Below are 104,613 nucleotides of genomic sequence, written 5' to 3' on the forward strand. Positions count from 1 at the left end.
TAGTTCCTCAAACTGCCACCTCCTGGAAGGTCCCATAACAAATAATGCTTGTAATGACAGCTGTTGTTTCCGTCTGCTAAGTATCTTTTTTTTTTTTTTAAGATTTATTTATTTATTATTTTAGAGAGGGGTGTGGGGTGGGGTGGGGACAGAGGGAGAGAGAGAGAATCTCAGGCAGACTCCCCACTGTGTGCAGAGCCCTACACAGGGCTTGATGCTGGGCTCCATCTCATGACCCTGGGATCATAACCTGAGCTGAAATCAAGAGTCAGTAGTTTAACCCGAATGAGCCACCCAGGTGCCCCGACCCCTGAGTATCTCTATCAGCACCTTGCTTTCCATTTGTGGATGCTTCTCCACTATGCCAATCTAACACAGCCCCCCAGTATCACTCAGTCTAAACATAGCAGTCACAGAACCCCATCTCCTGGTCACAATAATTAGGTTGGAGGACAGGACGTCTCATTCTTCCTCTGGGATCATAAGCTGTATACAGGCCTTCATCCTACCAGCAGTCCCCTTCCCCAGTTGTCAGGAAGCACAGTCTGCAGACTGAAGCCAGTCTGGATATACGCCAGGATGTACAGGTGAGAGTTGAAGAGAAAGTTCTGTCTGTATTGGCTGAGCTCCTGGATCCAGCCATACCTGAGGCCAGGGGCCCTCATTCTTTCCAATCCATGAGCCAACAAATTTCCTGGGCATTAGGCTGGCTTTAGTGGGTTTCTGTCCCTTGAGTCGATAACACTCTTCACTAATTTAGAATTAGTGCCCGGAAAGGGAAGGATATTGAGGGAAGTAACCTAAAACTGGAATTGGCAGAGCAAAGGTGAGGTAGAGGGGCAGAGCCACCACAGACACATACATTCACTACAAAGTGAATGGGACTGCCTAGATTTACACAGTGCATATAATCTGCCCTGAGAAGAACCTTCCTCGGGGCGCCTGGGTGGCTCAGTGGGTTAAGCCGCTGCCTTCGGCTCAGGTCATGATCTCAAAGTCCTGGGATCGAGTCCCGCATCGGGCTCTCTGCTCATCAGGGAGCCTGCTTCCCTCTCTCTCTCTCTGGCTGCCTCTCCGTCTACCTGTGATTTCTCTGTCAAATTAATAAATAAAATTTAAAAAAAAAAAAAAAAAAAAGAAGAACCTTCCTCGAGAAACAAGCAATCGTTGTTATGTGGAAGAAAAATAAGCTGATTAAAATCTTTTTTTTTCCCCCTGATTAAAATCTTGCCAACTTGGGGGTGCCTGGGTGGCTCAGTCAGTTAATGTTAAGCGCCTGACTCTTAGTTTCAGCTCAGGTCATGATCTCAGGGTCCTGAGATTGAGCCCTGCATCAGAGTCTGCGTGTCCCTCTCCCTCTGCTCCTCCCCCTTCTCCCTCTCTCTTTCAAACAAATAAATTCTTTTTTTTTAAGATTTTATTTATTTGACACAGAGAGAGAGAGAGAGATCACAACTAGGCATAGAGGCAGACAGAGAGGGGGAAGCAGGGTCCTGCCGAGCAGAAAGCCTGATGTGGGGCTTGATCTCAGGACCCTGAGATCATGATCTGAGCTGAAGACAGAGGTTTTAACCCACTGAGTCACCTGGGCGCTCCCAAATAAATAAAACCTTTTTTAAAAAAAAATCTTGCCTGTTTTACCTTGGGACTCTAACCACATGTTTTTTGAGACTGTGGTTTGAGGGGCTTTGGAGAAAAATATCAGGATGTTGAAATAGGCGCTTTCATCAAGGTCTCCCTAGACAGACACAAGCTGCCTCTGTTTACTTCTTGCAGCAGAGACCAGCATCTGCTTGATTTGTTGAGATTGCCACAGCTGAATTCTCTGCTCCAAGCTAGAAGAGGAAATTAGTAATGAGGTGGGAGATAAGACTGGGATTATCTGAGAACCAGGGGGGACTTGATGCCCCTCCCCCCGTTAACACTGAATACTCCGTGTCTATAAAAGTATAATTACCCTCCAAGTATATTACCCTCTAATAGGAAGAACCTATTAGCTATCTTTCCATCCTCCAGATTGTAACCTGGGGCAATAGAGATGCTAAGATGGGCAGACACAGATCTGTTGCTAGGAGACAGTGTCCAGCAAGGTTGGGCTCCAGGATCAAAGATCCTGGTGAGCTTTGGGAGAACCTAATCATCCAGGGGTGGGTTTGTGAGCTGGGCCATCCAATCAGCATTCTATCCCTCTGGGCACAATGATTGGTTCACGGGTAGGCATGTGACTTAAGTGGGCTAATCAGAGTGTCTTATAAGTTCAATGAGGAGGAGTTGGGGGCAAGACCCTCTCCTTCCTTTGAGGCTTGAATCAAGAGGATTTAGGGGGCACTTGGGTGGCTCAGTGGGTTAAGCCTCTGCCTTTAGCTCAGGTCATGGTCTCAGGGTCCTGGGATTGAGCCCCATGTGGGGCTTTCTGCTCAGCAGGGAGCGAGCCTCCCCCTCTCTCTCTGCCTGCCTCTCTCCCTACTTGTGATCTCTCTCGGTCAAATAAATAAATAAAATTAAAAAAAAAAAAAGGATTTGGATGGCTAGCATCCTTTTTTGCCACCGCTTGGAAGGTTACATGATTGCAAGATGGCGGGGTAGACTTCAGATTTTCTTGTATCTGAGTTATAAAAAACAAAATTTACCCAAATAAATGTGAAGATCTAATTGGCTTTATTAATGACTCTTGGGGATGCCTGGGTGGCTCAGTCGGTTAAGTATCTGCCTTCAGCTCAGGTCACAATCCCGGGATCCTGGGATCAAGTCTAACGATGGGCTCCCTGCTCAGCGTGGAGCCTGCTTTTCCCTCTCACTCTGCCCTCCCCAACCCCTTGTTCACTCGTGCGCTCTCGCTCTCTCAAATAAAATCTTAAAAAGATACATGAATCGGATAGCATCCCTCCTAACACAGAGAGGGGCTGTTGTACAAGGAGGAGTTGTACAAACTGGAAGGTTTTTATAGGAAGGGGGTTAGGGCAAGAAAGTTATAGGCAAAAGAAAAGGATTGTTCTAGGCAAAGTCACTTTCCCTTATGGAAAGGTAGGGGATATTAGGTGAATTACCTCATCTTCTGTCCAAGGAGAAGCCCATGTAACAGGTTACTTTATTGGTGCTTATCAAAAAATTCCCGATTGGTAAATGAAGGTTTACATTTCTAGGGGAGTTTGAAACTGCATTTAGGTTAGGTACTAACCCTTGGTCCGCTAACTTAGCCTGACCCAAGTAACACCATTCTGGGCCTGTGGTTTTCTTTGTAACAAAATCAATAAAATCCTTTTCTCTACTTGATTTAGAGTTAGCCGGGTTTCTGTCACTTGCAACAAAAATGGTTCAAGACATTTAAAAAACATGGGCACCTGTCATCAAGCTGAAGCTAAATGCTAGACCCTGTTCTAAGAATGGTACACATGCATTTTATTTAAACCTCATATCCACTTTATGAAGGAAGAACTATTGTCAACTCCATTTTACGTGCAAGGAAAGTGATGGGCAGAGCATGACATCACTTGCCCAAGGACAGAAAGGTAAGTGGCAGGTCTGAATTCTGCTGCTCCGTGTTTTCCTATAAAAAGTAACCTGTTCTCCCATGTTCAATCCTACTTTATTCATCTTGTTTTATAAGCCTTTTGGGTTTTTGTAGTCGATATGAAATGCCTTTTTTTTTTTTTTTTTTTTTTTTTTGGTGTGCGGAAGGGTGAGTGGAATATGAGGAGGGGTAGACATACATCCATAAAATACCTCCCAAATCATGATGAAGTATCTTTCTGTACTGAAAATATTTCTAGTGAAACTCCCATTCTTTCCTAGCAACCCATCCCAGGGATAGTCAGTTCCATTGTTAGAAAATGCTTCAATTTGTGTGGAAATCTGCCTCCTTAGAACTCATACATCACTTTTCATCTTGTGTCTGTGTTGCTTTAAACCACTCCTAGAAGCAGGCAGGAACACGCATTTTTCAGCAACCAGAGCTACGTGGAAATGAATACCAAAGTCAGCTTTCTGAGCTTCCTGGCAGGCAAAGCAAAAATAAAAGGTCTTTTAGATAAGGGTAGTCTGATCAACAACCAGACCAGCTTCACCAGGAGAGTCTGATTTTGTCCTAGGGATCATTGCAGGTTGGGTTCATTGCAGTGGTTTTTCAACCCACTCTTCCCCCACCCCCCAGGGGACATTTGGCAATGCCTGGAGATATTTTTGGTTCACAGCCAGCTGGAGTAAAGGGAGAATGCTATTGGCATATAGTGGTTAGAGGTCAGGGATGAGGCTAAATGTCCTACAATGCACAGGAGAGCCTCTGACAATAAGGAAGAATCCCATCCAAAATGTCAGTAGTACTGGGACTGAGAAAACTTGATTCATCATGAGGTAACTCAGAAGCGTGTCATGTAGGTCTTTAGCAGAAGCAAGCAGAAGAGGGGTTTTGCAGCAAGCAGACCCTTGAACAGATAATAAAAGTGCAGCCAAAAGGGCCGTCTTATTCTGTGGGACTCAAAGCTGGACTCCTGTACTTCCTGTGGAAATGACAAATTGGCCTCACAGAATTGCTGCCCCTGGGGAAAGGGCTTCTGGTCGGGTTTGAGTTGGCTCTTAGTGGCTCATTGGACTGAAGGCCTTGGTCTTTGAAGGTCCGACTAGGGAGTCAGGGACAGAGTCAGAGAACCATGTGCATTCCCTGAAACCAGATTCTCAACAGCCGACAGAAGCAGGCCCTGGGCATGGCCCCCAAGGCCCATTTTACCCCAGAGAGAGCTAACCTCAACACACCCAGCCTTCAAGATGGGGGCGCTGTCCAAGGTACCATTTGTTGACACGCCTGTCAAACCCTGTCATTGACGGGGCTCCTCTCCATCCTCTTCCTTCCCCGCACTTTCCATTTTGTTCCTGGCTGGACACCTACTCCCTTGGACTTGATCATATCCTGATGACTTTTGTTGATTTGTCCCTGGACCCACCTCTGACCTGGGGACAAGTTGCCCAGCCAGCCAGCGCACTGTTGAGCTTCCAGCTTTCACCCACAATGGAGGAAATTGCTGGGTCACTCTCAACCTCTCTCCTCTCTGAACCCCAGCCCCTCTCTCAATGATTGAAAGCTCGTCCCATACCCTCAGCTTCCTCCTTCCTCCATACCTTCATGCTCAGAAGGGAAGTGTTCTCCCTGCTTGACCCCCCAGTCATACATACACTGACAAGTATGTATATTTCTCTTTTATAGCATTCTAAGGAGAGGGCTTTCATTCATCTCCATTTTACAGATGAGCAAACAGGTGAGGCTCAGAGGGGGTTAAGTGACATGCCCAAGACTACTGTGCAGGACAGAGAAGTGAAGATTTAGACTCTATCCTTTCAGCCCTAGGAGCCTGTGTTCTCAGCCCTTCGCCACACCACCCTGTTCAGTGCTATGACTCCTCTCTTCACATCATTCAGATCTGTTGGTGAACCAGAACACCTTACACTGAGTCCAACCGCCAAGGCTTTGCACAAGCTGGGACGGCCCCCTTGCCCAGAGTGGGGTGATCTTCAGGGCCTGTGGAAGTGTCTGTTCAGGACTGTTAGATGGAGTCACTCTCTCCTGCACTGTCCCCAACTTACCAAGCATCCTCTTTCATGGCTGACTGATGCGGAGGGGTGGGATGCTGCCATGACAGTGTTTATTGTTGGCTAGGGCATGGGTAGGTGGGGGCCTGGGGGGCCCGAGGGTCTACCTTCCCAGCCCCACACCCCCACTGGCGAAGGGAGCCCAGAGGCACATGGCTGTCCTGAAGATTGGTCAATCTCAGCACTGCTGGGCCCTGGTACTTGGAGGCAAACTCATCCTCATACTGGGTTGAGAAGAAGCGCTGTCTGCCCAGCGGGGGCTCAATGTGGCTGTATTTGCTCTGTGGAGACAGGGTGGGCAACCTGGCAAGATAGGCTGGAGGCTGGCTGACTTACTGGCCCCCCCTATGGTCCCCATGCCACCTTGGGGAGCAGCAAAGGCTGATGACTGGGCTCTGAGGAGGTGGGCAAAAGGTGCCCCACCTCAGGCTAAGCCAGGAGCTGGAGAAGCTGGAGAGAAACCAGTGACCCCTGGTATGACCCGAGGACTGCGGTGACCCTTGGTAACTATGAGGTAACCCTCAGCTGGGGGTATAACTGTGGCTGGTGATATAAAGGTGTCCTTGAGCTGACCCTGACACGACTCTGGGGGTGAGCTAGGGATGACCTTGAGGCTGGGTGACGTTAAGATGACCCTGTACCTGGGGTCATCCTAGAGAGACCCTGGAAGGACTTAACACTAATTCTGGGCCTGAGGTGACAGTGTTATCATCCCGAGACAAAGCTACACTGATTGGGGGGCTATCTGATCAGAGAGGTACCCTTCCCCGTCCCTCACCCGCTGAAGCATTTCCTCAGTCACGGAGGCTGGAGGTGTTCTATGAGGCTTCAGCATCTTCTGGTTCATGGTTAAAAAATCTGTTTCTGTTGATTTGGGTGGGGGTAATCGAGCTGAGGGGCTGAGCGAGGAGAGGTGTGGTCCCCAGGTAGGAACGTGGGAGATTAAGGATGGAGTAGGACTTCAGGGTAAAGCCTGAGCCAGCGGGGACGTTAGAGCAAAGGATGGGTTAGGAGGCGGGGCGGAGGGAGGATCCAGGGGCGTGGCAAGCTCGGGGCGGGGCAATGTAGGGCAGGCTAGTCCATGAGGGGGAGGAGCCAGAGTCTGGCAGAAGAGCATGGGTTAGAGCCGGGAGAGGGCAGATACGGAGAAGGTGGCGGTCGTGGTGGGGACTCAAGCCCACGAAGGGGCGGGCTGTCCTGGGGCCGAGTGAGGATCTCCGCCCAGGGGGTGGGATCTCGCGCTTCAGGAGGCGGAGCCAGAATCCGTCAGTGGGCGGGACAAAACTGGCCGGGGCGGGGTTAGAGCTGGGGCGGGGAAGGGCCCCCTGCCCCTCCCCGCCCCCAACCCGCTCACCGTCAGTGCCCCGGGGCAGGTTGCTAGGCATCAAGTGAAGATTGGGTGCTATCTGCACCTTCTCTGGCGTCGCAGGGGGGCAATAGTCCGTGCCCATGGAAGTCTGGAAGAACTGTTTGAGCAGCGAGGGGTCCCCTAGGCACACGTGACTCTTCAATTTCTCTAAAGGTACGTGGCGGCTGGGCGGTGCGGTCACCGGATGCGGCTGTTAAGATCACGTGGCATCTAGGAAGCTCCCGTGTCCGGAATCTCCCAAAACCCGGGTGGAGGAAAGAGGTGAGCGCTGTACGACGTTGGATAGCTCACACCCTCCATAGGCCCCACGTTGCTGGTGCTGGGAGTAGGCACTGTATCTCATTTTGCAGAACGAGCCACTGAGTGGCTTAACCCTAGATCCCGCAGGTAGATCCAGGAGATCCCCCCACCACATGTCAAGCTCACTCCGACCTCAGGACCTTTGCACTTGCTGTTCGTCCTGCCTGGGAAACCCTTTTCTCTGATGAACCCGGGGCGGGGGAGGGCCCCCCCTTCCTGCTGACCTGGCCATGGAAGAAATGCATGGACGTGGTGAGGCTGCCTGGACCAGGGCGCCAGTTTCCTTCCAGGATGTGCGATGCTGGAGTCTGGTCATGGTGAAGGACAAAACGCTCTGCCAGCGGCAGAGTAGGTGCTGAGCTGGCCTGGGAGGACCCCATGGGGAAGGGGGGGGTGGTTGGGAGAGGTCAGGAGGGGTAGGGGTGGCCAGGCCGGCAGTAGACTCACCTGGCTCTCGGGCATAGAAGTGTTCAGCCTTGGTGGTCCTGTCATGGAATAGGCCATCTCCAGGACGAATATTCACATAGTGGATGTGGGCTGCGGCCTGAGCCTTGTCATACCTGCAGATCAGCGGGGATTTGTCTGATCTGGGCCCTTGCAACGCCCAGGAAATGGGAGAGGGGAAGGCTTCCCAGAGGCCAATTTGTGGGGTGCTCATGGTGGGAGAGCCTCGCTTGTGAGTGATGGAGGCCTCAAAGGCACAGTATTGGCCCCAGAGCCTTAGGTGACACACTCCACGTGTCGCTGAGAGCCCTTCACCCTGGTGGAAGGCCACCATCTCTTTGTACCTCTCTGGGGGGAGACCCTGGGGTCTGTAGGCTTGCTTCTGCTCTGAACACATGGGCCCATAGCCAATCTTGGAGTCTCCCAGTTCGACGCTGGAGAAGGCCTGTGCGTGGACAGAAGTGGGAAGGGCAACACCACCCAGCCCCCATCACTGCCCTCCCCAGCAGCCTCAGCCCCACATGCATTTACCCTCTTACACATCAAGGCTGGTGGGCTCGGCAGGGCCTGGAAGTGTCTCTGGTAGGAGGTCCCATTGTCCTGTCTGCTGTGGTCCCACCTGAGGGGGTTGAGGCCCCCTGTAGATAAGCAAGAGTAGACAGAGAACTGAGCCCCCGCAGCCTCAAGCCCACTAGGATGCGAGTCCTTGCCTGGGAAGGGGAGCTGGGCAGTCCTGTCTAGCCTCCCCCAAGGGCTGTGTGGAAAACATCCAAAATAACACAAGGAATGATAACAAGACTACCAAATATTGAACCTGCCATCAAGGTTAAGGGCTTCGAACCTCATTTGCAGGACTCATATTCTCCCCACCTCACAGCCTTTGGGAGGCTCAGAGAGGCAAAATGACTTGCCAGAAGTCACAGAAATGCAAAACCAGAACAAGTCCAGTTCAGATCTGACAATCCCTGAATCCAGCGTGGAGGGCCTCTGACTAGTGACTCCCCCTGCGGGTCCTCTTGAACCACAGAGTTGGAAAATCGCACGAATGACAGCTACTCTTTTCTGAGCGCTCCCTGGATGCCAGCTGCACCATGCACTCGGCGCCTTTGGCTTCAGCAGCTCCTGCGAAATGGGGCGCTGTTGTGGCACCGAGGAAAATCCAGGCTTGGAATGGTCTACTTGCTCTAACCTGGTTCCAAGCCACCACTTCTGGCCCTGGCACACTCCCTTGAAAAAAAATAAAATTCAGGACCTGTGCCATTCTATGAGTATAGAAACTGAGGATCCGGGAGGTTCCAGATTTTCCTGGGCTCGGCACTATTGATATTTGGGGCTGGAAAATTCTTTACTGGGGCGAGTTGTCCTGTGCGTGATAGCATCCCTGGTCTCCTTCATCCCCTGCTAGTAGCACTTCTCCGCCAACCAAAACGATCTCCACACTCAGCCGCGTGTCCCCTGGGGGAGGGCGCGGAAACCCCGCCCACCGGGAGTTGGCAAGTCGCGCTGGCCGCCCGGGCGCCCTCACCGAGGTGGCAGCAGGGCGCGCGGGGCTGCGGGCACGGGTCGTGGGGCAGGTAAAACGCCTGGTAGGTAGTGGGGGGGATGCCCAGCTTGGCTGGGTCGCCAGGCGGCACCGAGTCGCGGTCGAAGATGAGCCGCGCGCCGCGGATCTGCTCGCTCGCGCGCGCCGGCGGCTCCGGCCAGCCGAAGTCGGCGCGCACGGTGGAGAGGCTGGTGCGGACGCGCGAGTCCGCGAGCACGCGCCAGTTGCTGGCCTGCATGGCGAGGGTGCGCTCCCGCAACTCCGATCGCCGGGACGGCGACGGCCCCGGGGGTGCGTACACGCCGTGCGTCTCGGACTCGAGTCGCGTGCCCGCCGAGCGCGTGTCCTGTGCGAAGAGGGACCCGCGGGGCGGCGCCTGGCACTGCTGCGCACGGGTGCCGCCTGGGGGGGCCGGGAAGTCCCGATGCGATGTGGACTGCATGTCGCCCACGTGCAGCCGCGGGTCGGGCCCCAGTGCAAAGTGCGAGGCCTTGAGGAAGTCCAGCCGGGACATCGGGCATGGCAGCGGGGTGACCGCGGCCATCGCGGGGCAGGGCGCCACCTGGGAGGGGCGGAGATCCGGGAGTGAGCAAGCGCCGGGCTGGAGGACAATGCTGCCTTTTATTCCTGCCTGTGTTCCAGGCGTGGGGCACTCGGGGTTGGGGACATTGTGGAAAGAAAAGAAAAGAAAAGAAAAACAAAAACAAAACAGGCCCAGCCCCGGCACCTGCCCCAGGGAAAGGAGAGATATCATCATTCATTTGAGGCTTACTGTGTGCCAGGTACTGTTCTAGGTTCTCGGAAGGGGTAACATCAGATAACAAAACAGACCAAGAGCTGTACCCTTGGGGAGTTAATACTGGGGCGAAGAGACGACGGACAATACTGAATAAACGCACTGCCATCAACTGCGGAGTTAGGAGAAGGAGCTAAGGCCTGCGGGTGAAAACGTCACACTGGGAAGGAGGATGGGGCTGAGGCTGGGACGGTTGCAGTTTCGGATCGAGTGGAGCCCCTGAGAGGACAGTTGAGCACCTGGAAAAGGTGGGAGGGCAGCTTTGGGGTACCCGGCGAATAGCATTCCAGGCAGAAGAAGCAGCAGGTGCAAAGGCCCTGCCTGGAGGGGGTCAGTGCAGAGTGAGCCGCAGGAGGGGCTGAAGAATGAACCACTGCATTCTACAGTTTGTCTGATACAGGAGCCCTCTCTCCTCATTCTCAGTCAGTGGTCAAGGCCATGGCTCTCCCCTTCAATGTCTGCTCAGTCCTGGCCACTGTCCTATCTGTGCCACACACCTCCTCGTGGGGCTTCCTGCCTCCTGCGGTTGCCCTCCAGGATCTCTTCCTTCCCTCAAACTCTCTGAAGCTTAGACACCGCTCAGTCCACTTCCCTGATCTCCAGTTCCCGGCTGTCAGCGCCCCAGTTAGCTAACTGGGACTTCCTTGCCTTTGCTCAGAACGGAAAAGTCGCCCTCCCCCTCGTCCTACCACACCCCTAGAGCAGGTTCACCCCCTGCCCAGACCATGTCCGCTCACAGCTAGCTCACGTCGACCTCTTTAGAAAGCAGGCATCAAGCATGATAACAAGACGACAGTTTTTCAGTGTCTGTGTTTGCTTTTTTTTTTTTTTCTTTTTTTACCATTTTGGCAGCAAAAAGAGTTGAGAGTTGAGAAGTCTTCTTATAGTTGATGGAGAATTGGACAACTGAAGTTACTAGCTAGGTCACCTTGGAATAAGTAACTGGGCTCCCATCAGCTTCAGCTTCCACATCAGGGATGACGATAAGGGACTTACCTCAAGGGGTGACATGGGGACTACTGAGTCTTAGAAGATGCGCTTGGCAACCGGCCTGAACCTCGAGACTTCCTGACTCTGTCCCCAGTCTCCCAGAGGATGCTCACACATTCCTTGTTCTTTCCAAGGCTGCGTCCCACTGTGGCCCAGCTCTGCCTATTGTGACCAAAGAGCTTCCCCCAGACGGTGCTGTCACAATGGTCTCCCAGGAGCTCTGAGGGCGGCTGGGAGAAAGATCAGGAGTGAGGCCAGAGGATCCCACCTCCTGAGAGCTCAAGAGAGCTTGGCAAGTGACTTCTCGAAGCCTCAGTTTTGTCATCTGGAAAATGGGGGTGGAGAATGGTGACCACTTCAGAAAGCCGCAGTGAGGATGGGGGGCAGGTGTTCATGAGTATAATTTCCCAAAGTTTTCCTGCTGGTCGGCTTCCTAACACTCCCCACACAGAATGGGGGGGACATCTTTGGTCTTTGGGTCCCTGCAATGCTTAATGTCATTCCAGGACTCATTCCTTTCTCCCCTTCCTTTTTTCCTTTTTTCTTCTCCCCTCCCTTTCTTCCTTCAACTGTCATTGTAACATTAGCTAATACCTCTCCAGGGCTTATTTAACTGAGTGGGTTTCTTCTCACTAAATTCGAGCAAATTGTCATTTTGTCCACCGGGTTGAGGTCCTGTCACTGGCTCTCCTGTCTGGAGCCCAGCTGAGGGCTTTGGCCCAGCCAGGTTGTTGCAAAGACACATTTCAGCCTTGTCCTTCTGCCCTCTGGGAAAAGAAGGACCAGGAGGTGGATCCTGGATGCCGTCAGGACACAAAGGGACGAGAGGTAATTCTCTTATTGAGGGTCTTAGTTTTTATCAGAAAGTCTAAGGAATGAAGCAAGAATAAAGCGGTCATTGGTGAAGGATCAGTAGTCCGTCAGACTCTCCAGGACGAGGGGACGTGTGGTTTGCTGCTGTGGTTTGGACAATGCTCATGTTTTGCCTGCATTCAGACGTGATCACAGAGCGAGCTTGTTTTGTCTCGTTCTGCCACGGCCACGGAGTGGCCTTGTCCGTTGTTGGCATTCTGCAGAATTATTTATGTCCCACAGGAGAACACCAGGGCTTAGCTGGGACAGCCAGGCCAGCTCCTAGCAACAACAAGGCCAGCTGTGGAGCTGCTTGCTCCTGTCTCTCTCTCAAGGGTCAAGCTTGGCCCTAACCAGATGGTGGAGGGCGCTGGGAGGGCTGGGCAGGGCTTGTAAGACTCACTGCTCTCTGCTTGATGCCTGGCACAGGGCCTGGCTCTCAGCAGTCACTCAGAAAATGTACTGTGCGATTATGAAGCTGTCAGGGACAGCAGGGGCTCAAGAGAAGGGATCTGGCCAGTCAGGCAGCAGCGTGCGCTACAGCCCGAGACCCTCTTCCCTCTGCAGGCCTTGGGCTTGGCTCGGATTTTTTTTCTGCTGCAGGAACAGCTTCCCTAGTTGGGGGGTGGGGCACACAGATGCCTGTGCCCAAGTCTTAAGCAAGGAAGGCTGTGGTCAGATGTGGGGGTTAAAGAGTCTCTTGACTCCCCATCTTGAGATGCTGTAGGGAAGACAGACCTGGGGAGGCAGGTCTGGGGGTCCGGGGCTTGGAGAGAGGAGGGGTCTGCCTATGGAGGGGGCTGTGGGCCAGAAGGAAGTGGATGGATTCCAGTGACACTGGGATGTAGGAGGGGCATGTGTGGAGAGAAAGAGGTGAGCATGATGTCCAGGTCTGGGACTGGAGGGGCAGCCTGGAGATGGGGACACGGGAGAGCAAGATGTCCCAGAGGATGCTGGGACATGTTGAGTGTGGGGATAGGGCTGGTGGGATGTGCAGGGAAAGTGTCCAGGTGGCAGGTGGGAGCAGGAGTCAGGTTAGCGTTAAAGAGGCATGAGGGAGAGGTCAGTGAAGAGGGGGCCAGGGAAGTCGTGGGAGTAGATGAGATTTCCCAGGATCGTGTGGATGGAGTGTGAGCCCAGAGCTTTGGGCGGACAGCTGAGCCCGGACGTCTGTGGCACTTCCTGAGAAACTGTTTTGTGCAGGCTGTGGGGATTTAACTATGACCAAGACAAGTCAAAGTCCTCATGTTCTGCTGAGAGACAAATAACTAGGCAGCTAGATAAAGAAGCAATATAGTTATGTTAGAATAGTACTCTAAGCTTAGGAGGAAAACAAGGCAGCAGGAAATATGGGTAGGAATTGTCCAGGAGGGTGTGATGGGGAGGTCCAATGAAAAGATAATGTCCAAATAAACATGAGGAGGAGGTGAGGGAGGGAACCATGTGGGAATCTGGAGGCAGAGGGTATAGCCAGTGCAAAGGCCCTGGGGCAGAAGTGTTCTTACTGTAATTTCAAGGACCAGGAGGAAGGCCGTGTGGTTGAAAATAAGGGAATGAGGGGCACCTGGGTGGCTCAGTGGGTTAAGTCTCTACCTTCGGCTCAGGTCATGATCCCAGGGTCCTGGGATCGAGCCTGAGTCGGGCTCTCTGCTCGGCGGGGAGCCTGCTTCTCCCTCTCTCTCTGCCTGCCTCTCTGCCTACTTGTGATCTCTCTCTGTCAAATAAACCAATAAAATCTTAAAAAAAAAAAAAAGAAAAAAGAAAAAGAAAAGAAGGGAATGAGGCAGAAAGGGTTGTAGAAGTTGAAATCAAGGGGAAATATTTGGCAAAAGGCAGCCAGTCCACATCATGAATCATTAGGGAAATATAAAGCAAACCTATAGTGAGAGATACAGTGCCCCACCCAGCAGGATGGTCATAATAATAATAGGGCAATAATGGTAGTAAGGAAGCAAAATAAGAGTGTTGACAGAAATGTGGAGAATGCAGCGCATCGCTGGTGGGAAAGTCAAGTGGTGCAGCTAATGTGGAAGAGAGTCTGGTGGTTCCTCAAAAAGTCAAACACAGAGCTACCCTATGACCCAGCCATCCCACTCCTGGGAATCTACCCAAAGGAACTGAAGTTGAAGGCAGGGACTTGAACAGATAGCTATATGCACACCCAGGTTCATAGCGGCATTATTCAGTCGCCAAAATGTGGAAACAATCCAATGGTCCATCAGTGGCTGAGTGGATAAACGAAATGCAGCAGATCCATTCAAGGGAATATTACACAGCCAGCAAGGGAATGGAGTTTGTTGTGTTTTTTAAGATTATTTATTTGTAAGGAAGAGAGAGAGCACAGACAGGCAGGCAGAGTGGCAGGCAGAGGCAGAAGGAGAAGCAGGCTCCCTGCTGAGCAAGGAGCCAGATGTGGGTCCCTGTCCCAGGACTCAGGGATCATGACCTGAGCCGAAGACACCGACTGAGCCACCCAGGCGTCCCAAGGAACGGAGTATTGATATAAGCTACAACGTGGATGAATCCCCGGAAAGGCGATGCTAAGTGAAAGAAGCCAAACATGAATGATCACACACCGCATTATTCCATTTATATGAAATATCCAGAATGGGTAAACCCACTGAGACAAACCAGACAGTGAGGGTTGGGGGCTGGGTAAGGAGGAATAGATTTAACTACTTGCCAGAATTATGGGGTCTCCTCTGAGGGCGAAGAAAATGTTTTGAAGCTAAAAAGGGGTGATATTTGTCCATGTGGGTGTTGCAAATACCACTTCATTGTATGTCTTAAAACGGTGACTCATATGTGTCACAATTAAAAAAAAAAAAAAAAGGCAAACGGGTCATGTTAACTTTTTGAAAAATTTCATTGGACTTTTTGATGAGAGAATACACATATGCTGCACAAAATTCAAAAGCTACGAAAATTATGCCAGATGATGGTTTGTAACTCAACTTACTGTAGTCGTTTCATGGTGTCTGGGTCAAACCTTGCTGCCGTGCACCTGAAAATCATACAGTGATGCACACCTATGTTGGGGGCGGGGAGCTACGATGGGGTACAGAGGTGAACGATTTAATATCCTCTTCCCAGCCACATAGTTACCCTCTTCGGAGCAATTCGTTACCAGAATCTCGCCTCTTCTAGAACGAGTGTAGGAGTTTCCTTAACATTCTCAGAATGTCTTTCACGAATTAACAAAAGCTGTACCTGCTCCCTGTAGACAAGCAGACAACGCAGAAAGGGGGAAGCGCAGAAATTAAAAGGAAAAATCCCTTCCTGAACCAGAGCAAACAGGTTGGTGCTTTCGCTTGGATATTACTTTTGTGGGCAGGTGGTTAACTTTGAAAAGACGAGTCGTCGCGGCGGGCTCCCAGGGCTGTCTGGGTGCACACGTGGCCGCAACTAGCCTGCAAACCCGTCCGGATCCCTGCAGCGGACAAAGACTGCGTCTGGGGACAAAGGGTCGCTGCCGCGCCTGCGCAGAGCGTTCCGGGGGGGCGTGGCCTAGCACCTTGCCCCGCCCCCCGGCGCGGCGCGCAGACGCCACTGTGGCGTCACGGCGGAGTTGCCATGGCGGTGCTGAGCGGCCTGGCGGCGGCGCTGGAATCGTACAGGGGTCGGGACCGCCTGGTGAGGCTGGGGCGGAGCGCGGCCGGAGGTCCCGGATCAGGGCCGGAGCTCAGTGACTGGAAACTGAGGCCGGAGCGGGGCGGGGCGCTCAGGATCCCCCGTCGCCGAGGCGTCCTCCCGGCTGGGCTTCGACCCTGTCCCCTAGCGGTGGACAAGCAGGTTGTTCCTGCTGACTCATCATGGTGGGGTATTTTTCAATACCAGCCAAATCCGCAAGTTTGGACATTTGGGATCCGACCCGACCACTGAAGGCGGTCACTGGGTTGTCCCAGGCAGTCTCCTATGAGGACGCAGGGTGTGGCAGCGCTGCCTCTACGGCGGGGCATTGAGGTTGCGACCGAATCCCCTATAAATGGGCATTTAGGTTGTTAACAGCTCAGCCTGGCTGGACATTTACAGGCCACCCCAACCCCTGTTTGAACATTTAGGATCTGACTAGGCTGCCCTAGTTGGTTCCTGGGTCGTCCCTAACAATCTCATACGGGATTTAAGATGTTTAGGGCTTTCCCATATGGCTGGAAGGCCCTTGAAGGCGGACACTCAGCTTGCTCCTACATAAGCTTTTCTCTCTTACAGGCCGGCATCTAGGTTGTACCAGGAAATATACCAGAACGTACCAGTGGTGGACAGTTAGGTCCCATTCAAATCCCCTATGACTGGGCATTCAGGTTTTAATCAACTCCCAAGGTGCACATTTAAAATGCAGAGTTTTGCTGTTACAAAGGGACTGAAAAATTGTGAGAGTAACATATTAGCAGGAAAAAGCAATTTCTGGAAAGCAGATAAAATAAAGCTGTGAGGGTGGTGAAGCTGACCCAGTTCCCTATGCCCCAAGTTACCCACTGAGTGGATTCCTTCTCACTGAAGTAACTCGAGCAGATTACTCTTTGGCTCACTGGGCTCAGGCCCCGCCGCTTCGCTCCCCAGTCCAGCTACTGACATTGGTCCAGCTGGGCAGATGCCAATATGCACACCCGCCTCATTCTCCGGGCTGCTGGGGAAGGGAGACCACCAGCTGCGGAATGGTTGCATTTTCTCGTGACATCTGTCTCTAAAGGGTGTGCCCCTCAGGGATACGAACCAGCACTGCCTTAGGGTCTCTGCAGTGACTTTTGGACAGTGAGGTTATGTTTCTTCATTTGTCCCACCTGGAAGGACCTCTTAAAACTCTCAGCTTTTATTGGAAGTTTGTTGATCTAGTCCGCACAACCCGCCCCCCGACCGCCGGCCCCCAACTTGATTCCATGCGACCCGCGGCCACGTGGGGGCCCATTAGCTCAGCGCAGGAGCAGGGCCCTGCTGACTGCTGCTGGTTTCCCACAGATCCGAACGCTGGGGTACTGCTGCCAGCTGGTTGGCGGGGTCCTGGTGGAGCGATGTCCAGCCAGGTCGGAAGTGGGGACGCGTCTGCTGACCCTGTCCTCCCAGCTCAGCCACTGTAGGACCGTCCTGCGACTCTTTGACGATGTGGCCATGTTTATCTACACGAAGCAGTACGGCCTGGGGGCAGAGGTAACAGGGCGTGTGGGGCCCTACACTCTGGGAAACCGGTGTTTCATGCACTTGTCTAGAGGCAATGGTGCGGGCCAAAATTTTGCTTGCTTTTGTGAGATGATCAGTTGTTCTCATTTGAATTTAAATGAAAAAATAGCTTATCCGTTCATATGTTCCGAAAGGCTATGTGATTAAAAAGCCTCCCTCCTTCCTGACCCCCCCACCCTGGTTTTCCTCCTCCGAGGCAGCTACTGTTGTCAGCTCTTTCTGATTCCTTCATGAGGTGTCCCGAATGTGCACAGGCAAATCACCTTGTTCATGTAATTAGTCAGGCGCCGTGTGCAGTGTTCGGCCACTTGCTTTTTTCTCTTAAACCGCACAGCTTGGAGGTCGCCCCCTATCAGTCCAAAGAGAGCTTCTTCCTTCCAAGAACACCAAGGCTTCCGAAAAGAGCCACACCGTGCTCTGCTGTAGAGCTGATCCCCCACCAACGGACATGTTGACTTTGCTGTTACAGCAGAGGATGTGTCCCCAGGGAGTGGGTCCAGAAGCTGCCCTGGGCCGGCCTGGCCAAGTTATGCCCCTACCTGTCTCCGACCCTACCTGTCTCCGACCCCCCGCCCCGCCATCCCCTCTCTGAGCCACTCCATGTTCAGATGCACACACCCTCGTGCCACTCCAAAGCCCATGGCCCAGTCACCTCCATCTCAGGTGCTTTCTGGACTTTCCTCTTGTTTGGACGCCCAGACCAAGACCAAGCCTGATGGCAGTCACAGGGCAACATCCAGGCCCGGCAGCCTGGTCCATGGCTGGGCACTGCCAGGGAAGAGGTACTTAGGGGCTGGTGAGCCCTGTCTGGTTTGGGGAGCTGACCCAGGACTTACGGCCTAGTGCCCACTTACTGTCGTCACTGAGTGTCACGTCCCCCATCCGTCTCCCCGCCCCCCCTCGTCCCCGCTCTCCTAGAGCCCTGTGCCTGGAGAGCTGTGGGCAGAACTGGAAGGCTGCAGGGTGGGAAGGCCCTGATGCAGCGCCTCTCAAAGTTCTTCTACTCGGGACTCCTCTGGGAACTTAAAAGACATTTCAGTACCAGGGCCTAGGCTGGACCTAGCAAGGCAGAATCCCTGGGGCTCACACGGGGTTTTGAAGCTTCCAGGGCATCCCCTGTGCAGCCAAGCTGACTGCTGCTACTCCACCGGGCCATGACGACCGAACACACCTCTGAGAAGCAGGAATGAGGCCTTTCTTCCCCGAGGTGGCCAGCCATGGGCCGGCCTGCTGGGCCTCGGCGCTGCCCTGTGACTGCTATTGGGCTTGGCCTGGGTCCTTAAGACGGGCCTGGCTAGGTCTGACTCCAGGCCCATGTCCCCCATCCCCGGTCCTGCAGGAGGAGGACATCTTTGTCCGCTGCGTGTCGGTCCTCGGCAACCTGGCCGACCAGCTCTACTACCCCTGTGAGCACATCGCCTGGGCTGCTGATGCCAAGATCCTTCGCGTGGACTCTGCCCGGTGGTGGACACTGAGCACAGCCTTCTGGGGCCTCTCCCTGCTCCTGGGCATTGCCAGGTATGTGGCCCTAATGCCCTCCAGCTGGCTATAAGGGGCATCTCCCTGGATCCGGCCCTCTCTCCATCTCCAGAGCACATCCCCACAGCCCGCTCGCTTGGGCACGTCTCCGGCTCCAACCCTGCTGCCTCCCCCTCCTGAGGGCCCTGTGAGGACCCCCTATCCTCGTCCATCTGCAGAGTCATTTGTGCCGTGTCAGAGAGCACGCTCACAGGGCTTGGGAGTATTAGGATGTGGACATCTATGGAGGGCATGGTTGTGCCCACTGGACCCAGGACACAGAAAGAACTCCAGGCTGGGGACAGAGGGAGACGGTGGGACTGCCTTTCCCCGGGTCTCTGAACTCCGGGGTTGCGTGGTTGTCGGTAAACATCCCCAAAGAGAACAGCCAGGAGTTTCCTGCCTGGCTATGTGCTTCTGAAACCCACACTAGAACTTTCTACAACTTTCAAATAAGGTTTTCCTTTTGAACATTTTTCTCTCCGTACAGGGGCTCAGTGGGATTGTTCTGAGCTCCCTGATCCGAAGGCACAGGCGGGCCTCTCAGATCCCCGGAGGGGTGGGGGCGGAGCCCACATCAGCTGCCATTTCCCACCCCCAGACACCGACATTCCAAAGCCCTTGTTTTCCCCAGGGACACATCCCCTAATTATACTGTTATCATCGATGGTCTGGAACATGAGAACAAACTCCAGAGTGGAAGGTTCAAGCCATCCACAGTCCAATGTGGAGATCCCCAACTCTCCATACAGCTCCCAGAGGGCTGGCTCCCGGCCTCTCCTCACAGTGCCTGGGACCTCTGGCCCCAAGATGCTTCGCGTTCCTGTTTTAGAGCATCCTTGGTCCCATTAATTTGTTTCTAAAATTTTTTCTAAAAAAATTTTTGAGTCATCTCTACACCCAAAGTGGGGCTTGAACTCACAACCCTGAGATCGATTGTGCCAGGCTGCACCAACTGAGCCTGCCAGGCTCCCGGATCCATTAATTTTTAAAAATAGACTTTCATTTTTAGTCCATCTTCCCAGCGCAATTGAACCGAAAGAGAAAAGAGCTTCTGCAGGTTCCCCACCAGCCCCACAGCCCCTCCATTATCAAACTCCCCCAGCAGCTGATGAAGCCACATCGACAAGTCACGGGCACCCCAAGACCGTGGTTTACATCAGGATTCACTGGGTGGCGCGTCCTGGGGGCCTGGACAGGTGTGGAATGAGACATGTCCGCTGCTGTGCGATCACAGAGTGGTGGCATCGGCCTCAGATCGTCTGTGCTCGGCCTCTTCGTTTTTAAAGCTTATACTTTTCCCATCATTTCTCTCTTATCTGGGGTGAGCAAGTGTGGGGGGTCCCAACCAGGTGTCCGTAGGACCCCAAGTGCCTGAGAGTCAGCAGGGGGGTTGTTGCAGCAATGCAGAGGCCCAGGTGGCGAGAGGTTTGGATTTGGCGAGTCGGGACCCGGGGCGCAGGAATTGGCGTTTTGTCCCGGTCTTCCAGGGGGCCCCGATGCAGACCCACTTACTTCACTGCAGGGGCTGCCTTGGGTCCCATGCTCTCTGGGGACAGGCTGTGTGGACAGGGACATGTGGCTGGCTCTAGCATCAGAAGCACTAGATGCTTCCAGATCTTGTGTGGACAGGGCAGGCAGGTCAGGGCCTGAATTAGGAGTTGCCGGAAGCTTCTGAGGCCCAGGTGGGTCTGGAGCTCTGGGAGGGTGCACGACGGCTGCAGCTACATGTGGCCATCATGGCGGGTGGTGGCCTCTCCTCGGGCTGGCGCTGGGGAGCTAACCCCTGCGCCCCCAACCCTGCTTTCCTTGCCTGCTGCAGGTCCTTGAGGATGGTCCTGACGCTGAGATGGAAGCTGAGGGGCCCCGCGGTGGCCTTCACCAGGTACGACCCCGCGGTTTCGCCCTGGAGAAAGGGCGACTTCCTCCCGCAAGTTGGGGACCCTTGTGGGTTTCCCTAGCCAGGGAGGTGCCTTGAGCTGCCGCCAGTTTTTAGCCTCGCCCTTGTGCGGTCCTGCACGGGGACCTTACAGCAGCTCCAGGGGCTGGCCCAGATGGAGAAACTGAGGCTGGCTTGAGCCCTGTCACGGGACGTGGCTGAGCCCTCTTGGCTGCGTCCCATGCAGGGCGGGGGGTCAGAAACAGGTTTCTTAGGGACTGAGGTCACTGTTGCATCCCGGGAAGGAATGTGGGGCAACGCTGTGCCCACCAGCCAGCTCCGGGCCTGTCTCCAGGGCCCAGAGGACTGTGGTGTGGGTTTGAGACTTCCCCCGCCAGTCTGTGCCCTGTTCACGCTGGGGACTCCTTCTGGGGGCTGCGACAGGGACTCAGCCCCACCAGTTCTCACTCACTCTGCTGTCACCTCTCCCGCTGTTCGGGTGAGCCTGGGTGTGCGTGCGTCTTCCCCAGCCGCTTCTCTTTGCTCCCACAGCCGGCTGCCGCGGAGCAAGAGGAGGGCCATGGAGGCCCAGGTCCAGTCGGAGGTGCTGACCCTCCTGAGCAACGCGGCCGATCTGGCCAATGCTGTGCACTGGCTGCCTCCCGGCGTCCTGTGGGCTGGCCGCTTCCCCCCGTGGCTCGTGGGGCTCCTTGGGACCATCTCCTCCCTCCTCAGCATGTACCAGGCTGTCCTGGCCAGTGGCCAGGGCGAGGCCACCACCCCCTGATGTGGCCTGGGAGGCGTGGCTGCAGCCAGAACGCCACCGGAGCCCCTTCCACAAAGCAGAAATCACTTGGTGGGGGAGCTGGGTCTAACTGAGTGAGTCAATGCCAGGTGTAGGGAGTGTCCCCCAGAGGACACACAGGGCCACCTCGGGCGCACGCCCATTCTGGGGCAGGATGGGGGCAGGGGTGAGGTCTCCCAGGGTCCAAGAGCCAGGGCCTTTCTAACCAGGCTGGGGCTCCATGTGGGAGGCTTTTCTCAGGGCCAGAGGAGGGTCCCCAAGCCTCACATGTAGAAAAGGGTGCCGGGGGCCTCACAGCGCCTCGCGCGGCCCAAGTCCTGCATCATTCCAATAAAGGCGAGCTGGGGAGCAGGGATGGCGGACGCCACGCGGGCCTTGGGAAGGTCGAGATGATGATTGATTAAATAGCGTGTTGGTGCCAGGCCAAGCATGAGAGTTGATTTCTAAATCACTGCAAGCCCTCTCGCTCACACACCCTGTTCCTCTGGGGCAGCGACAGCCTTGTGCATTGTGGAGGGAGGCGGGGGTGGGGTGATGCCTGGAAACCACACCTCCCCGGCCCGCCTTCTGGAACATGCTTGGCCCAGTGGGTCCTCTCTGACTCTGCGAGCACAGCCCGCTGCCCCTGAGCAGCCTTTGGCCAAGGCGAGCAGCTCTCCTGTCTGGGGCACAGGGGCCACAGAGGCCACCCTTCACCAGGCCATGCCTGTGTCTTGTCCCCTGTGCAGCTCCAGGGTACTTGCTGCGGCCAGAGCATCTCGCACCCAGCCACAGCTCGGGCCCAGCGCCCCTCTGAGTGCTTTATGGACTCGTCTGCGGCCAGGCCTCGCCGGCTCCCGTCTCCCACCTCCCGGCGTGGGTTGGGATGTCTCTCGCAGACACGAGAGGCCTCGTGTGTGTGGCCTCAGGCAGGCGCCTGCAGATGGTGGCCAGCCCGCCCCTGCCCCTCTTGATGTGTCCGCGGACCCTCCACCTCGGAGCCCAGCCGGAAGCCGAGGGGATCAGGCTCTCCCTTACTTCCCGCGGCCAACGAGAATTGGCTTGCGGCCCCCGAGACTTCACAGGACACCTGCCCGATGTCTCGTCCTACAAGGAAGCTACGTGGTGGGAAGACGTGGGACGGAGGCCCCTCCAGGTTAACTCGGGGCGCAGTGGACCCGCCCACCTGGCCCTGGGCGAGGGGAGGGACCAGGCTCGGTCAGTCTCCCCCTCCCCTCGTGCTCGCCTTGGCCCTTAGCAGAGGCCCCCTTCCCAGCACTCCGGGCACCGGGGGGGGGGGCAGTTCCAGGAGCACCCACTTCCCTGCCTGTAAGGCACTTGGAGCGCTGTTTGGGGGGCACCACACATAGCCAGCTTGTCTGGCTCAACAGGCTGGTGTCCCCATGGGCCTGGGTAGAGCCAGATGCCGGGCAGCTGGGAAGCACCCTCTGTAGTGTGGCCAAACCCCCCGCCTACTGCCCTTCCTTGCCTGGCAGCTTCAGCCTCTTGCGGGGGGGCAAGGCCAGCCAGTTCCTGGGAGCGGGACCTACAGGCGTTCTCCCAGGCCCCAGGCAGCACTTGCTGTCACCAACTCAGCTCCTTTGGGCACAGAGAGGCAGATGGGCCTTAGGGATGGCCCTGCTCGGGGTGACAGCTCCTTGTCTAGGAAGCTACCATTCCAAGAGCACCGGGACCCTGCCTGAGCAGCGAGGACCTGGTCACATCCCCACCCCTCCCTCAGCCTTGTCTGGAGGGCTGCTCCTGGGGGGCCCCACGCGTCCCCACTGCCTCCGCCTCTCGATGCCTGGATGCAGTCATCGTCTGGAGCTTCCTGGGTGCAGCGTGTGGGGCCCTGGGCATGGGGTCCAGGCCTCCCCAAGGTCATCCTGCAGCAGAAGGTAAGGGGCGCCCCTTCCAGCACTGACCTTTGGGCCGAGGCTCCTACGACAAAACCCCGAGCCCCCTTCAACAAAACCTCGAACACTCCCGTCGGCTCATCTTCGACACCTTTATTGCTGGAATCAGGTCTTCAGTTCTAGGGCGGGTCTCTAAGACCCCGCGGTGAGGAAATGCTGCAATCATCGTAAAAGTAATTGTCGGGTGGACTAAGATTATGGTCACAACGAACAAGGACGTGCACGGGTTCCACGGAAATAAAGAGCATCTGCTCAACCACCAACCGTACAAGTAAAATTGGGCTCTCCCCAGGAGGGACCTCGCCGGGATGAGAGACAGACCACCATCGACACTGACCGTGGCGGGACACCCTGGTTCCTGCCACATGGCTGAGCGGAGAGTCCTTGGACTTGTCACCGGCTGAGGAATCGTGGTGTCTTGGAGGGTCAGACCAGAGCAGGCGGCCAGGGGCACGTGGCGGTGAAATCACCCAGCATGAGGGCCCGGGAATGTTCTCTTCACAAGGAGGCAGAAACTTAAAGTCGACCTTGCTAAAGTGCTCGGAGACGTCTCAGTACGAAAACAACACTGACCACAGACATGGCACGGAAGAGCTTGGACGCGTCACGGGGCCGAGGGAGGACGCCTGTCCTTGCTCCCCGAGGACGCGCAGATGCTGCAGACCCCAAGGACAGTGGAAGGCAGGGGAGGGGAGGGAGCGTGCAAAGATTCTCAGAAAGGCCGGGCTTGGCACACCATTCACTGTGCCTGGGAGAGGTTCAGAACTGGTCAGCTGGGGTCCCAGTCCTCCGGTTGCCGCTTTGGGAGGGACAGGGCTCTGGGCTCAGTGGGGTGGGGGTGGGGGGGCCTGGGGAGCAAAGGCTGGCGTATCCTCACCCGCCACCCTGCGCCCGAGCTTCAGTTCCTCCACAGCTGAAGGGTGTCTCCGACCCACTGGCCAGCCCCAGAACATTCCTGGCCATTCAGCATGATGGGTAACCCCTGTCTAGTGGGAGGTGACAACAGCCTAGCAGAGCTCACTGGCCACAAGGCACCCGGAGCCACCCATCTGAGGTCTCCAGGCCGTGTGTGACCCCTCTACCATTTCGCCGTTGTCCACAAGGACATGGTGGTCCCTCTGCTCTGTTTCTTGCACCAGCACCTGACTGTCACTGCAGGACACCTGCCCTGAGGCCTTCCTCTCTGCAGCTGCAGGAAGACCCCGCCCATCTCATGGGGGCAGAGGACCCTCCCTTGAGCTGGGACCCTCAGGAGGGTCTCAATTGGGCTTCTCCAGGCAGGCTGAGCGCTCGGAGAAGGGCTGGTGCCCTTGAACCCCACAGAAGCAGGCCTCCGTGCTGAGGTGCCTTTGAAAAGCACCAAGTTTGGCGACAGCAGGTTTTAAAAACCTCTGTCAAATTAAAATGAGTTATGGTCTATCCCTTTCAGAACCTCTAGAGTCTGTCTCCTGAGCCATTGGCCGTCTTCTTCATACGCCCGGCCCTGTGGCCTACTGTCCCCAGGGGGGGCTGTGTGCCACCCCCCGACCCCGTCTGAACTCACGCCTTGGCCTTGAGGTTCACCAGGAACACAGTCAAGTCTCAGCTTTGGAAGTGGGGCTTGCTGACGGCACCCAGTCCCTTCTGGGACCCTAAGGGTATGTTCCAGCATCTCCTGGTGGCCCCCCCTCCTCAGATTGGGGTCTGGCCTGTCATCAGGCATCTTGCGGAGCCACCACTGTTTGTCACTACCTTGGAACAAATGGTGTAGAGTCGATCTCTCCCTCCCCAGCAGGGGAGCTGTGACTGGACACAGCTCCTTGGGTTAGCTCTGGTTCAACCTTCGATTAAAAACTTTCCTTTTTGTGTTAAAAAAAAAAGAGGCTTAGAAAGTTACCCAGGCACCACTGCTAAACCTACAGAAAGAGCCTCGAGACAATGGGCCAGCCCTGGCCCTGACCTTGACCCTGACCCAAGCCAGGTGGCCGCTGGTGGTGGTTTGCTCGGGAAGAGGAGAGGGACTGGGCTGTCCCCCGGACAGCAGGACAGGGAGGGGTCTGCACCTCGAGCCACAGCCCCTCTAGAAGAAGATGACGTCTTCCTTGTTGCTGTCCTCTCTGTCGAGTGGCGTGGTGGGCAGTGGCGAGGGGGAGGGGGGCACGGGGGTGCCCCCAGGCTTGAGGGAGAAGCACTCAGGAGGGACGTCAGCTGGGGCCGGGCAGCAGGGTTCTGGAAGAGAGTGGGGAGTGGCGGTTGTCGGCAGCTGCCAGGCGTCGCACTGGCCCTGCTGTCCCAGGGACAGGGTGCTGGGGTGCTGGGCCCACCTGCGGGGGGTACAGAGCCGTGGCCGCTGAGCAGGACGGGGCTCAGCGAGCGGCGGTGCCGAGCGGTGTTCTCGTCCTTGCCCACGAGCTTGCTGAGGAACAGCTGCTGCTTCAGGTCGGAGGAGGCTGAGGGAGGGAGCACACAGCCTCGGGTGTCTGGCGTCGCTCCGGGCACACGAGCAGAGCAGAACCAGTTTGGCCCAAGGACACACCCACTCAGACCGTAATAAGCCCCAGAAGCAGCGATACCCGACCAGAGGCCCTTGGAGTCACTCAACCTCCAGCTGAGAGTGTGACCCCAGCAATCCTGGGACACAGGCCCTGCTCCTCAGGGAACATTCCAGGGCTGGTTCCCCTCGGCCAGAGCCTGCATGCCGGCAGCACTCGCAGGATCCCCTGGGCTTTCTCTCCCGGGGGACCTCTCACTGCAGGGTGCGCTCCACAAGGCCCTCAGTGTCCCCTCTGGGATGAGGACACGGTAGAGACCCGGGCACGGGAACCCGGGTGGGGGCCCAGTGGGGAGCATGAACACTGGTTGCCTCGATGTCCCTAAGGGAGCCAGGCTCTTCTTTCTGAACTGCCAAGATGTTCTCTTATCGCCCATCCCTGTCTGAGGACCGAGCTGGGGAAATGACATGGGGTCTGATGTTTTCATCTTCCTTCCCGGGATGAGACCTCCCCGTGGGGAGAGGACTGGCCTGCGCCATGTAGCCAAGGTCGCCAGCTGTGCCTTCCAGGTTCCTCCTGTTCCCCATTCCGGAGGATGGCCCTGGGGTCCCGTCTGGGTTTGCTCATAAGAAGCCGCTTTGGCTTCACAAACTGCCCAAGACTGGACCCGCCAGTCCTGGGCCATAGGGACCGGGTGGGCGCCCAAGGTCCCGCACCTCTGGGTGGGGTGGAGGGTAGCCCCCGCGCTCGCCCCGCCGCCCGAGCCCGCCGCCCGGCCGGACTCACCTGAGCTGTCCCAGCGCTGGGAGCCCCTGCTCTTGCCGGCCCTGCTCTTGCCGCCCTTGGTGGAGGCGGCCAGCTTGGTGGGGATCTGCTGCTGCACCGCCGTCTGCCGCTGGAGCTGGTTGGTGGTGCTGAGCAGCTGGATGGGCACGTCGCTCTTGGCCGGCCGGCTCTCGGCCGGGGCGCTGTCCCGGCGGGCCACCTCGGGGCGCTCTGCGAATTCGGGGCTGGCGCCGGACGGCAGCACGCTCGCCCGGGCTCCCGGTGCCTTGGCGAGGGCGGCCGGCCCTTCCAGCCCGTCCCCGTTGAAGCTGGGAGTGTGGCTTGGGGGCTGGGCCTGAAAGGGCAGCAGAGGACACATCCCCAAGCTGTTCCTCCGAAGACCCAACCCAACCCCCACAGGGCCCTGCAAGCCACCAGCCTCAGAGGCGCGCGGAGTCCTCCCTTCCCGCCCCCACCAACCTCGCACAACCCGCGGAGTCTACACCGAGGGCGGCCACGCACCCCCACGTCCCACGCGGCCACGCATGCGCCTCCCCGCCCCGTGCGTTCCTGCCCACCGGGTGCACGGAGCCGGCCTTCACCTCCGCCAGCGAGTCCGGTGGCAGCGCCCCGGGCAGCGTGTTCTGCTTCTTGAGGCGCCGCTGCTGCTCCAGCTGCTCCCGCTCGCGCTCCACGGCGCGCTGGGCCTCCCGCAGCCGCTCCAGGTCGTGCTGGTAGGCCCGCCGCTGCTGCTCCAGCCTCTCGCGCTCCTGGCTCAGCTGCTCCTGCAGCCGCGCCGCCTCGCTCTCGCGCTGCCGCAGCCGCGCGGCCGCCAGCTCCAGCTCCTGCTGCTGGCGCTCCCGCTCCCGCTCCCAGCGCTGCTGCTCCTGCCGCAGGCGGCCCTGCTGCTTCTGCACGCCCGCCAGCTCCTCCCGCTGCTTCTCGAAGTTGCGCTGGCGCTCCTGCTCCAGCAGCATGTTCCCGCGCGTGGACTGCAGCCGCAGCTGCTTCTCGCGCTCCTGGATGGACGCCCTCTGCATCTCCACGCAGCTGTCCTGCTGCGCGATGACTGCCTGCGGCAGGGGCGGCGGGCAGGGGCTGATTTTAGGACGAGGCCTGCCCTTCCCCAGAGCCCAACTTCAGGGGTTGGAGAAGGGCCGGGTCACGGACCGGGGAGAACCACCCCATCCCCATCCTGTACCTGGAGGCTGAGAAGCAGCTGCGACAGGGTCTGGATCCGCTGGACAAGCTGCGGGGAGGGGCAGAGACGCTGGTTCCCTGCTCTCTGCAAAGCCATGTGGGCTGTGTATGCCCACCCCTGGGGACCCCGATGAGCCCCAAGCCTACCTCAAACTCCAGGACCAGGGGCTGACGGGGGCCACACTCCACACCCGGCACAGTGACCTGTGGAGACAACGGTGTCTAACACAAAGAGCTAAGGACCTGTTTAATACTGACGAGACCCCCCCCCCCATGCCACCCCACTGTGCCCTGCCTGGTCATTTGACTTGTGTGAGTCCCGGAGTCTGGAAGACGAGGGCACAGGCCGGCCTTCCTGGAGGTGGGAAGGCAGCTGCTGTGGGTTCCGCGTGGGGAGCCTTGGAGGTCAGGTGCGCCTGGCCTCAGGGGAGCCAGTGGGCAGCAGAGGGGAGCCTGACCCACAACCTGACCCCACTCTGGGCTGGGCGCCTGGTAAGGGTGGGCCTCCAGAGTCCGAGGGAAGCAGCCAGGCGCCTCAGCAACCAGAGGCATGAGGACACACGAGCTGAGGACACGCAGGCATGAGGACACACGTACAGACTTGGTGCTCAGGGCCCCTGCGGTGCGCCTTGGCTGCTGCTGCGGCCACAGCTCCTGCCCTGGGCTTGTCCCCTCCCTCACCTCTGTCCTGGGCACCTCGTACCATTCCTGGGGAGTGCAGGAGGGAACGTGAAGCCTGCCTACAGGTTCATCTGGGCCCAGATTCTTTCCTGGGACAATGGGAATGGTGCTGGTCACTATGGGTCCTGAGATGCCCAAACTAGACAACCCCAAACACAAGCGGCTCACGCTTGTGAATGCTGACGCAAAGGGCTTGGGCTGACCCTGCTCAGCTCAGGAATATCCCAAGGAAGCAACGTACTGCAGGTGGGGCCTCCTCAGGGGGTTCCCGGGGGCTGCTGGGCTGCGAGTCTGGGCTGCGCACCGGGCCTTGCCAGTCTCGGGGGCCGGGGTCACTGCTGGAGGCCTTCTTCAAACTGCCATCTGAAAAGCCCAATCCAGGCGCGTGAGGTCCCACAGGGGTCCGGACCAGGCCCCCCACTCCCCGAGACCCAGGTAGAACATTGGCCATGCCACCCTGGCGGCATTTGAGACTCAGAAACCGGCAGGAGAGGGAGGGGCCGGCCCGTGTGCTGTTGTTGGAGCTCAAGAGACAACTCCCTGAAGGTTCCAGAACCTGCCCAGAGGGTTCGTAGTTGGGGCAGAGAGTTGGCAGGAAGCAGAAGCAGAGATGTCCAGCAGCAAATGCCTTGACTTCACTGCTGAGAACACTCCAAAAACCCGCACAACCTCTTGTGCGGGACCCCGCGAAGCTCCAGGGGGACGCGGCACCACTCACTCTTGCCGGGGCTGCTCACGGTGTCATAGCCCCCAAAGGTCTCTGCCCTGCGGGGCAGGCCTGCGGAGCCACCCCCGTCTTCCACCTGGCTGTTGGCGCTGCCCAGCTGCCTGCAGATCAGGGTCTGGATGTCCTCGACTGCGGAAGGAGACGGGAGGAACGGAGTCAGGCTGTGGAGCAGCGCTGTGGGTGTCAGAGTGTGGCAGCGCCTGGGGACTCGGGCCCGAGAAGCCCGCAGGGCGCTGGTCATGGTCTTCTATCCCCCCAACACGGGACTTCAGTCCCCACCACCCCCGGCCTGTGCATGCCCGAACTCCAGGTACAACAACCAGGACACGCCAGTCTGTGTCCGCCGGAGATGCTGGACCAGGGGTCAGCGTGTGGGGGCGGCTGGGGTCATGCTGGGCCTGGTTGAGGAACATGGTTGTGTGCTTGGCTGTCGACCGTCACACAGACGGTTGGAGGCCATGGGAGAGCGGCCTTTGGGGGCAGGGCAGGTCACACAAAATGCTCTAGGACAAACAGGCTTTGGCCAGGTGAGGAGGAGGGGAGAAGAAAGTTCCAGGCTGAGGCACGTACAAGAGGGTCCTCAGGGGGCCAAGAACAACGGCCACTGAAGAAATGGGAGGAAGCGGGAGGTCAGTGTGGCTGGAGGCAACGAGACGGAGCGGACACACAGTCCACCAGGGGGCTCTCTTTCCCCCTTACTCTGAAGGAAAGGCCTGGAGGGCAGCAGCTGTCTCTCTCGTTGCTTTCCCGGCTGGACCCGATGAGCACTGGCTGCCTGGCCTGACACATGCTGGGCCTCACGTGGGGCTGGCTCAGCAGCTGCCTGGGGGCCACTAGGGGCTCGGGCAAGGCCCCTGGCCAACCCCCGAAGCAGGCCCTGTGGCTGAGGGTGCACAGAAGGGACAGGCCACGTGCTCGCCAGCGCCCTCCTGTGGCCGCTGTGCTCTTAAGCCTTTTTCCCCCTAGACGTTTTGGGAAGCCCTCCTGGGAGGTGGGCTGGGTCTCAGAGCCCTCTGAAGTGACCTACCACATTTGGATGTGTGCTTATTTCTGGGGACATCATTGGGGACCCACTTGTCAGAAAGAACCTCCCGAGTGTGGGAACCCATCTTGGTTGACTTCAGATCCCAGGGGCCCAGTGTGGTGCTGCCTCACCTGTAGTGGGTTCCCGGGAGAAGGTGCTGTAAGTCTGCTCGGGGGGTCAGCACTGTCTCCGGGAGCATGCCCGGACCACCCCCACCTCCACCAGGCAGAACTGTAGGGCGGCCGTGGACCAGCACCCAGTGAGGGCCCCTAGATGCGGCTCCTTACTCTCACTCATGGCCGACTTGAGGATCAGCTCCCCCTGCATGGTCTCCGAGGAATCCCCTCCTCGGAAGAGGAGTCGCGACTGAGCGATGTCTTCCAGCCCGCTCATCTCCGCCATCTCCAGGTAGATCTGCTGCTTCTCGCCAAGGCTCTGTGCAATCTGCTGGTCTTTCACGTTCAGTCGCTCTGCAAAGCGATGGGAAGCAGAGGGGTTGGCCTCCTGGGGTCATTTTCCCCGGGGACCCAGCTCCCACCAGCAGCCCACCCTGAGTCCAGCATCCCATGGGGCAGGGGAGGCCACAGCCCTGTCTTTGGATCATTTGCTCTAGTTACAGAAACCTAACACTGTGGGGTGTGCACGAAGACCAGAACAGGCCGATGTCCTATTTTGGGCCGGAGGGACACTCCTACAAGACTTCGTCGTCTTCTCCTGAAACTCCTCCTTCAGGCATTTAGGCCAGACTCCTTACAGGTCTCTCTGGGTTTGATGCTTCTTGCTGCTGTTGCTGCGACAGCAACTTTCTCACCGGTGGCTGCCCGTGTATACACGTCACCTTTGGCTGAACTACTTACTGGGCGCCCTCAGAGGTTCCAACAGTTTTCGACGTGGTTCTATTAGATTTTCTTTTTTTTTTTTTTTTTTTTTTTTTTTATTTTTTTTTTTTTTATTTTTATTTTTTTTTTTTTTTTAAAGATTTTATTTATTTATTTGAGAGAGAGACAGTGAGAGAGAGCATGAGCGAGGAGAAGGCCAGAGAGCGGAGAAGGTCAGAGAGCGAAGCAGACTCCCCATGGAGCTGGGAGCCCGATGCGGGACTCGATCCCGGGACTCCGGGATCATGACCTGAGCCGAAGGCAGTCGTCCAACCAACTGAGCCACCCAGGCGTCCCTCTATTAGATTTTCTAGGCAAGTAATCATATCACATGCAAAACACAAGTCTGTCACGTGCCCTGCAGTCCTGGTCTTATTTCCACTTCTCCCCTTGTGACCCTGGAGGAACTTATAGAGTGTAGGGAATCCCGGTGGGAGGGGCTGGTCCTGCCTGGCTCCTGATTTGGGTGAGTGTCCCTGATGGGCCAGCGTGAAGGAGGAGACCAGCTTTTGATTGAAGATGGGAAAGCCCATCTCCATAGCGAAAGTATCTATTTTTTAATGCAGTGAGAATCCCATCAGGAATGAGGGATACTGTTGTAGGATTGTGGCACCAGCGGAGATATGTCTATATAGGACCCGTGTTTTATTATCAGCCACTAGAAATACAGAGTCTGAACGAGCACTGCGTTCACACTGTGCTTCCGGGGTCAGTGGGAGGTCCCCCTCCTTTCTTTTGGACATTTCTATGAATAAATAATCTCAAACATATACCCTCCCCACGAAGAGAAATAAATATATACTACCTAATTTTGTGTCTTTATGGCCTACGTGTTTCCTAATTTAAAAATAAAGGACTCAGTTACTGAGGGGGAAGAGGAGGGTCGATTGAGACCACAAAGTCCCCGGGATTGTTCTTGGCAGTGATCTCACTGAAGTCTCGTGGGAATCCGTTAGGGCCGGGGAGGGGAACGGACGAGCCCATGGGGTGAGTCTTACAATGGAACGGGGTTCGGCCTTAAAAAGGAAGGAAGTCGACACACACTACAATGTGGCTGAACCTTGAACCATCCTGCTCGGTGAAGTCAGCCGAGACACAAAAGGAGAAACATGCAAGACCCATTGATACAAGATCCCCAGGATGTGCAAACTCACAGAAACAGAAAGTAGAACAGAGGTTACGGGGGGCTGAGGGAGGAAGGAACAGGGAGTGACAGCTCGCAGGGAGGGGCTTTCTTTCGGGAGTGGTGAAAATGATCTGAAATTGTGGTGACAGCTGCACAATCTCGTGCCAGAGACTACGAGCCATGGAATGGTGTACTTTAAATGGCTGAATTGTATTGTGTCTCAGTGACAGCTCAATGAAGAAGTTAAAACAAATTAAAACAGGGAGCTGGAGGCTAAGGTCTGCAGACACAAAGCCAGGGCTGCTGTGGGTGTACCAAGCTCTAGAAGGAGGCTGTGGGGTCCTGTGCTACTCTAAGTCCCCTTGGGGTTTTTGCCTTATGTGACCTGGGACACCCCCAGCGAGCTCCTTCCTGGATAGGGACTGGGGTGTGTGTGTGCATGCGCGCGTGTGTGTATGTGTGGCAAAGCCAGGGTGTCTGGAAACGGCTCAGGGGCCCCGAGTGCCACCCTCTCATGATAAAGCCTCACAAAACGCCTGGTCGCTCGGGTGGAGATCTGCTCCATGGCCGACCCCAGTGGGAGAGGACAGAAATGCTGCTGGTGGTCCCGGGCCCTTCTCACCCTACGGGGGACACGATGGTGGTCCAGCCTGACTCCCCTTACCTTGGAAGTCCCTCAGCCTCAGGGCGCGGGCCTCGAACACCTTCTTCTCCTCCTCCGCCTCGCTGAAGGGCCCCTCCTCCTCGTCCGGGCAGCTGCAGGGAGAGGGGGCAGACGGGCAGCAACGCCTTTGGGCAGGCTGGCCTCGGCGATGGGCGCCGAGAGCTGCACCAGCAGAAGCAGCTGCTCAGAGCGCCTCGTCCTGGGGGTGACTGAGCTTGTTAACAGTGAGGGAGAGACGGGGCGGGGAAGAGCAAGGCAGCCGCCGGCCTTTATCCTGTCTTCAAGTGTCTGCCCGTCACCAGCCGTGGGTTCCATGCCCGGCCACACGGGGCGGGAGGAGACTGAGGCCAGCTCATTTCCTGGGGGGCTGCAGAACTGAAATTCAGCATCGCGGGAGCTCTGAGCAGGTTCAGGGAGCTTCCAGGCATAAAGAGAGGGAGCAGCAGCTGGCTGGGGTCCCCAGGGGTCCCTGGCCTGAGGAAGGACAGGACAGGACACCAAAACCTCCTCTGACAGGTCTGGCCCCCAGGTCAGGTGTCCCTCACTGCACCCCACCAGTACAGAGGGTACAAGAGCCTGGGCCCACACCCACTGGCCAGCAACATCTTTTTAGCCTCTGACTGGTTGAGCTGGCGGCTGAAGGAACTGGAAGGGTGTCAGTTGTCCCCTTTAGATGAGGCGGGTGGACAAGGCACTAGGGCAGAATGAGGCAGGGGAAAGGCAGACGGGCCTCTGGCCTTCCTGCGACCTCCAGCCCTCTCCTGGGTACTTCAAGGTCACAGCTGCTTTGCCCAAAGCCAAGGGCCAAAGAGCTGTGGGCAGGAACACCCACACGGGCCCTTCTCACCTCTCCACGGCCCTTCGGATGTGGGCCATCCAAGTGTTCCTCTCCTCCTTGGAGCTGGTGTAGATCTCGTACATCTCGGGCCCTCGCAGGGAGGCGCTGATCAGGAACATGGCTTTCTCCTCGTTGGCCACTTCCCTCACAATGAGCTTTTGTAAGGAGATGACTGGGTGCTTCGAGTCCTGTGTGGGTGGAAGACGGGGTCAGGGAGGACCCTGTTCACCGGGCTGTGTTGGAGCAGCCGTGGAGCCGAGTCTGAGGGGAAGCGGGTCGGGGGGGCGTCCTGTGCCCTTCTGTTCTCAAATAATTCAGAGATATTTGCCATCGTGGGGGGGAGGCCAAGACCCTTTGGATTATTTAGAGATGGGGCCTTCACAGAGGTGATGAAGGTAAACTGAAGTAATGAGGGTGGCCTCCGTCCGGGGTGACGGGTGTCATACTTGGGGGGGGCCGGACAGAGTCAGCTGGAGCCCCCAAGACCCTGCGCCCGAGACAGGCAGAGTCACAGAAACGTAAAGGCTAAGACTGGACAGGATGTTAGCACAGGCCCCTAAAGCCTTCCCAGGCAACCAAACAGGACCCCGGGGGTCTCAGAAAATTCTACTCCTGCTTCGCTGGAACCTTCTGGCCCCCGGGAGGACCTGGGACAGTGGGTTAACATAGAGCCGCCTTCTGTGCAGGCAGGCAGCCTTCCAGCAAACCCCGAAGGGTCCCTAAGGCGGGCGGGACCCTTCACCTGAAGAAGACAGGACACCTACCACGGAGGCAAAGACGTATTTTTGATCCTTTTCTTGTAGCAGCAAAAGCACGTCGGTCAGCAGGACAGCAAGGACGTCTAAGGAGAAGCACAGAAGGACACGTCTGACGGGGTCGCAGGGCCCTATGTACGTCCCGGGGGAAGCTTCAGCCTTCAGGGAGGGGTCCCGGTCACTTAGCCTGGCGCCGTAATGCTCCTGCAGGAGTCTGGGGGTGTCCGTCGACCTCACTATTTTCTATCTCCTTCTGTAATTCTCCTGCCTGTGGCCTGCCGGCTTCCTCTGAAGCATTTACTGCACTTTTCACTAGTTTGTTTCCTTACTTCTCCCTTTCGTGCCACAGACCGAAGTCCCCTGAGGGCGAGGGCCTCCCACCATCCACCTCGGTGTCCTGCACACAGCGGGAGTTAAACCATCCGCTGGGTGCTCGCCTGTGCAAATTCCGGACAGACACATTTGGTCACTGGCCGTCTCAAACACTCCCTGAGAGATCTTTTAAGACGCCGATGTTGGGGTGCCTGGGTGGCTCAGTCAGTGAAGCGTCTGCCTTTGACTCAGGTTATGATCTCAGGGTCCTGGGATCGAGCCCCGCATCAGGCTCCCTGCTCAGCAGGGGGTTGGCGTCTCCCCCTGCCCTCAAACCCACTCATGCTCTCTCACGCTCACTCTCAAATCAATAAAATCTTAAAAAAAAAAAAAAAAAAAAAAAAAGAGAGACATGTTGATGTCAAAGGGCGGGTGAGGAAGTTTCCAGAAGCTCACGAGATGAGCCAGGAAACTCAGTGTTGAGTCCCAAGTGCTCTATGTTCTGGAAGCACGCGGTGGGTTTTGGAAGTGGGGCTCGAAGGACACCCCGAGCAGGGAGTGCGATGCTTGGGGCCGCTGAGGTTAGCGGTCCTCGTGATGGGTCCCGCAGCACCCCAAAGCCCATTCTTCCCACGCTCCTGGCTGCCCGTCTCATCCTGACTAGCGTGCACCCAACCTCCCTTCGACCGTGGAGCAGCTAGGCCGGCTCCTGCTTGTGCACAAGGCGCCGCTGATCCGGGAGGGCCCCCACCGTGCCCAGCAGAGGTGAGGGACGAGCCTTTACCTTTCAGGCGCCCCGACGTGGTCTTCCAGCACAGCGGGCCCTCCAGCTGGAGCTGCCGCTGCAGCATGTCCTCCTTGCGGAAGGTCAGCCCGTTCTTGAACTTGCTGGACGACTTCAAGTCCATCTTCCCTGCGATCTCCCGGAGGCGCTGGCCCTTCTCGTACTCGCTGACCTTTGCGTCCACTTGGGAGATGATGTCCTTGATGAGGTTCCGGGCCTGGGTCAGGTCTCTGTAGTCCTCGGTGCCGGCTGCCGCACACACACCAGAGTCAGTGCTTTCCTGCACCCACGTCCGCCCCCGCGGCGCCAAGGGGACACACGCCGGGTCTCTGAAGGCTGTTTCCTGAAGCCGCAGCTCAGGGGACCCTCGAGAATCCACCTTCTGATTTGGATCTCCCGAGCTGTAAATGCTTTTCAGAAAGAAACGCGGCAGCCTGGCCTTTGGTTTTGGCCAAGACAGAGCTTCCCGTGAGCTCCATGCGGCCCAGTGGTCACTTCTCACTAAATGTGCGCCCCTAGGCCCGCCAGCTCTTCATAACAACCCCCCAACACACACCCCGCTCCTCTGACTGCAAGCTTCTGGCTTCTGTGGCAGGAGAATGTGCTCATTCTCCCAGGGCCCAAATCTCCTAGGGGTGGGGGAGGTATGGTCAGGTGTGGTCAGGCCCTGGCCTCGGAGAACTCCGGGCTGGGCTGTGCGCCCTGTTTCCTCCGCCCTCCAGCTTCTAGGCATGCAACACACGGACCATCTCTGTGCCTGGACCCACACTGGGTCGGAAACCCCAGCGCTCGGCGTGAATCCAGACCACCGGGGACGGAGCACACAGGGGCGCTCACCCAGTCTGCTGCTAACATGAGGCAAGAGAGACAGAGATCGCCCCTGAGGGCGGAAGCGAGCCAGGCAGAGAGGGTAGTGACATTACCTTCTGTGTTCTGAATAAGGCGCTCCACTAGCACGGGGTACTTGGTTATGCGCTGAGTGACCAGAAGGATACACTCCTGCACGCCGAGCCGCCTCACGATGGAGAAGTTGCCGATCTTCTATGACATGGGAAACAAAATGTCCTGTTGGCATCTCATCTCGTGCCAGGCCGGGCACTTCCCCCTTTCTCAGCTCAACAAGACCTTTTCAAGTACTCACTGCAAGCAGGGCTCGCCTGCTGTGTACAGAAAGGCCACAGAAGCGAAGGCAGCCTCCCGTCTTGTAAAACCCATTCAGAAGAAACCAGAAGCAGCCAGGGGGCAGGGGGACGGGAGGGAATCACCCGGAGAGCTATGCACCGTGGGTGTGAGCACACACTCACACACCCACACACACGTGCGTATCCACACACGGGGACCCTGACTGGCGGCTGTCAGAAGCCTCTGGAACCACACTGAGCTAGAGCGCAAGTCAGCCCCCTGCTGGCTCCTGAAGCACGGCTCTGGCTAAGAACCCAGGAAGCCGTCATCTGAAGCCATTTCTCAGCAGGGCAGAGGGCAGTTTCTGGTGCCCTCCAGAGCATTCCACACATTCTGCTTCTCTGCTCCCCCCCGGCACTCATGCACTCCAGGAATGCCTGCAATCCTGAGAGCCGCTTCTGAGCAGGACTGTGGGCTTTGTGAGCCTCCTGGGCCAATCCCAGACTCCCTTTTACCTCTGACCACTGTGACTGTAAGGGAGCGGAATTTAAAAACCTGTCCCTCTTACTTCTATAGCCATTAATTATTGGTTATCACTTCAAATTAAAGTCTATGGGACCAACCAGCAGGTGACGGAGAGGCTGCAGGACACGTGCTGACAGCCAGGTGGCCTAGACCCAGGTGTGCTTTCAAGGATGCGGGAGGCAGGGCCTTGCCTGACCTGGCAGACTCGGGTTGGATGTGTGTTTTGGGGTCTGGGCTTTGAGCTCCTGCACACTGTCAGGCAGAAGGCAGGCAGGGGTCATTTTGCAGGCCTGGGGGGTGGAGGGAGGAGAAGTGGGGACTAGAGACGGAAGGAGGCGAAAGAGGGGCAGATCCCAGGGCAGGGTGGCCCCTTGAAAGGACACCTGTGTCCCCTTGGCAGCCTGAGGAACGAGGGTCAGCAGGTGCCACGCCACAGCCCGCTGAACAGAGCCGCCGGTGTGTTTTGCTTTGTTCTACATCTGGACTTCCCTGAAAAGCTTGGAAATCGCTGGTTTGTAAGGTCTGGTCATTGCTGGTCATTGTACGCTCTCCCAAAGACTACAGTCCCGCGGAAAACAAGCTACAGCAAAGAGGATACATTTTTTAATTAAAAAGAAATTTTTTTCCTTACCTTGATCAGGCTTTGAAATTTCTTGTTTTGCTGTAGTAGCAACTTATAATGACTGACTGCGTCATTGTGGCCGCTACAAAAGACACCATATTTTTCTTTCATTCTGTCCCCATTTTCGCCAGAGAACTGCAGAGAGACCACACAGATGTTAGCGGGAAGGAGCAGGAGAATCTGCAGGGAGTGCTCTCGTCGGGCTCAGCTGACTACTAAAACAGGTCTCGAATAACTCGTGCCTCCACTTTCTTATTGAGGCAGGACTTCAATACAGGGGTGGGGTTGGGGGACGGGGGTCTCATCGCAAGGTACAATAAGGCAAGAGAAGAAACTTTCTAATGGACTTTAGCTCTAACACTTCCTAAAATCCAAGGGGGAGGAGTACATTTATGCTGAAAAATGTTAGAAACATTTAAAAGCTGGGATGTCTGGGGGGCTCAGTGGGTTAAGCATCTGCCTTTGGCTCAGGTCATAGCTCAGGTCATGGTCTCAGGGTCCTGGGATGGAGCCCCGCATCGGGCTCTCTGCTCGGCACAGAGCCCGTTTCTCCCTTTCCCTCTGCTCCTCCCCAACGGTGCACACTTTCTCTCTCTCGCTCGCTCAAATACATAAAATCTTAAAAAAAAAAAAAAAGCAAAAGAGGCATTCTGCTACTTCACTCTAATGAGCTGGCTCTGGAGGCCTGAAGCACTCTGAGGTCGGACAAGGAGTTCGAGCCCCTCTGTCCACCTTGGCCTAGGCTCGGACGTCGACTCAGAAGTCAGTTTAGGGTTCGCGCCTTTTACCACAGACCTACTTCTAACAGTCCCAACCACAGAGATCTAAACCAGAGAAGCAAAAACAGTGAGCCCAGCTGAGCAACCAGACAGAAGCCCAGAATGCAGTAACGGTGGACAGTGTCTGCCCAGGTGCGTTCGGCCCTCGGGCCTCTGCGTTCCTGCAAAGGCCCGGGACCGCTGTCCGCTGCAGGCTCTCAGTCAACAGAGGCCGTGTTCTCTTCCCGACTGCATGGAGCCGAGACGAGGCAGGGGCTCATCCGGGCCCGCTGCCCGCCCCGGCGCGCCCACCTGCTGCACCAGGAGGTCCCCGATTTTCTGGATGACGTAATTGCGGTCACTGCCCTCCTCCAGGGACTCCTGGCGGCGCTCCTTCAGCCGAGAGAGGAAGTGGCTGTGTAGGTCGAGCAGCTCGTCCACACAAGGGAAGAGGCGGCTGATGGCCTTGCTGCTGAACTGGAGCTCCTCCTGCAGGGCCCTGGAGTAGACCTTCAGCATGATCTTGAGTGTCCGGACATGGTGCACCTCTGTCTGCACCAGCTCTGCGGGGACACGGACCGAAGGACGCGTGTTGCTCCTCCCGCGGCCCGCGATGGCACGCATGCGTACTGCCTACCCACCGGGCCCCTGGCTGGCTTCTCCCAGTTCTCCTCCTAAGTCCTTCCCCTGGTGGTCTTACTGTCTGCGAGGGGTGTTCGGGCCTCTCGTCCCCCCAGACCCAGTGCTGCAGGGGCCCCAGGGTCGGGGAGCAGCGAGAGGGCTGGAGGGGTGTCAGGAAAGAGAGTATTGGGGTGCGCTGGGGCCTCCAATTCAGGGGAGGATTTCCGGCCCAAAGAGGCTGTTTTAAGCAAGAAGACTGTTCTGGTGAACACCATTCCTTGGTGTGGGAAACTCACATGCCTGTGCACAGCAGTGACTAGACCCAGACCATAGCCAACGACAAAACAGAGTTCAAGTGTAGAATTTAATTTTCTGGTGAAAGGCAAAGACAGGGGCGCCTGGGTGGCTCAGAGGGTTAAAGCCTCTGCCTTCGGCTCGGGTCATGATCTCAGGGTCCTGGGATCGAGCCCCGCATTGGGCTCTCTGCTCAGCGGGGAGCCTGCTTCTCCCTCTCTCTGCCTACTTGTGATTTCTGTCAGATGAATAAATAAAATCTTAAAAAAAAAAAAAAAAAAAAAAAAGGCAAAGGCAGATCAGGTTTCGTGTTGGGAAGCGTTCAAATCAAGGCCTGGAAGTGGCTAGAGACCAGAGGCCGGCAGAGCCAGGCCTGGTACTGACGGCCTCCCTGTCCTTCCCTGCAGGATGTTTGCCCTGGGTCTGGAGCCCTGAGGCAAAGCATCAACAGAGATCTCCTCCTGCCCACACCCCAACCTACTCTGGCCCGAGCAGAAAGCTCAGGGTGTGAGGGGTGCCTGGGAGACTCAGCTGGCGAGGCGTCTGCCTCTGAGTCAGGTCACGATCTCGGGGTCCCGGGATCCCTCTCCCTCTGCCTGCCGCTTCGCTCCCCGTTTGTGCTTACTCTCTTTGTCAAATAAATAAAATAAAAAAAAAATAAAGCAAGCAAAGTCAGGGTGGGAAACGTGGAGGGACTCAAGGGCCAGTGGACCCCACCATCGCCAACCAGACCCCAGTGGAACAGAAGACACTTGTACGGCAGAACCTCCTCACAGAACCCCAGTGAGGAGCAGAAAATACCTCCTTAGGCGACCCAGCAGTGTCTTGGGGAATGATTCCCACAAAGAGAATCCTAAGAACAAGTAAGGGTTTGGGGGAGAGAAAGGCCCCAGATTCCAGTGGGTGTCTTGGGCCTTCATCATCCTGCTTAGAGGGGGCCAGAGGCCTAGAGGGACATCTGTGGGGCCCCCAACATGGCACCCGGCCCGGGGACAGGTTCTGTGTCCAAAACCTCCCATCTCAGGAGCGTGGCTGCCCGGGGCGATCACGCTGGAGCCAGTGCTGTGTCTTGTGCCTCTCGCACCCCTAGTCACAGCCACCCCAGGCCTGTCGGGGGTCACCAGGGATGGCTGGGATGGGCCCGGGATGGTCTCCTCTTTCGGGGTCACCAGCAGGGTCAGGGTGAGTCAGGACTGGGCATTCACCCACACTCATCCTCAGGGACGGGTTCTCACAAAGCCCTCCCTGGCCACCTCCTCCCTGACTGGGAAGGCAGGGTGGCCCCAGGGGAACAGGCAGAGTGAGCCCCCTAGTCTCAAAAAGGAGCCTGAGGTCTTAGTGGAGCCCAGGCTCCTCAGTGCAACCAATCAAAGCAAAGGTGGAAAAGAAGCAAGTGGAAGGTCCGTGTGACGGCGCCGAACTTCTTACCATAGAGCACATCCTGCCTCTTGACCACCTCCTTCTTCTGGGTCTTTGCATATGCCGCGTCCACGGAAAGGCTCCAGGACTCGGCCTCGAAATCGCGGGCATCTGACTCAAACTCGCTCCTCAGCGAAGTCGTGCAGGGATCTGAGGGAGGAGTAAGACACCGAGGCTGGGGGCTGGAGCCTCGCTGACTCTGGGCTACCCCAGCGGGCGTCCTGGGGACACACTGAAATGGGTCGCAGCCCCTTCCACGGTGGGTGGAGACCACAGGATGCCCGTGAAAGAGTTGAGGTGACCGTACCTTCTACAAAAATGGGCTCGGCACTCGAGGATGTGAGCGAAAGAGAGTCATCAGCTGCCTGCTTAAATTTTAAAAACACGGAGTCGGCTTCATCCATCTCTCCTGCGATTGGTCTAAACAAAAAATCATAAAAACAGTTACTCTAAAAAATTGAGCTAAACACACATACACACATTCTACGAAGGCAAATCTACCTGAGAACTTTCTGGATTTCAACATAAACTCTGTCACAGATCATGTGTAAAAATCAGGAGACTATCTGTCCACATCACACCAGGACTTCCTCCATCCTAACTAACTTCAGTCCGATGTCCAGTACGTTCTAAGGGTGCAATCAATCGTATGCTTCCTTTAAGAGCCACCCGAGCTCACCAGGGCCCCTGGAATTCTTTCCAGCAAGAGTTGGGTGGACACAACCACACTCAGCCAAGGGTGGAGGGAGAGCCCTCTTTTGGCAGAAGATCATCAGCCCCTTTCCCCGCCGACCCCAACAAGGACCGCCTCCATGACACCTATTAGCCTTAGGTTTTGCGCGCAAATACTGCTGAGTTCCAAGTCCTCGGAGGACAGGGTTAAGGCATCAATAACGGGATGCTACCTCCATGGCAACCTCGGTGGGACTTCTAGCATCATCTCGAACACAGACAGGAACCCTGTCTATGGGCGCTTTGAGAGCAGGAAACAGAACTAGCTCCTAATGGTCAAGTACCCCCAGAACACAACACACGGCATTTCAATAAAGACGATCAGATCTCTGAAGGAAGTGTTAATAGGAATTTCATGGTGTGGCTGGGGGCCCACGGGCAGGTGCACATGGACCCGAGGGTCTCCCTTAGGAGAGCCTGGCCGCGGGGTCCCTGTGTAACGCCGCATCCGATTCCCTCTCTCTCCCCCTTCACCGGCACCTGGCGCAGGGACAGGACCCCACTTACCCAAGCTGTGTCCCCGTTCCTGCCGGGCTGGGTGCTGGCTGCGGCGCCCCCTTTTGTGAGACCGTCATGCCGACATTCCTGGACAGAGCCGGGCTGCCATCAGACAAGAGGGTGGCCCTTGGGTGCTCCTTCAGGGACGCTGTGACAGAGGCAAACACAGAGTTGGTGCTGAGAAAGTGGGCAGGGTAGCGCAGGGGGCCCGTCCGAAAGCCCCGTGCCGACTGCGGCCGCAGCACGGACAGGATCTTGGAGGCCAGCAGCTCGTTATCTAGAAAGACATTTTCGCTCCACTTCCGAGGAAAAGAGCTGTAGAAAGACAGCTCGGGGCGGCCGTGGTGCGCGCTGTGTCTGTCACTGGTTTTGGAATGCGTGTTTCCCATGTTCACGGTCGGGGCTCCAAGACCCAGCGCGGTGCGAGGCCGGGCTGCGCCGTTTTTATACTTCCGTGTGATCCTTCTAGAAATGTAAAGCTGCGTCCTCTCCCACTGTATTGGCTGAGACAGCGGGTCTGGAGGGCAGGAAATTGGTCCCCACTGTGACCATTTAGTTGGAAATCGCACAGTAGCTTCTCCTTTGGTAAAATAACAACAAAAAAATCCTGACACCCCTTCCATCCTGGCGGGGGGTAAACAGGCAGAGAGGAGTTTAGATTCACTATAAGTAATCTAAGATCACTAAATAGGGAGCTCTGTGCTCGGTGCCGACATCACACACACACACACACTCTCTCTCTCTCTCTCTCTCTCTCTCTCTCTCTCTCTGTGTCGCTCTCGCTCTCACTCTCTGACTGTAATTAACCATAGATCAGATGTCCGGACGACACTGAGACCCCGCCACCACAAAGCATGATGTAGGACCACACACGCCCCGTTCATAAGTACACTGAGAGAATCTGAGCACCACAGTGGACAAGAGGGGCCAATCCCATCTCACACGAGGACTGTAAACCAACACACAACGGGGGCTCCAAAGGGTTCTTCACACTCCTCTGCTGATTAAGGCAGGAACTGAGACAGTGGGCTGTGCATATGCTCTGATCACCTTCCTCACTGACGGAACAGTGAAACTCAGAAAGCCAAACTGTCACCCTCTTCAGTTTGACAAATTGCGCCTGGCTGGGACAGGCTGCGTGGCTTGCTCATTCTCAGGGTGAAAACCACACTCGAAAGAGCTCCTCCAGGCAGCGATAACCAGCAGCATTAGGAAGAGATCTGTCCACTAGCGTGACTCCTGGGTCCCCAGTGCGTCCATCCACGGGTTTCTGTCACACAGGTTGAGTAGAGGGGACTGTGGTTCTCTGCGGCATACAGACCATGACCTTTAGGGTGGGCAAGGGAGCAGCACTAGGGGAAAATAAATGTACTTCTCTCAAGAGCTTTTCTGGGGAGAGGGATTCAACATTTGAGTTCATTCATTCATTTTTAAAAAGATTTTTATTTACTTGAGAGAGAAAGCGAGAGATCACAAGTAGGGCGCGCAGCAGGCAGAAGCGAGAGGGAGAAGCAGGCTCTCCCTCGGAGCAGGGAGCCCGATGTGGGGCTCGATCCTGGGACCCTGAGATCATGACCTGAGCCTAAGGCAGACGCTTAACTGACTGAGCCACCCAGGTGCCTGCCCTCAGAGTTCTAATTTAGGTGGAAATGCACGGTAGTTCCAGATGGGCGGGTGGGTGTGTGTCAGAGAGAACACTTCGGGTCAAGGAGTCATGAACAAAGCTCATCAACAGAGACTTCACCAGTAGGCTGTGTGACGCCGTGTTCCACACGGAGCACAGATCCTCAGCCATTCATTAACACGGTCCCACACGGCGAAGGGGACATCTGGTCAGTGACTTTAGATGTCCCGGCGTCAGGATCCTAAGTGGCTAACAATTACTATCATCATTGAGACAAAGGTGACGAGGATATCATTCCTATAAGAACACCCATATTCATAAAGGCAAAAGTCATAAATCGAGGCCTCCATGGTCCAGAGCAGGGATTTTCTGCCATTTCTACACCCCCCTGAAATGCCACCTAAGCAATTATGACCCCAATGTACAAATACGAGATAAACCCTGAATTGAGTCCTTTGCCTGCCTGACAGACTGTTCCTGTGACCCGAGATCTTGCCTGAAGTCACATGGGTTCTGCTTTAATCACAGTCCACGGGAGGAAATGCCACCATACACACCCTCTGGGGATCATCATTCCCAAGAATTTTAATAAACAATGGGTACACTAAATCTACGGCAACTTAAACCTCCCCCTGATGATGGAGAAGACACTTTGAGGTATCCGTGTCTAAGGGTTATGATTGGGGACACCAGGCGCCACTGCACTCAAGGGGGTCCAAGGGATAAAATTTCAGCGGCGAGAAATGAATGACGAGGCGGCCCCTTCTGACATACGATGTAATTGACTTATTTATTCTGATCAATCACTGTCTGCTTCCCCAGTAGAATGGAAGACAGTGCCTCCCACAAAACAGATCAAGAAATCACTGTTTTATGGAATATTATTCAGCTATACAAAGGAAGGAAATCCCGACATCTGCCACGATGTGGAGGGACCCTGAGGACACTGGCCTTAGTGAGAGGAGCCAGATGCAGAAGGATACATCTCCCAGGACTCCATTTCTAGGAGGTCCCCAGAGGAGTCCCGTCCGCACGGAGATGAGAGGGTGGGAGCCAGGGCTGGGGCAGGGGGTGGGGAGTCCGTGCTTTGTGGGGACACAGTCTCAGTTTGGGGAGACGGAAAGTTCTGGAGACGGAAGGTGGGGATGGTGGAACACCTGTGTGAATGTGCTTAACGCGACTGGACTATATTCTTAAAAAATGGTTACAGTGGTCAATTTTATGTTTAGGTATGTTTTACCACAGTTTGAAAAAAAGAAATCATTGTTTCTTTGGGAACCGTTCTGCATCCTGACTGTAGTGTTGGTTACTCAGATCTATACATACCAAGGATAACATCTCATAGAACTAGGGGTGCCTGGAGGGGGCTCAGTCGGTTAAGTGTCTGACTTTGGCTCAGGTCACGATGTCGGGGTCCTGGGATCGAGCCCCGCGCCGGGCTCCCTGCTTTGCACTGGGTCTGCTTATCCCTCTGCCCCTCCCCCTGCTCATGTGCTCGCTCTCTCTCTCAAATAAATAAAATTATAAAAGAAATTAATGGAACTACACACTCCCTTTTCCCCACTGAAGAGTGCAACGTAACAACTGGTGAAACCCAAACTGGGTCTGTCCCTGAGTTGATAATATTCCACCCATGCCAGTGACCTGGCTTTGACCCTGGATTATCTAATTACCAGCTGGCATATCATCACGGCAAGACGCTTGGCAAAGGGCACCTGGGACTCTGTGTACCCTTTTTTGCAAATTCTTGTGAATCTTTTTTTTTTTTAAGATTTTATTTATTTGTGAGAGAGAGAGGCACACAAACAGGGGGAGTGGCAGGCAGAGGGAGAAGCAACCTTCCCGCTGAGCCCAGGGGCTCGATCCCGGGACTCCAGGATCATGACCTGAGCAAAGGGCAAGATGCTTAAGCGACTAAGCCACCCAGGCTCCCCGCTTCTTGGGCATCTGAAAGGATTTCAAAATAAAAAGTTGCAGCTGATTCTTAGTGTTCACTGTCTTGATGTCCGGTAAAGTTGTGGTGGGCGCTGAATTAGCGGGGGCCGAATCTGCTCCTGATGGAGACGCAGAGCTGGGCTCCTGGGAGTTTCTGCCCACACTTCCATCACCTCCTCCGTACGTACCCTTGCTTTATGTGTGTTTCCCTTGAAAGACACATGACTGAACACACTGATCTATTACCACTGAGCTCACGGTCACTGGGACCACAACTCAGGCCTGAAGGGAGCATGGCGAACACGTGGGTTTTCTCGGTCCCAGGCATCACAGGCTCCTTGTACTTGGTAATGCCGGACGGCCCTTCAGCATGATGCTTGGGGCCATTTCAAGCAGCCCTACCCCCAACGGAGAGCACAAAAATGCAAAGAACACGGCATTAACCGCACTGCGAACAGGACGCCTGTCCACAGCACGAGCTGGAACCGGAAGGCAGGGTGTCCCTCTGTCCCGCCTTGGCGGGCAACGTGCAGGGTGGGTGACTCCTGTTTTTCACTGCACATGGCCCCACAGGACCGTGAAGGTCCCACGGGCGTGGATCTGGGGGTCACAGATAAATTTCAGCGAGCAGGTACGTTTGCAAATACGGAATCCGTGAATAAAGGACTGACTATATGCAAGCGAGATGTCAAGGGAGAAATGATTACGATGTTTTAGAATACCCTTATTTGCTCAAATGCATATGATATCTCTTCAGGGCACCGATATTCTTTGTATTGCTCTATGCCATATTATACACATTTGCCCCAGAAGTATCCGATCTGGGGGGACTTCTTACAGGAAAACGTGATGCCGTTCATTTGGCAGCAATATGGCCCTGCTAGAAGAAATCATTCTTTTTCCCTGGAGGGTCTAACCACCACGGCCCCTCTCAAGCTACTTAAGACTTTAAAATAAGGGGTGGATGTTCACTAATCAAGTCTTTCTGTAACTTGTGCAGTCATGCAGACAACCGCCTGATCAGGACACGAATTGGTGGCTTTGCCACAGACCAGCCATTCCAACCACATCTTTCTATTCTGTAATTTTGATGATCTGACATCGGGGCCCTTGCTGATCCAGAGGCCTGCCCCTCCCAGAGCAGGCGGATTCCTAGAGCCCGCGAAGGACTCCCTTGAAAGAGCGCCTTTCACGTGCAAACCCACCAATCCAGAGCCCACACTCCGAACCCCTCCTCTGTGGGGCTCTCGCACTCAGGGCCACCATCCCCCTGCCCTGATCACCCATTGGGCTGGTGCCAGACAACCAGGGACAGCCCCTACGCCCCAGGGCCCACTTAGATTTTTCAAATTAGCCAGTCCTAACCCTGTTTACCCTGCCCCACCAGTTCATCCCCACAGAAACCACAGCGAAGGCTCTGGGACACGTTTTTCTGTCATGCGCTCTGGCTCCGGGGCCTCCACTTGTGGCCCTCAGTGGCGTACCCTGCCTTCTCCTCCTAGGGGACTGTGAGTACAAACTTCTCCTCTCCTGGCATTCATTCGCATACCTGCATGGCTTACCATACCTGGCTAAAGCAAATCCTGGATCCCCTCCAACACAGGCACCCAGGGGCCCAGAGGTCTGCCTGCCAGGGCTTTGAGCCTCGAACGTTCTCCGGGGGCAGTTTTCCTACATCTAGACACATGGATGTGAGGGAAGGCTGGTGGGAAGATACAATGGCATAGCACTTTGGAAAACTGGTGGTTCTTCCAATGGTTAAAGAGAGAGTCACCCTACACTCTGGTGTTTCCACTGGGTGTATGCCTAAGAGAAGCGATAAGGCATTGTCGCACTAGCACATGTGTGCTCCCAGTAGCATAATTCACAACAGACCAAAGTGGAAACGACCCCAGATATCCGTCAACTGAAGGACAGAGAAGCACAAGATGGTCTGTTCATACAACAAAATTATTATTCAGCCATAAAAGGAAGGAAACACTGATTTAGGCTATCATGTGGACGAACCTGGAAAATCTGCCATGTGAAAGAGGCAGACGCAAAAGACCACAGACTGCAGGAGTCCGCTGCTTGGGAACGAGCACAAGAGGCAAATCCGTGGAGAAGGAAGGGTAGATGAACAGTAGTGCAGGACTGGGTGGGGGGATCGGGGGTGACGGCTAATGGGTATAACGTTTCTCTTAGAGGTGCTAGTGCCAACTGTGGGGACTAGACGGAAAGTCACTGACTGGTACACTTAACCGGGGGACCGTATGGTGTGTGAGTCCCATCTCAGCAAAGTTATCACACGAATGAATGAACTTGGGGAGGAAGAACCATCTTTCTGCAGGAGGAGAACCCAGCCTGGGCCAGTTGCTCTGACCTTGGCCCTGAGGGCGACAGGACTGTGTGCTCATCCCACAACACCATGTTTTCTGAAAGCAGACAGCCATGGTGGGACGGAGGGGCAGTGGTGGTGCTGGGATCCGGGCCACAGTGCGGGGTTTGGCACGCGGCCGCCTAGCACTGTCTGCACCACCATGAGAAGTGGCCTCAGAGCCTAATTAGCACCGTCTGCCCACTGCTGAGAGGGGCCATCGATCGCCGCGCACTGGGCCCGCTGCAGATGATGTGCCGCAGAGCCATTTCTGCAAGGGGACCCGGGGAAGAGGGAGGGACAAAAATAAGAAGCAAACGGAGAAAATGGAAAAAGGTCTTCTTCCAGAGGGGCAAGAAAAAATACATGCTGTTCTCAGCAACGCAGACAGCTGCCTGTTCTCATGATGATTATTCTTTAAAACCTGTTTTGTCTAGGTGTCTTGAAGAGTGGGCTCTGAGAGCACTAAGGGCGACGAAGCCACGTGGCAAGATATCATGATCCCACTTACGTATCCTGGAGGTACTGTGGGTTCGGTTCCAGACCCACCGCAGTAAAGCGGGTCATAGGAATGTTTCGGTTTCCCGGTGCCTGTAAAAGTTATGTTCACGCTATGCTATAGACTATTAGCACTACGTCTAAAAAGACGGTAATCGTCCCTTAATTAAAAAACACCTTTTAAAAAAGATCTTTAAGGGATGCCTGGGTGGCTCAGTTGGTTAAGCCGCTGCCTTCGGCTCAGGTCATGATCCCAGCGTCCTGGGATCGAGTCCCACATCGGGCTCCTTGCTCTGCAGGGAGCCTGCTTCTCCCTCTGACTCTGCCTGCCTCTCTGTCTGCCTGTGCTCGCTCTCGCTCTCTCTCTCTAACAAATAAATAAATAAAATCTTTAAAAAAAAAAAAAAAAAGATCTTTAAGTCATCTCCACACCTAACGTGGGGCTCGAACTCACAGCTCCGTGATCAAGGGTCACATGATCCACTGACTGGGCCAGCCAGGGGCCCCCAAAACACTTTACTGTTAATACATATATATTTAAGTTTGTGTATTTATTTGAGAGAGAGTGCACGAGCAGGAGTGGCAGAGGGAGAGAGAGTCTGAAGCAGATGCTGTGCTGAGTACCAAGCCCGACGTGGGGCTCAACCTCACAACCCTGAGATCACAACCCGAGCCGAAACTAGCAGCCGCTGCCCAGCAGACCGAGCCACCCAGGAGCTCCTTAAAGAAACACTTATTGTTGGGGCACCTGAGTGGTTCATTTGGTAAAGCACCTGCCTTTGCCTCAGGTCATGATCCCAGGGTCCTGGGATCGAGCCCTGCATCGGGGCTCTCTGCTCAGTGGGGAGCCTGCTTCTCTCTCTGACAAATAAATAAATAAAATCTTAGAAAATAAATAAAATAAAATAAATAGTGTGAGAATTATCAAAATGTGACAAAGTGAGGAAAATGGCTTGGACGGACTTGCTTCTTCAATCTGTAAAAATCGCGTTATCGGCCAAGCGCAGTAAAATGAAGTATTCCCATTACTTCCCCTGCACATCAGACCCCACACTGTGAAGCTCAGGTTCAGAGGGGCTAATTTCCAGCATAGTGATACTCCCAGCAGGACCCTGGTCTCTCACAGGTCCTCTGGGCCCCTGACTTTTCCCTGATACACAAGCACAACCCATTTGCTCTGGCAGAATCACAAGGGCTCATGGGGAAAATCCACTAATAAGACTTCATAGTTACAAACCTGCTGAAAGTCCTTTTTCAAGGCAACCCAATATGACATCGCCAGTGACCATCTTCATTGGCTTTAAATTGTCCTTTATAATCTAGAAGCACATTTGTTTCTAAAAATACTGACTTTGCAGCAAGAATTTTATATTCTCAGTGGCAGATCCCTCCAGCTGCTCAATGGGAGAGCAACTGGGAACATCTTTTGCACGCAGCTGGGCCCTGGCACAGAAGGCCTCCCCCCACCACCCAATTTTCTGCAAAAGGCCACACAAAGGGACCAGCCAAGTGGAGGCTTTAGGCGGGGCTGGCCCTCCCCAGCTGCACAGCCGCTTTAAAATAACGGCTACTTTTTCTCGTATTTACTGAAGTCCTGTGTCTCTGTCCCTGCCCCCATTCTTTGTCTCAGTGAAGACTTTTCTTTCAGGCTGAGATTGCCGCCTGTCTCTGGAGAGTTCTAGCAAGCACGAGCTTCGGGCAAGTGTTTGAGAGACAATTAAGAAAATCGGAGACAACATGAAGTTTTCAGTTCACAGTTCCTGGCTTTCCAGCCACCTGAGACTAGACTAGATCGATGCCAAGACAACTCATTGATTTCTCTGCCTGTTTCATTTTGACGTTACACAAGCAAGATGGTATAAAGACGAATAAAACTACAGAAGACACAGAGACACAACAAAAAACCTTAACCCCGTGCCTCAGGGGACAAAGAGGTGGGGGGGAGCAGCTTGGGGCTTAGAAGGTCCTTGTGAGCCAGAAAGAACACTCCTCCTAAACCTGATATTACCCAATAAAAATCATTCACGAACTTTCTACTCCCAAATTACGTCAAACCCAGCAAACGCCATAAAAGAAAATGCGCTTATCTTCTTGACTGGGTGTGCAGAAAACTTAAAAATCACCAAAAAGGCATAAAAGTAGAAATAGTCCATGATGCCGCCATCCACAGTTAATTGCTCCAGTATAAATGGGTGTTGTAAGTTGAAATAATGTTTAATAGTGAGTGATCCTAACATCGGGGTTCCAAAAAATCCCTTCCAGGCAGCAAACGAATAATGTTAATAGCCTACAGGTATTTTTGGCAAGAATATCACGCAGGACAGATGGGTCATGCCGACAAGTGAATTACAGTACTACAGAACATTTTGTATTACTATTCCGTGGATGATTTTGGAAGTGAAAAATAGAAAGGACAATAATGCCCATGTGTCTGGGGAATAAAAATGAGCGGCAACTGGAACCTCATGCTTTTCCCAAACAGGGACTCCAAGGGGGCCAGAGGGAAATGAAAAATGTAGCACTGTAAAATGTAACACTGTAAAATGTTTCATGGGAAACAAAAGGATACGACCTTCAGGAACTAGGGCTTGGTTCATGAGGGGTTCTTTGATAAGACACGTAAGTCTGATTCACAAAAGACAACAATGACCATGACAACAACAACAATAACCAAAAAACTCTAAATTGACTTCATAATTGGAAACTTTAGTTTGTAAAAAGGATGAAGGGGGGGGGAGCCTGGGTGGCTCAGTGGGTTAAAGCCTCTGCCTTCGGCTCAGGTCATGATCTCAGGGTCCTGGGATTGAGCACCACATCGGGCTCTCTGCTCAGCGGGGAGCCTGCTTCCCCCCCCCCCCTGCCTCTCCGCCTACTTGTGTTTGTTGTCTGTCAAATAAATAAATAAAATCTTAAGACAAAAAAATTAAAAAAAAATAAAAGGATGAAGAGGGGGGCGCCTGAGTGGCTCAGTCGGTTGGGCGTCTGCCTTTGGCTCGGGTCATGATCTCCAGGTCCTCAGACTGAGCCCTGCATCAGGCTTCCTGCTCAGTGGGGAACCTGCTTCCCTCTCTGCGCAACCCCCCCGCCACCATGGTTGCTCACTGTCTCTCCAGTGCTCTTCTCTCAAGGGAATAAATAAATCTTAAAAAATAAAAATACAGAAAGGATGGGGGGGAGGGGTAACTGCAAGCTGCCCATCTGACAAAGGACCAGCACGCAGGATATACAACAGGCTCTCAAACCTCCGTAATAAAAACACAAATAACCCATTTCAAAAATCAGCAAAAAAGATGAAGATGCATTTCCCCAAAAAAAGCCTACAGATGGTAAAAAAGCACAGGGAAGGAGCTCCACTTATGAGCTGCGAGGGAGATGCAAATAAAGCCACCCCAGAAGGCACTACCAGCAGGGCTGAGAGAGGCGAGTGTACAGCCCACGAGGGTATGGAGGAGTTGGGTCGCTCCCACGCTGGCCGGCGGGAAGGGACAGCCACCAGCCTGCAGAGCAGCGGGCGGTTCGCAGAGAAAACACAGAAAGGGCACCCGTGTATATTCATTTCAGCGCACAGAACATATGGCCAGACGGAAACCTGGCCGTGACCGCCTGTGGCAGCTTACTCAGGAATAGCCCCTAAGTGGAAACCCCCCAAACTGTCCTGCGGGGCAAGCAGCCCAACAAATCGTGGTCTGTCCAGACCATGGAATCCTACCCTGCCACGAAAAGGAACTTTTGATAACATGCAACAACCGGGGTGGACCCCCCCCCCGGGGGGGGTGTCCAGGCGCCGTCATGAGAGAAAATACCCAATATCGAAGGACACTGGATGTTTCATTTATTTTTTTTTTATTTTTTTTTTTAAAGATTTTATTTATTTATTTGACAGACAAAGATCACAAGTAGGCCGAGAGGCAGGCAGAGAGAGAGAGAGAGAGAGAGGAGGAAGCAGGTTCCCTGCTGAGCAGAGAGCCCGATGCGGGACTCGATCCCAGGACCCCGAGATCATGACCCGAGCCGAAGGCAGCGGCTTAACCCACTGAGCCACCCAGGCGCCCCTGGATGTTTCATTTATGTCACCTCCTTCAAATGACAGGGTAGTGGACACGGAAAGGGATTAGTGGCTGCTGGTGATGGTGAAGGGGATGGGCAGGGGTGGATCTTCATGGTGCCAAAACGGCCCCCCGCCCGCCTCCGAAACAGAGACGGTCACGGGAGTCTGCACGCGTGACCAAACGGCACAGAACTAGACACACTCACTGCCCGAAGCAATTTTCTGTTCTGATATCCTACAGAGTTACTCAGAAAGGAACTACTGGGGAAGCTGGGTGAAGGGCACATGTGAGCTTTGCAATGGACTCTGAGTCTGTCATGATTTCAAAAAGGAAAATTCGGAAATAAACAAAAGCACTAGCTCCCCAACCACCAACAAAAAAACCAGAGAGAACACTCATGACCAAGGTCTTGGTCAGCGTGGGCCGCCATAACAAAGTACCCAAACTGGCGGGGCTGGAACAACACACGTTACTTTCTCACATTTCTGGAGGCTGGGGAGTCCAAGATCAAGGTGCGGATGGCCTCGGTCCTGGGGGAGGGCTCTCTCTCTCTGGCTTGCAGCCAGCCAGCCCAGGTCTCCCTGTGTGCTCAAGAGGTGGAGAGAGCAAGAGCGAGCTCTCTGCGTCTCCTCTTACAAGGGCACTAACCTCATCATGGGGGCCCCACTCTCATGAGCTCCTCTAAACCTAATTACCTCCCAAAGTCCCCATGTCCAAATACCATCACACTGGGGGCAAGGGCTTCAACATGGGCATCTGTATGTGTGTGTGTGTGGGGGGGGGCACAGGTCAGCCCATAGCACCCTACAACGAATAAAACCATGTTTCCTAACAATGTTTGTCCCCTCGAGGTACCTCGTATCAGTGGAATGAATCGCACAGTATGTGCCTTTCTGCGCCTGGCTTATTTCACTTAGCAAGATGTTTTCAAGGTCCTTTCCTGTTATGGATGGAATGTTTATGTTCGTGTCTCCCCAAAACTTGTATGTTGGGGCCCTAACCCCCAGAGTGGCTGTCTTTGGAGATGGGGTGTCCAAGGAAGTCATTAAGGTTAAATGAGAACGTCAGGTGAGGCTCTGATCTGGATAGGATCAGGGTCCTTATCTTAGAAGAGACACCAGAAGGGTGTCTGGGGGGGCTCAAGTGGGTTAAGCATATGCTTTCTGCTCAGGTTATGATCTCAGGGTCCTGGATTGAGCCCCGTGTTGAGCTCCCTGCTCAATGGAGAGTCTGCTTTTCTCTCTCTCTCTCTAATAAATAAAATAAAATCTTAAAAAAGAGAGAGAGAGAGACACCAGAGAGCTCAGATGCCTCCCTCCTCCCACGCTACCCTTCTGCATAAAGAGAGCAGCTCTCACCAGAGAGCCCTCACCAGCCAAATTTGCTGGCACCCTGAATTTGAACTGCGGCCACCAGAATGTGAGAAACAAATTTCTGTTCTTTACATAACCCAGCACTTTCATAGAGAAGGGTCAGAGAAATGTGCTTAGAAGGACAGGAAGGAAGGTAAAAGGAGAGAGAAAGGAACACATAGCTAACCCTGGTTTCTCAGGGCTTAGCACATGGCAGACGCTGACCGCAAAACGGCACAAATCAAAGCCGCCAAATCAAAAAAGTTCACCTAAGCCATGAAGACAGGTCAAGGTGAGCCTGTCTGAGCCTCTATGTGGCAGCTCTGGGCAGCCAGGGAGGACAGAAGTGACAGAAGGTGGCAGGAGGGCAAAGTGATGATGGTTCGCAAAAGGACAAAAGAAATTCATCTTAAAAACTCATTGTTAGGGCGTGTGGGTGGCTCAGTTGTTAAGCATCTGCCATGGGCTCGGGTCATGATCTCAGGGTCCTGGGATCGAGCCCCACATCGGGCTCTCTGTCAGCAGGGAGTCTGCTTCCCCCTCTCTTTCTCTGCCTACTTGTGATCTCTGTCAAATAAATAAATAAAATCTTCAAAAAAACCCAAACCTCATTGCTAGGGTGCCTGGGTGGCTCAATTGTTAAGCGTCTCCCTTCGGCTCAGGTCATGATCCCAGGGTCCAGGGATCGAGCCCCACGTTGGGCTCCCTGCTCAGCGGGAAGCCTGCTTCTCCCTCTCCCACTCCCCCTGCTTGTATTCCCTCTCTCACTGTCTCTTTCTCTGTCAAACAAATAAGTAAAATCCTGGGGGGAAAAAAAAGGCTTATGAGCTGTGAACACAGTAAACAGGCCATGAATCGGGGTTTCCCATTACCTTGAACAAAGATAGACTAAACTCAGAGCTGTGCTTTGTGGCCCAAGTGCGGAGCAGAGAGAGAGGTGTTTATGGCCATTATAGCGAACAGGTGGCTTGTCCTGGGTGGCTCTGGGCCCAGCGTGGAGATGGAGTATGTACCAGCCCCTGGGCTATCAGCAGGCGCTGGCTGAAACCCACATGGCATCCCAGTGACTTTGAGGGAGACATAAAAGCCGGAGGAGTACAGGTTGGGTGCCTTTAAAACTTACGGGCCATTCGTATCTGAGTTTGGTCACAGCCCTATCTCAGGTAGAAGGTGGATCTCTAGTGTTGATGCCAATGGGCTCTGTCCTCAGTCTGCCTGACATGGGAGCACAGATGGCTTGTTATCAAGGTCACGTGGAACAGAGGAGATCCTTCAAATTAGGTTTGGAAATAAAGGCAGGGAGATGAGTTGACCCAACACGAACTTGATGGGCTGCCATGAAGGAAATGTCAAGAGAATCAGCAAAGATGGTGGGGTTGGGGGGGTCCTCTAGGTGAAATCATCTAGAGGGTTGCTGGGTGCCTGCTGCAGGCTCAGCAAACTAGCAGTGGGGCAGGTGCAGAGCTGGGTTATCTTAGACCTCGTCAATATCAGTGTGATGACAAGAGTCTGGACGGCCAAGCTACTGGCCAGCCAAGCCTGCCCTGGGGTTTATCTCAGGCTGAGGCCAAGTTCAGTGAGTAGATGTGACATTGTGACACCAGCCGGGATGGCACCTAGAAAGCTGTATTCTTATCAGTACCCTGGGGAGTCAGTGCAGGTGAGCTGAGGAGCCCACGTGGGCCAAAGGCAGGCCATGTGGCGCAGGCCCAAAGGGTAGCTAGGACAACCAAGGGATCGTGGCCATGACGCGAAGGGAAGAGTGTCAGAATGGGGACGCTGGCCAGGGAAAAGGAACCCAAGGATGGTCCTCTCGGAGGGCTGGCCTGCTGGCAGGCTTGGAAAAGTCTCTCTCCTCTGAGGCTCGCAGCAGTGAGCTTAGTGCACGTGAGGAATTTCTATTAAGTAAGAATAAAAGAGCAACCACCCTGTATTTCACAAACCACAAAGAACCACTACTCCTGTTTTAGCACATTCCATTCCCATTCTTATTTCTATTAATTCCATTTATGCGGAACTGGATGCTAATAATCAGCCACTTTTAACCTAGGAAAATTGACACGGTTGGACCTAATGCGCGGGTGAGCTCCCACTGAAAATACAAATTGTGCATCTTGCATTTCTGCTTAAGCTTTAATAAGGTAAAATATATTTCAGGAACCTTTTACAATTTCTTTCCTACAGAAACCTCTTGCAGTGGTTGTGAAACTGCTTATTAAACGGGGATATTCCTCCAACAGCATGTTCCCAGGATGCTCCTGATGGTTATAATAAAACCAACAGGGAGTTGCCTGGGTGGCTCAGTGGTTTAAGCCTCTGCCTTTGGCTCAGGTCATGATCCCAGGGTCCTGGGATCGAGTCCCACATCGGGCTCTCTGCTCAGCAGGAAGCCTGCTTTCCTTCCTCTCTCTCTCTGCCTACTTGTGATCTTTGCATGTCAAATAAATAAATAAATAAATAAATAAAATCTTAAAAAAAAAAAAAAAAACCAACAACAACAACAAACACACCAGTGGAACTGGAGGGTATTATGCTAAGCGAAATTAGTCAGTCAGAGAAAGAAACCATTATGATCTCACTCATATGTAGAATTTAAGAAAGAAAACAGATGAACATAGGGGAAGGGACGGGAAAATAAAATAAGATAAAAACAGAGAAGCCAACCGTAAGAGACTCCTAACTCCAGGAAACACTGAGGGTTGCTGGGCACTGAGGGCACTTGTAAAGAGCACTGGCTGTCACACGCAACCGGCGAATCACTTAATTCTACCCCTGAAACTAATACTACATGTCAAGTAACCTGAACGTAAATTTTAAAAAGGAAGGAAGGAAGGAAGGAATTCCCAGCGGACAGAGGGGTGAAATACCCCATCTGCACCGGATACTTTCTCGGGGTAAGTCTGTATGTGTAGCTGTGTCCCCTGCCCTCCGTCTCCTCAGTCCCTCTGCTCTCACGACAGTGCGGACCGTCAGTGTTCCCGTCCAGCCGAAGCTTCCTGAGAGCAGGCCAGCGTCTGTCTGGTCAAGCCCTGCATCTGCAGCTTCCTGGAGCCTGCTGGCTTGCACTCTGCAAGTGGGGCGGAGGGTGAGGATTCTCTGATCCCTCAGCACACGTTCCACAGATTTCTTCTGGGCGTTCCTGGTGCCCTGGAACACAAGCCCCGCCCCCCCACCAGGGAACTAGGTCCAGAGGCCCACTTTCCAGGAGAGGTGCCCTCCCCTCGCTGTAAAATTCTCTCCCTTCTCGCGGAAGCCCCTCCCCGTGCTCTTCTGGAGCCTCCCTCATCTTCACAGGACCTTCCCTCCATGCGCCGGCTCCTGGGGTGTGGTACCCTCAGTCCAGCCTTCTCCTGCACCCCCGGGGCCAGTGCATCACTGGCCCGACACTGGCCCTATTTTCTGTCTACTTCACAGGGCGTGGGCCCGTTCCCTGATCAGTCAGCCCAAGCTGCAGTCTCCTTGGGGGGCTACCGAGCCCCTCCGCTTCCCGCCCCGCCCCCCGCCCTGCTGCCCGAGGGTCTCACCACATACCTGTGGGCATCCCACAGCTTTGGCTCCGACTCCCTGGCCTGGTCATGCCCCATTTGCACTCTGCACCCCAACCATGCTGACGTGCAGCTCTGGGTGCCTTGGCTGAGGCACCCCTTTGCCTGGCGAGCTTTGGGGCCCGGCCAGAGTCCCTCTGGGTCGCCTTCCCTCTTTCCCAGCCCCCACAGCCTAGGCCTTCCTGTGCCCTTTACCTCTGTGCACACAACCGGTCACGGCTGTTATCACACTGCCTCATGCCTCATGGAACCCTGACCTCTTGGAGGGCAAGGGTCAGATGTCAATCATATCGCGATGTCAACATTGCTTTGATCTATGTGCCGGGCCAGCCTGCTCCCAGCTCGGGTCCACAGACCTCGTCCCCGCCAGGTGGGGAGGGCACCCACAGGCGAGGCCTACTAGTTCACTTTCGGGGCAACCTGCTGTCTTCAGGGCTATTATCTCTGGTGGGATTTTTAAAAAATGCTCCACTGAACAGGCTATGTGGCCCCTGGATGTTGCTGGAAGGTGCGGGAAGGACATGGTCAGGAAGTGAGCGATTGTCAGTCCCTGTGGCTCACGCTCTCATGAACTCTGCCCCTTGAACTTTATGTTCCTCTTCACCCTCAAATATGCCGGCAGCTGACCTTTCCCAGCCCACCCTTCTCGAGTCTCCGGGGGATTCTTGCTACCCTGGCTGACATCACGAGGACAGGCCTCCTCTTCTGCCCAGTGCCCAGAGCATCCCTGTCCTCGGGAACTGCGCATGCGTGCCCGTCCCTGGCCCCAGCCTGTGGGCTTGTAGCCTCTAGCTCGTCAAGGGAAACCTGGGGAAGGGGCCATTGGTGTTCTCATCTCTAACCCGCAAGAGCAGGACCTGAGCTCCTCCAGCCTCCTCCAGCCCCAGAACTCTCTGAGTTGCCTTCCTCTGAGATCCAGAAGGCGCTTCAGATCCAACACTGCGAGGTGACCCACGATAAGAAAGTTGTGCTAGCAAACTAAGAAAAACCGCAGGGTCCGTTGTGAGAAACCCCAGGTCTCCACGGAAACCATTTGGCGCTGCTTCTCCTTCTGGAATGTCTAAGACTCAGGGGTGCTTTGTGGTACAACACACGTGTGTTGTTACCGGGAATACAGACGAAAGACCTTAATCCTGGCAGAAGTGGCCCATGCTGTTCTAGCGCTCTCTCGAGCAGCCGACCTCGCCTCTGCGACACACGCAGAACAGCAGCACTCTGATTTTGCACAAGAGGGAAAACTAGGCCAAGATGGGACAGGCGGGCAGAGAGCCAGGTCTCAGTACCCAGATGACCAGACGTCCGGTAAGAACCTGCTATACTGCCTGGGGGTCAATCTTCAGCATTCTTAATAAACCTGAACTTCAAAGGGCTTTTTTTTTTTTGCGGGGGGGGGCACCAGCTTATTTTATTTACTCTATTGATAAATAAAGCATTTCTCCAAAGTCATGTCTAATACCAAGATGGTATTTTTCTAAGTTGTTGTGTTTAATAAAGATAAGAACTAACGAAGGCAAACGGCTACAGTGAGTCATCGCAGGGGAAGAAAAGAAGGGAACAAAAGAGAACATTCTTGGGCGTAAATCCAGCCCAAGCCCGGTGGCACGGTGGCACGTTCCAGTCCCGAAGTACAGAACGTGGGACCAACTCTTGGCCTGCAGAGACTCCCTCCTGGCTGACGAGGGGCGGTCCTCACCAAACACTGACAAAGGCACGGGAGAAAACATCCCCCAAGTCCCTGTTACCTGGATGTGATCCCTCTTAATTAACAATAGAAAAAAGTGAACTTCAATGTAAAAAAAAAAAAAAAAGGAAAAATTAAAACTAATCAATATTCTTTCTGCCATTCACGGGAATCTCTTTGTACCTTGATCTGTATCTGCATAGGTGTTCATGTTCTTTTTTTTTTTTTTTAATTTTATTTATTTACTTGAGAGAGAGAGAGTGCGCGCGCATAGCCTCGAGCTTGAATTGCAGGGGCAGGGGGCAAGAGGGAGAGGCAGGCTCTCCGCTGAGCAAGGGGCCCGATGTGGGGCTCGATCGCAGCACCCTGAGATAGTGACCGGAGCTGAAGCAGATGTTTAACCGGCTAAGTCACCCAGACGCCCCGGGAGCTCACGTTCATTAACCATGGTGGTGGACATATGCACGTTTCCCGCACTGGCACGGCTCTGGTGTCTGTAAGTTCCACTTTCATCCCTTCTCTGAATTACTTCTCTGTTGTCAGACATTTGACTCATTCCAATTTCAGACCCGAGTCTCACAGAGACGGCGCTCCGGAGGCAAAGGTTGGCCATGTTTTACGATTTGGATTGGTTATCACCAAACTGCTTTTCCCAAGGACTGCACCACCCAGGACATCTGTGCAGGACAATATGGATAAAGACAAAAAGTCCTGGAAGGCGACACGATAGAGGACTGTAGCTGTAGACACAGTAGCTGTGTGGGATCATAGCTCTTTCCCCTCATGGCTCTAGTTCCCAAATTTTCTGCGACGCTGGTATGACTTTTATAATTAAAAACAAAAAGGTTGGGCACCTGGGTGGCTCGGTGGGTTAAGCCTCTGCCTTTGGCTCAGGTCACAGTCTCAGGGTCCTGGGATGGAGCCCCGCATTGGGCTCTCTGCTCAGCAGGGAGCCTGCTTCCCCCTCTTTCTCTGCCTGCCTCTCTGCCTACTTGTGATCTATCTCTCTGTCAAATAAGTAAATAAATAAATAAATTCCAAAAAAAGGTCCACATGAGGAGGAAGCTGAGTGCAGGGCCTGTCTGCAGCACTTTTTGCATAATCTCCTTAGAACTCTTCCATAAATCTAAAATTATTTCAAAATACAAGTTTGGGAAAAAGCTTAAAGCAGATGGTGACAGTTTCTGACGCCTCCGCAAATCAGCACTGTGCTGGGTTTTGCAGAGTCACATTAGAGAAGATCCACGACCTCAGTTTCTACCCCCAAGTGTGGGGGTACAAAATCAGGGACATTCTGGGACATGACTGCTCTCTTCCGAAACATAGGTTCTGGGGTCAGGAAGAGCAGGGGTCTGAATCCTGACCGTCACCTGCTTCTGCTACCTCTGTGATCTTGGCTCATTACTTAGTCCCCCCAACACTGTTTCATTGTCTGTGCAGAACAGTACATGGTACCTACCTCACAGGGATATGGGGAGGATTCAGGGAGGAAATAAACCTACCCGCAGGAGTAGGAATGGGGCAAGGGGCTAACTGGTGGCTTCCTCGTGCCGGCCCCTGGTATCCACGCACCTCACTAAAGAAACATTGACAACATTTTCCTGAACACAGACAAGACTGTGGGATGGGGTTCAATACTCGACTACACGAGACCCTAGAACACTGGGAAGTGGAGAAACTGGGGCTTAGCTCCTCCCGTGGAGCCCTGCGCTGTCCAGGTGGTCACAGCTTCTAAAAGGGTTAGATTTCCCCCCAAATAATACTGATAAAAAGTTTGCGAATTGGTTTAGAAAACATAAAACACCTCTTTCCATGGGAATAATGGTGTGTGAGTAAGGCAGATCTCCAGCCCTGAGGAACCCAGATGATCAAGAAGGTGACACGTTAGCAAACGATTATGAGATTTCTAGTACTGGAAGTTAGGAGTGTCCCACAGGGGAAGATGAGTCATTCTTCCTGGTGGAGGGGAGGAGGAAGGTTATAGGGTCACCTGCACTGGGTCTTGAAGGATGAGTAGGAGGTCATTAGGAGAAAAGGAGGAAGGGGGAAGGCGAGGCTATTCCAGGGGAGGGCGGTGGGGGTCCGTGTGGGGTCGGCAGGCAGGGGGCATGGGAGTGGGGAGGGGAAGAGCATGGCCAGAGATGAAGATCAAAAGGCAGGCTGGGCTAGAGCGTTGGTGTTTCACGCACCGTGGTCAGGTGTCTGGGGATGGGGAACCACGGGGGATTTCAAGTGAAGGACAAGCAGGATTGGACCCACATTCTTAGACCAGATGGTGATGGCAGGGGTGAGCAAAGAAAGAAGGCAGAGGAATGATGACCGAGGGAGGGATCCAGTCGGGTAGGTGTGCGTGCCGGTGACAATGTCCTTAATGCAGGCAGGGAGGGTGGGGTGGCTGCAGAACACTGGGAAGACTGAGACATGTGGTTTGGGTCACTGGGTGGCACCCTCAGGGGCTGGGACTGGAAGAAGCCAGGGAGAGGGAGCCGTGGCAAGAAGAACACGGAAGCTCTCACTGTGGACACTATTAGTCCGAAACGGCCCCAGGATGCTAGTGCGGAAGTTCTGAAGGTCGCTGAAAATACAGGGTAACAGTGGAACCTGGGACTATCTACTTAGGGCCAATCCATGTGTAGAAACAGCCGGAACAGTCAAGGAAAATAAGATGAGAGTAGCTGAAGACAGCGATTCTGAAGAATGATATTTAGTAAAAACAGGATTTTGCAGGTACATTCTTTTTTTTTTTTTTTTTAAAGATTGTATTTATTTATTTTAGAGATGGGGGAGGGGTAGAGGGAGAGGAAAAGAGAATCTTTTTTTTTTTTTCAAAGATTTTTAAAATTTATTTGACAGAGATCACAAGTAGGCAGAGAGGCAAGCAGAGAGAGAGAGAGAGAGAGAGAGAGAGGAGGAAGCAGGCTCCCTGCCGAGCAGAGAGCCCGATGCGGAACTCGATCTCAGAACCCCGAGATCATGACCTGAGCTGAAGGCAGAGGCTTAACCCACTGAGCCACCCAGGTGCCCCGGGAAGAGAGAATCTTAAGCAGATTCCCTGCTGAGTGCTGAGCCGGATGTGGGGCTTGATCCCATGACTCCAAGACCATGGCCTGAGCTGAAATCAAGAGTCAGATGCTTGGGGCACCTAGGCAACTCAGTTGGCTGAGTGTCTGCCTTTGGCTCAGGTCATGGTCCCAGGGTCCTGGGATCGAGCCCCAAGTCGGGCTCCCTGCTCAACCGGGGAGTCTGTTTCTCCCCATTCCCCACCAGCCCACTCATGCTCTCTCTCTCTCAAATGAATAAAATCTTAAAGAGAGAGAATGAATCAGACACTTAACCAGCTGAGCCAAACAGGTGCCCCGAACAGGTACATTCTGAAGCAACTTTCACTGAACCGGTCCACCTGCAACTGGGGCCTCTTCTCTCTCAGGGTGCACGACACAAGGCGAGGCCAATGAGGTGGCCAGGATGCTCCGTGACCGACCGCCGGCAAACATTTGCTTAACCAGAGCCACTTCTAGTAGATTTCAGAGCTGTGCGTGCCAGCAGTACTCGGTGTTACAGATACATTCCTTAATAAAATGTTACTTAAACTCTTGAACCACCAATGCAAGAGAGCTCCTGTTTCTAAAACTCACAAGCAAGTCACTTAAAAACAAGCAAACCAAAGTACCATCTGATTAGAAGGTGATCTGAACACCGCCCACCCGCCCAGATAAGGGCTAACCAACCACATTCGTGCAGAAGTGTCAGCATTCAGAAGGCTTCCCATTTCCTTGAAATTCTCGTTCAAAGCAAAGTAGAGTGGAAAGTCTATGCTATAGGTCTGGCTTGTTTATTTTAAAAAGACTTTAGTTTTAAGCAATCTCTACACCCAACATGAGGCCTGAGCCTACAACCCTGAGATCAAAAGTGGGCGCTCTGCTGAGCCAGCCAGGCGCCCCTCTCCAGGTCTGCTTTAAAGCAAGAAAGATGATGGGGATGGATATCCGTTCGCAGAGGAAAGGCCGCTGGAGAGCACAAGATTGACAAACACAAGGACATTTATCTACTTTAAGTTAAATAAAGTAGTTAAGGCTTATTAATTTTAAAAAATAACTGCTTTTTTCGGTCCATTGATCACCTCTAAGTGCACACAGGCTGCAGCTAGGGCCCGGGGCTGGGCTCAGGGGCTCAGTCCTTCTGCACACTGCCATGTGGGCAGGCTGGAGGCTGAAGAGCCTGTCCCCGAGAAAAGGGCCCTGCCCAGACTTCCTGTGAGACTCGTTCGCACCCTACTCGAACCTATCCTCCAGCTGGCTGGTCCGGAGCCTGTAGACAAGCGCTCCCTGGAATAACGAATCCAATGAAAAAAGCTTTGGCATACGGTGAACTGGAGAAGCCTGGGGCACAGGAGTCCGAGGCCAAAGGCAGGCTCTGGTTAAGGCCAAGGGTGTGCTCCCAAGACTGGGGACGGGCCATTTCCTTTACTAGGGATGCGACACCACGGGTTGGGGTAAAGTTGCATGGGGGGGGGTGGGGAGGCTGGGACAAACAGGGACACATAGGGGTTAGAGGAAAGACACACCCTTAGCGCAGACGTGCAGGGCAAGGGGAGCCAGGAAGCCCAGCGTGGGAGGGCTCTCAGTCACTAGTGCTGGCAAAGACCCCGAGGAAACCAGTTTTGGGGGAAAATGCAAAAGAACTCTGAATCTCCTCCCCACAGCCCACGGTCTCCAACTCCTCTCCTCACGCCCCGGAACCCACGGGATCGGATGGCTGTTCCCTCCCTGCCTTGTGTCCCGCCATCTCTCCCGCCACACAGGGGGCGCTCAGGATTTGTGACAGGGCTCCCAAGGCTCTGTCAACACGGATCTGGTAAAGGCTGAGCCCCTGCTTCATGGTCCTAGAAGGTCCTAGAAGACTCTGCTCCTATTTTTGTCAGCCCATCAATACCCAACCTTGTGTTCCCTACGTTTTGGTTGGAAGAGACCTTATTTAATCTACATTGTTGCAGCATAAACACCGAACACAGCCAACAGCTCTCTAACTCGCGTCTGCAAGAAGTTGGTCTGATTCACCTGTTTCCTCCACAAGGCTCATCACAGCCTTCTTGGGCCTGGGGACACTAGACAGCATTTTGGCCCAGTGCTCGGGAGCCATTTTCCAACAGCAAAATCGCCAACAAAAAGCACAAGAATAAACAGAGCGTGGCAATTTAAATACACTGGAAAAGGACACTTGTTTACGGAACGGGCTCGACAGAGGCCATATGGGAATCAGCGCCTTGGGCAACTCCAGTATCTTCCCTCTCTGTGTGTTGTCCAAGCACCAAGAAAGCCCTGGGGGTACTGATTTGGGAGTAATGGATAAATCATCGCCAGTGGGTGAATTCGTAAATACGGAAGCCACACACAGTGAACTCTATTTGTGTCCTTAGAGAGGACGCTCCACACACGTGGGGATCTCTGTCATTCAACCTTGGCACAAGGCCTGGGGCGGGAAGGGTGCTCCATAAATATTTGCTGCAGGAAGGGACAAAGGGAGACCAGGTCTGGGGTAGGTCAGGGGAGAAATGAGGAGAAACCAAGGGGGCAGAACAGCAGGCCGGAGGGAACGCCTTGTGCGTGAAGGGACTGTCTCGGGCCTTTGCGATCTTTGCAGTTTACACTTTATTCTCGAAACTGCAGTCACGGACAAGTTTATACACGGGGTCTTCGATCATATTTACCTCCGGAAGTAGAGGCTGTGGCGGGAGTGGGGGGGACCTGCAAGGGGATGCTGGCGGATGCAGGGAGATGGGCGAGGAGGGTGTGGGGACCCGATGCAGGTGCCCTGGGGAGGGCAGAGCCGGGGGAGGTGGCAAGTCTGACTTCCGTGCGGGTTTATCCAAGCTGCCCCTGAGGACTCCAGTGACAGCAGGTGGACACTGGAACACTGCGCTCTGCAGAGAGACACGACCACAGCGAGACAGGACCAAGAGAGGGAAATCTGCTGAAGACCAGAAGGCGGGGGAGTGGGCGTGGTTCCAGGGCAAGCGATCCCGGGATCCCGGGATGGAACCGGATGAGACCTGGAATTAACCAGTCTTAGGGTCCTGGCTTTGTTGCGAGTTTTCTGGGTACCAGAACAACCTAATTTTTTTTTTTTAAAGATTTTATTTATTTATTTGACAGATAGAGATCACAAGTAGACAGAGAGGCAGGCAGAGAGAGAGGAGGAAGCAGGTTCCCCGCTGAGCAGAAGGTCCGATGGGGGGCTCAATCCCAGGACCCTGGGATCATGACCTGAGCAGAAGGCAGAAGCTTTAACCCACTGAGCCACCCAGGCGCCCCCAGAACAACCTAATTTAGTTGCAGCAGTTCCTCTGGGGGTGGGACTGGGGAGAAGGTAGGAGTGCTGTGTCACAAACACTGCTCAAACTGGTACTATCTTTAACTGGAATCTCTGAGCTGTTTCTCCAGGTTGTCATTCAGTCCTGATTCTGGAGGAGCTTATTTGGACTGGTGGTTCTCAACCAGGGGGCATTCTGTGCCCCGGGGAACATGCGGCATTGTCTGCAAATATTCTGGACTGTTATGATGGCGGGGGAGCTCCTGGCACTGAGTGGGTCAGCCCCAGGGATGCTGCTCAGCATCCCGTGAGCACAGGAGGGCCCCCCATAGAGACTCCCCTGGCCCCCAACGTCCAGGGTGCCAGACTGGGAAGCGATGACTCAGAGGCAGGCCCGGAGACTGACAGGCTCTCCTTACTCACGTTACCTCGCTGCCTTCAACCAGTTCTTTCAGGTGCTGAGATTTCTGCGCCCTGACTCCGTGACACTGGGAGGAAGGCCACCCCTCTAGCTGCGATCCCCAGCTTTGATAACCGAACTTTCTACATCTTTCATCTTTCTAAATTACAGAGCAAACAGCCAGTCAGGACAGAGCAGAGGATGGAACCCAGGGGCGGTGTCCCCCTCCGTTGACTCCGGGACACTAATTAACACCCTTTGGGAACTTTCATCCAACTAGTTATGGGCCTGGCTAAAGGATGATTAGCTCAGGATTATCGTAACACCTCTGTGCGCTTCTCATCCCCCCCCAAGAATGTCACGGGGGCCTGGATCAGGTGCCCCACACTTCCACACCTTCCGCCTCCTCTCACCAGTCTGCTGGGCGGATCGCTGTCGCTAGAAGAGGAAACCAGGCTCACGGGTCACGACTGCTTCCTAATGGTTCACACTGGCTCTCGGGTCATGACTGCTGATGCCTCTGAAAACGCCCTCTCTTGGGGTGCCTGGGTAGCTCAGTGGGTTAAGCCTCTGCCTTCAGCTCAGGACACGATCTCGGGATCCTGTGATCCAGTCCCGCATCAGGCTCTCTGCTCAGCAGGGAGCCTGATCCCCCCACCCCACTCTCTGCCTGCCTCTCTGCCTACTTGTGATCTCTGTCTTTCAAATAAGTAAATAAAAATCTAAAAAAAAAAAAAATGCGCCCTCTTCAGTGGAAGGAGTAGGCTGGTCTGTGGTTGGGAGGCCACGCCACGCCAGTTCTGCTTCCTGCCTGGGCCTGGGACCCCCACCACCTCTGTCAAAGGCTGTAGGCACATAACACTTGCTTTCAGTTCCTGGCAAAACCCTATGGCGTCAGAGGCGACCAGTAGAGAGAACCCTTGAAGAAAACAAACTACCCGAGACAAAAGCGGACAGAGGACTTGAAAAGACATGACTCAAAGCAGATACAGAGGCGTTCAACAGCCACACGAGAAGACAGATGGTCAACAGCACCATCATTAGGGAAATACAACCCAGAACCACGGCGAGAAGCCACTTCACACCCACGGCGATGTTATCATTTTTAAAAATGGGGAATGACCGGTGTTGATGAGGATGTGGAGAAACTGGAATCCTCAGGGACTGCTGGTAGGAAGGGAAAATGGTGCGGCTGCTGTGGACAAGCTTGGCGGCTCCTCAAACAGTCGGACAGAACTGCAAGCGTCAGCCACCCCACTTCTGGGTGTAGACGCGAAAGAATGAAAAGCAGACACTCAGATCCTTGCACACCCGTGTTCACAGCATTACTATTCACAGTGGCCACAGGGTGCCCACACCCCATGTGTCCCTCAATGGGGAAATGGATAAACACAATGGGGTCCATCCATACGACAGACTACGATTGAGCCTGAAAAAGGAAGACCTTTCTGCCACCGGCTCCAACACGGGTGAGCCTTGGGGACACTGTGTTCAATGAAATAAGCCAGAAGCAAGAGCGCAAACACGGTCAGGTTCTGCTTCTGTGAGGTCCCTAGAGGAGTCCCATCAAGAGGGACAGGAAGGAGACTGCAGGTGCCACGGGCACGGGACAGAAGCTAGTGTCCCATGTGGGCGGGGTCTCCGTTTGGGGAAGACAAACACGTTCTGGAGAGGGGTGGAAGGAACAGTACCCCAACAAGGAGACACTTTCAGGGCTGAACAAGACACTGAAAAATGGTTAACATGTTTTCTGTTTGTTTGGTCTTTAAAGATATAACTAGTCCTGCAGGGGACCTGAATTTCAGAGCGGCTGCCACTCGGCCCTCATGGAGTTGGATTTTCTCCCAGGAACCTGGCCTTCCCCAAGACAGAAGGGAAACACAAGGCACCACTTAAGAACTTCTGTCCGCTTTCACCGTTGGCCTTTCTCGGCATGACTGGACCCACTAGCCTCATCAGGAGACTGGCTAGTACCAGACTGGTACCCAGGGAACTGTGCAGGGCTCCCCCATGGTCTGGAAGGGGGTCCTGCCGCTGCGTTTTCGCACCCTCTCCTCAAAGCGCCCTTAGCGATTAACGAGGATGCTCAGTGGAAATATGGGAACAAAAACCTGCTCCATCGGGTGTTTCGACTCATTCTGATGAACAAGTTCAACCAGTTCACAGGGGCCAGTCAGGTGCAGGTGGCTCTGGAACATTCTACCGAGACAGAACCAGTAACAACCACTCCTAAAGAATGGCATCAACACCAGTAGAAATGACCTTTTCAGTGTGGGGTCGATGAGGGGCGAAGCTGGTCAGAGGGACAGAGAAGCGAGCTCAGGGCCGGAGGGGGACTGCTAAAATAAGAGAGACTTGGTGTTCCACTTCGTTACTTACAGATCGGAGAAAGCCCGCAGAGCTAAGGATGGGGAGCGGATGCCCTGCACTGCCTGGACCTGTCCCATGAATCACCCGCTCCCCTCTGCTCAAGTTCACATGACTTCTGGTGTCAGGAAGGAAGTACCTTTAGCATCAGCCATCGGCAGTTCCGACCCTGAAAAACCTATGCCATGTGAATATTCCCTACGCCATGCCTTGTGGCCGGGGTATAAGGCCAGATGCCGATCTGTAGGGGTCCCATCAAGACAATGCCACCCACTCCCCTGGGCCTTGCCAGGAAGGGCCGCCCTGCTTTCCTCCTTGGTGTTTTAAAACACTTATGTTAGGGCGCCCGGATGGCTCAGTGGGTTAAGCCGCTGCCTTCGGCTCAGGTCGTGATCCCAGGATCCTGGGATCCAGTCCCGCATCGGGCTCTCTGTTTCGGCTTCCCCGCTCCCCCATCCTGCCTGCCTCTCTGCCTACTTATGCTATCTGTCAAATAAATAAATAAAATCTTAAAAAACAACAACAACAAAAAACACTTATGTTAATTCAAGGGACCGTACCGAAATCAAAATGATGCGGCTGAAAAACATTTTAATGAAAACAAGTGATTTTGAAAAGATTAATTCAGGAGTCACTACTGCACATCTGAAATCTTCCAGAAAACCCCAACTGGCCTTATTATTGCTATTATGTATTTTTAAGCCTTAGTTATTTATTCCAGAGGAAGATACAGAGAGAGCATGTGAGCTGGTGGGGAGGGCTCAGCCATGGGGATGGGGGCGGTGATGTGTGGCGCAAGGCTCGATCCCAGGACCTGGAGATCATGACTCGAGGCAAAGGCAAACATCCAACCATCTGAGCCACCCAGGCACCCCTATATAAACCTTTTATTTGGAAAATAAAGAGCAAATGTTAGCAGAGGAGGCTATGAGGAGGGCAGAGGAAATCAAACACTTAGCAGCGTCCAGTGGGTTTCCCTTTCACCAAATAAAAAGCATTCTGTTAAACATAGAAGGCAAGGAAGAAAAACATGCACACGTGATGCCAGAAAAAACCTGTCTGCTCTCAGTGACCTGCGCAATTATTCAAGGACATTGCATTTCTGTAAAAAAGACAACTGAAAAGGTGGCGGGGTGTCGAGGCTCAGAAGGACCCTCCGTAAGGGGTTCCCAGTGCTGATGCACATCCTAGAGGATGCCCTGTCCCCTTCACCCGCGTCTCTCACCAAATTTACAGCATCGGAGTCACAGCCCTAGACACAGAATGCTAAAAACCACGACTCTTCTGCAGCCGTGGGCAAGCTCCAGCCTGAGGGCCAGCCACCTACTTTTGTCAATAAAGTTTTATTGGAACACAGCCACGCCCACCTGCTTCCCTGTTGTCTGGCACTGCTTTGGGGAGTAGCCACGGCAGAGGCTGTGAGGTCTGCAAAGTCTGAAATATTTACTGTGGGGCTCTTCACAGGAGAAGTCTGCTGATTCCTGGTCTACTTTCTCTGCTTGGTTCATTCTGGAAGGGAGGGCCTGTTCCAACAACCAGAATGCACCCAGCGGGGCTCATGTGGCGCGAGAAGCTCCCATTTTTAATCCCCGACACATGGAAGGCAATGGAATAAAGGAAGCAGTGGAGTGGATTAACTGTGCGAAGTCATTACTGAATTCCAGAGCCCTGAGATAGTCTATGCTGGTAGAAACAGGTACCCGGTTGCTTTCTGAGCATCTCAAGATCCCGTCACTACTAAGGACGCCAGCTACAACAGTTAACGCAAGTCGGCAACCAGCTCCTATATTAGGAAAATTCCAAAACCTTGCAAAGACCTTCATTAGTATTCCTTCTAGTCCTGCAAAGGTGTGAGTGTGAATATATTTTAATCTATTTCACGTCTCAAGGTCAGGAAGAAAGCAGTTTCGTGTACTTATGTAAGCTAGGTGCCAGGCCAAGCAGATGGAACTATTTTTGCTTCTCTAAATTGATAAAACTTTTGTATTTGATGAAGGTGGTCTTTGAACGCATGGGGGAAAGGAACAGATTCTATAAAGACAAGCAAACAAGCAAACATTCAGTGTATGGTAGCACCAGGCACCTCTTTATACCATATGGCAAATGGTATTCTCAGAGGAACCAGATTTAGAAGCTTTTCAGGCAAGAAACTAGTTCTTAAGTTCTCCTCTGCTTTCCTCTCCTCACTTGCTGGGTTCCCAAGCATGAGCTGAAGTCCAATGCTTCATTTCACTTTAAATAATGTGAAAATTACTATGTCTGTAAGGAATCTAAGAAATGAAGACTATCAGCTTGTCAACTTGTTCTCCCTTACGAGTCACTAGAAATAGGAGGCTTCTGCGGTTGGGTGAATACGGTGCCCTCAGAATTCACGGAATTCTACAAAATTCTACGGAATTCTACAAAATTCACGGAATTCTACAAAATTCTACGGAACGTGGCCTCATTCAGAAAAAGGGTCTTTGCAGATACCATTAACTCAGGGATCTCAAGATAACATCGTCCTGGATTAAGGGTGATCCAGTGACTGGCATCTTTACAAGGCCAAGAGGGAGCTCTGGATGCAGAGAGACACAGACACAGAGACAAACAGAGAGGGAAAAGTCAAGTGAATACAGAGGCAGAGACCTGCGTAATGCAGCCACAAGCCAAGGACCCAACGCCTCGGGCAGCCTTCCAGGATCCTTCCCTAGAGCCTTCAGAGGGAGTGCAGCGTTACGGATACCTCGATTTCGGACTTTTAGCCTCCAGAATGGTGAGAGAATGAATTTGTTATTTTAAGTTACTTGGGATGGTAGCAGTCTTAAGAAACTAGTACGCTTCTCAGAAGTCCAAGCTATTAATTGTACTGCCAAATGCTCCCTCTTTTGCTAAACGTTCTTCCTAAGGTATGGTGCACTGGGATCCCAAGGCACTGTTCTGACACTGAGGACGGTGACCCCTTCGCGAGTTGGGGAAAACAGTTTCCCGCAAAATAAAATAGGACAGAAAATGCCAGAGACGATCTTGAGTGAGGAAGATGAGTATTCTTATTCTTTGCTGAAACTCTGGATCCGACTGTATGTGTATGTATGTGCTTACAAGATCACAATGTCATAAAATGTTGGTTTTCCTCATGGTCATGGTCAAAACCAAACACACTGTAGAGTCGCAGAAGCCCCTATCTTTTGGCCCATCAACAAGGGGAACCTTCTTGACCAATGGAAAGCTACCCCAGTTTGGAACATCTTCAGGGGGAAAGCACCATCATGGCTGCCGGAGGCTTGGGAACAGGATATGGGGAGTGACTGCTCATGGCTACTTGGTTTCCTTTTGGGGTGAAGAGAATGGGGTGAGGAGTACATATAAATATATTAAAAGCCACTGAATCGTACACATTCAAGTGGTGAATGTTATGGCATGTGAATTGTAATAGCCCCATTTTTAAAAAAAAGCAGCAGCAGAATGCCAAGTTGTGGACAGCAGGGAAACTGGAAGGCCTTCCCCTCTGATCAGGGCTTTTGGGACATTCTAGAAGAGGGAGAAACACCAAAAGGAAGGTTTTAGCTTCCTGCCTTTAAGCCGGGTGGAGCTAATGACAAACTTAAAAGCACTAATTTACAAGATGTGACTTATAATTAATCTTCAGACTTTGGGAGCAACCCACAGTGGTGGGGCTTCATTTTTTAACAATTTCTTTTATCGACTTGTACACATACTCCACATCTTGTTAACAAAGTTATATTTTTCAGATTAAAAAAGAAAAAAAAAAAGAGCTAAGTTGTATTCATTGTGGCAACTCGGGTCCCTGGTCCCCGGTGCTGAAGGAACGGATGGACACACCCAGACACTGCGGAGCCCTTCACAAGTAACCACAACCCTATGAAACAAGGAATGCTATTAGACTGGTAATTTTAGAGCCAGGAAACTGAGGATCCAAGGGCCTAAGTAGCTTTTGTGGTACCACAGAAGCAGGCCTGAGCTCCCTGCTACCATCTTTCTGCTCAGGTGCTCCCCTGTGCGCATGTGTCTAGAGAAGGGGCAATGGGAGTGGCCCGGCTGGAGGCACACAGAACCCTGAGTGAGGCCAGTGTGGAGTTCTAGAAACTTCCACAGGAGAAGGAAGTGCTGGAGAGGGTAGGGGGCAGGGCAGGTCCTGAGTCAAATGAGAATTTGAGCCTTGGAGCACTGGAGCTGGAAAGTGGGTGTGGGCATTCCCAACTGGCTGCTGTCACAGATTTCCACAAACAGTGGCTGAAAACAACACTGAGGCTATTCTCCGGTGGGGCTGGAGGGCATGAGCGGGGTCGGGAGGGCTGCCATCTCCTGGAGGCTCTAGGGGAGAACACGTTTCCCCTCTGTTTCCAGCTGCTAGTGGCACCGTCCCTCTTGCTAGTGGCACCGCCCCTCCCTCCATCTCCTACGCTGACCTCTGACCTCTGACCTCGGCTTCCGCCATCACACCTCCTCCTCCCTGGACCCGGACCCTCCCGCCTCCCTCTCACAAGGACCCTCTGGATGACACTGGGTTCACCCGGATAATCCAGGCTCACCTGCCATCTCCGGACCCTCAATCACATCTGCAAAGTCCCCTTTGCCATAGAAAGTCACATGTTTGCGAGTCTCCGGGGTTAGGATGCGAGCATCTCTGCGGGCCACTGTCCTGCCCACCACACCAGTTATGATGTTTTCGTCACGTCTGTGTGGTGGGAGAGGCGGTGGGCCAGAAGTCACAGCACAGAGGAGAGACGCAGATGGCGCTCCCTCCAGGCTCCCAGTCCCGGGATGGGGGGCGGGGAGGGGGGTGGCTGATGGCTGCTGCGAGCGGACAGGAGAGCCCTGCAACTGCAAGGGCTTACGGGAGTCTGATTCCCAAGGCGCCGCCTCTCGTTACATAAGCACATTAACCAGATCATGGCTCTACCATAAGAGTCACTCTGTTTTCTCTTCCGATGGGCTTCGCATCACTTCGCGGCCAGGTCCTCTGCCTCTCTCCCTCGTACCTCCACCCCCGGCGGGTGACTGCTATCCTGCCCTGCCTCCAGTCCATCCCTGAGCACTCCAACCTCAGGGCCCCCGAGGGTCTATGAAGGGCTACTTTTACTGCTTAGACCCTGGAAGCCTTGGGATGGGGTGGATGTGGCTGGGGGTGGGATGGTGGCTCAGGGTTAGAGACCCTGATTCCAGGGCAGGGAACACAGCTTCCCCCTCTCCAGGGCAAGATAAACTCAAGGGAGGTCCAAACTGGTCACACTGCAGCACCTACATGCCTCAGGCCAGCCTTGCTGCATAAGAAGAGTCCTGCTAGCCCATGACCTCAGGGCCCATCACCTACCTGGTCGCCTACACCTCACTCTCTCCCACAATGCCATCGAAGCCCTGACACACCCCCCTTTGCACAGATGAAAGTCTGGCCTCTTCCCACACGGTCCCTGTTTAGGCCCAGGTCATTTCTCAAAGAACTTCCCTGTCTCCAGCCTCTGCCTTTTCCAAGCTGGCCTCCACCCACTGATGGCTAGGGCCATAAAGTCCTCCGCGGTGCACGTCAGCCTGTAAGATACCCAACTCAGTGCTCCCTGGCTCCCAATCGTGCTGGAGAGGTGCTCCCTGTTTCTTCCGGATTTTCTTATCATTTCCCCTTGAATTTCTAGCTTCCTAGTTTCAAACAACTTCTTGCGATTCTGTCCCATGCCCATAACCATTTCCATTGTGCTTCTAGTTCTCAGCCTGTGTTCTGTCTGCCTCTCTCTGTCTCTTTTTAAAAAGATTTTATTTATTTATTTATTTGACAGAGATCACAAGTAGGCAGAGAGGCAGGCAGAGAGAGAGGAAGAAGCAGGCTCCCTGCTGAGCAGAGAGCCTGATGCGGGGCTCGATCCGAGGACCCTGAGATCATGACCCAAGCCAAAGGCAGAGGCTTTAACCCACTGAGCCACCCAGGCGCCCCTGTCTGCCTCTCTTACTCAACAGCTTTACGGACCTGGAATTCACATACATACTACTCACCCTTTTACAGAGTTATGAGTCGATGGCTTTTAGTGTGTCCAGAGTTGTGCATCGACCACCACAATTTTAGAACATTTTCATCACCCCTGAAAGCAACCTTGCATCCCTTGGCTGTCACTCCCTGGTCCCCTCTTTCCAGACCAAACAACTGCTAATCTATTTTTTTTTTTTTGTCTCCGCAGATCGGCCTGTTCTGGATACTTCACATAAATGGAATCAGAAGATCCACAGCCTTTTGGGACTGGCTTCTTGCACATAGCGCGACGTTTTCAAGGCTCACCCGTGTTGTAACAGGTATCAGAATGTCACGCCTTGTCACTGCTGAATGCTACTGTATGGCTGCGGCACGTTTCACTTTTCCGTTCATCTGACGGGACACTTGGGTTGTTTTCACTTCATGGCTACCACGAATAACATTCCTGGGAACACCTGTGTGCCAGTTTCTGTACGGATCTATTTTCATCCCTCTTGGGCATCTACCTAGAAATGGGATTTCTAGATCATACGGTAACTCTGTGTTTAACTTCTCCAGGAACTGCCAGACTGCTTTCCTACAGTGGCTGCCCCCTCCTACAGCCCCTCCGGCAGTATATGGGGGGGGGGGGTCCTCAGTTTTTCCATCTTCCCATCTCTCTTTAAATTCTTTGATTAGGAGCCTCCAAGTGGACACTGCAGATCACAGGGGCCACCAATCACCATATCCTGGTGTTATGAGCACCACAGAGCTACCTTCCTTCCTGCTTCCTATGCCCACAGATGCTGGTTTTGGACTCTACATTATGTCTGGTCAGTCACCATCCATTTCAGTATTGTGTGGGGCTGGGGAGCTACTGTGGATGGCTTCACCACATACTATTCTTCCTCAAGTCAATTTCGCTCTGCCAAAGTAATCTCGGCAAATCCGAGGGGCCCATAAACAGTACATAAATGTCCTTGTGCACAGGAACATGCTGGATTCCAGCCAAGTACTTTGATGTGGTCCTTCCCTCCCTCTGTCGAATGCTGCAATGGAGCCACGGGGCACCTGCCTAGACCACCTCCTTCTTTGGCCTTTCTCACCTCCTGAAACTCACCCACGACAACAACCAGATGATAAAATGTCCCGAATTAGATAGTGTGACAGTTGCATAACTCTGTGAAAAATCCACTGAATGGCACGCTTTAAAAGGGTGAATTTTATGGTACGTGAATTACAGCTCAATAAAGCTGCTATATTAAGGGCAAAAGAGGAGTGGCATGAGTTTAAAATGTAACCACCCACGATGTATTCAATGTATATTCTTAGTTAATCTTGGCAACATTTTTTTTTTCAAAATATGATGTAAATTATCTTGTATATTTGCTACTTTGAACACAACCAAGTGCAACTTTATTCTCCCTTGAAAACTAACTCAGAACAAGAGGGGAGAAGGAAGCAAGCTGAATTTTACACTTCAAGGGCAATTTTTTTTTTTATTTTGAAAGATTCTATTTATTTATTTACTTGACAGACAGAGAGGGGGAAGCAGGCTCCTTGCTGAGCAGAGAGGCCGAGGCTGGATCCCAGGACCCTGAGATCATGACCTGAGCTGAAGGCAGATGCTTAGCCATCTGAGCCACCCAGGTGCCCCTTCAAGGGCAATTTTAAAAACAAAAATTAAGCACCACAGCAGGAGTCCTTTCACTGAGGACATTATTTTCATCAGTTCGCCCCCTCCCCCCATCCGTCACATTCCTCCTCCAGAAAATTCCTACAGGCAGCTCCGGAGCTGTGAGAGGAATTAGTTTGCACCTGGAGAAAGGGTTTTCAAAACACAGCAGCTCTCCACCACTTTTGGCACAGGGGGGTGGGGTGGGGTGCAGTAGAACTCAACTAATAAATAACAAAGAAACAAATCCTTTGGCCTAGGTGTAAAGTTTTAAATTACTTAAGAGAGCCAAGATGAAAAGGTTCTGGAAGTCTTAGAGGGAATTTGAAGAAATGGAAACAGGACCTAGGGTGAATGAGGAAGAAGGAAGGAGACCTTGACACAAGGATCAGAAATATGCTGAACATGTGGTAGGTAAACACCCAGGGAGGCACAGCTGGTGACCACAGCCCTAGTTCCAGGGGCTGGTGACAAGGGTAATGGCCCTGCAGCCAGTGGTAATTGCTACTGTGTGACAAGAATGAAAATTATAACACAGCTGATGCCAGAAACAATGTACGTGCCACTTGAGCTTTCAAAGTGGAGGCATTTTCAAGTCAACTGAGAAAAAAAAAAAGAGAGAGAGAGAGAGAGAGAGAGAGAGAAAAGGATCGCTTTTATCGCTTTTTCCGTTTCTCTATGCATGCCATTTAAAATAAAATAAGCTGCATAAACCCAAAACAAATTGTGTTGACAAGGACTGAATTTATTATGCCTTCTGGCGTTATGCTCTTACTAGCTTTAGAACAACCTTTTTCTCCAAAGGGCTTGACCCAGAAGACAGCAAACGACTGATAAGGCGTACACTCTGACCCCGTCCAAACAACAACCAAGATGTTTAAGTTTTCCAGACTCTTTATTATTTGCAATGTCAGCCTAAAAATACAGGTCTGGGGGCATGCACATAGACACAGGATATACAACATTTACTGATCCTTCACTATATGCCACTCTCTCTGCTATGCACTTAAGACATATTACCTCATGGACTCTCTACCCAATCCTTATTCCCATTTTAAAGGTGGGGCGACTGAGGCTTAGCAAGGTTATATGGCTAAGATGTGGTGGAACAGGGACCAGAACCCAGAGCTTATCTGACACTCAAGCCTGAGCTCTTGAGACTACTCCACGCAGCTTCAGGATTAATCATTCACCCAGATACCTACAAAATCAATCCCAAATTGCCCTTGGCCATGGGGCTGTTCATGGTGTCCTGAATTCCCTCTACCCAACAAGAAGAAAACAGGGGCTTTAAGGCTTCTGGCTGGAGTGCCACTCTCCCCGAATGAGGCGAACGGAGGGGAGAATTGTGTCCTTCGCTTCCACGGTACAACTTACAGAAAAGTTTTTTTTTTTTTTTTTTTCCTCCCAACAAAACTTTTTGCACTCTGCGCCAGCCATCTCTCCTAGGGCTTCCATCTCAACAGAGCAACAGGTGAAAAAGACGGGGAAGTCAACGACCACAAACCAAGCAAGGATCAAGGGCCTCTGGCTTCTCCCTGCAGCGAAAGCTGCCCCGCACCAGCAACGGAAGATCCAAAGCACGCGCGCTCCGTATAGCTGTTACCCCAAAGCTCCCCAGCACCGAGGGGGTCCACTCCAGGGAGTGAGTTCTCCGCAGAGGCCCCAGCACCACGGCGCTGGTTACTGCTCACGGTTATCACGACATCCCCGGTCCTGCCCCGGGCGCTCCTGAACCTCGAGCCCGGTGACCTCCCTCTCCCGCGCCGGGGCAGGCTGCACCGCCCAAGGGCTGGAATTCGGATGGCGCCGGCGGGCGTCGTCTGCACCCCTGCATTCGCCAGTCAGAGCCCAGACGCACTGAAGGGACAGCCTGAGCTGCAGGACCCGCCCGCCGGCTCGGAGGGTCCACGGGGGCCCGGTCGGAGGCTGAGGCAGCCCCAGGGGTCCCGCACCAGAGGCCGCCCCCGGGGCCCGACGGCGCCTTCCCGGGGCCCGAGGCCTCCCTCCCGAGCTCCGTTCTCCTCGGGCCCGCCCCGCTGCCCTCACCTCGGCCGGGTCCCCTGCAGGCCGCTCGCCGCCGCCACCGCTGCCGCCCGGCCTCCCCGGATCCACAGCAACCTGCAGCCCGGGGCCGGAAGCGGGAAGCCGCGCGCGCGAGCTGCGCGTGCGTGTCCCCGCCCCGAGGGCGGGCCGGAGGGCGTGGCACGGAAGGGGGCGTGGCCCGCGGGTCCGCGGGTCTGCGGGTCCCGGGAACTGCGGGCTGTTTCTGGCTGACCCTGAGGGAGGGGTCAGGAGAGATCCTCCCGACCTTGTGGGGGACCCGTGGACTTAGCCGGGAGGGTCTCTGCGGAGGGGGTGAGGGCGATCCTCGGGGGCGAGTCCGCGGGGATGGGGGGCGTCTTGAGGGAATCAGGGGTGCCTGGAGCGGGGGATCTGCGGGCGCCTGGGCATGGCTAAGGGGATTGAGCCCGGGGCGAGAAGTCTGAGGGCAGCGTGCAAGCGATGGCGAAAACAGGCCCGTCGCCTTAGAAGAAGGGGCCGTGCAGGTTACAGGAAGCTAGACAAATCTGGGGGACATGAGCCGTAAGCCTCTCAGATGGCCCCAGACAGCCCAACGTGGGTACCAGATACCCCTGACACATGCTAGCACCCAGGCAGGTGCCATCGGATACTCAAAATATGCTTCCCGGTACCCTTGAATAGGTCAGATTAGGACCTTCGTCTGGATCTGTCAGTTACCCTGAAGTGTTCAGAATCTGAAAAACATGACAAAATACCCCAAAGTACCAGACGCCTTCACCCAGGAGCCATCAGATACCCCCAAATAGAAACAAATCAGAGACCCTACTCGGAAACCTTTAGATAATCCCCCAAAACACATACTAGATACCCCCAATACAGATATTGTCAGATACCCCCGCACAGGTATTCAGAGTCTAAAATACATGCCAGACCATCCCCCAACACAGGTGTTTTCCCACATGCCAGATGCCTCCCCCCATTGCTGCCACCCCCTCAGGGGCCATCAGATTTCCCAGCTCTGAGGCTGCTTGTTCCAATCCGGGTTGGCCACTGGTGAGACAGTTGGGCTGTGCTCAGTTGAGGAGCCAAACACCTCTTTCACCAGATTCAAGTCGACCAGGCCGAGATCTGTCCAAGCCAGACTCACTTCAAAACACCCACAATCTGTGGCTGAGAGCCCTCACTTCAGAAACCGGATGGCGGAGTCCCCAGGAACCTGCCTCCAGTTTAAGTCCATTTTGTCATGGTCGAGAGAGGGAGCATGCCCAGGAAATTGGAGTTTCCAGAAGTGTAAGGACGTGCTTCATCAGAAAACCTCACACAGAGACTTTTGAGGTCTTGATGGATGCATAAATGTTCACTCTCGAAGTGCCTATGACTTTGGGACTTTATTCCAAAGGCAGTGGGGAGCCATCCAAGATTTTAAGCAGGAAAAGCGGCATGATGCTTACTGCTATAGCTACCTTGGTCATGGAAACCTTCAGGTTGACATAGTTCTCCCCTAAATGTAGAAACCAGTTTTCTGAAGGAGCCTGGCAACAAGGAGAGGTGTCTCTTGCCTTTCTTTGTTCTTTCCATTGTGCATTTAGTATGCCCTTCTCATGGGCCCGGGACTCTGCTAAGAGCTAAGGAGACACAGAATGTAACTCTATGGCAGCGTTTCTTAGTCTTGGCACCACTGACAACGGGGGCTGGATAGTCACCTGTTGATGGGTGCTGTTCTGTGTATTGGAGGATGATGAACAGCACCCCTGGCCTCTATCCACTTAGAGGCAAGCAGTACCCCTGTCCTGACAACAACAACAAAAATGCCTCCAGATAATTGCCAACGTCCTCTTGGCTGAGAGCACCTGGCCCAAGAGACATTCAGACACTGATATAGTCACCCCATCCACAGTCCAGGCTTCCTGGGGGAGGTGGCCCTGGCTTTGTTCTAAAGGGTGAGTAAGAGTTAGGTGGCCAAAGGAGTTCCAGGAACAGCACTGAGTGAGCAAGGTGCAGGTGCATGTGGGCAGCCACGAGACTTCATGGTGGCTGAGTAGTGGAAGGGAAAAGTGGACAGGTAGGCGGAGGTCAGATCATGAAGAACCTCAGAGGTCAAGGCCAGTAATAAGACTGTCTGGAGGGGTGCGTGGGTGTCTAAGTCAGTTAAATGTCTGTCTTTGGCTCAGGTCATGATCCCATCGTCCTGGCTCACCTGGGAGTCTGCTGTTCTGCTTCTCCCTCTCCCTCTGCCACGCTACCTGCTTGAGTGCATGCTCTCTCTCTCAAATAAATAAATCAAATCTTAAAAGAAGAAGAAGAAGAAGAACACTGGAACAGTGTTCTGTCAGTGGGGCTGGTCTCTGGGAAAGCATCTCAGCTCTGCCCTGGTGACCCACCTGCCATAATTTCCTAGAGTGTGACTCATTGCCTGTTCTGTTTAATTTACTGTGGGGCTATTTCCTCTAAGGGACAGACACTAACATCTGGCCTTGAATACCTCCAGTAGTGACAGGCGTGTAGCCGGCAATACCTGGGAGGTGCCAGCTCTCAGCCTGTCGGGAGTGAGCCACAGCTGATCTGGCCCCATGGGCCTCCTACACAAGTCTGGGAGCTGCGGTCAAAGCCTAGGGTTGTGGATCTGTGATTTAGCTGCTTGCTTTAACGCAGCAGCCCAGGGGAATGATGATGACAATGACAAGGGATGCAACCCTTGCCCATTTGTACCAGGCACCATGCTAAGGGAAACCCACGTTATTTTCCTTTCCACCCACTCCGATCTTCTGTGATCTCAAATGGCTGTCCTGAAAGTCAAATATTGTCTCTAGGAGGTGGGGGCTTGATTTCCAGCCCCCCTGCGAGAAGGCTGGATTGAATCACTCGCTTCCAAATAGAGTAGGGAGAGAGAAAGAACAGTAACCTGGCAGATGTTGTCTTAACCAGGGAATGAGGGTTCATTTCCTCAGGGATGTGAGATCCATAGCACTTACCCCCTGACCTGATGAGGCAAGAAGTTTCCCAAACCCATAACCCTAATTAGGAGAAAACATCAGATGAACCCAGATTGGGCGCGTGGGAGGGCATTGTCCTAGACATCCGGCTAATACCTCTCAAGACTGTCAAGGTCACGAACAATAAGGAAAGACCGAGAAACCTCACCGACCAGGGGGACGAGGGAGACAGGATGATGAGAGAGAACATAGTATTCTGAGTTGCATCTGGAAACACAGAGAACCCAAATGGAGGAGGAAACCTTGGGGACACATGAGGCAATAATATGGTATAATGTTGATTCCTGAGTTGTGACAGAGGTAATGTGGTCATGGAAAATGCCACCAGGACAAAGTTAGAAGGGGACCGTCTCTGCTCTCTCCACTTTTCTGTGATTCTTAAATTAAAAGTCAAGGGGAATAGGGGCTACCCACCCCTCTGGGGGGGTGGGAGGAGTTAGTCTGTTGTGTCAAGATAGTTAAGTGTTGTATGTGGTTGTTGACTGTGTTTGTATGGAGGGCAGAATGTCAGCGTCTCTAACCCCTGCACTGTTCAAGGGTGAAAGGGACAGCTCTGCTGTTGGAACCACCCAGATTGCGGTATTTTGCAAGGCAGCCCTCGCTGACTAATGCACCGCCTCGGGTTTTTGCAGTGACAAAAACTGAGATTTAGAGGTGTTTTTGTGGGCCCTGAGGTAATCACATGGTCCTTGCCCTTAAGGGACCTGGTGCTCTCCAGGGAGCTGAGGTCAGCCTCCAGCAAGGGTAAGAAACGGGATGAGGACGCCGCAGGCAAAGGAGGCCACGTGAGAGAATGAGAAAGCGGCTGCCACCCAGAGGGCCGGGGCTGAGCCGCGGGACTTACCAGAGCTCAGAAAGGGTTTGCCACAAAGAGGGCAGCTGGAGTGGCCAAGGAAGGTCCCTTGCGCCAGCTGATGCCCGTTGACACATTCCTTCTTCTCTCTAGCATCCTGACCCTTGTCCTTTAGAACCACTGGGCTCTTCCCCTGTGGGGGACAGAAGTGAACCTACCTCGAATCATGGGGCTCCAGGGCCAGGGGCGTACAGAAAACCTGGAGAAAGTAGAGGGAGGTTGTCCCTGGCCCAGCCCCCTGACCTTCTCCTTCTGCCTGGTGACCCGACTACGTAGGGAGCTCAGTCTGCGCTTTACCCTGGTGCTTCTGTTACTCCGCTCAATCTTGTTGGCGCTGTCCTCGCTCCTAAGGGACGGAAAGATGAATGAGGGGGGACAGCAGGGCCAGAGGGCCATTTTCAGCCTGTCCTGCCAATGCTCCCGGACCCCACCTGGAATCTGTCTCCTCCCCGCACCCCCTAGTCCTGTTTCTCTTCTGTGGTCTCTCAACCCTCTTCTTCTGCCTCTCACTTATTCACTCAACAAACATTTATGAATATTTGCAAAGTTCCAGGAACTGTGGGGCTCGGTTTACAGAGGGGACTGCAATGTGGTCTCAAGCTTGGGGTCCCTCCGTGCGCAAGACTGGATATCCTGGCTCTATCCATGTCTGCCTCCTCCCTCTGATTCACCCCAACCCCTGTATCTAATCAGCTTACAAATCCTACTCATTCTTCCTTTGGGATATCTCTCAAATCCTGCTCCCCTCTTTCCCCTAACACTCCGGCCCCAGATCGCTGTCACGCCCCTCCTGGATTAGCGGCACCCCCTCATTTAATAAATACAGTTGATCCTTAAACAACATAGAGGCTAGGGTCCCCAACCCCCTGCACAGTCACAAATCCATGTATAAATTCTGACTCCCCACAGTGTAACTACTCATCGCCTACTGTTGATCAGAAGCCTTACGGATAACATCTACAGTCAATGAACACGTATCCTATGTGTTAAAGCTATTAGGTACTGGGTTCTAACAATATAGTAAGCCAGAGAAAAGGGAATGTCATTAAGAAAATCATAAGGGAGAGAAAATATATTTACAGCCCTATATTCTATTTATTGAAAAAAAAGTTCATGTGTCAGTGGACCCGTGTATTTCAAGCCCGCATTGTTCAAGGATCAGCTGGATTCATTATAATATCAGCCGCCAACAAACCCAGCGCCTGTAGAACCTGTTCACTGGCGGGAGATCCCACCCCTCCAGGCTGCAGCCCCTGCCTGTGCTCCCCATCATCGGTCACCGAAGACTGGTGCTCCCTAAGGTCACCGAGGTGACCTGGCCTCTGCTGACTTCCCTGCCCTTCCCTCTTCTCCCAGCCCCACCTGGCACCATTCCTCAGGCCTTGCCCTTTCTCCAGGAAGGCTTCTCTTTATTTCCCCCATGCTCCTCTCCATGGGTTGGCAAACTCCTACTCGTCCATTGAAGACCAGCTCAAGCCGTCACCTCCTCCAGGAAGTCTTCCTCTGCCCTCCCAGCGTGCAAGAGGAGCCTTCCCAGGCCCCACCACCACCGTTGCCCTGGCAGTTCCAGGGAGGGGACTGGGTTCCACCTCCCGCCCCCAGTTTAGCGCAGCCGGAAAGCCAGTGCAGATCAGTGCAAGCCCCAGCCCAAAGCGCCCCCCTGTGGTAGCTCCGCACACTTACTCAGACAGGAACTCGAACCAGGTGAGGTTGGAGCCGGCTCCTCCGGGGCTGCCTGACAAGCGAGCCCTCTGCCAGGCCCTGCGGGGTCAGAGCGGACAGACCCCTGGGTCAGCGGCCTCTCCTTCCCCAGCTGCCCCATCTCCTGCCTTCTCTCTCCCCACCAGTGCCCCCTGGAGACCTCACCATCCCTCCCACTGTGTGCTCCCTCCATGGTCACTGTGACTGGTTTTCCAGCAGAAGGGGGCAACCCATCTTGGTCAGACCAAATCGGCACGTCAGGAAGATTTTCTAGCCAATGGCCGCGTCTTGGGAAAGAGGCACCGTTTCTCATTTGTGCGAAGGTACGTCATGGCCTCACTCGCCCTTGGCTCATGTCCCTTCTCCTTGCCCACATGAGTCCCTCCCCCCCTCCAAGTCCTTGTTTCTCTCCCGTCTCCCTGTCTTCTTCACGCCTGTGCCCCGCCTGTCCACTCCTGCACTGCCCCCTCCGCTTCTCCCCCATACTTGTCCTCCGCGTCTGCCTTCCCGCCCCTGCTCCCCCACACTTACCCATGGTACTGCCGAAGTTCTTGAAGCACCTGCTGGACAATCAGCCTGGGCAGGGGGCAGGAGGGGAGTGTGGGTAAAACAGCTCACAGGTGCCCCAGGTCATAGACGTGTTCCCCCAGATGAGCTATGATTGCCCAAACAGGGCCCCCTGGTCCTGATGCAGACCCTGACTGGGAGACCCAACCCGTTTCCCCTGATGCTTTATTGAGAACCCTTCTGAGAGGCCTGGTTGTCTCCTCTGGGATAAGGATGGTGTGGGAGAGAAGCCCCAGGTTATGGGGGATTGGGGTGGGATCCCAGCCATGACCGCGCGGCTTGTCCCCTGGGGTCCCCGCCCTACCGTCAGGGAGACACTCACACGTGCTCAGGCTCCACGTGGTCCTTTTCCATGCACTCCAGCACCGGGGGCTCCAAACCTAGAAGCAGCCCCCACCCCAGGAGAGACAGGAGTTAGAGGACCCTGGGGCAGACCAGCCCTGCCTGGGTCCCCAGTGACCCATCCAGCACAACTGGAGACCTTCCCAATGGGGCCTGCTGTTCGGTGGGGAGAGGCATCAAGAGGGCAGAGAGCCGTTTGATGTGGCGGGGTGGGGGTGGGAGGTCGGGGAGCCAGGTGGTGGGTATTATAGAGGGCACGGATTGCATGGAGCACTGGATGTGGTGAAAAAATAATGATACTGTTATACTGAAAATAAATAAATGAAAAAAAAAAAGAGGGCAGAGAGCCAGTGTCGGGGGTGCACCCCTGGGTCTTACGATGGTAGACAATGTGCCAAGTGCTTTGCTTGTGGACCTGTGGACGCTCCAAGGAGCCCTAAGGAGATACGCTTGTTGTTCCATTCTTGTTTTTTCTTTTTAAGATTTACTTATTTATTTTATAGAGAGAGCGGGGCAGGGAGGGGCAAAAGAGAGAGAGAGAGAAAGGATCTCAAGCAGACTCCCAGCTGAGTGCAGGGCCAACCTGGGGCTCCATCTCCTGACCCTGAGATCACGACCTGAGCCAAAATCAAGAGTCAGAGACTCAACAGAGTCACTTGGGCACCCCTGATTCTTACAGAGAAAGCCGCAGGCTCAGAGACTTACTGGAAAGTGGTAGCTTTGGGTTTATAGACTTCAGGTCCCTCTGAAAGCAGAGAGACACAAGATGTTAGGACAGGGATCCAGAGATAAGGAGAGACAGAAAGTAGGGGAGAGAGGTAGAGACAGAAGATGAGCCCTAGGGGAGCAAAGGGATTGTAGTGGTGCAGTCCCGCGGGGCTGAAGACCCTGGGGGTGGGATGGGGAAAGGGAAGGGGAGAGGCCGGTGCTGGATGCCTCTCCCCGTCCACACGCCCCCCACCCCCACCCCAGGAATTCTGCCCAGTTCCTGCCCATGGGACCCTAAGCCCCCGCCCCCCCATCAGTAGGTCTTTCCTCTCTCAGGCCCATCTGGGGCCCCATCCAGGGACCCCTTCAGCAGAAACCCCCACCCTTTTGGTTTGAATGCGGGAACCCTCCCTGCCCCCCTGGCTGGGCTACCTTGAGCAGTTGGACTGGGCGCGTCCAAAGCCGGAGAGATTTCCAGGGAGCTGATCTCATCGAAGGACGCGGGAACGGACCGTGACCTCACTCTTTTCTCAGGGCTGTCACATTCCTGCGGGGAATAAGCATCTCGCTAAGCTAGGGAGGCAGTGAGGGGGTGCCGGCAAGCTCCCCAGTTGAAGGGTCCACAGCCACCACTTCCAGCCGCAGCCAGGGGCTCTGCTCAGCCCTGGGCATGGGGCTGGACCTCTGCAGCAGCGTCTGAAGCTTGGAGCCATACCTTCCCCAGCCGTGGGTTGCAGTCCTGGCCAAGGATGTCCCCAGCTGTGGGCTGGAGCCCCCAAACTCTGAGCTCCAGATTCCAGCCCATCAGGGATCGCTCCCCAGGTCATGGTCCCGGGCAAAGATGCCCCAGACACGGGCTACGGCCCTTGAGGCTGGGATCGCAGACCTGAGACAAGATCTGGCAGGAGCGAGCGGGGCTTCCTTCTAGCCGCAAAGATGCGGAGACGATCTCCCCCACCCCCCGGATCATGGGTTGTACTTGTAACTGGGGATCCCCTCCCATGGGCCCCCCACCCCGGCGAAGAACCCTCAGTCTGGGGCTGGACTCTTAGTACTCGGGGACTCCCTAATCTTGGGGTACCCCAAGGACAGCCCCGCTTGACGGGTAAGTCCCACCAGCTACCGGTGAGGAGCTCCTTCCCATCCGCCACGCTGGCCCCTGGGCCCAGAGTTGTGCCATTCATTGTCAAGGTGGCTGGCTGGAGGCTGTACCCACCTTGCCTGGGTGCTCTACTGGGGTCGCACCCCCAGACAGACACTCCTGGGTCCAGGCCTGCAGGTCCTCTCCTGGCAGGTTCAGAGCAAGGCTGGCCAGCGTCCGAGGGAGACAGGGCCCCTCCTTCACAGCCAACGCCTCAGGGCTGAGCCTGGTGGAAGAAATGAGGAAGGCAGGTCTTCAGGGTGTCTCTTCTATCAGCGGTTGCCCCGGCGCCAGCATCCAGGGGCCTGGGGGGACCCGCAGGGTGATCCTTCTGGGGCAGGGAGGAGTGGTCAGAATCTGGAGGGGTGTTTGGTTCCCTCCATCACGGGGGTCATCCGGGGAGCCTTGCTGGGGCATTTGCAGGGCGATCCGTGTCATTGAATGGTGGACACATTTTGAACATCTTTGAATGGCAGAAAAATCATATTGGATTTCTACTTGCGGTAAGTTGGGGAGGGTGTTAAGGGAGGCAGGTGGGGGTGGCCCACCTCGGCCTCCTACTGAGTGTGGAATCAAGCACACGCCTGCGTTTTAATCCCAAGTGCATCTGTGGGTCTGTGCATCTGTGGGTCTGTGCACCCCCGCGTGCTCGTCACACACGAAGGCTTTTCTGTATGGGGTGGACGGGGTGAGTGTGCAAGCCTGCAGGGCACGTGTGCACATTGGGGATTGTGCGTGCCCGCAGCGTGAGCCCGCGGTCTTCATTTTGGGGTGGAGTGTGTTTCACTCAGAGTGCGGGTGCTGGCCTGAGCACGAGGACTGTGTGCCCGCAGGGGTGCGGCCCTGCCCTGTCCTGGGGGTGTGTCGCGGAAGGCTGTTGGCGGCACGCGCTGACCTCTGCCAGCTCTCGGAGCAGCTCCGCGACCTCTCCCAGCTGCGTCTCCGAGGCAGGCCCTGGGACTCCGCGGGGCTGGACACGGTCGATGTTCTTCCGGCCTCTTCGTTGGGGGGACCGCTGTCCCTGGCTTCCCCAGGCTGGCTGTGGGAAAAGGTCCCAAGGCCCAGATCCTGGAGATACTCGCTGCCCTGCAGGGCCCCCAAGTCCAGGCTGAGGTCCTCCGTGCTGTCCCCGAGCTGCCCAGGCATACCGTCCTCCTGTTGGCCGGTGTTGGGGGAGGGGAGAAGAAGGCATTGACGGATGGCAGCAGACACCCCGGCACCGAGTCCCTGCCCAGCCCCCTCCGGTCCAAGCGGGGCTCAGCGCCCTGCTCGCGGCAGGTGGGGTGGAATGGGGGTAGCCCCCCCAGCACTCCGTCTAACCTGGGCCTTCAAGGCCTCATTTCTGAAAAGGGGCCAGAGGTCTGGGCTTCTACCCGAAGTCACCTCACTGCTGGCATTCCCTCTAATGGGCTTGACCTCAGCCCTGCCCCCTGCCCGGGCTTGTTCAAGGTCTTCGAATGCAGCTGCGCAGGCCCAAGTTATTCTGGACGCTAATGCAGAGTTTCAGGCCGTGTCGGGGCTCCCAGTCATGTCCCTGGGCAGCGTGGGGCATCTCGGCAGGTCAGGACCCCGCCTCGGGCACAAACTCAGAGGGTGTGCCCTCACACTCAGGAATCCAGAACAATCAGGTTAGTGTCGTCTGTTTTTTAAAGTCGGGTAATAGGAGGAGATCCACGCCAGCCAACGAGTTACCAAAATGTTAAATAAGGACAGTATTGGACCCTGCGCTCTACCGTAGCTCACCTGGTTCCCATCCACTGTTCCTGGCTCTGCTCCTTCCGACCCCAGAGCGCTTAAGCCAATCCCTTTCCCTCCAGGACAGGTAGGAGCTCAGGGGGCACATTACAAAAGGCTCCAGGGTCAGCCGCCTCCACTTCTGGCCCCTCTGGAGCCTCAGGCCGCCCGCAGTGTGCCAGGCCCCATCAGACACTGAAGACCCACAGACGTGGTTGACCACGCGGCAGCCACCAACCGCGAACACACTGCCACCCTGCCACCCCAAACTAAACAGGCCTTATCCTTACTGCCGCAGTCACTCCACCACAAGGGGGCATTGTTAACCCACTTTCCGGATCAGAAGACTGAGGTTCAGGGAGGCAGGAAGACCCGCCCCGGAACACAGGGCCAACCAATGGCAGAGCCGGACTCAAACTCAGGTCTGTCCAGATGGAAGCCCTATGCTCTTTCTCTCCTGTCTCTCTCCTTTTCCTATCCCTTTTCTCTTCTCTCGTGCCCTCCAAATCATTCTATTTGCCTCCCCCCACCCCCCCAGTCAGGGAACTTGCCTTTTCCTCTCCTTGGAAAACCTCTTCTCCCAGCCCCCATACAGCTCAGCCTGGAGAACTCCTATTCATCCTTCAAAAGCCAGCTTGGGCATACCCTCCAGGCTGTCTTCCTGACTCCTCGAGACTAGGGTTCTTCCTCTGGGTTGTCGTGATCTGTTCCCTGGGGACTTTCCTTTGTTCAGACCTTTGTTGGAACAGACCTCAGAGAGGATTTGGTGGGTAGGAGAGTGAGTGGGCCTCTCGCATTGCTTCCTGCAAAGCCAATACTGAGACGTGGCCCCAGCATCTCTGTGGTCTCAGGCAGCCCTCAATGGACTGTCCCAATTGGTGACCTGAAGGGGCTACTGAGGGGATATGCCCCCCACATGGACTCTACAAAAGACCCACAAAAGGGGTGCCTGACTGCCTCAGTGGGTAGAACATGTGACATTTTTTTTAAAGGTTTATTTATTTATTTTCAAAACAGAGAGAGAGAGAGAGAAAACAAAGGTGAGTGCAGGCGGAGGAGCAGAGGGAGAGGGAGAGAGAGAATCTTAAGCAGACATCACACTGAGCACAGAGCCCAATGGAGGGCTCCAGCCCAGCACCCTGAGATCATGAACTGAGCTGAAACCAAGAGTCGGATGCTTAACCAACTGAGCCACCCAGGAGCCCCGAGCATGCGACTCTTGACCTTGGGGTCATGAGTTCAAGGTCCATGTTGGGTGTAGAGTTACTTTAAAATAAATAAATAAATAAATAAATAAATAAATAAATAAATAACTAGCTAGCTAGCTAGCTAGATAGGTGGTGATGTTAATAAATGTGATTTTATTTAATTTTTTAAAAGATTTTTTAAAAAACTTATTTATTTGACCGACAGAGATCACAAGTAGGCAGAGAGGCAGGCAGAGAGAGAGGGGGAAGCAGGCTCCCTGCTGAGCAGAGAGCCTGATGCGGGGCTCGATCCCAGGACCCTGAGATCATGACCTGAACTGATGGCTGAGGCTTAACCCACTGAGCCACCCAGGTGCCCAATAAATGTGATTTTTAAAAACATCCTCTGGGGCACCTCTCCCTCTGTACCTTCCCCCAGTATTGCTCTCTCTCTTTCAAATAAATAAATAAAGTCTTTAGGGGGAGCTCCTGGGTGGCTCAGTCGGTTAAGTGTCTGCCTTTGGCTCAGGTTATGGTCCCAGGGTCCTGGGATCAGGTGCTGTATCTGGCTCCCTCCTCAGCAAGGAGCTCGCTTATCCCTCTCCCTCTGCCTCTCCCCCCATTTACGCTCTCACTCTCTCTGTGTGTGTCAAATAAAGAAATAAGGGGCGCCTGGGTGGCTCAGTGGGTTAAGCCGCTGCCTTCAGCTCAGGTCATGATCTCAGGGTCCTGGGATCGAGCCCTGCATCGGGCTCTCTGCTCAGCCGGGAGCCTGCTTCCTTCTCTCTCTCTCTCTGCCTGCCTCTCTGCCTGCTTGTGATCTCTCTCTGTCAAATAAATGAATAAAATCTTAAAAAAAAAAAAAAGAAATAAAAAAAAATCTTAAAAAAAAATTCCCCAGGATAGGATTGCCAGACAAAGTACAGTTAAATTTGGATTTCGGATAAACAACAAGTACTTTTTTAGTGTAAGTATATCCCAAAACATTGCACTCGTTGACATTGGAATCTAACTGGGTGTCCGATCATTTTGTTTGCTCCGTCTTGCCACCCGACCCCTGGACCATTTGGCTAGGCAGGGCCTGTCCTCAGCAGGTGAGGGAGGGCAGGGAGGCCTCTGCTAACGCTCGGCGTGGGGGATTGCCAGAGAAGCATCCAACGCAAAGTCGAAAATGCCAAGTGCCGGGTAGGAGGAGCTGTGCAGGATCCGCTGCCCCTCCCCTCGCACCTCCCGCCCTCGGAGCTCTCCGCGGTGTTTACCCCTTCCTTCCTCTTGGTACCCATTTATCCTGCAGTGGACGTGGGTTGCTTCCACGCTGGGTGGCTGTGAAGTGTGCTGTGAACATGGGCGTACAGACAGCCCGCTGGAGTCCCTGCTTTCAATGCCTTTGGGCCGATGCGGGGAAGGAGGATTGTTGGAGCGGCGGTAACTCCGGGTTTGACTTCCGGAGCACGCGCCCTCCTGTTGGCATCACCTCTCTTTCTCCGGAATCTCTCCTTTGCACGGTGGAGCCTTGTCCCTCCCACCTCCGCGGCGCTCCTTCTCCGCCTCCGCCTCCTCCCTCTGTCCTGTATATACCACGGTCCCTCTTCTTCCGCCTCTGGTCGCGGCTGGCTCAGGGTCGCCTGTCCCTCCTGTGACCCGGGCAGCAGCCTCCGGGCGGGTCTCCACTTTCCCCAAATCACTCCTGTCCCATCCCTGGTGCCTGGACAACCTCTATTGACTCCTGTCTCCTCTGCCACTGCCTGAAAGGTTTCCTTGTGTCTCTGGTTTTTATCCTTCTGTAAATATAAACATGTCAGGACAGCCTTTTGGCCTGGGCCGGGCTCCCCCCGCCCCTCTCCTGCATCTGGCCTCCCTCACCAGAGGCAGAAGTGGGAACCTGGCCAGAGCTGGGGGTGGCAGGGGTGGTGGGCAGCGGCGGGCACAGGCTGTCCTAGCTCCGGGCAGCAGGTACACTGAGGGAGGCAGGGGCAGGGGAGCCTCATCCTTTGCTGGGGACCCCAAATCTTTCCTCCGACATGGCCTGGGTGAGAAAAGGCGGGAGCCGACCCCATGGGGCACCTTTCCAGGCATCTGACTAAACAGTCTATTCTGACCCTGACACCCCAGAGAGGATGCAATAAATCCAGGCTCTCGCTGCATGGACCCTGGGGAGCCTTGGGGGATGGGCTCCGTCAGACTCAGAGGCGAGACGTCCCAGGAATGCTCACTCTGCAGAAGGGCTTACTGGGTGCAGCGTTGGACAGTACATGGATAAACTGGTTTTTAAAAACGTGAATAGTTGTTTCGTTCATCGTCTGTTGGCCAGCGTGGCACAACCAGGCAGCTTCGAGCATGTTGTTTCTCTGGTTCCGTTTAATCAGGTAAGAAAGAAGATCGGTATCGAACAGAAGAGCAAAAAATGACAGGGCAGATGGACCCTGAGGGGCTCCCAAGGTCGGAAAACCTCAGTCAAGGTTTGCATCCCTGGTATGACCTTTACTAGCTCAGCGTGACCTCAGGCAAATCCCAAGCCCTCTCTAGGTCTCAGTTTTCTCGTCTGAAAAATGGGTGCAAGGCTGCCTTCTTGTAGGAGTCCTTGCTGTGTGGATACAGTGGGATGATGTGTGCCCATCGCAAGCCCAGGGTCAGTGGAAGCAGATCTGATGGTGCTTGCTGTTCTATTTCGGGGGTCAGGGCTCTCCCTCCGAGGGAGCCGAGGCTGTGTCAGATGCAGTCGCACAGCCCATCCCCTGCCCTTCCAGAGCTAGATGCAGGGGGAGGGATGGTTTAACCCAGCCGTTATAATCAAGTATGATAGAATGTTCCAGAAAGCAGGCTGACGAACTGAGTAGGGGGGCAGCAGTGACAAGAGTTCTGGATTGGAATTTTACTTAGAAAATCCCCTCTAGTGGCGCCTGGTGGCTCAATGGGTTAAATTCTCTGCCTTTGGCTCAGGTCATGATCCCAGAGTCCTGGGATCGAGCTCCGCTTCGGGCTCTCTGCTCGGCGGGGAGCCTGCTTTCTCCTCTCTCTCTTTCTGCCTGCCTCTCTGCCTACTTGTCATCTCTCTGTCAAATAAATAAATAAAATCTTTAAAAAGGAAAAAAAAGAAAAAAGAAAATCCCCTCTCTTGTAAAGCACGAAACCCAGAGTAATCAAAGGTGTAAGAAACCTATTAAGTACAACTCAATTAGGAAAAGTTAGACAATCTTTAGACAGCTTCCATCACACAACAAAACCCAAAAAACCCAATTTCTGACCACATCAAATAGCATCCACATGACACGTAAGTGGTCTCTTGAGCTCACCAAGTTTCACACATCAGTCACATTTCATATAGTTTAAAAAAGCTCTGCCTCTTGGGGTGCCTGGCTGGCTCAGTCAGTAAAGCATGGGACTCTTAATCTCAGGGTCATGAGTTCAAACACCACATTGGGTGTGGAGTCTACTTAAAAAAATAAAAAGAAAGAAAAGGAAAAAGAAAAGATCTACATCTTACCAGTTAGGAGACCGTAGACTTTCAAGAAGTCCTACTAGATATAAAAAAAGGAAAGAAGGAAGGAGGGAAGGAACCAACCAGGGTGTCTTCCTGGAGGAGGCGACAGCCAGTGAAACCTTGAGGAACAAATAGGAGTCAGCTAGGCAGAAGCTACAGGCAAGGGCATTCCAGGCATCAAAAGAACAGGGTGTTCAGAAGCCTGAAGGCTTGGGAGGTCCTGGTGATTTCCAACAACTGGCAAGAGTTCCTTACTGGCTGGTGGTGTAGAGGGGGAACCTGGGCCAGATTAGCAGGCCTGGTGGGTCAAGCAAGAATTTTTTCTTTTTTAAAAAGATTTTATTTATTTATTTGACACAGACGGGGAGAGATAGAGAGAGAGAGAGAGAGAGAGAGAGAGAGAGATGCGGGGCTCGATCCCAGGACCCTGAGATCATGACCTGAGCCAAAGGCAGACGCTTAACCCACTGAGTCACCCAGGCGCCCTGTGCTATATGCTTTAACTGTCCCAGACCCTCCTTCCTGAGTGTGGGGGGCAGTGCCAAACACCACCAACCCACCCCGGTAAAGACATGCCTCCCCAGATGCGTGGAGGGGGCTGCCTGCGGAGGGCTGTCAGCTGTCAGACCCCTGCCGGGAAGTCGCACCTCTTCTTGGGCCGCCCACAGGCCGTCACTGATCGATGTGGAGACCTGATGGTTCGCTGGGCTCAGCCTGACTTGAGGCTGCTGTAGCTCAGAGCTCTCCGTGGAAGCTTTTTCTTCCTGTTTCATCCACCCACCCAGCCATCTCACCGTCTTTCCTCCCGTCCGTCCACCCATCCATGGACCATCCCCCTGTCCATTCTTCCTTCTTCCGTCCGTCCGTTCAGCTGCCTTCTACTGATCTCTCCCTCCCTCCGCTTTTCCAGGAGCGATTCTGGTCTCCTGCTCTATAAAATGGGATCATAACCACTCAGCCAAGTTTTAACGACAGTTCTCTGAAAAAAAAAAAAATGCACGTAAGGTGCCTGGTTGAGTGCCTGTGTGTCACAATGTACTTGCTGCCACCGGCGTCATCTGCTCCGGCCCATCTCCGCCATCGGATACCTGCCTGTGTATCCTCCATGCCGGTGAAGTCCGGGTGCTCAGGCCTCCAGGCTCCGCCTCTGCTCTCGGTGGCCGAGGCTGCAGCCTCAGGGTCAAAGGGCTGGACGCATGGCTTGGGCTCGGACCCTGTGGAGAAAGGAGGGACCAGGTGTCAGGGCCAAGGCGGAAGGGCTGAGGAGCGGGGGTCTGAGTTTCGTATCTGCTGCTGCTCCGCTGGGGCTCGGTCTTCTCATCTATAAGATGGGTTGGTGGAGGAAGATGGTCTTGATGACTTTTAAGCCAGCCTACATGCCATCACCTCCTTGTCCTGTGCCTGTGGCAGACAGTTGTGTTCAATCATGAGGCTCTTTCCTGCGGATCCGTCACTCCCTTAGGTTGTCCCCACCCCCCACCAGGGACAGCATCTTAGCAGCTATCTCCAGTTAGTCAGAGGGGGCTCTTGAGATGACGCTGGTTGGCTATGCCTGCTCTGGCCAAGAAAAGCCCTCATTTAATAGAGTGAGTCCTTGAGATCAAATTCAAGCGCCCAGCGTCCACATTTGTAGGGTCTCTAATGGTGGGACTTCTGGCTACTTCTGCCCTGATGCTGTATTTGGAGTTTCAGGGACCTCTTGGTGCCCTGGGATAGAGGAGAAAACCAGGGCTTTAGGGTCAAGCAGACTGTGTCCTTGTCTGGACCTGTCGCTAACGGTTGCCCACCCCTTGTGGAAGGCAGCTTGAGGCTCAGTTTCCTCACCTGGGAGGTGGATGATGCCTTTCAGGGCTTTGCGGAGGGCGAAGGGGCCCAGCATGTGTGGTCCCTGGCCAGTCTTGCCCATCTTTCTTGCTGTCTAGGTCAGGAGATATCAAGTCTCGGACTGAGCCTCCTGCTGTGGGAGGAGTGGGTACCCCCTTTTCTCCCCCGCTGCCTCTTACAGCTCAGTGAGAACGATCACCCTATTCAAATCCCTGCAGAGGTTCCTCGTTGCCTGCAGGAAGAATACTGAGACTCTGGGCCCAGTCACCAAAGTCCCCCAGGGTATTCCTTCTGTGCCTTGTGCCTGCTCCCGCAGGACTGTTGCATGAGACTCCCCCCCCTCCATTCCTGCCCGGAGGCTGCCTGCCTCAAGACCTCACTCTATTTCTTCCAGAAATCTCTGTCCGCTCCCCACCTACGGTGCCTCTCTCACAGGCACTTCATTTCACAGCATTGTCTTGCCATCTGGACTCCCTTCACTCCTCCATCCCCGCTCAAGACATCCCAGGCTCTGCTGAAACCAGGGAGGTGACAGGAGGGTGCCTGGAGGAGAGGCCTGGGGAGGTGGGTAGTGGCGGAGGAGAGGGGAGACCAGTGAGGGGTGCATGAAGGGACGGACCAGACCAGCGAGTTCTTAACAGGCGCAATGGTGGCTTCAGGTGAGGCTGAGATGGGGCGGGGGAGTGGGACGTCGGGTGCTTTTTTAGCTAGCTTGGGTCCCCTGTGGCTGGGGGACCCCATGTTCTGGTTTGCTGGGGACAGTCCTACTTAACGCTGAGCCAGGGTGATTATGAGCAACACCCCCTTTCATTCTCCAAAGGGTCTGGCAGAGGGGAAGGTCAATGGTGTCCCTTTATCCCAACAGGGCTGTCTGCACCCGCTCACGCCCCCTCTCCTCCTGGCTACGGACCTGCAAACACTGCTCCAAGTTCTGGGACCCTGAAACCTACACAATCCGGAGGAGCCTTCTTATGAATACAAAATTGCCAGGGCCTCTGAACCAGGACATCAGAAGATGGCCAAGGCAGAAATAAACACGCTTCATGAATAGATGAGTGCCAAGGGATTAGGTGGGCACATGCAGGTGTGCAAAAGCACTGGGACACCGGAAAACTATGTGGCAGTCCCTTAAAAGAGAAAATCATAGAGCTCTCACGTGACCCAGCCATCCCATACCTAGGCATATCCCCCAGGAAATAAAAATGTATGTCTTGGGGTCCCTGGGTGGCTCAGTGGGTTAAGCCTCTGCCTTCGGCTCAGGTCATGATCTCAGGTCCTGGAATAGAGGCCTCACATCAGGCTCTCTGCTCAGCAGGGGACCTGCTTCCCCCCCCCTCTCTGCCTGCCTCTTTGCCTACTTGTGGTCTCTCGCTCTGTGTCTAATAAATAAATAAAATCTTTAAAAAAATGTATGTCTTCCCCAAAGCTTATGAGCAGCATTATTTATAATAGTCAGAAGGTCAAGGTGGATAAAACCCAGATATCCACCAAAGGACGAATAGAGAGAGAGAGACACAAGATGTGGTGGAGACCTACAGTGGAATAGTATTCAGCCACGAAAACAAAGTTCTGACACCTGCTACACGGTGGGGGGTCAACCTTGAAAACATTGTAAGTCAAGACGCCAGCTGACAAGACCACATGCTGTGCGAGTCCCTCTATATAGACTGTCTGGGATAGGTGAATCTATAGACAGAGGAAGCAGATTCGTGGTTGCCTGAGGCTATGGGGGGAATTTTGGGGGTGGAGGGACAGCTGGGAGATACGGATTTCTACTGGGGTGATGAGGATTTCTACTGGGGTGATGAGGATGCTCTAAAATGCTTTGTGGTGATGGTTGCGTAACACTGAATGTACTGGAAGTCATTGACTTGTACCCATTAAACGGATGAATCCTAGGATATGTGAATTCGATCTCAATGGAATTGTTGCCTCCAAATATCGCCGGGGCCCCTTGCTGAATTTTGGTTGGGTGGGTGCTTATGGCCTTCAGCTCCGTTTCTTTCAGGGTAGACGATGTCTTGGCCTGCCGCCGTGTGTGAGAACGTCATGGCTTCCACCATCCCTGCTCTCCCAGCTCCCCGCCCAGGCTGACGGAGGGACTCTGCTCTGCACTACCTCATTTAAGACTTGTATCCCCCCCCCTTCCCCACCCTGAAGCCAAGGCGGCATCTATGACTCAGAGAAATGTCCGGACCAAACAAGCAGGCCGTGCAGGAGAAAAACCAGATGTGGGGGTGGGTCCAGGAGGCTGATGCGAGCCTGGAGGAGGAGGAGGAACTGGTCTGAGGGTCAGTCCCATCCCTTGGCCAAGCACGCCGGGGGTCTCAGGAAAGACCGAAGGGTCTGCCTTCTTCACTGGGCAGGGGGTCTCATGGAGGCCTGAGGCCTCGACAGCTTGTGGAGACCACAGGCAGAACCTCAGACCTTGAATCTGCAAACCCTGGGGGTTTGGGATCTGCAGGCTGAAAGTTAAAGGCCAAGGATGAATTTACTCTTTCTGTGGAAGTTTCCAACCCAAGAACTGGCTGGACTTGACTTTGATGATGCTCTCAATTCTCATCCGGGCATCTCATGTTGACCCAATCTTTGTGTCACAGACTATAAGCTCTGATGCCCAGGGTCATAGACTGAACTTTGATCCAGGTGTCATAGATGGAGCCCCTTCCTGGGGTCACGGACTGAGAGCTCCAATCCCATTATCAGAGACTAAGCTCTGAGCCCAATACCAAAGACTGAGTCCCGTCTTGGGGTCATGGACTGAGCTCCGATCCCAATATCAGAGACTGGGCCCCATCTTGATGTCGTGGACTGAGCTCCAGTCCCAGACTGAGCCCTATCCTGGTGTCGTGGATGGAGCTCCAATTCCAATATCAGAGACTGAGCCCCGTCTTGATGTCATAGACTGAGCTCCAATCCCAATATCATAGACTGAGCCCCATCCTGGTGTCGTGGACTAAGCCCCAATCCTAACATCAGAGACTGGTCCTGATCCTGGTGTCATAGACCGAGTTCCTATCCTAATGCCACAGGTTGAACCCCGATGCTGCTCACAGATCAAGCTCTGGCTCTGATGTTGCACAGTGAGCTCTGGTTTTGGTTGAAGATTCTCTCCCCCCACCCCCAGGCATTATTTCCAGTGGCCTCTGGTCTTGCTGCCTAATATTCCCACCCATACCCCAACCTCAAGCTGTGAGGATCAAATTTGTTTTCTCTCCTCCTACTGTGTCCCTATAGCTGTGTGAATGCACTCTCTTCCCAGTGACCTGGCCAGAAACCTGGAGACCAGTCTTACCTGCTCACTACCCCTCAGGACACCAAGCCCTGCCCGTGTGACTTCCCGGACCTTCTTCCATCCACCCTTTCTTCTTTCCTCTGTCACCGTCTGAAATTCAGCTCCCGCTATTTCTCTCCCTACACAACCACAATTCTTGTTGGGGTCTTCCCCAACAAACGATCATCAACCACAATTTTAACCACCCTGTTGCACTGTGATTGGTTTACTTGTTCCCTTCTAGACCAGGAGCCCCATGGGCCAAATCTGGCTCAACATCTGATTTTATAAATAAGGCCTTATTAGCAGAAGTCATGCCCGTTTGTGTATGCATGATCTATGGCGGATTTCATGCTATAACAGCAGAATTCAGTAATTGCATCAGAGTAGGTGACCCACAAAGCTGAAAATATTTATTCTCTGGCCCTTTTCAGGAAAAAGTTTTTGGACCCCTGTTCCAGACCATGCAGTCCATGAGGGAAAATACTGTGTCTGTCCCACTTTAACATCTCCAAGCCCCAAGTAGTAAAATCTTAGGTGTATTGATCATTTCCTTTATGCCTTGCCTTCTGTTTAATCTGCCATATACTTTGCATTGTTCTAACCTTAAAACAACCCCCACGTCCCCACTTGACAAAAGAAGAAACTGAGGCTTACAGACTTGCCCAAGGTCACACCATATTGGTAAGAGGAAGATTTGGGATGTGAACCCAGGGGTTTCCAACTCGAAAGCAGGGGTTTATGACCACCAGGCTGTCTTGTGGTAAGCTGATGACTGGACAGGTGGGTGAATAAATGATTGGATGGATGTTGGGGGCGTCTGGGTGGCTCAGTGGGTTAAAGCCTCTGCCTTCAACTCAGGTCATGATCCCAGGGTCCTGGGATCGAACCCCACATCGGGCTCTCTGCTTCGCAGGGAGCCTGCTTCTTCCTCTCTCTCTCTGCCTGCCTCTCTGCCTACTTGTGATCTCTGTCTCTGTCAAATAAATAAACAAATTTAAAAAAAAATGATTGGATGGATGCATGGATGAGTGGGTGATTGGATGAGCGAGAGATTAAATTGTTGGACAGATGGATAGATGGATGGATGATTAGGTAGTTGGCTAATTAGCTGGCTGGCTGGATGAATGGGTAGTTGTCTGGCTGGATGGTTGGATGAATGAATGGGTGGATGGCTGGCTGGAGAGATAGTTAGATGGGCAGATGCTTATATAAATGGATGGATGGATGCTGGGATGACTGGATGGATGGATGCTTGGCTGGCTGGCTATTTGGATGGATGGATGCATAGACGGTTAGATGGGTGAATGGTTAGATGGGTGGATGGTTGGATGGATGGAGGAATGGGTGGACGGATGGATGGATGGATGCATGTGTTGATGGATGGATGGGTAGTTGGGATAGGTGGTGTGGCTGTGTTTAGAGGCAGTGAGGCATTAACCTCAGGAGACGGCATTCTGAGGGGATGAGGGGAAGACATGTAGGTGGAAGGGAGGTAGAATAGAGTCAGAGAAGATAGGCAAGAAGGAAACCGAGTTAAGACACAAAATGCGTTCCTTACACATTCAGTGGGGGAACCTCCCTGTAGGTCCCAACCACCCTCTCCTTAGCCTTGTTTGCTTCCTCGAATCCAATCCCGTCATTTTCCCAGGAAGTCCCATTAGGTGCCCAGATGGCCAGTTGCAGAGCTTTAGTGGGGTACAAAAATGCCCCTGCCTATCTGCCTCCCCACCCCCGAGGGCTAAAGATTGGAAGGACGTTGTCAGGAAAGACTCTGCTCCTCAGCACCATGCTTCACACTGAGAAGCCTGGATTTAGGTCCCAGGCAGCCTCTTCCACCATCAGCCCCTGCAGCACCAGCCATAAAAGGGTGTAGGAATCACTGCTGGTTCCCTAGCTCACTCCCCTACTTGTCAGCCTGTGAATCAGTCTCAGTCTGCCTGGGCTGGAAGATGGGCTGGAACTTCATAAGATAAGCCCTTTGGTGGTCCTTGGTTGATGAGCTCGTTCTCTGATATTGCCATCACTGGTGGATTTATAAACCCTCCCAGGCCCTCCAGTTGCCCGCACTGGCAGCTTTGTTTGCTGGCCAGAACACACCACAAAGGTGGCCTTGGAATAGAACTGTTCTTCAATCCTGGTTCCTCCAGCATGTACTTGCTGTGGGACCTCGAGCAAGTCACTCAACCTCTCTGAACATCATGAGGGTTCATCATTCTCACTACTGTTGCATCTCGAGCTCCACACCGCCCTCTCTCTTCCCAACCCAGCCTCCAGGGCCTCTGATACTCCCATCTCCTTCCTGACTCAAGCAGGGTGCCTGCTACCCATTTGGCCCTCAAACGGAGTCTGCGGGAAGAATGAGTTAAGGAATCTTCTCGCTGGTCTCCCTCCTTCACGGGCACCCACCGCCACCCTGGACCAGTACTTGACTCATGCAGGTGGCAGTGGCTAGGACCTGTTGAGGCTGAGCAGTGGGCGGGCCTGACTGGGGTTGGGGAGGGTTGTGCAAAGGTGGGAGGCACAGAGGGACAAGAATGTCCAGGAGGCTCCACGCCCTGTGGCCCAGGACACTGTCTGGCTATCTTCTTGCCTCGAGATTTAAGGAGAAGCGTCTATTTGCCAAAGCAATTCACCCACACCTTGGGGGGATGTACTATGAGGGCCTCTTACCCCCACAGAGGTAAACTGAGGCCCTAGGACTTGGGAGGGGGTTGCCACCAGACAATGTCTGTGTGTTCAAGGGAGGCATCTACCAGAACCCCTGGGAGTCTCCAAACTCCGTGAGCCTCTGTCCTGCAGCCATTCTGGAGCAAACAGCATCAGGAACCCCCGGGAAGTCACCGGGCTACCCAGACGGAGTTCTGCGGTGGATTCTCTTTCCACAAATTGTCTTCCTGAGACAAGGTCCTGGCTGAGCCTGGGGAGACTCCTCTGAAGTAAGAGGGACCACAGAAGTCTGTGATGTTCTGTGGGTGTTGGGGGAGCTAGGGGTCATGGAACTTGGGGCTGGATCAGGCCGAGTGTGCGTCCCGGGCCAAGAAAAGGCTCCAGGCTGTCCAGGGAGCCCTGCCTGCTGGTCACTGCCCGCCCCCTTACCTCTCTTGAAGGCCCACCGCTTCAGCCACAGCTTGGAGAGGGCTGGCCAGGAGTGGTTGAGCCCCGAGTTAGCCATGGGGGCCCCCGCGCGCGAGAGTGTGGGTGAACAGCAAGGGGAGGAAGCCGGAGCTTGCCTGGGAATCCCTGCCAAGATGGGTCTGCCAGCAGGAGGGGCGGAGACTCCCGCCAGGGGCTGCCAGAGGCATCAGCTGATGGGAGCTTGGGGCTAGGGCAGGGGGGCTGGGGTTTTGGGTTGGGGGCCCAGGGACTCCAGACTGGGGGGAGGCCAAGCCCTTAGTACAACCCCCAACCCCTTCCTTGACCCATACATACGCCTCTCACCCTGGCTGGACAAGACATTCCCAGGAGGAGCCAAAGACGGCAGTGTGAGTGGTGGTGACACTGGGGTCCTCAGAAAGCAAGTCTAGACTGGGTCCTGAGGTGAACCTGTGCGTTCCTAAATGTCCGAGTGTGTGTGTGTGTGTGTGTGTGTGTGTGTGTGCGCCATCTGTGATTTTTTGGGGTTTGTGGGTTTGCACATAGAGTATGTATTTTCATGTCTGCGAGGGTGTGTTTGAGAGCAAATCTTGCCTATGTGGAGGTGAATATGAACATCTAGGTGCCCCCCCCCAGTTTTACTGAGATATAATGAACACACGGCAGTATGCAAATTTAAGGCATACAGCACGATCTCACTAAACTGTGCTGTGAAATGATCACCACAAGTTTACTTAACACCCATCACCTCTTACAGATAGGGAAAAAAAGATTCATCCCCCAAAAAGAAAAAAACATCTTTTTTCCCCCTTGTGATAAGAACTCTTAGGATCTATTCTTCTAGCAACTTCTCCCCTATACCACACAGCCGTGCCAACGCTAGCCACCACGCCGTGGGTTATATCCCCAGGCCTTATCTATCTCCCAACTGGACGTTTGTCCCTTTTGATCCTCTTCCTCCAGTCCCCCTCCTCCCTGACCCCTTGCCCCTGGAAACCACAAATCTGATCTCTTTATCCATGACTCTGGGTGCTATTTGTAGATTCCACACTACAAGTGGGATCATACATATTTGTCTTTCTCTGTCTGACTCATTGCACGTAGCAGAACGCCCTCCAAGTCCATCCATGTTGTCGCAAATGGCAGGATTTCCTTCCTTTTTCCAGCTGAATCTTGTTAAATGGGCATTAAATATGTATGTATACGTATAAATATACACCTGAATGCCCGTTGGCATCGCGGGGTTGGATCTACACGGCTCACCCGGGACGTGGGGGGATCTGTGTCCCATATCTGTGAGGGGTTCGGGTTCCTGCCTGGGTTTCTGTGTGTCTGTGGGGTTGTGCGCCTGTGAGTTGGGCGTCTGGGCTGGGTGGGTGTGAGGTCGGGTGGGCGGGCGTCCCCGCGCAGGTCTGCGCCTGGCCGTGCCAGCGCTGCCCCCTGGTGGCCGATCCTCTCTACTGCAGCCTCACTCCCTGTGCTGAGAAATTCTGCCTTTGTTCCCTGCTGACACCCTCCTCCGCTCCCCAAATCCTTTCTGTGACCTCCCAGCCCCAAGCTGCTGTCCCTGGTGAGAGGACCAAGGCCTTCTCCTTCCTCGCATCCTGGCCTACCACCATCCCCTTGGAGGAGAAGGCTGTCACTCTTCTGACTTGTGCGACCCTTCCAGAAGGGTTATCTGCAAGTCTTCTATGGCAGCTGAAGCAAGGGTTTGGGATGGGGACAGGCTACCGGGACGGGGCAGGCTGACCGTATTTTCCGAGCTCCTGGGGTGGGCTGGGCTCTGTGTTCAGATTTCACGTGCAAGGCCCAAGACAACCCTTTCACAGAGGAGCAAACAGGACCAGAGTAGTGAAGTCCCTCGCCTGTGGCCACTCGGAGCCAGGGGAGCCAGGATCTGAACCCACTCCTGGCCGACACAGCCATGCCGTCATCCCCAGCACGAGCACCAGCCCGTGTCCAGCCATGCATCAGGTGCTGAGGGCCTGAGGCTACATGGGGAGCACTGCCCAGAGCAGACACACCAATGTGTGTGCAACTGACATTCCCATGAAAAGTCTGCTTCTTCCAGGAAGCCCTCCCAGAGGGACTCCTAGCTGAGGCTAGAAAACCCACAGATGGCGGAGAGTGGGGGCAGCTCTCCCTGGGCTGCACTTGATCGGCAGGGCCCTTCTGCAGAACTGCAGGTGATTGGGCCAGCTGAACACTCTGGAGAATCAGCCCCCTGAGTGTGGCATTCAAGGCTTTCCCCATATGCCCCCACTATGCCCCCAGCCTGACTCACCGGCTCCACTCTCCCAGTTCTCTCCCTCCAGGCTGCTCCTGGGGCCTGCCAGACCCTCAGGTGCACAAAGCCTCCCACTAGGTGCGCCTGGGTGGGTTAAGCCTCAGTGGGTTAAGCCTCTGCCTTCAGCTCAGGTCATGGTCCCAGGATCCTGGGATCAAGCCCCGCATCCGGCTCTCTGCTCAGCAGGGAGCCTGCCTCCCTTCCTCTCTCTCTGCCTGTCAAATAAATAAATAAAATCTTAAAAACAAAAACAAAACAAAACAAAAACCCAAAGAAAAAACAAAGCCTCCCACTAGTTGTGTGGCCCTGGGGCGGGGCCGGAAGCAAGTCTGGGTGTGCCCTGCTCAGACCGCAGCCTTCCGGCTGCTCCACACCACCCCAGGGGGGCGGGTGTGAGGCTCCCCAAGGTGGGCCTCAGTGGGAGCCAGGGGGCGCCTTCTCGCAGCCAGAGCTTGACTTGGAGGGCTGCCCGGAGGAGGGTCCCCCTCATCCTCAACTGACCTTGGAGGATTGGGGGGGCCGCCCTCCTCAGGACTGGCTCTCAGACAGCAACCTTAGCAGACAGTGTTTGTTGTGAAAGTCAGACACCTAAGCCCCAATCTACAGATTCTGCTTCAGGGGGCCCGGGGCTGGGGGAGCCCCAGGGATCCAGGTTAGGAAGTGTGCCTGGGGTCTCTGCACAGCGAACACCCCCATTTGCCCCCTGGCAGGATCCCCCATGGAGGCTTTGGCTACAAGGAGCCCCATCTTCCTGTCTTGTGGGCTGCACGTGTCACGGACCCCAGCCCCCTGGGGTGACCTCTGGGGGCGCGCAGACCCCTGTAAACCAATCCCCCGGTCAAACAGCCTTGCCCGCCCACTCAGGGAGCAGGCTGAGCACCAGCTGGGGAGAAACCATGGGTGGTCTATCTGCTGCCCTGGGGACTCCCCCACTGCCCAGCCCCACCGCCACTCTCTGTATTGATCCCTCTGTCCCGCACACCCCTGTGACGGTGACTCACCAGAGGGAGGCTTGTCCTCGCTGCTGTGGGCCCCCGGCCCGGCTACCAGCTCCTGCGGCCCCCAATTTCCAGGAGGCCCAGGGGGAGCACTGGTGGGTCAGGGCCCCCAGGGGAACCGCAGGATGACCTAACTCTGCCCCAACTTCCTCTTCCTCAACTGCCAGCCCGCCTGCTTGGCGTCTCTGCCGACCCCAGCCGTGCGCCGGGGCAGGAGGCCTGAGGACACAGCGCCGCAGGCTGGGTTCCAGAAGCAGGGAGCCTCCCCCAGCACTCAGCCCCAGACCCGCAGGTGTCTTGAGAGGTGGGGCCGGGATGGGGAGGGGGGAGGGGGCGGGGAGCCTGGGCACTCTCACCCCCACCCCAGCAGCTTCCTGTGGAGCTGCCTGCCGGAGAGGAACAGGGTGCCAGGGCCTCACCAGGGTCCGCAGGGGCGCAGAAATGCGTGGGACATGCCAGCCGTGTGTATCCGCAGAGTCGCAGCTCTCAAACCCCTAGGAACCTGCACCAGCGTGCGTGTGGGTACACACATGAGTCCCCAATGTGTTGCGGTAAATGTTTAATAATCACCTCTCTCCCTGCTCCCCTTCCCCGCCGCCTCAAAGAAGCCCTCTTAGGCAGCACTTGCTGGCTCCTAGTCGTGCTTCCTGTGCAGAGACATGGGTCCCCCGGTGGGTGGGTGGGGACACCTGTGGGTCCAGGTAGACGTGG

At 54.3% G+C, this 104,613-nt stretch overlaps 3 protein-coding genes across 17 annotated transcripts; 1 reads left to right on the forward strand and 2 right to left on the reverse strand.

Moving 5' to 3' along the window:
- Positions 1-5,455: 5,455 nt before the first annotated feature.
- On the reverse strand, positions 5,456-11,170 carry TEX45 (testis expressed 45). 4 transcript variants are annotated; one of them, XM_032309825.1, is made up of 9 exons: positions 11,029-11,170; positions 9,219-9,798; positions 8,225-8,331; positions 8,038-8,138; positions 7,697-7,809; positions 7,474-7,583; positions 6,935-7,139; positions 6,359-6,444; positions 5,456-5,861 (listed from the first exon to the last, which is right to left on the reverse strand). In XM_032309825.1, exons 1-9 carry the CDS (start codon positions 11,041-11,043, stop codon positions 5,634-5,636), a joined length of 1,545 nt encoding a protein of 514 aa, XP_032165716.1. In that variant the 5' UTR covers positions 11,044-11,170; the 3' UTR covers positions 5,456-5,633. The 4 variants fall into 4 exon arrangements, 3 of the variants coding, with proteins under 3 accessions (XP_032165716.1, XP_032165729.1, XP_032165737.1); XR_004277944.1 differs by having other exon boundaries at positions 5,774-5,861; positions 6,359-6,479; XM_032309838.1 differs by lacking the exon at positions 5,456-5,861 and having other exon boundaries at positions 6,935-7,217; positions 7,474-7,557.
- A 402-nt stretch (positions 11,171-11,572) lies between these two features.
- Positions 11,573-23,685, forward strand: PEX11G (peroxisomal biogenesis factor 11 gamma). 3 transcript variants are annotated; one of them, XM_032309892.1, is made up of 7 exons: positions 11,573-11,850; positions 14,968-15,171; positions 16,831-17,019; positions 18,389-18,567; positions 20,390-20,452; positions 20,999-22,365; positions 22,540-23,685. In XM_032309892.1, exons 3-6 carry the CDS (start codon positions 16,981-16,983, stop codon positions 21,231-21,233), a joined length of 516 nt encoding a protein of 171 aa, XP_032165783.1. In that variant the 5' UTR covers positions 11,573-11,850; positions 14,968-15,171; positions 16,831-16,980; the 3' UTR covers positions 21,234-22,365; positions 22,540-23,685. The 3 variants fall into 3 exon arrangements, with proteins under 3 accessions (XP_032165783.1, XP_032165774.1, XP_032165764.1); XM_032309883.1 differs by lacking the exons at positions 11,573-11,850; positions 14,968-15,171 and adding an exon at positions 15,409-15,507; XM_032309873.1 differs by lacking the exons at positions 11,573-11,850; positions 14,968-15,171; positions 16,831-17,019; positions 18,389-18,567; positions 20,390-20,452 and having other exon boundaries at positions 21,241-22,365.
- Positions 23,686-24,945: 1,260 nt separating this feature from the next.
- ARHGEF18 (Rho/Rac guanine nucleotide exchange factor 18) lies at positions 24,946-104,198 on the reverse strand. Of its 10 annotated transcripts, none has more exons than XM_032309643.1 (29): positions 103,906-104,198; positions 93,516-93,637; positions 86,917-87,176; positions 86,097-86,247; positions 85,313-85,427; positions 84,153-84,210; positions 83,795-83,839; positions 83,246-83,323; positions 81,806-81,908; positions 81,554-81,695; positions 41,972-42,110; positions 41,040-41,152; positions 40,742-40,882; positions 38,711-38,961; positions 37,650-37,775; positions 36,295-36,412; positions 35,372-35,620; positions 34,285-34,361; positions 33,530-33,708; positions 32,683-32,774; positions 30,302-30,484; positions 28,982-29,119; positions 28,505-28,626; positions 27,730-27,804; positions 27,584-27,631; positions 26,985-27,455; positions 26,404-26,737; positions 25,450-25,575; positions 24,946-25,354 (listed from the first exon to the last, which is right to left on the reverse strand). In XM_032309643.1, the coding sequence occupies exons 2-29, from the start codon at positions 93,528-93,530 to the stop codon at positions 25,206-25,208; spliced, it is 4,098 nt and encodes a 1,365-aa protein (XP_032165534.1). In that variant the 5' UTR covers positions 93,531-93,637; positions 103,906-104,198; the 3' UTR covers positions 24,946-25,205. The 10 variants fall into 10 exon arrangements, with proteins under 10 accessions (XP_032165534.1, XP_032165562.1, XP_032165552.1 ...); XM_032309671.1 differs by having other exon boundaries at positions 93,512-93,637; XM_032309661.1 differs by having other exon boundaries at positions 27,730-27,786; positions 103,906-104,197.
- Between the last annotated feature and the right edge of the window lie 415 nt (positions 104,199-104,613).

This window comes from Mustela erminea, chromosome 1, assembly GCF_009829155.1.
Source record: "Mustela erminea isolate mMusErm1 chromosome 1, mMusErm1.Pri, whole genome shotgun sequence".
NCBI classification, from domain to species: Eukaryota; Metazoa; Chordata; class Mammalia; order Carnivora; family Mustelidae; genus Mustela; species Mustela erminea.

Bases quoted from the DNA above. Each gene is read 5' to 3' on its own strand.
- TEX45 (XM_032309825.1), bottom strand. The intron at 8,139-8,224 runs GTAAATGCATGT...GTCCACGCACAG, and splicing joins CAGCCTTGATGTGTAAGAGG to GCCTTCTCCAGCGTCGAACT. The intron at 7,140-7,473 runs GTCAGCAGGAAG...TGATCTTAACAG, and splicing joins TGCATTTCTTCCATGGCCAG to CCGCATCCGGTGACCGCACC.
- PEX11G (XM_032309873.1), top strand. From the start codon at position 21,786: ATGCCTGGAAACCACACCTCCCCGGCCCGCCTTCTGGAACATGCTTGG. The intron at 22,366-22,539 runs GTGGGACGGAGG...GGGCAGTTCCAG, and splicing joins AAGCTACGTGGTGGGAAGAC to GAGCACCCACTTCCCTGCCT.
- ARHGEF18 (XM_032309632.1), bottom strand. From the start codon at position 90,225: ATGGGTACCAAGAGGAAGGAAGGG. The intron at 36,413-37,649 runs GTAAGGAAAAAA...CCCATGTCATAG, and splicing joins AATTTCAAAGCCTGATCAAG to AAGATCGGCAACTTCTCCAT. The intron at 33,709-34,284 runs GTAGGTGTCCTG...CCACCCACACAG, and splicing joins AATACGTCTTTGCCTCCGTG to GACTCGAAGCACCCAGTCAT.